Source organism: Nicotiana tabacum, chromosome 4, assembly GCF_000715075.1.
Source record: "Nicotiana tabacum cultivar K326 chromosome 4, ASM71507v2, whole genome shotgun sequence".
Classification (NCBI taxonomy): Eukaryota; Viridiplantae; Streptophyta; class Magnoliopsida; order Solanales; family Solanaceae; genus Nicotiana; species Nicotiana tabacum.
Window position 1 is genome coordinate 20,143,912 of NC_134083.1, and position 144,179 is coordinate 20,288,090.

Below are 144,179 nucleotides of genomic sequence, written 5' to 3' on the forward strand. Positions count from 1 at the left end.
CTATAGCCTCTCGAAGATAAGTACAGACGTCTCCGTACCGATCTGCAAGACTCTATTAGGCCTGCTCATAACTTGTGAGGCCTACGTGAACCTAGTGCTCTGATACCATATTGTCACAACTCATTTTCACCTATATGTCGTGACAGCGCCCAACACTACAGCTAAGCAAGCCAACTGATAAATTAAACATACATTGATAAAATTTAAAACAAAGAAAATATAAACACAAACTCTACCAATGTGTGTGCAAAGACCTGGTGTCACAAGTGAATGAGCATCTAGTAGATTATACAAAACTCCAAATACTATTTGAAATGAAATAGACAGAATGTAAATATAAGAAGAGACACTGGTAGCTGCAGAAAGGCTCAGAAAGGCAGCTCATCACTATGCCTCGGGATGACGTGGATATGTGATGATATGTCCTCCACTAGTACCTATCTCAGATCCTGCACAAAAAGTGCAGCAAGTGTAGTATGAGTACGTAAATAACGTGTACCCGGTAAGTATCAAGCTTAATCTCGAAGTGGTAGAGACGAGATGGCCGACTTTGACACTCACTATGGGTCAATAATAATAATTGAAATACAACTAGGATATTTAAATCAGCATGATTTACAGAATTTAAAATAATTTATTTAATCAGCGGAAATAATCAAATTCCTTCAAATGCAACAATTCTCAATATGTAAGTTAAATTCTGTCAATTCAAATAATTTCCAATTTATCAAATAAATATCATTTACAGGAATAACAATTAATTCTTTAACAAGCAAGAATAATAATTCATTAAATTCCAAGGATTTTTTAATTTATCAATTAGCTTTGCAAGCTGAAATAAATTATTAAAGTATCGTGTAATTATTATTATTAAGCACGATTTCTGCCGAGGACGTACGGCCCGATCCAGAGTGTCGTGTACACTGTCGAGGGACGTGCGGCGCGATCCATAGATGCATCTATCCTACCGAGGCTTTCGGCCCGCTCCACAAGAAATGAGGACATTTTCTTATGTACCACCGGAAGGAGAGTATATTTATTATAAGATAAATTCGGGAGGAAGAATAATTTTTTTTAATAATTAATTAATTAAAACAGAAAATCAAGCATATGAGATTTCCATCCTTTAATATCTTTATCTGACAATTCACAATATATTCATATATATCAATTAATATTAATTAAACAAAGAATTCAATGTACACATGTAATTCATGCTTTGAGTCCTAAACTACCGGGACTTTAGCATTAATAGTAGCTACGTACGGACTCTCGTCACCTCGTGCGTACGTAGCCCCCGCAATTAGTAACAATTATTCAATTTAATCCCTATGGGGTAATTTTCCCCTCACAAGATTAGACAAGAGACTTACCTCGTCTTGCTCCAATTTAATTCACTAGAAGGCCTTTTTCACGATTATCCAACTCCGTATGGCTCGAATCTAGCCAAAAATAATTCGATACAATTACTAAAAATTATAGGAATCAATTCTATAAGAAAATACTACATTTTCAATAAAAATTCCGAAATTAATTAAAAATTCATCTGTGGGACCCACGTCTCGTAATCCAGCAAAAGTTACGAAATATGAACACCCACTCAACCACGAGTCTTCCCCTACCAAAATCACTAAATTCCGATAACAATTCGGCCCTCAAATCTTCAAATCTATCCAAGAGGGTTTTCAAACTTTTTCAACTCAATTCACCAATTAAATGATTAAAAATAGTGATGGATTCAGGTAATTTAACCAATATTGAGTTAAGAATACTTACCCCATTGTTTTCTCTGAAAATCTCCCAAAATTTCCTAAATCCGAGCTCCAAATCGTTAAAAATGGAAGTCCCATTTTCAGAACTTAAACTCTATGCCCAGTGACTTCTTCTACGCGATCGCGAACTTCCTCACGCGATCGCGTAGCACAAATTTTACTGCCCAAACATTAACCCTACGCGATCACGGAAAATCCCACGCGATCGCGAAGCACAGTCTCCACAAGCCTACACGATCGCTACCCTCCTCACGCGATTGCAAAGCATTAAGCATGTGGCCGAGCTCCTCCCTAGTTTCCCCTACGCAATCGCAAATAACTACACGCGATCGCGATCGCGATGCACAAGCTGGCCTAACCTACGCGATCGCAAACGTGCCCACGCGATCGTATAGAATGAATTTCCAGCTGTCCAAAATTACTCTACGCGACCGCAGACCAACTTACGCGATCGCGTATAAGGAAATCATAAGAAAATATCAACAGTTATCAGCAGTGTTTCAAAGGCCAAAAATGATCCGTTAGTCGTCCGAAACTCACCCGACCCCTCGGGACCTCAACCAATTAAACCAACAAGTCCTAAAATATCTTACGAACTTAGTTGAAACCTCAAATCACATCAAACAATGCTAAAACCATGAATCATCCTCCAATTAAAGCTTAATGAAACTTAAAATTTCCAACTTATTCATTTGGTACCGAAACCTATCAAATCAAGTCCGATTGACCTCAAATTTTGCACACAAGTCATAAATGATATAACATAGCTATGAAAATTTTCAGAACTGGATTCCGACTCCGATATCAAAAAGTCAACTCCCCGATTAAACTTCCAAACTTAAATTCCTATTTTAGCCATTTCAAGCCTAATTTAACTACGGACTTCCAAATAAAATTCCAAACACGCTCCTAAGTACAAAATCACCATACGGAGCTGTAGGAATCGTCAAAATTTTATTCTGGGGTTGTTTTCTAAAAATGTTGACCGAAGTCAAACTTAGCACTTTAAAGCCAACTTAAGGAACCAAGTGTTCCGATTTCAACCCAAACACTTTCAAATCCCGAACCAACCATCCCCGCAAGTCAAAAATCATTAAAAGCACATAGGGGAAGTTTTATTTTAGGGAAGGGGGTTCTAAAAGTTAAAATGACCTGTTGGATCATTATAATCGTCCTCCATTATTCGCTACCTTGAAACATTAACGGGAGATTTGTTCACTACTCGATTTGCAGATTATCGATTTGATGAGGCATTTTCCCCCAAATTAGGGAGAGAAATTGGTGAAACCAAACGTGAAATTTTGTGAAAAAATACATCATTGTCTCATCTTGATCCATGTGCCTCTATTTGTGAAAAAGAGGTGCAAAAGATTATCCATTTGCATAAAATAGCAAATCAAATGCCAGATGCATTTACGGAACTGAAAAGGATAACGAAATCACATATCCCTATAGAGAATGTTCCAATCTGTATTGATGTCCCTGTTGGACAATCTTTCTAGTGTCATAGCTAATAAGTCAAAAGCACGCCTAAAGCGTGGCAGACCTGTTGGGTTCTAAGGATCGAAATCCTAAAAAAAGGAAAATAAATGATCAAGATGACACTACGAAAGAGTCGCATAAAGAAACCCATGATTTAACCAATGCTGAAATTCATGAGGAAATCAATGAGCCTGAGACTCAAGAAAATAAGGAACTATCAATAAACCCAATCGATATTGAGACAGATTTTAATCGATTGAATATAGTTGTGGATTATGTATTTGCATATAATGTTGCATCTAGCATTATGCAAGATAATGAGGATCTTGAACCTCAATCCGTTGGAGAATGTCGACAAAGACGTGATTGACCAAAATGGCAAGAAGCAATCCAATCTGAGTTGGATTCACTTGCGAAACGTGAAATTTTTGGGTCTGTAGCCCAAACACCTAATGGTGTTAAACCTGTTGGCTATAAATGGGTCTTTGTATGTAAAAGGAATAAGAAAAATGAGGTACAAATATATAAGGCACGCCTTGTTGCACAAGGATTTTCACAAAGGCCCGGTGTCGATTATGAATAGATGTATTCTCCTGTTATAGATGCTATAACGTTAAGTTATCTCATTAGTCTTGTTGTCCATGAAAAGCTTGACATACATTTAATGGATGTGGTTACAGCCTACTTTTACAGCTCACTTGATAATGAGATATATATGAAAATTCCCGAGGGATTTAAAATGACTGACACACATAATTCAAAGTCCAGGAAAATGTTTTCAATCAAATTGCAAACATCTTTGTATGGTCTAAAAGCAATCAGGAAGAATGTGGTATAACTGCCTAAGTGAATATTTATTAAATGAAGGTTATATAAATGATTCCATTTGTCCATGTATTTTTATAAAGAAAACAACATCGGAGTTTGTTGTACTTGTCGTATATGTTGATGACATAAAACTTATTGGAACTCCTACAGAACTCCAAAAGGTAATTGATTATTTAAAGAAGGAATTTGAGATGAAAGATGTCACGACCCAATTTCCCCTCCGTGTGACGTCGTGACGGCACCTAGTCTCTATAACTAGGTAAGCCTAACATTTTGCGGAATAATAAAATAAAAATATAAATTTAACCAACTATTTAAAAATACACAACAAATTCTAAAACTAGGAACATCGTGAATCACAAACTACAGAAGGAAATTCTAGTATCTCTATACATGAGAGTCTAACAAGGAAAAATACAAAAGATAATGGACATGAGAAAGAGTAGAAGGGGACTCCGAGTTCTGCGGACGTGGTAGATATACCTTAAAGTCTCCAATGTTGTCCTGCCTCACTGATAGTGTGGCTGATAAGGAGTACCTGGATCTGCACACGAAAAAACATGTGCAGAGAGTAGCATGAGTACACCACAATCGGTACCTAGTAAGTGCTAAGCCTAACCTCGGTCGAGTAGTGACGAGGTCAGGTCAGGGCCCTACTGGTAAATATATAATAAAACAATATAGAGTGTAATGCCACAATAAAATAAAGGCTGAAATTTAACAACAATGATATCATAGAAGGTAACAGCTCAGTACACAGAAACATAACAGGGGATCTCCCGAGATACCGTCTCGTAGTCCCAAACGTAAATGTGCAGAGGGATCTCCTGGAATACCGTTCCGTAGTCCCAAAGTAAATATGCAAAACAGGGGGATCTCCTGGAATACCGTTCCGTAGTCCTTAAGTAAATATGCAGTACAGGGAGATCTCCCAGAATATCGTTCCGTAGTCCTAAAGTAAATATGCAGTACAGGGGGATCTCCTGGAATACCGTTTCGTAGTCCCAAAGTAAATATGCAGTACAGGGGGATCTCCCGAAATACCGTTTCGTAGTCTCAAAGTAAATATGTAGCGCAAACAATAGAAACACAACTACATCACGAAATCTTACAATTTAGACTAAGTACCAGTCAAGGAAGAAGCAGGAAATTCACTAAGCATGCTGCACAGAGTTCACATAAGCAATTAAGACACGTATACATGATGTATTAGACCAAACAGGATAGCTACACATATTGGAATAACTCAAATAAGAATGAAAATAGATTAATACTAATTAAAATAGTATAACTAAAAATAAAAGGAAAACAGGTTGCTGCTCAGTAAGAAATTCGGGTTTTTCCACAACTAGCCCGTGTACGTACTCGTCACCTCACGTACACGGTTCTCACATATCACAATAGTTCCAAATCTTAAGGGGATTTTTCCCATACAAAGTTAGGCAGCCACTTATCTCGAATCAAGCTCAATCAATCGGTCACAATGCCTTTCCCACGAATATCCGGCTCTGAAAGGCCCAAATCTAGTCAAAAATAATTACATATCATAAATACAACCATAATAGTCTCATCTAATTAATGAAATCAACACTTTAATAAAAATTCAAAAATTAATTCAAACATCGCACGTGGGGCCCACATCTCGGAATCGGGTAAAACTCACAAAATATGAACACCCATTCACTCATGAGTCTAACCATATAAAATTACTCAAATCCGACCACAAATCCCCTTTCAAAACTAAAAATCTTTGTTGAAGAAGTTCTTCCAAATTTTTCCCAATTTCAACCCCAAATTCCGAAATTAAATGATGAAATCAACCATAGATTAGTGGAATATAACTATAAAGGAGTTAGGAATCATTACCCAAAAACGTCCTCCGAAGATCTCTCCAAATTTCGCCTTCTACCGAGCTCTCAATCAAATTTTGAGTTATGAACAAAAAACCCTCGATTTTGTACTTTAATTATACCTAGATGTTTTTCTTTAATCGTGATCGCGGAAACACCCTCGCGATCGCGAAGAACAACATCTCTGCCCCATTATTTTACGCTACGCGAACGCGTAACTCCCCACGCGAACGCGATGAAATAGCTCCTCAGACTTACATGATCGCGACTGACCTCACGCGATCGCGAAGAACAACACCCAATTCCATTGCTGCTATATTTCTTCTTCGCGAACGCGGCCTAGCCCACGCGTTTGCGATGCATAACCGGACGAACCTACGTGATCGCGTCCCATTCTTGGCGAACGCGAAAAGATAACCCATCTGGTGTCCCAATTACTCTACGCGATCGCGGGCCTTCTCACTCGATCGCGATGAAGGAAATCAGCTCCAGAACACTAGCAAAAACTGCCAACTCCTTAAGTCCAAAAATAACCCATTGAGCATCCGAAACACGCCCAAGGCCCCCAAGACCCCAACCAAACATACCGATCAATCCTAAAATACTATACGAACTTAGTCGAGCCCTCAAATCACATCAAACAATGCTAAAAATCGCGAATCACCCTCCAATTCAAATCTTAAGAACTTGAAACTTCAACATTCTACAACCGATGACGAAACCGACCAAAGCACATCTGATTGACCCCAAATTTTGCACACAAGTCATATTCAACACTACAGACCTACTCTAACTTCCGTAATCGGATTCCGACCCCGATATCAAAATTTTCACTACCGGTCCAAAACTCCAAAATTTTGACTTTCGCCATTTCAAGCCTAAATGAGCTACGGGCACCCAAAACACATTCCGGATACGCCCCGAAGCCCAAAATCACCCAACGGAGCTAAAGGAATCGACATAATTCCATTCCGAAACCGTCTTCACACAGTTCCGACTACTATCCAAATTCTAAGACTTAAGCTCTCATTTATGGACTAAGTGTCCCAAAACACTCCTAAACTCAAAACCAATCATCCCGGCAAGTCACAATAGCAGAAATAGATATAGGGAAAGCAGTTAATAGGGAGTTTGGGGCCCTAACTCTCAAAACGACCGGTCGAGTCGTTACATCCTCCCCCTCTTAAAACAATCATTCGTCCTCGAACGAGCATAGAGACATACCTGAAGTGGTGAAAAGATGAGGATAACGGCTGCGCATATCCTGCTTGGTCTCCCAAGTCGCCTCCTCGACCGGCTGTCCCCTCCACTAAACCTTCACGGAAGCAATGTTCTTTCACCTTAGCTTTCTGACTTGCCTGTCTAAAATAGCCACTGGCTCTTCAACATAAGATAGATCCTTGTCCAATTGGACTGAGCGAAAATCCAAACTGCATCAAACTTCCTCTGAGTCCGTGGGAGTCCAACAACGAAATCCATAGTGATTCGCTCAAATTTCCATTCCGGAATCTCCAATTTCTGAAGTAACCCACCTGGTCGTTGATGCTCATACTTCACCTACTAGAAATTTAAGCACCGAGCCACATACTCCGCTATGTCTTTCTTCATTCTCCTCCACCAATAATGTTGCCTCAAGTCCTGATACATCTTCGCGGCACCCGGATGAATGGAGTACCGCAAGTTGTGAGCCTCATGAAGAATCAACTCACGCAAACCATCTACATTGGACACACATAGCCTGTTATGCATCCTCAATGCGCCATCATCTCCAATAGTGACCTCCTGAGCATCACTGTGCTGGACCGTGTCCTTAAGGACAATCAGATGGGGTTCATCATACTGACGCTCCCTTATACGATCATAAAAGGAAGACCAAGAGACCACACAAGCCAATACTCGACTCGGCTTAGAAATATCCAATCTCACAAACTGGCTGGATAAGACCGGAACATCCAACGCCATGGGCCTCTCTGCTGCTGGTAGATATGTTAAGCCCCCCAAACTCTCTGCACAGCGACTCAAAGCATTAGCCACCACATTGGCCTTCCCAGAGTGTTACAAAATGGTGATATCATAATCCTTAAGCAGCTCCAACCACCTCCTCTGATGCAAATTAAGATCCTTCTGCTTGAACAGATGTTGCAGACTCCGATGATCGGTGTAAATCTCACAAGGAACACCATACAAATAATGGCACCAAATCTTTAGGACATATACAATAGCTGCTAACTCAAGGTCGTGGACAGGATAGTTCTTTTCATGCACCTTCAACTGTCTCGACGCGTAGGCAATGACCCTACCATCCTACATCAATACTGCACCGAGACCAATCCGTGATGCATCACAATATACAGTATAATTGTCTTTAGCTTCTGAAAGCTCCCCTCACATTCCTTTATCCACCTGAACAGAGCACCCTTCTATGTCAGCCTGGTCATAGGTGCTGCAATAGATGAGAATCTCTCTACAAAACGATGGTAATACCCCGCCAAACCAAGAAAACTCCGGATCTCTATAGCTGAGGACGGTCTGGGTCAACTCTGCACTGCTTCAATCTTCTTCAGATCCACCTGGATCCCCCCACTCGATACTATATGACCCAAGATATCCACTGAGTCTAGCCAAAACTCACACTTTGAAAATTTTGCATATAACTTCTTTTCTCTCAAGGTCTGAAGTGCAGTTCTCAGGTGCTGCTCATGATCTTCCCAAGTCCGGGAGTACACCAGAATATCGTCAATAAACACAATGCAGAATAAATCAAGATAAGGCCGAAACACACTGTGCATCAAGTGCACAAAAGTTGTTGAGGCATTAGTCAGCCCAAAAGACATCACAAGGAACTCGTAGTGACCACACCGAGTCCGGAAGGCAGTCTTCGGGATATCTAGCTCCCGAATCTTCAACTGATGATAGCCGGAACGTAAATCAATCTTGGAAAATACCCTGGCACCCTGTAACTGATCAAATAAGTCATCAATACGAGGTAATGGATACTTGTTCTTCACTGTAACTTTGTTCAACTGGCGATAATCAATACACATCCGCATATAACCATCCTTTTTTTCACAGATAAGATAGGAGAATCCCAAAGTGACACATTGGGCAGAATGAAGCCCTTATCAAGCAATTCCTATAACTGCTTCTTCAACTCCTTCAATTCAGGAGGAGCCATACGATATGGAGGAATAGAGATGGTCTGAGTGCCCGGCAACAAATCAATGCCAAAATCAATATCTCTGTCGGGCGGCATGCCCGGAAGATAAGCTGGAAACACATCTGGAAAGTCCCTCAATATTGTAACTGACTCAACTATAGGGGTATCAATACTGACATCTCTCACATAAGCTAGATACACGTTACACCCCTTCGCAATCGTTCGTTGATCTTTAAGAAATGAAATAACTATGCTGGGAGTATACTCTAAGGTACCTCTCCATTCTAGCCATGGTAAACCTGGCATAGCCAGCGTCACGGTTTTAGCGTGACAATCAAGAATAGCATAATGGGGAGACAACCAATTCATGCCCAAAATAATATTAAAGTCTACCATGCTGAGCAATAATAAATCGACTCTGGTATCAAAACCACTAAGAGCTATCAAACACGACCGATACATGCGGTCCACAATAATAGAATCTCCCATAGTATTAGACATATAAAGAGGGGAACTCAAATAATCTCGCGATATGCCTAAATACGGGGCAAAATAAGAGGACACATAGGAATATGTAGAGCCTGGGTCAAATAATACTAACACATCACTATGACACACTAGAACAATACTTGTAATAACAGAATCAGAAGAAACTGCCTCTGTACGAGCGGGAAGGGCATAATATCTGGCCTAGCCTCCCCCTCTAGGGCGACCTCTACCTCCCCGACCTCTACCTTGGGTTGGCTGAGTAGGTGGGGTGGCAGCTGGTGCTGTAATCATAGCTTGAGGACCCCGTGGAGCACGTTGTGGCTGAGAAGTCTGTGGAGGTACACCCCTCCTAAATTTGGGGCAATCCCTCACCATATGGCGAGTATCGCCACACTCAAAACAAGCTCTGGGAGGGCGTGGCTGTTATGACTGGCTTGGGCCAGGTCTACTGGACTGGCTGCAAGGAACACCCCGTGCAGGAGGCACACTAGATACTAGTGGTGCATAATAAGGCTCATGGGGCCTAGAAGTGACCGTAATACCACTGGCGGCTGGAAGAGCTGAATGGATAGGGCGGCTCACATAAACCCTACCATGGTGAGCGGCTGGGGCACGAGCACCAGAATAAGAACCAGTCTCTCGAGACCTCTTAGCCTCCCACTCCTCTCTATCCCGGGTAAGCATGCCCTCCAATCTCCTGGCAATACTCACAACCTGCTGATAAGAAATATCCATCTCCAACTCCCTGGCCATAATAATCCGGATGCTGGGGTGGAGTCCCTCAATAAACTGTCGAACCCTCTCTCGAACTGTGGCAACCAAGGTCGGTGTATGTCAGGCCAAATCACTGAAGCGAACTGCATACTCTGACACAATCATAGATCCCTAGCGAAGCTGCTCAAACTCCGTGCGCCATGAGTCCCTGAGGCTCTCAGGGACATACTCTCTCAAAAACATGTCCGAGAACTAAGTCTATGTAAGTGAAACTGCCTCAGCCGGACTACTCAACTCATAAGCATGCCACCACTGATAGGCTACTCCTCTAAGTTGGAATGTAGTAGAAGAAATCTCGCTCGTCTCCGCTAGGCCCATAGTTTGGAGAATACGATGACACTCCTCCAGAAAACCCTGAGCATCATTTGTAGCCAATCCGCTGAATGTAGGTGGGTGGTACTTCTTGTACCTCTCAAGTCTGAGCTGCTCCACCTCAAAAGCTGCTGCCCTAACCTCGGGTTGAGCTGGAGCTACTGACTACATTGGTACAGTCTCTAGAACCTGGTCGACCTGAACCCGCTGCTCTGGAGTACCGGCGACGGGAGTCGATTCTCCTCCCCCGGCCTGAGATGTGGCAGGAGCAAGTGGAATCAAACCAGCTTGAGCTAAGGTGCTAAACATGCTCAAAAACTAGGCTAAAGTCTCCTGGAGGGCTGGCGCAGGAACAGGTACCTCAAGTGTCGGCCCTCCAGCTGGAGCTACTGGGGGCTCCTCTGTAGTAGCTCGTGCGGGTGATCTGGATGTACCACGTGGACGTCCTCGGCCTCTACCCCGGCCCCGACCTCTCACAGCTCTAGCAGGGGCGCGGGTGCCTGTTCATCAGATCCGCTTGTACATGTCTTCACCATCTGTGAGAGAATAGAATACACAAGTTTAGAATCTTTGAAGTCAACAATTTTCGCACGACAAGGAATCAAAGTAGTGAAATTTTTCTAATAGTTCCATAGCCTCCCGAAGATAAATACAGACATCTTTGTACCGATTCACGAGACTCTAATTAACTGGCTTGTGACTCACGATACCTACGAACCTAGAGCTCTGATATCAACTTGTCACGACCCAATTTTCCCTCTGTGTTACGTCGTGACGGCACCTAGTCTCTACAATTAGGTAAGCCTAATATTTTGCAGAATAATGAAATAAAAATATAAACAAATCCCAAAAACCGAAATATCGTGAATCATAAACTACAGAAGGAAAATCTAGTATCTTTATACATCAGAGTCTAACAAGAAATAATACAGTAGATAATGGACATGAGAAAGAGAAGAAGGGGACTCATAGGTCTGCGGATGCGGCACATATACCTTGAAGTCTCCAAAGCTGTCACGGCTCACTGATAGTGCGGCTGATAAGGAGTACCTGGATATGCACACGAAAAAATATGTGCAGAGAGTAGTATGAGTACACCACAATTGGTACTCAGTAAGTGCCAAGCCTAACCTCGGTCGAGTAGTGACGAGGTCAGGTCAGGGCCCTACTGGTAAATATATAATAAAATAATATAGAGTGTAATGCCGCAATAAAATAAAGGCTGAAATTTAACAACAATGAAATCATAGAAGGTAACAGCTCAGTACACAGAAACACAACAGGGGATCTCCCGAGATACCGTCTCGTAGTCCCAAACGTAAATGTGTCGGGGGATCTCCCGAGATACCGTTCCGTAGTCCCAAAGTAAATATGCAAGACATTGGGATCTCCCGGAATACCATTCCGTAGTCCCAAAGTAAATATGCAGTACAGGGGGATCTTCCGGAATACCGTTCCGTAGTCCCAAAGTAAAAATGTAGTACAGGGGGATCTCCCGGAATACCGTTCTGTAGTCCCAAAGTAAATATGCAGCGCAAACAATAGAAATACAACTACATCATGAAATCTTACGATTTAGACTAAGTACCGGTCAAGGAAGAAGCAGGAAATTCACTAAGCATGCTGCACAGAGTTCACACAAGCAATTAAGACACGTATACATGTTGTATTAGACCAAACAAGATAGCTACACATATTGGAATAACTCAAATAAGAATGAAAATAGATTAATACTCATTAAAATGGTATAACTAAAACTAAAAGGAAAACAGGTTGCTGCTCAGTAAGAAAACCGGGTTTTTCCATAACTAGCCTGTGTACGTACTCGTCACCTCACGTACACGACGCTCACATATCACAATAGTTCCAAATCTTAAGGGGATTTTTTCCACACAAAGTTAGGCAAGCCACTTACCTCGAACCAAGCTCAATCAATCGGTCACAATGCCTTTCCCACGAATATCCGACTCCGAATGGCCCAAATCTATCCAAAAGCAATTACATATCATAAATATAACCATAATAGACTCATCTAATTAATAAAATTAATATTTTAACAAAAATTTTGAAATTAACTCAAAAATCGCATGTGGGGCCCACGTCTCGGAATCAGGTAAAAGTCACAAAATACGAGCACACATTCACTCACGAGTCTAACCATATAAAAATTACTCAAATCCGACCATAAATCCCCTTTCAAAACTCAAAATCTTTGTTGAAGAAGTTCTTCCAAATTTTTCCCAATTTCAACCCCAAATTCCGAAATTAAATAAAAAAATCAACCATAGATTAGTGGAATATAACCATAAAGGAATTAGGAATCATTACTCAAAAACTTCCTCCGAAAATCTCTCCAAATTTTGCCTTCTACCGAGCTCTCAATCAAATTTTGAGTTATGAACCAAAAACCCTCGATTTTGAACTTTAATTATGCCCAGATGTTTTTCCTTAATCGCAATCGCAGAAACACCCTCGCAATCGCGAAGAACAACTTCGCTGCCCCATTATTTTACTCTACGCGAACGCGTAACTCCTCACGCGAACGCGATGAAATAGCACTCCAGACTTACGCGATCGCGACTAACCTCACGCGATCGCGAAGAACAACATCCAATTCCACTGCTGCCTTATTTCTTCTTCGTGAACGCGGCCTAACCCACGCGTTCGCGATGCATAACCTGACGAACCTACGCGATCGCGTCCCTTCTCACGCGATCGCGATTAAGGAAACCCGCTGCAGAACACCACCAAAAACTGCCAACTCCTTAAGTCCAAAAATAACTCGTTAAGCATCCGAAACATGCCCGAGGCCCCCGGGACCCCAACAAAATACACCGACCAATCCTAAAATACCATACAAACTTAGTCGAGCCTTTAAATCACATCAAACAATGCTAAAAATTGCGAGTCACCCTCCAATTCAAATCTTAAGAACTTGAAACTTTAACATTCTACAACTGATACCGAAACCGACCAAACCACGTCCGATTGACCCCAAATTTTGCACACAAGTTATATTCAACACTATGGACCTATTCCAACTTCCGGAATCAAATTTCAACCTCGATATTAAAATTTCCACTATCGGTCCAAAACTCTAAAATTTCGACTTTCGCCATTTTAAGCCTAAATGTGCTACGGGCCCCCAACACACATTCTGGACACGCCTCTAAGCCCAAAATCACCCACGGAGCTAACGAAATTGGTCTTCACGCAGTTCCGACTACGGTCCAAATTCTAAGACTTAAGCTCTCATTTAGGGACTAAGTGTCTCGAAACACTCCGAAACTCAAAACCAATCATCCCGGCAAGTCACAATAGCATAAATAGATATGAGGAAAGCAGTTAATAGGTGTTCGGGGCTCTAACTCTCAAAATGACCGGCCGGGTCATTACAAAAGATCTCGAAAAGACAAAATTAAGTCTCGGTTTGCAAATTGAACATTTGGCAAATGAAATTTTTGTTCATCAATCTGCCTACATAGAAAAGGTATTGAAACGGTTTTACATGGATGGAGCACATCCTTTAAGTACTCCGATGGTTGTTCGATCACTTGATGTGAATAAGGACTTGTTCCGACCTCAAGAAAAGAATGAAGTGATTCTTGGTCCTGAAGTACCATATCTTAGTACAATTGGTGCACTAATGTATCTTGCTAACACTACAAGACCTGACATAAATTTTTAAGTTAATGCCTTAGCAAGATATAGCTCTGCTCCTACAAGGAGACATTGGAATGGAATCAAATACATATTGCGGTATCTAAAAGGGACTACCGATATGGGCTTATTTTATGACAATGATTGCAGTCCCGGTCTTGTTGGTTATGCCGATGTTGGGTATTTATCTGACCCACATAAGGCTCGATCTCAAACAGGCTATGTGTTTATATGTGGAGGCACTGCAATATCTTGGCGATCGGCTAAGCAATCAATCGTGGCTACTTCATCTAATCATGCTGAGATAATTGTTATTCATGAAGCAAGTCGAGAATGTATATGGTTGAGGTCTATAATACACCTTATTCGAGACAAATGTGGTTTGAAGTGTGACAAATTACCCACAATTTTGTATGAAGACAATGCAACATGCATAGCTCAATTGAAGGGAGGAATCATAAAATGAGATAGAACAAAGCACATTTCACCAAAGTTATTTTTCACATATGATCTTCAAAAGAATAGTGATATCAGTGTGCAATAGATCCGTTCAAGTGATAATATGGTTGATTTATTCACCAAATCTCTACCGACGTCAACCTTCAAGAAACTAGTGTACAAGATTGGGATGCGAAGGCTCAAGGATGTGAATTGATGCTCTCATCAGGGGGAGTTAATACGCGGTGTACTCTTTTTTCCTTACAAGATTTTGTCCCACTGGGTTTTCCTTGCAAGATTTTTAATGAGGCAACCAAAAAGCATATTCCTAAACATGTGTACTCTTTTTCCTTCACTAGGATTATTTTTTCTAATAAGGTTTTAACGAGGCACATTATCTATGGACATCCAAAGGGGAGTGTTATAAGAAATATCAAATTATAGTGGATGTCTACTCTTCCTCCACGATCTTCATCTCAAATACTTAATGACATATTCAATGACACATTTTCGATGTTTAATGACATATTCAATGACATATTTTCTTCACTTTTCATGCCTATATAAAGGCATTGTAATAGATAGGAAAATACACACAATTGAAGAAGAAATAAGAATATATTCTCTCTTTCTCTATATATCTCTTAACTTATTTTTTCTTGTTACATATTGTTATTTTGAGTTATATTTTATTACCGTTGGTATTTTTTAATAGTTGTTCAATTTTAGTTGCACCCACTAATAATGGACTTTGATATTTTTTACTGTTTCAGTGTTTGACTAACTGGAACCTACCACATTTCGTTAGTGATTTTCCATTTTATTTTACTTATGTTCCAATAACAACACCTTTTGCCCTGTTTGCCACTACACATAGTAAGGCGGCAGATGAACGTCACCTTTTGGACTTACTTTGTCCATAATATTTTGCATGGGAAAGGTACAGCTTTCAACCTACGATTGACAACTCCAACGTTTTGTCTTTATCTTTTTTGTTAAAGAGATTCCGAGTGTGCTTTTAATTGCAGAAGTTCTAGATGGGGTTTGGTTTATAGAAGTTTCCATGGAACAAGAACCTAGTATGACTTGATTCTGACCTCAGCATGATACACATAATTCGCAGTACTCCACTTACTAGCTGCAACTTTAGGTCGTGTATAGTTCCTTTTCACTATTTACTGCCTTACTGCTGCCCCACGAGAGTTCTGAACTTAAATATGGTCTTTTTAGACTCAAATGATCAAAATGAGTGAAAAAAAAATAATGTGACCAAACTATATATAGCGCCCTTTAAAAGGACGCTATACATGAAGTTGATTAGACTGGCATGTATAGCGTAGTTTATTAAGGCACTATACACTATATGTATAGTGCCTTAATAAACTGCGTTATACCCCTTCAAACATCTGTGAGTTCCCTCCCCCCCCCTTTTTTTAAAATCAAACCAGCGGTCCCTTCCCCATTAACGACCCAAAAAAACTCGAGTGGACCCCACCCGTCCCATAAAAAGTAAAGATTATTGGTCCCACATCCTAGCTAAGCCTTCTCTCGTTGTGGGTTGCTCGTTTCGGATTCAAATCTTCAACTTTCCAAAAATCATAAATCGAGGTATTCCGATTTAGTTTTTGTCGAAACTAGTATTAAAAATGCATATTAGTTGTTTTAAATGTGTTCTATGTTATTTTGTGCTTTTTTTGCGATTAAACTGGTATGTTATTTTTATTCGGACTAAGATATTAGTGTGCTAAAAAAATATGTAAAAATTGAGATATCATTATTATTTGTTCAAAAAAATATTAATAAGTTACTTTTTGCTGTTGTATATGTATTTTCGTAAATGTTTTGTGATTAAATATATTTGTTATTTTTATCTGGTTTAGATTATTTATTTGCTTAAAGACTAGTAACACAGTGCCCTTTTAGCGTAGTAAAATATAGTCCCTTTTAGCGTAGTATCCCTGTAGTTCTTGAAATTAATCATTTAAGTATCTCTTATACCCAAAAATACGTCAAAATAGCTGATAGATCAAATACAAACTCTGTCCAATTCTAGTCAATGATCGTAAGAAAATAAATGAGAAAATAACAATATTTTTCAAATATCTTGGTACTACTAGGCCTCAAATATCAAGCCTGGAACCCATATGTGAATACTTAATAATTTTTATAATCTTGTATAATTATAAAAATTAAATATTTAATTTACAAACAAACATATGAAATTATAAAACTAACATGTAAAATAATAAAACTAGCACATACAAGAATTCAGGATATCTTGGTGCTATTGGGCCTCAAATATCGAGCCTGGAACCCATATGTGAATACTTAATAATTTTTATAATCTTGTATAATTATAAAAATTAATTATTTAATTTAGAAACAAACATATAAAATTATAAAACTAACATGTAAAATAATAAAATTAACACATACAAGAATTCAAGATATCTTGGTGCTATTGGACCTCAAATATCGAGCCTGGAACCCATATGTGAATACTTAATAATTTTTATAATCTTGTATAATTATAAAAATTAATTATTTAATTTACAAACAAATATATAAAATTATAAAACTAACATGTAAAATAATAAAACTAACACATACAAGAATTCAGAATATCTTGGTGCTATTGGACCTCAAATATCAAGCATGGAACCCATATGTGAATACTTAATAATTAAATCTTGTATAATTATAAAAATTAATTATTTAATTTACAAACAAACATATAAAATTATAAAACTAACATGTAATTAATGTTGTTTAATTTATAGTAGACGACATGGAGGTTCCGCCTATGCATCTCGGACCCTCTAGCGATGAGCTACTGTCATTACAGGGCGATCATAGGTCCTCCCACATATGGGAGGGAGAGTTACTGGCCTAGACTCTCCGCGTCAGGAGAGTGGACGACATGTGGGACTTTCTGAAGGGCAAAGTTCTCCATCCCCGTGTAGTCAGACGCCTGCAGGATACGGGCTTCTATAGGATTTTGGAGATCGGGCGGTTGCAACTCGATTGGTCTTTGATCACGACCCTGATAGAGCGATGGCGACCGGAGACGCACACATTCCACTTGCCCATTGGCGAGGCCACCATCACACTGTAGGACGTGGAGGTTATATATGGGCTGCCTGTTGATGGACACCTCGTTGCTCTGCCGCAGGCCATGAGAGAGCTGACAGGTGGGCAGTACCTGGACATGCTGCAGCAGCTCACTGGTTTCCGGCCACAGGAGGAGACTGCAGTAGCTGGGGCCAGTCGTCTGTAGCTGACGACTATCCGATACCATTTGAAGGTATTGCACCCTGACATCACAGGCGATACACTGGAGTTGCATATTCACCAGTACACGAGGTTGTTGTTGCTCCTTATGTTTGGAGGGGTCTTGTTCCCGAACACTTCGGGGAACCTAGTCAGCTTGAGATTTCTTCATCATCTTAAGCGGCTAGATAATTTACCCCAGTACAGCTGGGGTGTTGGTGTTCTCACCTACTTGTACAGGCACATGTGCCGGCCGACCATGGGCACCCAGCATGACGTTGCTGGATAGTTGTCGCTGCTACATGTGAAAACATATTCGAATACTCTATTCATTATAACATACCCAGTAAAAATATATCTTAAATTTTACGTCCACTTTGTATATTAGGTTTGGGCCTAGGAGCGGTTCATGCAGTTGCAGACACCTCTACCACCGTTAACTCCGGGTGTACCACCTCCGTTTCTCCCTCTAGCTAGGAGGTGGGTTCTCCAGCGGGGATATGGACGAGTGTACGAGGCTCGACATAATCTCCCCTTGTGCAGGGATTTGTTGGATTTGCTGGAGGGTGCACAGGTAAATGTATTCCTAAGTTTACTTAGCCTGGCTTCACATGTGTTGCGTATACTCATGTTTTCTATTGTTACTTAATAGTTCATCTGGACGCCATATAGCGACGCGCTGATAGCTGGCTTGCCCGATTATTGCTCGGCCGGCCGACTTATTTGGAGTTCTTACATCCCATTGATGTGCCTTGATATTGTGGAGCATCATGCCACTGAGCGGGTATTTCGCCAGTTTGGCCATCCGCATCTTGTACCGCCACTGCCCACCCGGAAGACCACACATTTCCAGTGGGATGATCGTTTCAGGGTGGACCACGCATATATGGCATGGCTAGAGGCGCAGATCGATACTTGGGACTGGCGACTTGACCTGATCCCCCCCCCCAACCGCGCCAGACAGATACTGAGCATGATTATATGGGCTGGTACCGCGGCATTACCCGACTTTTCATCAGGAATCTCATTCATCGCACTGGCGGTCGGTACGTTCCGTACGCTGGGAGGCACGAGGCACTTGTATGTTATTTGGTATTCTTACTTATAGCTATAACCTAGCGTTCCGTAATCTATATTTTACATGTTGTGCAAGCTATTGGCCTATATTTGTTCCACTAGTTGGGACTGCAGATGCAGTAGCATGCCGGCGAGGGAGCGGCCACTTTGCACGAGTATGGCCAGCAAGTTACATAGCTGGCTGCCCGGACACTACCTCGAGCCCGAGAGGATGAGCGCTTAGGACACGACCTTGCTTATATGGCGCCAAGGCAGTACCATCGAGGTAGGGTTGTCCCACGAGGTAGGGTTGTCCCACAGAACTTATAATACTACCATGCTGATCAGATATTAGACAAATACCTGAACGTTGTTTGATAACGTGATCTTTCAAGTGGTTCAAAACTAGTGTCCACATCTCTTGGCTTTCATTGTCACAAATAGAAAAATCTAAAGGAAATATACTTCCATTAGCATCTACTGCAACGGCGATCAACAACTTACTATCATACTTTCCATAGATATGAGTGTCGTCTATGGATATTACCGACCGGCAATGCAGAAAACCATCAATTGCTGGTTTAAATACCCAGAACACGTATTTGAATATATATTTTGGTATTCCCAGACTCCACTCAAGTTTCCATTCAACAATGGTCCCAGGGTTAAAGTGTTGCAATGCGGCCATGTACTTGGGTAGAGCTACAAATGACTTATCCCAGTTACCATAAATAATTTCAAATGCACGTTTGCGCCCGAAAAATGCCTTTCTTTTGGTAATGGTACAGACATATTCCTGGTGGGCGGATGTAATGCACTCTTTGATCTTGTACCTTATGGACGTTTCAATGTGTGGAATCGGGACAAGAGAAATCAAGTCAACATCCAAGTTGAAGTGATTCCCATTGAATGTGTCTATTTCACAAGTGTGGGTGCCAATGTATTTACCCACTTTCCACATACCTATTTTCTTCTTGCTCGCACGCAGCATCCAATGACAACCCGTAAACCATCTACGGCAAACAACCTTGTATACATCCGGAGTTGACTCCCATACCGTCATCTCACGACACTCTTTTATGTTGTACCTTTTCGTCGCCCTGCTTAGGCGCGTTTTATTAGGAAAAAGCATAATCTTTGCCAGCACTGTTGGTTAGGGAAGTCACTCAGTGAAGTTAGGCCTCTGTAGAGTGTGGTTTGATTGCTCGGGGACGAGCAATGGTTTAAGTGTGGGGTGTTGATAGTAGGCTATATTTATGCAATTTAGACACTATTTATACTCTAATTTAGCCGCACTTTATTGATATTTGAATGCTAAAAGATAACAAAATGCTCTAATTAAGAATTTTATGCTTTGCAGGAGCCACTCCGAGCTAGGAGGAAGCTAAAGAGTATTTTGGAGTCAATATGGAGTGTGGAAGGCCAATCGAAGGTTAGCCCAGTCGAAAAGGAGCGAGAAAAGCAAGCGGGGAGGTCCCCTCCAGGTGCGCGGCCGCGAAGTTGACCGCGAATTGGACCGCGCACTGGAGGCAGAACACTGGCTGAAATCCGCGGCCGAATCCGCGGCCGCAAACGGGCGGACGGAGGCCAACAACTTAGGGGTAATTATGTAAATTTCAAGGTGACTTACCTAAACCTATATGAAGCCTAATTCGCCCAGAAGAGAAAAGGAGATGTTTTTAGGAGATTTTGGAGGCAAAAACAAGGAAGAGAAGACGGAGAATTTCCTAAGAGTTTTCATCTTCTTCTTCTTACTTTCATTGTTGATTATGAATTGTTATAGTGAATTTTTATCCATTAGTATGAGTAGCTAAACCCATCATCTAGGGTTGATGGAACCAATCGTTGGATGAAGTTTTGACTATGTTTAGATATAATTAAGCCGTTCTTATTCTATGATTGTTCAACTATGTGTTGTGTTGTGATTAATTGAAAGGGCCCTTGATTAATCGTGTCTAGTTACCTTGTGTTGCTTGAGAAAGAACACCTGGTTAAATTGTTGTTGAACAACACCACTTTCGGGTAAGTTAAGAGATTAATTACATGAATTTAAAAGCGGGGTTAGAGATAACGAAGCTTTGGTGGGATAATTCTGAGTTGCATAAATTATTAACTAGAGTAGTTCGAGAGAATACTTCTAGTAAATTATCATAATTTATCGAAAGATAATTACGGTAGCCCGGAACTCATAATCCTCATAGAGTATTACGGCGAGATTATAGCTAATGTGTTAGGAATTATTTCGGAAATTGGGGAAATCAATAGCCCTAGATCCTTTTTACCTTTGAATTCAACCTTATTCTTGATTATTGCTAATTTTGTTGTCATTTTTCATTAGATAAATAAATTCCACTTATACACCATTAAAAATCTTGCATCCGAAAGTTGTTTGAGATTATCATTAGCATTGGTAAAAGTTGTAGTAAATAGGTTAGTTCCATGTGAGATTCGATTCTGAACTTGAACCGGATTATATTTGCAACGACTGCTTAGTTCTTTTTACAAGGCATAGTTGGGCGTGATCAAATTTTGGCTCTGTTACCGGGGAATCTAATGGTTCTATTTATTACAACTTAGAAGAATTGCTAGGATTCTTAGTTTAGATCAATTTCCTACGGTATTAAAAGTTTTTCCATTGAAATTCTCACGTTTGAAATCTTCTGTGACTCAGGTGTATGCCTAGAAGCTCTTTGAGGACTGGTGAACTTTTTGAAGGACTCTCAGACCTCGAGAAAGCATTCAGGGCATTGAATCGGTCCAACAACAAGAACAAACAGTTAAAACAAAAATACCAACTCAAAAGTGAAATGGACAACATGGACGACGTCAACGTAAACAATCGGAATGATCGTGTTGACCCAAACAATGGAGTGGTGGCACCTCTCGTGCCGGAAGCTGCTCTTTATGATTGGGCACAACCAACTGCTGATAACCTAGCCACCGCCATTGCTGTTCCTCAGATACAAGCGGAGACATTCCAGATTACCAAGAACATGATGCACCTGTTGCAGAATAAGGGACTGTTCTCCGGGTCATACATCGAAGACCCACAACAACATCTGAAGAACTTCCTATCAATTTGTGTGACTCAAAGACAACCGAATGTGACTCCTGAAGCAATCAAACTATTACTGTTCCCATTCTCAGTGACTGGAGAGGCTCAAACTTGGCTGAATTCGCTCCCAATAAACTCCATTGCTACTTGGGAAGAATTAGTCAAGCAGTTCTTAAACAAGTTTTATCCTCCCAACAAGACTGCAAGGCAAATTGATGAGAAATTGCAGTTCAGGCAGAAACAGACTGAGACCTTGCAAGAAACCTGGGAGAGGTTTAAGGGCATTCCAGTGAAGTGTCCACACCATGGCATTCCAGATCAGATGTTGGGACAGAGATTCTATATGGGTTTGGCAGACAGTTTGAAGACCAATGTAGATGCTTCAGCTGGGGGTGCATTTTTGAGCAAAACGTTCACAGAGTGCAAGATTCTTCTCAACAAGATGGCTCAAAATTCAGGCTGGATGACTAGAGGTACGACACTTGCACCAATAGTGCATTCTGTTGCTCTTTCCCCAAACAATTCCAATGCATAGAACATAGCCACTCTCATGACCCAGATGACCTTTCTGACAAAGAAAATTGATGAGATGGGTACAAAGCAAGTGCACATTCTTGATACAACAAATGGAGGCTTGTGCACTCCTTGCATAAACTAGTCATATATTTGCTCGTGGAGTGGAGAGAATGACAACCAGGGCTTCAGAGAGGACATGAATTATGTCAACAATTTCAGAAGTCAGAGGCAAGGTGGGCAGCAATGGGGACCAGCACCAAACCAGCAGTACAGACTAAACCAGCCACAACACAACCCCAATCCAGGAAGCACACGACCACAAGGCCAAGTCGTGCCTTATCAAAGACAACAGGGCTATAATCAGCAGCACCAACAACAGTTGGCCTACCAACCACCTCATCAACAGCAGCACACCAACATGACATAAATCAGGGGCATGCTGCAATAACTCATTGGGACAAATGGTAAGATGTAAGAAAAGTTAGCAGGACATGATTCAGCAATCAAAGGCATTGAAACTCAATTGGGACAGCTGTCTATGGCTTTGAACAATTTCCCATAAGGAACATTGCCTGCAGATACAAATATTAACCCAAAGGAACATAACCCAAATCAGCTAATGGCAGTGAGTCTCAGGAATGGAAGAGATTTAGATAGAGAGCAAGAAGTTGCTCAATCTAGGAGAGAGACTACGCCAACTACTCCAGTTACATTAGAGGAAGATGAGTCAGCAGAGCTCACCGAGGTTGTAATTGAACAAGCACAGGTTGACAAGCTTAAGGAGAAGGAAGGTGAACAACTCTCAAAATAGGTGGTAGAAAAAGCTTCCAACAAAGAAAAGACACCAAGCAGCGGCCAGAGGTTGACTCCTGAACCTTCCCTCAGAGATTGGCAAAGCAAAAGAAAGATGATCGATACAGAAAATTCATGGAAATGCTTCGACAAATTCAATTAAAATATTCTACTGATGGATGCTTTAAGGAAAATGCCAGGGTATGCAAAAATGATGAAGGATCTGATGTCGCAAAAATTTGACTTCTAGGACCTGTCCATTGTAACTCTGACGTAGACCTGCAGTGCGGTAGTGACAAGACCTATGGCTCAAAAAGTGTATGATCCAAGTAGTTTCACTATGCCATGCACCATTGGGAGTTATGCTTTTGCTAAAGCATTGCGTGACTTGGGGGCCAATATAAACTTGATGCCCTTGGCAATCTATACAAAACTGGGCATTGACAGAGCTAGACTGACCTCAATGTTGTTGCAACTGGCTGATCGCATAGTCAAAAGACCGACAAGAATTCTTGATGATGTGCTTGTTCAAGTGGGGAAGTTTGTATTCCCTGCAGACTTCGTTATTCTTGACTGTCAAGTGGATGAAGAGATACCCATCATTCTGGGAAGGCCGTTCTTAGCCACTGGGAGAGAATTGATTGATTATGAGACTGAAGAGTTAAAAATGAGGTTGAAAAATGAAGAAATAATATTCAACATTCAACAATCCACGAGGAGACCCAGCGAATTTGCAAATTGCTCGCTAGTGGAGGTTGTGGATGTGATACTACAAGAGGAGGATGAGACCCTTAATGTTAGGGATCTACTAGAAGCCTGTTGGATGAATTTGGAAGAGATGGATGGTTAAGGGCTGGCAGAGTGGGTCATGGCTCTCGAGGGTCAAGGGTTCTAGAAAAGGGAACCTCAGTTCGAGCCCCTACGCTTAGAAGAAAGAGCAACACCACCTGCAAAACCATCAATAGAGGAGCCACCACAGTTGGACCTGAAACCGCTTCCAACTCACCTCAGGTACATTTTCTTAGGGCCAAATTCTACTTTGCCTGTTATTATATCATCTGGTTTGCTAGCTGTACAGGTAGAGCAACTCTTGCAGGTGTTACAAGAATGTAAGACTGACATTGGTTGGACCATGGCAGACATAAAGAGTATCAACCCAGCCTTTTGTATGCACAAGATTCTCTTGGAAGAGGGGCACAAACCTTCCAGAGAGCATCAACGACGGCTAAACCTGAATATGAAAGAGGTGGTGAAAAAGGAAGTGATCAAGTGGCTGGATGCGGGTATCATCTTCCCTATCTCTGACAGCAACTGGGTTAGCCATGTTCAGTGTGTGCCGAAAAAGGGAGGAATAACGGTTGTACAAAATGAGAATAACGAGTTGATCTCGACTCGTACAGTCACGGGGTGGAGGATTTGCATGGACTATCAAAAATTGAACACAGCCACCCGGAAGGACCATTTTCCCTTGCCTTTCATTGACCAAATGTTGGACAGGTTAGCTGGGCGATCTCACTTCTGTTTCTTGGATGGATATTCGGGGTACAACCAGATCTCAATAGCCCCTGAAGATAGAGAAAAAACATCCTTCACTTGTCCGTATGGCATCTTTGCCTTTTGGAGAATGCCTTTTAGACTTTGCAATGCGCCGGCTATATTCCAGCGGTGCATGCTAGCCATTTTCACTAATATGGTTGAAGACATTATGGAGGTGTTTATGGATGATTTCTCCATGGTGGGGGATTCATTCGAAGATTGTCTTCACAACTTAAGAAGAGTGCTCAAAAGATGTGTGGAGACAAATTTGGTGCCGAATTGGGAAAAGTGTCATTTTATGGTACAAGAAGAAATAGTTTTGGGGCATCGAGTGTCCAGTAAGGGAATTGAAGTCGACCATGCTAAGGTTGATGTGATTGAGAAATTGCCACCGCCCACTTCGGTCAAGACAGTGAGAAGTTTCCTTCGGCACGCCGGGTTCTACAGGCGATTCATAAAAGATTTTTCCAAGATTGTTAACCTTTTATGTAAACTTCTTGAAAAGGATCAGCCCTTTGTGTTTTCTAATAATTGTAGGTTGTCATTTGAGGAGCTGAAGAAGAGACTGGTAACTGCACCCATCATTATTGCACCCAACTTGGAGCAACCGTTCGAGCTAATGTGTGACGCCAGTGATTATGCTATAGGAGCAGTCTTGGGGCAGCAAAAAGACAAGATGATGCACCCAATTTACTATGCAAGCAGGACGCTCAGTGGTGCACAACTCAATTATACCGTAACGGAAAAGGAAATGTTAGATGTAGTGTTTGCCTTCGACAAATTCAGGTCGTACTTAATTGGTTCAAAAGTTATTGTTTATACTGACCATGCAGCAATTAGGTACTTGATAGCAAAGAAGGAGTCAAAGCCACGCTTAATCCACTGGGTTCTTTTGCTACAAGAATTCAATCTGGAAATCCGTGACAGGAAAGGGACGGACAATCAAGTGGCAAACCACCTCTCAAGGTTAGAAGGAGCTGAAAAGAAGATGGAGGTTGAAGATATAACAGAGACATTCCCGGATGAACAGTTACTCGTTGTGACAATGGAGGAGACTCCATGGTATGTTGATATTGCTAACTATTTAGCAAGTGGTATTGTACCTTATGAACTCTCTTCAATTCAAAAGAAAAAGTTCTTTCACGATTGTCGATCTTATTATTGGGATGAACCTCTACTTTTTAGAATATGTGTAGATAACATGATCCGGAGGTGTATCCCCGAGAAAGATCAACCTTCTGTTTTGTAGTCTTGCCATGCTTTACCATATGGTGGACACTTTGGAGGAATCCGGACAGCAGCAAAAGTGTTGGAATCGGGGTTGTATTGGCCAACTCTGTTCAAGGATGCCCATGCTTGGGTAAAAAGTTGCGATGAGTGCCAAAGGACAGGCAACATATCTCGACGTCACGAGATGCCGATGACCACAATTCAAGAGGTGGAGGTTTTTGACATGTGGGGGATTGACTTTATGGGACCTTTTGTCAGCTCGTATGGTAACAAATACATATTGGTAGCAGTTGACTATGTCTCCAAATGGGTCGAAGCGGTGGCTCTCCCAACCAATGATGCAAAAGGGGTGACAGGCTTCCTAAAGAAAAACATCTTCACACGTTTTGGCACCCCGAGAGCTATAATCAGTGGGGGTGGAACCCATTTTTGTAATAGAGCATTCGCATGGATATTGGAAAAGTATGGAGTTCGCCATAAGATAGCCACACCTTACCACCCACAGACGAGCGGTCAAGTTGAAGTGTCTAACAGGGAAATCAAAAGTGTCCTGACCAAGACAGTGAATGCGACAAGGACTGATTGGGCAAAGAAGCTGGATGATGCATTATGGGAGTACCGCATAGAATTTAAAACTCCAATTGGTATGTCACCATACAAGTTGGTATTTGGAAAAGCATGCCATCTTCCGGTAGAGCTCGAACATAAATCCCTTTAGGCACTGCGGCAGTTGAATTTGGATATGGAGACCTCAGGCACCAGCAGAGTTACTAAGTTACATGAACTCGAGGAATTCAGGTTCCATGTATTTGAGAATGCAAGATTGTACAAAGAAAGTATGAAAATGGTGCACGATAAGCACATTCTAGATCGAAACTTCAAACCCGGAGATCTAGTGTTGTTATACAACTCGAGATTGAGATTCCGGGTAAGTTGAAGTCCCGATGGTCAGGACCATTCAGAGTAGTGCAAGTGTTCTCAAGTGGAGCTGTAGAAATTGAATCCCAAGATGGGACAAATAAGTTCACAGTGAATGGGAAAAGGTTGAAACATTACCTTGGAATAATCGAAGAAAAAGGGGATAGAGTGGTGATATCTTTGGAAGATCCCCAATACGTGAGAGAAGAGTAATAATGAAAGCATGCGTCGTGCTGTGACGTTAAATCAGGCACTTCCTGGGAGGCAACCCATGGTTTGTTGTAAATCGTCGTGCCGCGACGTTAACTCGGGCACATTTTGGGAGGCAACCCATTATTTTTTTTTACTCTTGTTTTTGTAATTGATTTTGAACGGCATTGACCAGTCTACTAATGTGCATGGATAAAATTATGCGCATCGGAAGGATTCGTGGGACAAAATTAGCCCGGAGATAGGTAAAAGTGCGAAAAAGACAAAACTTTGCTGGAAATCGATATTCGTGGCCGCGGATTGGACCGCGTAGTAGGCCGCGGATTTTTCACTGACCGCTGCCTCCCCATACGCGCCCACGGACTTGACCAAGGATTGGGGCGCGGATTTTGTTCCCCTCACTGTTCCTCATCCGCGGCCGCGGATTGGACCGCGGAGTAGGCCACGGATTAGGCGGTACCGGGTTCAAAATTGATTTTTTTTTTTGTTTTTCTTTCTTTTATCTTCTTTTCTTTTCTTTCCTATTAAGTATTTTTTTTTTAATTAACCCCCCCCCCCCAAATATCGCCCACTCCCCCACTTCTTCTTTCCCTCCCCCTTAACAAAACCTAAAACCCTTCCCCTAAAACACACGCTCCTTCTCCCTCTCCCTCTCCCTCAAAATTTTTCTCATCAACAAAACTTCTTCTTCCTCCTCCTCTTCTCCACTCAACCAATCCCCAATCTCCGTTCCTCCCAAGATCTCTAAGTAAGTAACATGATTCTATTCCACTTTCTTAGTATTTGTTTATTTTTTTGTTTTCAAATTTTTATTTTTCCCATTCTTTTCCTTTGCTATTGTATGTGTAGGATAGTAAAATCATGGGTACTCTTGTCTTGGTTTAGGATTGTAGTACATATGTGGCATGTGAGGGTAATAAATTTGGTTGAATTGGGGGAAGACATTGTTGAGTTTGTGGGAAATAGAAATTTAATTGGGGCTTTGGGTAACTTGGGGGGTATATGCACCTTAAGTGTTTGTTAAATTGCCACAATGAGTTTGAATGTAAATTGTGACCAATTGTGCGAGTGAAGTCTGAGTAACCGCCATTGGTTCCCATATTCCGCTGATTACTGATAGTAGTGTTTGTTGTGTAGGTACCATGACACCTTCAAAGAAGAGACGCACCACCGGAGCCTCGTCAAGTGGTCATGGAGGTTCATCCCGTGCACGGGCCAGTGCAACTCAGTTTGATCGTACCGAGTTTGTCTCTAGAGCTGCCCAAGACCGTTTCAGTTTGAAGGCCACTAAAAAACTTATACCGGAAAGGGGTATTGACAGGGCGTCCCTCCAGGATGAGTTCACTAATATGTATCGGGAGTTGATCAAGCGCAGGTTGGACAACTTTTTCGAAGAGCCAGAGGAGGGTAACTTGATGCTTGTCCGGGAGTTCTATGCCAACTGCCCCGAACATGAGGATAAAATATGCATTGTGCGACACACGAGGGTGGATGCCTCGATAGAAGCCATCAGAAGAGTGTACTCATTGCCCGTATTCAATGGGGAGGAGGATTTCTATGATACTTACAAGCGAGAACCTATCACATAGAACATGGTTTTCAGAACTATCTGTGCACCAGACAAAGAGGTAGTGTGGGTTGTGCCGGGATCGAAGATACACTCTGCCTCACTCACTTTTGAAGGAAAGTGCTGGTTGTACATCATCAATGGTCGCTTGCTGCCGTCCCACAACACCATGGAGGTAAATGGTCCGAGAGCTGCCTTGATCTGGTGCTTCGTGAATGGCCACGATTTTGATGTGGCCCAGGTTATTCAGTCTGAGATGTTCATCCGTTCACCACAGAAGAGGTATGGGTTCTTTTTTCCCTCTCTGGTCACTAGATTGTGTCGGGCAGCAAGGGTGCCTGAGAACCCAAATGTGGATAGTATGGTGAAGAAAGAAGCAAAGTTTCGGGCAGACAAAGTGACCATCGGGAAAGACCCGGTGGCACCTCGGGCAACTCATAGTGACAATTCTGATGCGCCGGAGGAGGGCGATGAAGGGCAGGAGGAGGTTGAACCTTCCTCACCCCCACAGGAACAAGCTGCAGTGGATGAAAAACCATCCCAGGTCAGAGGAGTACATGGATGACAACCTTAGAACAGGATATGGCAGGGCTGCACACTTCCGTCACGGAATTGGGGACTAGAGTTGATGCCTTGGCCACCCAAAATGCGAAGTCAAAGAAGAAAATCATGGGCTGGCTGCGTGCGCTGGGGAGGGCGTGTCATCTTAACCCTGGCACTGTCTCCGATCAAGACTGATCCACCAAGGAAGTTCCTTTACCTCGCATTACTTTATTTTGTATGACATGAAGACATGTCATCTTTTTAAGTGTGGGATGGGGGATACTTTGTTGTATGTTTTATGTAGAATAGTTTCGTAGTTTATTTACATAAATCATTTTCGACTTGTCCCGACGATGGATATCATTCGATGGGTTTCCTGAGGGACTAAAGCCGAAAGAAAAAAAATTAAAAGTAAAAAATGGTGCGGTGAGCGTGGATTTTCTTTTGTAGTAGTGTATCAATTCACCCTTGGTTTTTCTTTAAACCACGGTTCTTTTCCATGGGTTTCATTTGAACCGGGTGTAGTTAGTTTTTATCTTTTAGTTAGCAACTTATGGGCTATGGGTAGGATTAGAATAGGATCTCTTAACTTCGTAATGCCTTGAATATAGCAGGTACTTAGTGTGACGCTTAGGCTCATTTGTTGACTCTTATAAGAATGCCTTAAACTGTATGTTCTTAATTTGGATTAAGTACTCTGATCTAAGTGTTTGATGATCTGATCTGGAGTGAGTCATGTGTCATGTGTGTGTGAGGCTTGTTGTGTTCTGTGCACGACATTTGATGCGTAGAACTTGCCATGTGTGTCTGCAAAGCGAAATAGTATTCTTGTTTAGTCTGGGAAATGATATAGGCATTTCTTTTTTAAACCATATATATACATATTCCACCTACCTATTTGTTATGTATCGTAGTTAACCCCGTTGAGCATGTAATCCTGTTTCCTTGGTAACCACATTACAAGCCTTAGCCCTTGTTTGAATTGACCATCTTTTTGAACCCTTTACCTCTCGTAAGCACTCGAATTACTATGAATCTATAAAGGATAAAGTGTGGGGTAGTTGATGGGGGCTTTTGAGTGGAACTAGGGAAATCAGGAGAAAGTTGCACTTTGTTGGAAAAAAAATGTATCATGTGTTAATAGTTTATCATGTTGATTAGTAATATTCTATGGTGGCTTTTAAGGTGATTGTGCTCAAAGAAGTGTAGGGTAATTTACGTGGTGTTGAAGGTGGAAATTTTTGTTTAATTTAAGTGTGGGCTTGATTATAAAATATATGTATTAAAGTGCTTGGGGAGGTGTAGTCACTATTATATCCAAATATATCCTACCCGACCTGCAGCCTACATTACAGCCAAATAAGTCATACTTGATCCTAGACTGAACAAGCTCAATTAGTAGAGTAGTATACTACGGGCAAGCCTATGGAGCGTTTTCTGTGGCACAAGAATATCATTTCTGAGGGTGAGTGAATTCTGTTTATTTTGAAGTTCCTCAGTATGCGTGAATTTTATTGATTGTGGAGTGAGTCTCTTTTGTAGTGAGCAGGCACTTGATTCATGAAGGAGTGGTAAGTCTGGACCTCTGAATAGAGTAATTAAGCTGGTTAGGAATATTGCATGGCTCGCGGGAGTCTACTCTTGAGGTGTAGATGTTACACTAATTCATACTCAAACTATGTAAAATATTCTTGGTGTGACGAGTTAGGGAAGTCGCTCAGTGAAGTTAGGCCTCTGTAGAGTGTGGTTTGATTATTCGGGGACGAGCAATGATTTAAGTATGGGGTGTTGATAGTAGGCTATATTTATGTAATTTAGACACTATCTATACTCTAAATTAGCCGCACTTTATTGATATTTGAATGCTAAAAGATAACAAAATGCTCTAATTAAGAATTTTATGCATTGCAGGAGCCACTCCGAGCTAGGAGGAAGCTAAAGAGTATTTTTGGAGTCAATATGGAGTGTGAAAGGCCAATCGAAGGTTAGCCCGGTCGAAAAGGAGCGAGAAAAGCAAGCGGGGAGGTCCCCTCTAGGTGCGCGGCCGCGGAGTTGACCGCGAATTGGACCGCGCACTGGAAGCAGAACACTAGCTAAAATCCGCGGCCGGATCCGCGGTGAAATCCGCGGCCGCGGATGGAGGCCAACAACTTAGGGGCAATTATGTAATTTTTAAGGCAACTAACCTAAACCTATATGAAGCCTAATTCGCCCAGAAGAGAAAATGAGTTATTTTTAGGAGATTTTGGAGGCAAAAACAAGGGAGAGAAGACAGAGAATTTCCTAAGAGTTTTCATCTTCTTCTTCTTACTTTCATTGTTGATTATGAATTATTATAGTGAATTTTTATCCATTAGTATGAGTAGCTAAACCCATCATCTAGGGTTGATGGAACCAATTATTGGATGGAAGTTTTGACTATGTTTAGATATAATTGAGTCATTCTTATTCTATGATTGTTCAACTATGTGTTGTGTTGTGATTAATTGAAAGGGCCCTTGATTAATCGTGTCTAGTTACCTTGTGTTGCTTGAGAAAGAACACCTGGTTAGATTGTTGTTGAACAACACCACTTTCGGGTAAGTTAAGAGATTAATTACTTGAATTTAAAAGTGTGGTTAGAGATAACGAAACTTTGGTGGGATAATTCTGAGTTGCATAAATTGTTAAATAGAGTAGTTCGAGAGAATGCTTCTAGTAAATTATCGTAATTGATCGAGAGATAATTACGATAGCCCGCAACTCATAATCCTCATAGAGTATTGCGGTGAGATTATAGCTAACGTGTCAGAAATTAGTCCGGCAATTGGAGAAATCAATAGCCCTAGATCCTTTTAACTAGGGGTGTACAAACCGAACCGGGAAACTACACCAAACCGAAAAGTCAAACCAAACCGATTAAAAAATCTGATTAGGTTTGGTATTGAGTAAAAAAAAAATCGAACCAAACCGACATATAAATATATAATTTTTATATATACTTTTAAAACTTTTTATAGAATTTTCTTTAAACAATGGCTAGATCTATTAAATAATGGGTTGTATGATCACTTTCTTATCAAGTGTTAGTGAAATGCGTCAATCTCTTTGTTCTTCCATATCCATATGTCTAGATCTATTAAATTCTTATATCTTTTTTGAATTTGAAGTGGTATTTTGATAATTTAAAATTAAATAGAACATATCATTATATAGGCATCATATTGATTTTTATGTTTAATTATTAAATTCAGTTAACCTTGAAAGTGTACATCAACGAAAAGTTATTGTCAGACGACTAAAAATAACTATCATATGTAACTAAGAAAATTCTCCTATAAGAATATATTAATAGATCATATGTTTGTTAATTTTTACTAAACATATATTTACTTATAAAAAATTTAATAAAGTAAGATTGAAAAAATATATATTCATGTAATAACAAAAAACCCGAAAAACCCGAAAAAATCCGACAAAACTGAACCAATCCAAACCGATATAGTTGGTTTGGTTTGGTTTTGATAAAAACCGAACCAACCCGATCCATGTACACCTCTACTTTTTACCTTTGAATTCAACCTTATTCTTGATTATTGCTGATTTTGTTGTTATTTTTTATTAGATAAATAAATTTCACTTATATTCCATTAAAAATCTTGCATCCGGAAGTTGTTTGAGCTTATCATTAGCATTGTTAAAAGTTGTAGTAAATAGGTTAGTTCCCTGTGGGATTCGACTCCGAACTTGAACCGGATTATATTTGCAGTGACCGCTTAATCCTTTTTACAAGGTATAGTTGGGTGTGATCAGGAATCTCCCTTGAATGAAACGGCACTTCGGACTCGTACACTCTTGGCCTAACGGGGGTGGAGCATTCTCCCTCGTCAAATCAGGTTCAGCATTCTCTTCATCCTCATCACCACCCTCATCAGGGAAGGGTGTGTAATCTCCGGACTCATCGGCATTGTTGTCATAATCACGGTTCTCTTTCTGACTCTGTGCATCCGCTAGATCCCGATTAAATATGTCATCTTCGGATAATTGAGTCAGGACAGGAGGTTCAACTTGCTCGTTTTCACTGCACAAACAACAAAATAATGAGCTACTCAAATTGTCAAACACTTTACATATAGCTATATCACTTCACTTACAAGTCGTAATGTGTTGACATCCCATGATGGACATTATCATGTTGGTGATGACTCCCGTATAGACCACCATGATCCAACACACCAGAACTACGCATATTCCAACTGGGCGTGAGTTCATAACTTGTAAAATTCATATCTGGCAGGTATTCCCTGTGGAATATATGAGTGTTAATACAAATTCAATATAACAAAAATAAACATCGTAACACAAAGGAAAATTGAAGTTTACCACTCGTCTTGTGGATTATGTAAAGTATGAGAGAAATTATTTTCTCGTTTCTCATTCGCCCGTGGAGATAAGTTTAAATCAGGCCAAACTCTTTCAGCCAGAACCTGTTCGGCAAAAACTGCTCCAGAATAACTACCCGATGACTGAGGGTTATCCCTGCTTTGCGCCGCCTCATTATTGCGAATGTCTTCAACCTTCACGTACATTTCCAACATTTTTATTAAAAGAAATTCCCGGTATTCATCCGGAGTCCTCAAAAAATACTCAAAGTTTCATCATCCTCGATGTTAAACTCAGCGTAACAAGCAACCCCTTGCGGAGTGATAGAATAAGGATATCTTTCGGTTACTTTAAGATTCAACGAACGTTTACTCACACTCATTTGTTACACAACAACGATACCGGTCTCGTACTCCATTGTAAGTGGTAACTTAACATGACACTGTGGAGATAAACTATAGCTCACTGAGTTATTCGCCACCACAACCTCACCTCCCCCCCCCTCCCAATATAATGAAACCCTTACTTTTCGCTCTTCAGACATTATGACAAAATGCTTGAGAATTTAGCAAGAAGAAAAATTTAACAGGAGTTGAGAATATTTCTGAATGGAATTTTGTAAAATCCTTAACGCCTTTAAACAAGGCAATGCCTAACCCAGGAGGTCCAATTTTTTGAGGTATAGCGCCCTTTTAAAGGGTGTTATACCCATTTAAATTACTGTTATGTCAGTTAAGCGCAGAAGAGTTATTGGTGGGCCCACAAAATATATATAACGTCGTTTATAAAGGCGCTATACCTGCCAGTCTAATGAAATTCATGTATAGCGCCCTTTAAAAGGGCGCTATATATAGTTTGGTCACATTATTTTTTTCACTCATTTCGGTTATTTGAGTCTAAAAAGACCACATTTAGGTTCCGGACTCCATATATGATATAGGTACACCATTTTCACCTAAATCACCTTAGTTATACACGCACGCGCACACAAAAATAAATCTTCAGACAATATACACACATACATACATCTATACACACATATAAGAGTGTGTGTGCGCACACACTGACACACATATATACATGAGTTCTGGCAAATGAAACTGGACTAGGTAAGCAATTGGTGAATGCTGAAAAATACCTTTTGTGATTCTTTTTTTTTTCTTTGGATGTTTGGGGCAACATTGCATAATATATCATCCCAGTTTACATCCGATGCATCTCACAAAGTGAAGGATAATTATTAGATGTTCTTACAAGTTTGAGGTGGGATAACGAGTCCAACAAAGACTAATTAAATCTTGGGAAAATGGCATTGTATAGCCGCTCTCAAAATAATAACCAAAAATGTATATTTTTTTGTATATATTTTGTATAGATATACATTTTGTATGTTATATACAAAAATTATACAAATTTTATATACTTTTTCGACTACCGAATATAAATAGTTTTTGACGCGGGCTAAAAGTAAAAAAAAAATCCTTAAATCTTAGCCCAATAACAAGCCCAACAAAGACTAATTAAATAAAACTTATGTACATGTTCGACCATATCCAGTAGCAAATGCTAGTGCTGTGGTGCCGGCTACCCGATAATAGATTTTGTGAGCATGAGCTTTAGCCATAGAGAAACAAATCTACAGATGTGTAACTAATCCTAAGTAACTTCTTCAGCTCTTGCTCTATAACTGCTCCTATCAGTAACTTCTTCAGCTTCTGGGATAACAACAACAACAACCCAGTAAAATCCCACTAATAGGGTCTGGGGAGGGTAGTATGTACGCAGACCTTACCCCTACCCCGATGGAGTACAGAGGTTATTTCCGAAAGATCCTCGGCTCAAAAAAACAAAAAGACAAGGACAAAAAGGAGACAATATTAGTATTACAACAGCAATCATAGAAAAAATAGGAACACTATGAAATCCAGAAGAAAAATGCAAAGCAAAGGGAGACAATATTAATATCACCACAACAATCATAAGAAAAATAGGAACACCATGAAATCTAGAAGAAAGATGCAAAGCAAAAGCGATAGCTAGTAAATAGGACCTGCACTGAAAAGCGAAATAGTAAGACACAACATTGCCACTAGCTATCTTAGACAAAAACCCCACATGGCTAGTCCCATAATGGTACGAAGTAAGGCATGACGCAACTACCTCCTAATGCTTCACAACATTCAGAAACATTCAGCTTCTGGGAATGCTTCACAATTTTCATTGATACATTCAGAAACAGAATCCCACAGCTCCTCTCACCTATTATATGGAAGAATCGACCCGATATAGAATTCGCATTCCCTTACTTTATTGAGATCTATGATCAAGCAAAGGACTTGAATCCTTGCTGACATATCAACGGACTACCACAAATGCAGTTGCTTTGTTAACTCGGATTTCATACCGCAACCAAAAGAGAAATAAATTTTTTTTTTAAAATCTGCATGAATATGGTCGAGCATGGAATCCTCCAGCTGTCCATTCTGGCAAACTATCATAACAAACTCAAGGTCTCATAGCTTTTAAAGTTAAAGGAACTATTGGGTTCAAATGTGATTTAAAACTTACAAATTTGAATGAATAACGGGTAACGACTACTACCTTTTTCCCAAACTCAACTTACAGCATCTTTATACTTTAATTGGCTTCCTTCGTCAATGAGCTCTCTAAGGCACCATTGGAAAGTTTTGATGACGTTGTGAGTGCACTTGCTTTAATGAGCTCTCGGTTGCCAGTTTGGAAGTCTTGGATCTCTGCTTCTGTGATGATGTTATCTTCCTTGTGCACAAGATCTTTTTGCCCACTGCTCGTTTCGCAAACAACATCAGTAGCATCATTCATCTTATCTGGATTTGGAATATCCAGGGATTCAATGTCACTCTTTTGGGCATATCTTGCAGACCTAAAGGTAGAAAAGCTCAAAGTCAGTTCGGAAGCATTACTAAAGGGAAAAGTGTAAAACAACAAAAGACCAACCTTCTGGATGAAGAGACTCCAGGTTCCCTTTTTGTTGAGGAGGTTCTTTTTGCTTTCTTATTCGTCAATCTGCTCAAGTTCATCAACCAATAACCATACTCAAAAATATTAGTGGCATATCAAGGTGATATTAAAATACAATCTCTATCATAAATGTAGCAGGCAGAAATAAATACGATAGACAACAGACTATGTAGAGAACCAGGATATGTCCGGGGTTACAAGGAAAATTAGAAATCAATACTTACAGAACAGATGAAACATCATTGCTTTGAAGATCTGTCTCATGCTTCTGCACATATTGCATCCAAAAGGATCATATCACAAACATATGTAATGCCATTGATAATTTAAAAATATGTTAAGAGAGGACACAATATCAAATGGGAAAGGACCTCGTCAGCTTGATGGTCTTCAAGCGTCAATGAGCTCTCTAAGGCAACTTTGAAAGTCTCGGATCTCTGCTTCTGTGTGATGGTGCTATCTTCCATGTCCGCAAGATCTTTTTTCCCACTGCTCGTTACGCAACCAACATCAGTAGCATCATTCATCGTATCTGGAATAGGATTATCCAGGATTTCAATGTCACTCTTTTGGACATTTCTTTTAAACCTGAAGATAGAAAACCTACTTATCAAAACCCTCAGAACATTCAGTTCTGAAAGCAATACTGCAGGGAAAAGTGTATAACAACAAAAGAACAACCTTTTGGATGAAGAGATTCCAGGTTCCCTTTTTGTTGAGGAAGTTCTTTTTGCTTTCTGCTTCGTCGATCTGCTCAAGTTCATCAACCCAACCATATCATGTCACAACAATAGTAGTGGCATATTAAGGTGATAATAAATACAATCTCCATAAATGTAGTAGACAGAAGTAAACATCACAGATGACAGTCAAGAATATGTAGAGAACTAGGATATGTCCGAGGTTACAAGGAAATTAAGAAATCAATACTTACGGAACAGATGAAACATTGTTGCTTGGAATATCTGTTTCATGCTTCTGCACATATTGCATCCAAAAGAATCGTATCACAAACATATATAATGCCATTGATAATATAAAAATATGTTAAGAGATAACACAGTATCAGATGGGAAAGGACCTTGTCAGATGGATGGTCTTCAAGCGTCAATGAGCTCTCTAAGGCAACTTTGAAAGTCTCGGATCTCTGCTTCTGCGTGATAGTGTTATCTTCTATGTACGCAAGATCTTTTTGCCCACTGCTCGTTACGCAACCAACATCAGTAACATCATTCATCTTATCTGGAATTGGATTATCCAGGGTTTCGATGTCACTCTTTTGGACATTTCTTCTAAACCTGAAGATGGAAAACCTACTTATCAAAAACCTCAGAACATTAGAAAGCAATACTGCAGCGAAAAGTGTATAACAACAAAAGACAACCTTTTGGCTGAAGACATTCCAGGCTCCCTTTTTGTTAAGGAAGTTCTTTTTGCTTTCTGCTTCGTCGATCTGCTCAAGTTCATCAACCTAACAATATCATGTCACAATAATAGTAGTAGCATATTAAGGTGATAATAAATAGAATCTCTATCATAAATGTAGTAGACAGAAGTAAACACGACAGATGACAGTCAAGACTATGTAGAGAACTAAAATATGTCCGAGGTTACAAGGAAATTCAGAAATCAATACTTACGGAACAGATGAAACATCGTTGCTTTGAATATCTGTTTCATGCTTCTGCACATATTGCATCCAAAAAATTCATACCATAAACATATGTAATGCCATTTATAATTAAACAATATGTTACGAGACAGAGTATCAGATGGGAAAGGACCTTGTCAGATGGATGGTCTTCAAGCATCAATGCGCTCTCTAAGGCAAGTATCAGAGTCTCGGATCTCTGCTTCTGTGTGATCGTGTTATCTTCCATGTCCACAAGATCTTTTTTCCCACTGCTTGTTTCGCAACCAACATTAGTAGCATCATTCATCTTATCTGAAATTGGAGTAACCGGGGATTCAGTGTCTCTCTTTTGGGCATTTCTTTTTGACCTGAAGATAGAGAACCTACTTGTCAAACCCTCGGAACAGTCAGTTCGGATAGCAATACTACAGGAAAAAGTGTACAACAACAAAATAACAACCTTTTGGATGAAGAGACTAAGGCTTCCCTTTTTGTTGAGGAGGTTCTTTTTACTTTCTTCTTCATGGATCTGCTCAAGTTCATCAACGGATAACCATATCATATCCCAATAATAATACTGCCGTATCAAGGTGATGTGAAATACAATCTCTAACATAAAAGTAGTAGGTAGGAGTAAACACAACAGTCAAGACTGTGTATAGGATACATCCAAGGAACAAAGAAAATTTAGAAATCAATACTTACGGAACAGATGAAACAGCATTGCATTGAAGATTTGTCTCATGCTTCTGTAAATAGTGCTTCCAAAAAGAATCATATCACAAAGAGATGTAATGCCAATAATAACTTGAAAATATGTTAAGATAACACAGTATAAAATAGGGGAAGCACCTTGTCAGATGGATTGTCTTCAAGCATCTCCCACTGTTCCTTGCTCAGATTCAAGGTTTCCACTTCACCATCATAATATAAGATCTCAAGAGGAAAACAAGCAAATAGCATCAGTCAACTAAAAACTTCTAGATGGTTCAAGTTAGCTAAAAGCACTACACTCCCTGGATATATTTCCCTTTCGTGCAGGTAAAAGGTATGTATATTGCAGTGATTATATTTGGTTCGGTAAATAGTTCTGCCTCTACGTCACTCAGCAGGAAGGTGGAGTTAATTGGACTAGCAGATATTTTTAGGTAAATAGCGTTGCCTCAACATTACTGAGAAGGAAGAGGGAGTCAATTGGACTTGAAGATATTTTGGCAATGGTAGGAGAACAATAACAAATATAATATTTGGAGTTTGTCTCGAGTTAAATTGAGAAAAAAATAAATGATATCATGGATTCAAACAGACTACCGATTTATAACTTTTTAGACTTGGGGAGGGTGTATAGATTCTTGTCATCATTATTAAGTGCATATATCAGGACATCGCAAAATGATAAGTATAGAGTAATAAACTGGAAAGAGATGAATTCAAAAACAGCAGACAGCTTAATAATAAGATGACTACCTTGTGTCTCTTTTTCACAGGATCAAACTCAGAAATTGCACCCTCATAGAACCTGCAAAGGGAATCTTAAGATCAGAAACTTTAGCTAGACTCTTTTTTCCATATTCAAGGCATGATAAAAGTCAATTTGGTAGAAGGAATTGAAGATGTGCTCTGATACTCTACACGTCAAAATGCCAAGTGAACGATTAACTAAACTGTTTGCTTTCTATCATTGACTTGGTCATCATGTGCAATATGTCATTACTAAATGTTCCGAGTGAATTTACAGATTAAATTGATAATCTTTTTTTTCGTTGATAAGTTAGAAAAAAGACACTGGAAATTGGTATTTTTCAACCTAAGAAATTATCCAATGGTTCAAAAGAAACTTCTTCATATTCATGGAAATGGTGTTCCTTGCTGCCCGTTGGAGTGACCTTCTGAGGCATCTATGATCTACCTCCTTCAGTACTCCCATGGCTGCATTCTCTTCTGTTTTTGTTTCTGAATAACCAACATCCCCTTTTAAGTGTGTTGGTCCTAGCAATTCATCAATTGTCTGTTTTTTTTTTCAACTCAGTAATCAAAACCTATCGCTCTGCAGATAAATGTTGGAACAGTTTTTCTTTTAGGTGGTCAAAGGGAGTATTTCTCTTTGCCCATCTATATTCCAGAAACAGGTCCACCTTTGTCTATCTGGTAATTATATTCACAATAATTGATATCAATCCAAGCTATATCAATCAAAAGATGAGACATGCTCAAAAATTAGTAACCCATACACCGGATACAACCAGCAACTATTGCTAGTAAGCCACAGCATTTCATGCTACCAAACACATCAAGAAATGATCTACATGTAAGGCTATACATATTTCTTTTGAAAGAATATTGCCTAGACAATTTTCCATTGACTCCAACTTTTTTCAAGCAACAGAAACCATAAAGACGATAAAATTGAAGAATGCTGTAGCAGTTAGACAAGATCTGGCAATGGGTTGATTTATAGATAGAACTTTGTTAGTTGATAGTTCTGAAGGTAAGTTGGCATTGCTGAAACTGTGAGTGGATGAGCATTTGGAAAGTATAATTACAAAATCTATTATAGAAATAAGATGAAAGTTTTGAAAGAAATTACGAGTCAGTTCACAGATCGGGGCAGAAGAACTTACATGGGTTTAATAATATAATCAGCCACATGAGATGGAGGATGGTGATGATTGAGATGGCTGATAATTTAAATTGAAGAATGAGAAAGAAAAAAATTTTAAAAAAAGAAGAAGAAGCTGATTTATGGTGGATACAAACATATGAATGCTTGAGAGTAATTAAATATTGACATCTTGCAGTCTCCCCTACTTTTTCCTTAGCCTAGCCAAAAAGACATCAAAGAAAAAAGACAGAAAAAGAACAAGAAGAAGAAGAAGACGACAACAGCTAATTAGCTTAACAAGCTACTCTCGAAATTCAGGAGCCATCAGCTGCTGATCATTGCAATCTATCTCCACAGAGATTGTCTGCAAGTATAAGGTCTGCTTATAGCATCAAGGAGTAAAGAACTAGAGAAAACCATTACAAAAGATGAACCATATGTGTATTTTTTAACACAAGTTACGAACACGCCTGTGATAGTACTAGAACAACACATGTTAAAATAAGGGAATTAAGCAAATTTTTGCCTGACGGCCTAGTAGGCAAGTCAACTTTATAGATAATAAACTTAACAGAAGGCAATCAAGTTGATTAAAAGTGCTGGGATGAGAGTGGATCTGTAATTAGTACCACAAATTCACAATAGTATGACAGTCCTGACACTATATTTTGCAGAACTTACACTTTGTCCAATGGCCACCAAACTCTTATTCTGATACCAACCATTTCTTCTCCATAATTTTTGGTGATTTGACGCCTTTTAGAATCCTGAATGAAACAATTAGGAACCATAAGCTCTTCAGACATGAAAACATTCTAGAACAACAGACAAAATGAAAGCAGTAGGGCCCTAAACCAAAACTACTTTCAGTCCTTTAAAATATATTGAAAAGAGGTAAGAATAGTATTTGCTCCGACTTCAAGGAGGGTATAGCAGCTTATAACTTATTTTTACTATGATTGGATTCTTTTGACAAAGCAAAGAAGTCACAGATTTTGGCAACAAGCCGCTACATTTCAACAATACTACGTGAATACAAACAAAATCTGCAAATATTGCAGATATGGACGTTACATAAACAAGGGATACAGTTTAGCTCAAAACATGGTATATTAGTACCTCATCCTTCCCCATGGCAAGCTTCTTCTGGCGCTTAGTTTTGGCAAGTTTGCTTGAGAGATTTTCATCCCCAAACGATAGTTTAATTGCCTGTAAAACCCACAAGAGTGAAGGAAAAAGGGAAAAAAAAGGAAAGTGGTTGTCACATTTGTGCTTGAAAAAAACTATAAGCACAGATCAAGAGATAGCTTCTTCCAAGAAGTTTTCCTTTCAACCTCATCTCCTGTTTCTTCTATATCATGAATTTCAATGGTAGCTCTGTCATTCTTCTGTTTCTTTTCATCAACTTGTTGCACTGATGGCTCCTCAGCATCAGTAAGGTTTCCTTCTCCTTTTACAATGTTAAGAGCAGAAGTGGTGTCCACATCACCTTTTGGAACGGACTCACTCTTCTTTGAGTTCTGACGTGGTTTTCTTTTGCTACATGCTGTGCCCTTATGTTCATCCCCAAATTTGAGAACTGAATGCAGAGAGCCATTTCTCTTATCTTGAGATTGCAACACATCTCCTTCTGGAACCAACACACCCAGATGAGCCTCCTTATTTGCCATGCTCTCTTTCTTCTTAGCCCTAACCCGGCAACCATGACTACCATTGCCAATGCCAGTATTCTTTTGCTGCTCCATCTGACTGTGATGCTGTAATGTTTTCGAAGAGGTACCATTAATATTTAAAAGAGTCTCATATAACAGCAGCAGATGGACCAACTTTTACAGGATACACAGCATCAGTCACATTATCATTTTCCGTATGATCATAAAACTAATATAAGCAAAAAGGAAAGTAATCCAATAGCTTTTTTTTTCTTATAAGGAGCGTTTTCTTAATCAGTAGTAATTCAATAGCATATTTTGATAATTAAAAGTAGTAAATACATATTTATCAAGCACTATAGAAGCATTGGGTTTAGTCTCATTGACATTTTCATACTGTTTTGGACATATTGCATCGCATGAGGTCATTTTCTTGAAAGTGCTGGCGTTACAGTTAAACCAGCATATTTATAATGTTACTTGAGCATGCTTATTGCAAGGTTGGCTCTTACTGTTCAACTCATAGCACCGCATCCTTACAATAAGGATAATTATCAAGAATCCACATATGGACAAATATTTCTCTAAAAGACCCTGCTTATTAACTGTGTTGGGATAATGAGATAAGAGATATTTGATGCCTTGAGGGCATACAACATGATTAAACTTGCCAACTTCTAAGAGAAAAAAGCTGTTTTTTTAGTGTGACGGAGGTATCTAACTTATTAATATAAAATGTGCCCGACACTTTGAGACAAAAAGAACTATCCTTATAACAGCTCACGTCTCAAAATGCAGCTCAAGAGGTCAATATTAGAGTTTCATTATTTGAAGAAAAAAAACCATATTCTCTATGACAGTTTGAAATATCTCATGATTTGAGAGACAGATGGATTGCACATCTGGAGAAACTGTTTATTTCAGTGAGCTACATGTAGAAGTGTTATAAACATCTCAAAATCAGATCATTAGAAAAGCCAGTCAGTCAAGAGGCAGTGTGTTTATTACTAGTTGTATATCCTTCCTTAGGTATATTTATCCTCCGCTATTGCAAAAAGCTAAAAGACAAAAAAATGTATGTTTTGTCGAAAAGACGAAAACAGTGAATGTCTTTGTCACATCCTCCTTGGTGATTTTTATATCTTTCTAATGCAACATACTACAGTCAGACCTCTTTATAACAGCATCCATATATAACAACACTTCACTATAAAAGCCAAGCTTTTCCGGAACCAATTTTTATGTTATGTTATAATATATGTTCTCTATAACATCCAGCACTTCGCTATAACATCCAAAAATCTTCGGACAACCGAGGTTGTTGTAGAGAGGTTTGACTGTACATCAATTCCAAGTCAGCATCTTGCTACCATCGACTGTGCAATTTGTCGGTGGCAACCTTGTTATGCAATTAGAGAGTACCAGGTTTTAGGAAAAAAATTCTAAATTTCACCTTATAATTTGGTTCTAAGGTGTTATGAACTAAGCCACATGGTTGGTATCAAGGGGCAAAGCGACAGGAGACGAGGCAAGAAAGAAGACAGAGCGACTTTTATAGAAAGAGTACTAAGGATCAACACTCTTATCTATCATCATAACAGGAAAATAATCTTTTTTTTTCTTTTGAAATGGTAAGGACATAACAGGCAACTAGTCATATCTATCATCATATCAGCTAGAATAGTCTGAAACATACTCTTTTGCAGCAGCTGGAGAAGAGTCATAATACGCGTGCCGTTTGTAAATAAAAATAAATGCATGAATATAAAGATGTGACACTGATGCTATAACTATTAAGCAAAAGGATCATATCATAATCGTTTCATTCAACAACTACAAGAAAAAGCAAAAAACAGTTGCATAAAAAGGATAGTCGTCAATAGGACGCACCATTTGTTCTCCCTCAGGCATTTCATTGCATATTGAGGCAACTATTTCAGCATAATCATCAAGATTCATGCTTCTTGACTTGAGGGCTTCTATAAGATATGGTCTAAGAGTGGAGGCACATTCTTTCAGGACTTCCTCTCCCAATTTTGACGAGATAGGTGAACAAATCTGTACAGTATAGAAGATAAAGAAAAGCGCTAAAGAAACATGACTAACAAAAGATTACTAGGATGAGGTTCATTGCCTTATTTTCCTTTCTGGCGCTATCAAGAAGGGGCTGAAGAAGCTCCATTGAGATTTCATCACTTTCTTCTATGAGCAGAGTCATGATTTCTTCCATGTTTGTGAATACAACATTAGGATGGTCGGGCCTTTAGAAAATTAAAGCATCAACCATAAGCATTTATCAGAGAAAACTTATACAAGATAACCTTATATTCATTTATATTCATTTGCTTGGGTAAAATGGCATGGTGCATGATGTCAAAGTCAAAAAATCACCAACATGGCTAAATGTGCTCAGAAGGTGTAGAAGAACTTAAGTATCACGAATAGCTGAGCGGACAGTTCAAAGTGTAAGTTATGAGGTCCACCACCTTTAGGCTAGTCAACACTGAAACAAACATCAAATGCTATTTGTGTTGTGCATAAATAGATAAGATAAATCATAACCACTTGAATTACATCGACGATCCTGCTGCTCGTTCTTGACAGACAAGCAGCCAACACTTCAGCGTCCCACCGCAATATCAATTAATCATCTGCACTTCAATCCCGAATTAGCTGGGGTCCACTATATAATCTTCTGCATCTGTTCCACTCTATTCAGGTGATTTCATTCCAATATTAAATAATTAGTTTTTTAAGGTATTTGATGTTTCTCTAACAGTAGATATGCTCAACATATCACTTATCCCTACAAGAACATACAAATTTGTAACCAGAGCAAAAACACTCTTGACAAACACTAACCAAATGTAAGCGTATAACTAAGCCTTAATCTCAGCTAGGTGATCACTTATATGTGTTGGGAATAAACCCCCTACAGAAATAATATTCACAGTAATAAAAGCGGAATAATAACGTAGCACCGAGATACGGTAATTAACAAGAATAAATGAGTGACAACGACATCAAGATTTTTATGTAAAAAACCCTTTTGAATAAGGGAAAAACCACGGCCCTGAGACGAGCAACTGATATCACTATAGCAAGGAATTTAACACTTTGTAGGTCCGAGTAAAATACTCCAAAGACCACTACAACACTCAAAAGAAATAACCCTCTTTTGATATTCCCACCTCACTACAATATCGCTCACTCTCTATTTTTCTCACAGACTATTTTCTTATACCTTGTCTGTGAAACCTCACTCTTTCTTTCTCTCTCTGTTGGTGTGTAGAAATGAGAGCTGAAGCTCTCCTTTTATAGCCGAAGCCTCATTCTCTAAAGCCTACTATATTTGACAATTTGCACACACTTTTCCTTCTTTTTCTTCAATGTTGACAACTCAATAAAGTTGGCTACCAAACCAAATAAATTCAACAAAGTTCTAAGTAGTAAGCCCACCCCAAGATGAGTGGCTACGAAACCAAAAAAATTCTCAGCCAAATATTTTTCTTAGGCACATGCCTATTACTTTGGCTTTTGAATGAGATGGACCCCATCAACCTCCCCCTCCAGTCTCATTCATCTAGAGGAGGTAGCACTGTCTTCTAATTTGAGTGCATGCCGACAAGTTCTTTGCATAGCTCGAACTTGTCACTTGGTACCACCTTGGTCAACATATCATCAGGATTTTCACTCGTGTAAGTCTTTTTGACCTGTAAAGATTCGTTCTCCACCTGTTCACGAATCCAATGATATCTCACATCTATATGCTTTGTTCTTGCATGGTACATGGAGTTCTTGCTCAAGTCTATTGTACTTTGACTGTCACAATATATGACATACTCCTTTTGATGCAATTCCAGCTCTTGAAAAAACTGCTTGAGCCATAACATCTCATTGCCAGCTTCTGTAGCGGCAATGTACTCTGCTTCAGTTGTTGAAAGTGCAACACACTTCTGCAATTTAGACTGCCATGATATAGCTCCCCCTCAAAAAGTAAATAGATATCCAGTAGTGGATTTTCTATTATCAGTATCACCGGCCACATCATCCATGTAGCCCTTCAAGATTAGATCAGATCCTCCAAAATACAAGCAATCTCCTACAGTACCTCTTAGGTACCTGAGTATCCACTTGACTGCTTCTCAATGTTCCTTTCTAGGATTTTCAAGTAATCTGCTAACTACACCAACTGCATGAGCAATATCAGGTCTGGTGCATACCATTGCATACATCAAACTTCTGACTGTTGAAGAATAAGGAACTCTAGCCATGTTCCCTTTCTCCTCCACTGTTGTAGGACACATCTTCTTGCTCAACTTCAGATGACCAGCAAGAGGTGTGCTGACTGGCTTAGCATTCTTCATATTGAAGTGTTCCAGTATACGATACTATACTATAATACTATATTATAGAATTGTGACCTAAATTTTTTAATTCAAATTTAAAGACAAAAATATTGTTAAGAGATATTCAAAGCAATGCGTTATAATATATATATCGAATATAGCTTATATATATACGATACTATATATAATACTATACTCCTCCACTTCCAACCAAGAGGTTGTGAGTTCGAGTCACCCCAAGAGCAAGGTGGGGAGTTCTTGGAGGGAAGGATGCCGAGGGTCATTTGGAAACAGCCTCTCTACCCCAGGATAGGGGTAAGGTCTGCGTACACTCTACCCTCCCCAGACCCCACTAAGTGGGATTATACTGGGTTGTTGTTGTTGTTATTGTTGTATATATAGCGTGAAAACAACCTTGTAAGGGGATCGGGTTTTTTTTCTTCGGCTTTGTCAACTAAGGACACTTGTTGTAACTCTTGCTTACAAAAACGATTAATATCATTATTGTTCGATCATTATTCTTGAGAAAGCCAAGAAATATAATATTAGCTAATTGATGATTTTGTAAGAAAAATGAAAAAATGATGGGGTATTTATAGTTGAAAATAGGAAAAAAGTGTAATTATAAAAAATTTGGGGTTAAAACAAAGTTGGGGGGTTAAATGGCTATTTACACGGCTATTTTGGCAGAGGAAACGGCTAGATTTTAAATGCCTAAATGGGCAGATTTATTTTTTTAAAATTATGGCCGTTGGGACCGTTTGGGACCGTTTAGGCCCGCTAGGACCAGTCCGGTCCCGGTCCCAAATGGTTCGGTCTCGCGGGCCTCAGGCTAAGGACCGGCCCACTTGCCAGGCCCACCTCCCCCGGTCCCGGTCTTAAACGGCTCAGCCCGTTTAGGCCCACTACCCACATGGGCCAAGGTCCTGGGCCGGTCCCGGTCCTGGACTGGCCCACTTGCCAACCTTATTGCACCCTTTATTATATTATATGAAATCATTTCTAATTATACAAATCTTGGATGATCCGCATTAGTCTGAATATCCACATTTCCACAACATTCTAATTTCTATCTTGACAATGTTGGACCATTGTTTTTCCGAAAAACGGATAGAGTTGAATTTGTACGTAGTTCTAAGGGTATGTGGTATAATTTGACACAAATCATAATAGTAAATAGAAATATCGAATATTGAGTGTAAAGGATAAAAATAAGCAAAGTTGAAAAGAGGATGATTTATGGATTATGCAAGATGAATCAATCTATGCAACTAAAAAAGGATAATTCTTCAATATGGGAGTGTATGATATCTGAATTATAATGTATGCCAAACTTGATTGCTTTACAGAAATATAGCCATTCGTCTTATAGTGGAGGGATCCTACTTTAGATATAATTAAAAATACATAGTGGGGAACCCATGATAAATCAGTTTTTCCTTAATTCCCGCTGAGATTCTCTCCCTTAGTGCGGTTGTAACGGCTCTTGTCTATGAGCTCGATCCTAACCGGGCTCGGTATCTGTCGGTTTCCAAGTTTAGAGCTCGATGTGGGTTCGAGCTCGATGTTGACTCGGGGCCCCGTATTGGGCCGGTATTGGTTGGCCTCTGGCCCTTTAGCTCGATTTCACCGCTTCTTATCATAGTTCGATTTGGACCTGAGATCGATAATGACTTCGAGCTCGGTATTTGACCTGTCCCTGAAACTCGAAGCTCGTTTGTGCCTTCTTCGGATCCCATCTCGATATTATGAAGACTTTCTTCGGTCCATTATGTTCCCATCCCGATAAGTCGTACGAAGGCCGAAATCAGTTTCGACAGTATACATATAGTCCCCTCGTTTCTCGGGAAGGATGTGGCGAGAAACGATATGATTTCCCAATGGCTCGATTGGATGTACACTGACGTTTGCATCGAGCCCGACCATGACGTACGTGATAATTGTCCCGTCGGTTCAGTTTACCAAGGCATTTAATGCGTGTCAGACGGTGGTCGGCTGCCGTTGATATTGAACCGCCATTGCTCAATCTATAAATAGCCTTTCATTTTACCATTTATCACTTTTACGTTTGCTATTCTTTTCTAACTTCTTTTCTTCTTTCTTACGTAGGCCGCAGCGGTTCATCGAGAAGCATGTTCCCGGTCTCGAGCTGAGCTGCGTCGGTACGAGGCCTACCTCCGACGGGTCACGGAGGAGAGGAACGCCCTTAGACTCCTCTTCTGGCAAAGGGAAGAAGAAATCAAGGACCTCCGATCTGAGTTGGCCAGGGCTCATCAAGACCAGACCGACCTGACCGAGCAGGTAATAATAATCTTAAAAACCCATGGGCTCGATCCTGGAACGGTGGCTAATATTTCGATCTCACAGCTACAGCAGAAGCTTGAGGTGATTGGGAAGCTTCGTGAGGAGGTCGATATGATAAGGGTCAAGTCCTTGGGATGGAAAGATGGTATGGACCGTCTTGCCGCAGAAAAAGAAACCGCTCGAGCCCAATTATCATCGGCCGAAAACCAACTTCAAGGTATGAAGGAGAAGAGCTCGATTCAAGCAAGAAAAATAGAGGAGCTCGAGGCTCGATTGGCCTCCGAACTTGCCAAGGCCAAATCTGACGCCGAAAAAGCAAAGGCCAATGCGGATGCATTCGTGGCCGTCTATCGGGCCGATGCTGAAGCTGCTCAGGTACAAACAAGAGAGGCAACCCGAGACCGCTAACACTCGAGCACATTGGGTTGTTGAACTTGCTAAATGCCGATCTCGGAGGGAGACCCTCGAGGAGATCCATGCTCGAGGTTTCGATCTCACCGAAGAGATAAAAATGGCTAAAGAGCTGAAGCCGATACTAAAGCCTTGGCTTCCGATGATGATGATGATGATGATGATGATGATGGTGGTGATGATGATGGGAGCAAGAGTGGGTCCGAGAGCGGGGAGGAGCCCGATGGAGAAGAGACCACCCCCGGAGATAACCAAGAAACTTAGCCCTTAGTTTCCATTTTGATTCTTTGTGTAGGGTCATGTTCGGACGTTGTAAACACTCTTGTATATATATATATATAGATCTTTTCTTTTCCCGACTTGCCTCTGTTTTATTCTCTGCCTTGTGAAGATTTTGTTTCATTCATGCCTTATGAAGGTTCTCATAAGGCTTTAGGCAATTTGATCGAATTCGGGCCTTGTAGCCTTTATAACCAAGCGATTGCTTGCTCAAACTCGAAATAAGATAGTCTGTAGGCTTAGTAGTCGAGTGAGTAATTTGAACTCGAAGTAATGTAGCCCGTAGGCTTAATGGCCGAGTGAGTGATTGCTCGAACTCGAAATAAGGTAGCCCGTAAAAATAGTCGAGTGAGTGATTCGAACTCGAATTAATGTAGCCCGTAGGCTTAATGGTCGAGTGAATGATTGCTCGAACACGAAATAAGGTAGTCCGTAGGCTTAATAATCGAGTGAGTGATTCGAACTCGAAATAATTTAGCCCGTAGGCTTAATGGTCGAGTGAGTGATTGCTCAAACTCGAAATAAGAGTAGCCCGTAGGCTTAGTAGTCGAGTGAGTGCTTGCTCGAACTCGAAGTGATGTAACCCATAGGCTTATTAGTCGAGTGAGTGATTCGAACTCGAAGTAATGTAGACCGTAGGCTTAATGGTCGAGTGAGTGATTGTTCGAACTCGAAGTAAGGTAACCCGTAGGCTTAATAGTCGAGTGAGCAATTCGAACTTGAAGTAATGTAGCCCGTAGGCTTAATGGTCGAGCAAGTGATTGCTCGAACTCGAAATAAGAGTAGCCCGTAGGCTTAATAGTCGAGTGAGTGATTCGAACTCGAAGTAATGTAGCCCGTAGGCTTAATGGTCGAGTGAATGATTGCTCGAACTCGAAATAAGAGTAGCCCGTAGGCTTAGTAGTCGAGTGAGTGCTTGCTCGAGCTCTAAGTAATGTAGCCCGTAGGCTTAATGGTCGAATGAGTGATTACACGAACTAGAAATAAGAGTAGCCCGTAGGCTTAGTAATCGAGTGACTACTTGCTCGAATTCGAAGTGATGTAGCCCGTAGGCTTATTAGTCGAGTGAGTGATTCGAACTCGAAGTGATGTAGCCCGTGGGCTTATTAGTCGAGTGAGTGATTCGAACTAGAAGTAATGTAGAACGTAGGCTGATTAGTCGAGTGAGTGATTTGCTCGAACTCGAAATAAGGTAGCATGTAGGCTTAATAGTCGAGTGAGTGATTCGAACTCGAAGTAATGTAGCCCGTAGGCTTAATGGTCGAGCGAGTGAATGCTCGAACTCGAAATAAGAGTAGCCCGAACGCTTAATGGTCGAGTAAGTGATTGCTCAAACTCGAAATAAGAGTAGCCCGTAGGCTTAGTAGTCGATTTAGTGCTTGCCCGAACTCGAAGTGATGTAGCCCGTAGGCTTATTAGTCGAGTGAGTGATTCTAACTCGAAGTAATAAAGCTCGTAGGCTTAATGGCCGAGTGAGTGATTGCTCGAACTCGAAGTAAGGTAGCATGTGGGCTTAATAGTCGAGTGAGTGATTCGAACTGGAAATAATGTAGCCCGTAGGCATATTAGTCGAGGGAGTGATTTGCTCCAACTCGAAATAAGGTAGCCCGTAGGCTTAATAATCGAGTGAGTGATTCGAATCGAAGTAATGTAGCCCGTAGGCTTAATGGTCGAGCGAGTGATTACTCGAACTCGAAATATGAGTAGCCCGTAGGCTTAATAGTAGAGTGAGTGATTCGAACTCGAAGTAATGTAACCCGTAGGCTTAATGGTCGAGTGAGTGATTGCTCGAACTCGAAATGAGGTAGTCCGTAGGCTTAATAGTCGAGTGAGTGATTCGAACTCGAAGTAATGTAGCCCGTAGGCTTAATGGTCGAGTGAGTGATTGCTCGAACTCGAAGTAAGGTAGCCCGTAGGCTTAATAGTCGAGTGACTGATGCGAACACGAAGTAATGTAGCCCGTAGGCTTAATGGTCGAGTAAGTGATTGCTCGAACTCGAAATAAGAGTAGCCCATAGGCTTACTGGTCGAGCGAGTGATTGCTCGAACTCGAAATAAGAGTAGCCCGTAGGTTTAATAGTCGAGTGAGTGATTCGAACTCGAAGTAATGTAGCCTGTAGGCTTAATGGTCGAGTGAATGATTACTCGAACTCGAAGTAAGGTAGCTCGTAGGCTTAATATTCGAGTGAGTGATTCGAACTCGAAGTAATGTAGCCCGTAGGCTTAATGGTCGAGTGAGTGATTGCTCGAACTCGAAATAAGAGTATCCCGTAGGCTTAATAGTCGAGTGAGTGATTCGAACTCGAAGTAATGTAGCCCGTAGGCTTAATGGTCGAGTGAATGATTGCCCGAACTCGAAATAAGAGTAGCACGAAGGCTTAGTAGTCGAGTGAGTGCTTGCTCGAACTCGAAGTAACGTAACCCTAGGCTTAATGGTCGAGTGAGTGATTGCTCGAATTCGAAATAAGAGTAGCATGTAGGCTTAGTAGTCGAATGAGTGCTTGCTCGAACTCGAAGTGATGTAGCCCATAGGCTTATTAGTCGAGTGAGTGATTCGAACTCGAAGTGATGTAGCCCGTACGCTTATTAGTCGAGTGAGTGATTCGAACTCGAAGTAATGTAGCTCGTAGGCTTATTAGTCGAGTGAGTGATTTGCTCGAACTCGAAGTAAGATAGCTCGTAGGCTTAATAGTCGAGTGAGTGATTCGAACTCGAAGTAATGTAGCCCTTAGGCTTAATGATCGAGCGAGTGATTGCGCAAATTCGAAATAAGAGTAGTCAGTAGGCTTGATGGTCAAGTGAGTGATTGCTCGAACTCGAAATAAGAGTAGCCGGTAGGCTTAGTAGACGAGTGAGTGCTTGCTCGAACTCGAAGTGATGTAGCCCGTAGGCTTATTATTGAGTGAGTGATTCGAACTCAAAGTAATGTAGCCCATAGGCTTATTAGTCGAGTGAGTGATTTGCTCGAACTCGAAGTAAGGTAGCCCGTAGGCTTAATAGTCGAGTGAGTGATTCGAATCGAAGTAATGTAGCCTGTAGGCTTAATGGTCGAGCGAGTGATTGCTCGAACTCGAAATAAGAGTAGCCCGTATGCTTAATAGTCGAGTGAGTGATTCGAACTCGAAATAATGTAGCTCGTAGGCTTAATAGTCGAGTGAGTGATTCGAACTCGAAGTAATGTAGCCCGTAAGCTTAATGGTCGAGTGAGTGATTGCTCGAACTCGAAGTAAGGTAGCCCGTAGGCTTAATAGTTGAGTGAGTGATTCGAACTCAAAGTAATGTAGCCCGTAGGCTTATTAGTCGAGTGAGTGATTTGCTCGAACTCGAAGTAAGGTAGCTCGTAGGCTTAATAGTCGAGTGAGTGATTCGAATCGAAGTAATGTAGCCTGTAAGCTTAATGGTCGAGCGAATGATTGCTCGAACTCGAAATAAGAGTAGCATGTATGCTTAATAGTCGAGTGAGTGATTCGAACTCGAAATAATGTAGCCCGTAGGCTTAATAGTCGAGTGAGTGATTGCTCGAACTCGAAATAAGGTAGTCCGTAGGCTTAATAGTCGAGTAGTGATTCGAACTCGAAGTAATGTAGCCCGTAGGCTTAATGGTCGAGTGAGTGATTGCTCGAACTCGAAGTAAGGTAGCCCGTAGGCTTAATAGTCGAGTGACTGATTCGAACTCGAAGTAATGTAGCTCGTAGGCTTAATGGTCGAGTGAGTGATTACTCGAACTCGAAATAAGAGTAGCCCGTAGGCTTAGTAGTTGAGTAAGTGCTTGCTCGAACTCGAAGTGATGTAGCCCGTAGGCTTATTAGTCGAGTGAGTGATTCGAACTCGAAGTGATGTAGCTCGTAGGCTTAATGGTTGAGTGAGTGATTGCTCGAACTCGAAGTAAGGTAGCCCGTAGGCTTAATAGTCGAGTGAGTGATTCGAACTCGAAGTAATGGCCCGTAGGCTTAATGGTCGGGCGAGTGATTGCTCAAACTCGAAATAAGAGTAGTCCATAGGCTTAATAGTCAAGTGAGTGATTCGAACTCGAAGTAATGTAGCCCGTAGGCTTAATGGTCGATTGAATGATTGCTCGAACTCAAAATAAGAGTAGCCCGTAGGCTTAGCAGTCGAGTGAGTGTTTGTTCGAACGCGAAGTAATGTAACCCATAGGCTTAATGGTCGAGTGAGTGATTGCTCGAACTCGAAATAAGAGTAGCCCGTATGCTTAGTCGTCGAGTAAGTGCTTGCTCGAACTCGAAGTGATGTAGCCCGTAGGCTTATTAGTCGAGTGAGTGATTCGAACTAGAAGTAATGTAGAACGTAGGCTTATTAGTCGAGTGAGTGATTTGCTCGAACTCGAAATAAGGTAGCCTGTAGGCTTAATAGTCGAGTGGGTGATTCGAACTCGAAGTAATGTAGTCCGTAGGCTTAATGGTCGAGCGAGTGAATGCTCGAACTCGAAATAAGAGTAGCCCGTAGGCTTAATGGTCAAGTGAGTAATTGCTCGAACTCGAAATAAGAGTAGCCCGTAGGCTTAGTAGTCCAGTGAGTGCTTGCTCGAACTCGAAGTGATGTAGCCCGTAGGCTTAATGGTCGAGTGAGTGATTGCTCGAACTTGAAATAAAAGTAGCCCATAGGCTTAATAGATAGCCCCGAGTGAGAATGGTTGCTCGAACTCGAGTCGGGGTAGCCCTTAGGCTTTATAGTCGAGTGAGTGTTGCTCGAACTCGTTGATTTTTCGGTTGGCAGTCCCCGATTTATGGGGTAATGGTCGGCCCTTAAGCCTGTTTGCATAATAGATCTCGAAATAGAGGAATTTTCCTTGGATATAAGATATCGGTAAAGAAGAAATTTTTCTTTGTAAGTCATTATACATGTGTTCATGTTTTGTGTCAGGGCTCGGGCCAACTACACGGGCATGGCTCGTTTGACCATTTGGCCCTTACAATTTTTCCTGTCGAGACCCTGTTGCCATGAAATAACGAAGTAACTTCCTCTGCACCGAACTTGATAATCATCGTTGATATGTTCAATGACAATGCCCCCCAGTATTCGAGGTGGATTGTAAGGAGGTCTCGGATACTGCTGAATTGTTCCAAGTTAGCACGATCAATGGTTGCCTCATTAAAAAACCTTGCCGAAAAACCCATTTGGGGAAAAAAAACCGGTCTAAGGGAAAAAGAGTACAATGCGTGCTTTCTGGCCTAAAGGCTTCGAGTTGAATAATCCATCCCTGTCTTTGGTCGAACGCCTGCAATGGTTAGTTTCGAAATATAATTGAACAGGGGAGGACCATACCTTAGCAGTAGTATCGTTTTAGGCGTGACATGTTCCAATTTGTGTGGTAGTTGATTGCCGTTTATTACACCGAATTTGTAGGATTTCCATTATACGGCCGGTATCGGTCTCTGATCGACCTCTGTTCTCGGTTGGTAGCCCTTTTAATAACGGACACAGAACCCAACTGGTCGTCTTCGACTCTTATTTTGGATTGATATCGATTATGCACATCGGCCTAAGTAATAGCTGGGTACTCGATTAGGTTATGCTTCAGCCGCCGTGAAGCCATCGAGCTTCGTTTGTTTAGACCTTGAGTCAAAGCTTGAACGGCCCAATCGTCCGTGACTGGTGGTAGATCCATTCGTTCCATTTGGAAACGAGATACGAATTCTCTTAGCATCTCGTTATCCTTTTGTCTTACCTTGAATAGGTCTGACTTCCTGGTCTCGACCTTTATGGCCCCAGCATGTGCTTTTACGAAAGAATTTGCAAGCATAGCAAAAGAATCGATAGAGTTAGACGGTAAATTATGATACCATATCATTGCTCCCTTTGTCAGGGTTTCACCGAATTTTTTCAATAATACAGATTCGAACTCGTCGTCCTCTAGATCGTTCCCTTTGATGGCACATGTGTAAGAGGTGACATGTTCGTTGGGATCGGTCGTTCCATTATATTTAGGAATCTCGGGCATGCGAAACTTCTTTGGGATCGGTTTAGGAGCCGCGCTCGGGGGGAAAGGCTTTTGTGTAAATTTTTTGGAATTTAAGCCCTTCAATATCGGTGGTGCCCCCGGGATCTGATCAACCCTGGAGTTATATGTTTCCACTTTTTTGTCGTTTGCCTCGATCCTCCTTTCTCATGATTCTATTCATTTGGTTAGTTCTTCGAACATCTTAGCTATTTCAGGATTACTCCCCGACTCTTGCTCATTTGACCTTACTATAGTTGGTTCTGTTCTGTGGGTGACTTCTCGGGGTGGACTGGGCTCCGGCCTGCTCAGTACCTGGGTTTGACTCTGCAACTGAGCTATCGCTACCTGTTGAGCTTGCAATATTTCGAAAATCATACACAAGCTGATTCCGTTTTCCTCAACGTTGTGGGTGTCTCGAGCTGCGGATCGAGTACCACCATGAATGCTATTTTCAGGTTCAGAACGTTGGTCAAGGGCCATATGCGAATTAACGTCTAATGGTATTTCGACTCGAGCTCCAATAGCGTCGACAAGTGGCCTTTCGGCCCTGGGCGTCAAGTTGTTGTTCTCACCCAGTGTTGTGAAGAGCGTGAAGCGAGAAAAAGCGACAATCCCCATTTCGCTTAAAGCGAGAAGCGAAGCGCTCGCTTTTTTGAAGTGAAGCAGAATTTTAAAAAATAAAATAAAATAAATATTGCATAGACAACACATGTAATTGTAATCAAATGTTCAATACTTCAATGTGAAAACTAAATAGTAGCATCAATTAAAGCACAAAATGGGCATCCTATTCTTCTACAAGATTGTCAAATTATTGTATTCCATTATCATTATTATATTGCTCGTCAACTTCTTCAACTTCTTCGCCATTAAAAGAACAACTACATAGCACATAAGAAAGACAATAAGAACTAACAATAAAGGATATAAAAATTAGAGGTAATATAAAAAAAACTGGGCAGAGGAGAAAAAGAAAAACTGGACAGTAAACTGGGCAATTTTTTCTTTCACTGTTTAAAAATTGGCATCGATTCTGAGAAAGAACCGAAGGTAAAAAAAAAATTTCGCCAGCATTTCGCTGCTTTTTGGACGTTTAAACAGTGAAAGAAAAAGAAAAAGAAAAGAAGAAGAAGAGAAGAAGGAGAAGAAAAATCAGAACATACCTGTTGTTTGAACTTGAAGTTGATGCTTTCAGTCGATGAAGAAGAAGAAGTCGACTAGTGTCTTTAAAACCCTAGTCTCATTGCATTTGTTAGTTTAATGAAAGACCAGACCTCGTTTTTAATAAAATAGGGCTGGGTCTGTTTTAAAACACAGAAGCGGTCGCTTCTTCGCATCGCATCGCATCGCTTTCCCGCTTCTCGCTTTTTAGTGGGAAGCGGTCGCTTTTCTACACCTGAGTCGCTTCAGCAGGGTGAAGCGTGCAGCTTCTCGCTTCGCTTCGCTTCTCGCTTAAAGCGAGGAAGCGGGCGCTTTTTTAAACACTGTTCTCACCTTGAAGGCCAGCTTCGTTGTCGGTAGGTAAGGCCATTTAATTGAGAGCTCATCGTTGCTAATCCGAAATCAAAGACACTTCCGAAAACAAGTGTAAAATGGTGTGTTTTTGCAGATTCGTATCAAATAATCACTATTATCCTTAGCCCCACGGTGGGCGCCAAACTGTTTACCCGAAAAACGGATAGAGTTGAATTTGTACGTAGTTCTAAGGGTATGTGGTATAACTTGACACAAATCGTAATAGTAAATAGAAATATCGAATATTGACTGTAAAGGATAAAAATAAGCAAAGTTGAAAAGAGGATGATTTATGGATTATGCAAGATGAATCAATCTATGCAACTAAAAAAGGATAATTCTTCAATATGGGAGTGTATGATATCTGAATTATAATGTATGCCAAACTTGATTGCTTTACAGAAATATAGCCATTCGTCTTATAGTGGAGGGATCCTACTTTAGATATAATTAAAAATACATAGTGGGGAACCCATGATAAATTAGATTTTTCTTAATTCCCGCCGAGATTCTCTCCCTTAGTGCGGTTGTAACGGCTCGTGTCTATGAGCTCGGTCCTGACCGGGATCGGTATCTGTCGGTTTCCAAGTTTAGAGCTCGATGTGGGTTCGAGCTCAATGTTGACTCGGGGCCCAGTATTGGGCCGGTATTAGTTGGCCTCTGGCCCTTAAGCTCGATTCCACCACTTCTCATCATAGTTCGATTTGGACCCGAGCTCGATAATGACTTCGAGCTCGGTATTTTACCTGTCCCTGAAACTCGAAGCTCGTTTGTGCCTTCTTCGGATCCCATCTCGATATTATGAAGACTTTCTTCGGTCCATTATGTTTCCATCTGGATCAGTCGTACGAAGGCCGAAATCAGTTTCGACCGTATACAACCATAGAGGCCTATCTCATGTAACATTGTTGGTTTTACACCTGTTCTATAAAACTCTCCTATCACATTGTTAGGTTATCACATAGCATTCCAAAAACTCCTCCATTATGTACTCTCATAATACTCCTCCATTTTATTCTTCTTATTTAATTTCTATGTGCTACATCTCCATCTATTATGCCATTCTTGCGGAAGATTGAGCCAAGATATTAGAAAATGTTTTCTTGTAAACAATACATTCCTCTCTAATCTCATTCACCTTCATTCTTCCTTTGGGGGCTAAATTTGTAGTGCAATATTTATCTTACTTTTGCTTATCCTAATAAATCAGTTCTCTCTAGAGTCAATTTTCATAGTTCTAAGTATAATCTCATTTTACCTACATTTCCCACTGTAAGATCCTAAAATTTCCACACTGATTTACTCCGAAGGAGGTTAAATTAATTGCTTGAAAGAATTAACTCACAACTCTATGTAACAGTCAAAACAGAGAAAAAGGTTAAGAAACTTGTTACCAAAAGTAATAAGTTACCTGATGATCCTGAGAAACAGCTGGAATATCTCTATAACTAAGGCATCACATTCAAGGTCCAGCAGCATCACACAGGCCTTGACATCTGCCACAGTTTCAAGAACATGCACAGCCTTATAATAATGGCGGGCTGAATGAGATAAATCTTCAAATGCCCTTACTATAAGTTGGAAAATTTCCTGAGATTTTTCGATACAAGCGTGTGAAAACAAAAAGGAAATGGATATAAAGTTTGAGCAAATGACATTAGCTAAACTAGTTAGTGGTTCTTTTTACACATATATAATATGTGTGTGTGTAAGGAAAAGAGAACAACAAAGTAGAATGTTATATCTTGGATACCTTCATTAGTCCATCATCATAAGGTTGCTGAGGGGCAGTTATTCTAGAAAGCTCACAGAGACAAGATACAACAGAGAATTTGACATCCACATCAGCATTCTTTAAAAGTTCACTTCCAACCATAGCTCTCATTACTGGTCGAAGTGCATCTTTCATTGAATCAGAAGGGGCTTGACCTACCTTTATCAATAGGGATTCCACTTTCTAAAAGACACAAGAGGAGAAAAGTAGTCAACTTGAAGCTGCCATAAATTACGGAAATACGAGCAAACAACTTCAAGAAATTACAAAGCCAGTTCATAAAGATTAAGTCACGAACATGGAGAAAATACTCTATGGTGGCATTCATGCTATTCATCTATTAAATAATGAGATTGTCCTATTCATTTAAATTCCAAAACCATTACACTAAACCTGTAATTGCCACTTCCATTCCTCCAATTCTGATTCAACACCATGTCATTTATTATAGGAAGAACAAAAGAATTCCATTTGAAGTCAAAACTAGGCACCAAATTTATCTAATTGACAAACAGCCATTCCCCACAAAAGTCTTACCGTTTTCAACATCAAACCAACCTAAAATGATAACACAGAAAAAGAGGAAATAAAACACAGATAAAGCTAGTAATTTGTATGTAAAGAACATGAAATAAATAGATAAAAATTGAAACTTTACATCGAGAAGATTGAGGAGCTCTTCAGTGGAAGGAGGAGGAATAATGAGCCTAATCCCACAATCTTTGAGCTCATCCTCAATTTCCTTTTGGGAAGAGTCCAAAGTAGAGGAAGCAGAAGCAGCCATTTCACAGCAGCATTTACTCTCACTCTCACTCTCAAAACCCAAACAAACTTATATCAATTGTCCAAAAAAATTACACTCTATAGAACAAAATGCAAGGTCAGACACAGCAAATGCTGATTATATAAGATGAGAGAGACAGGTGGGATTTTTGTTGGGAGTAAAATTGGGACCAAATTTAAAAAGAAAAAAATTGCTGACATGCAGAGCCTCTTTAAAGTGTAATCTCCAATAGATTCATTCACATTGAATGGGTTTATTGTCCAATTTTGGGGTTGAAATCCGTAACCTATTTTCTGCTTTTCTTGTGTGCTTAAGCTCTATGCTATATTTAGCATTGAATTCTACGTGACTAGGCAAAACTGCAAAGAGACGAAATTTGTGTGTGTCAACTATTCAAGAAAGGATCTTGAGACAAAGAAATAGAGCCGCATTATTGGACAGTTTTGCCCCTGGAAAATTGAACTTGAGAACTTAAGCATAGGTCTTTTAGCTGTCTAATATTGAGAAAGTACGTGCTGTCTAATATTGAGAAAGTATACTGTATTACTGTGTCCACTTTACTAGCGCGCTTATTAGCGGGCAAAGGTGATCTTTTTCGAAGCTCAAACTATTTTTTTATTTTTGTGTTTTGTCTCTTTTTATAAGATAACTGATTTTCGAGTATTAAATTATAAGTTCTATGCTTACAAAAGGGCTCACTTTAGACTGAGAATTTCAATTTTATAGTGATATTAACGTTTGTCGTATCTCTATCATTGATTCATTTCTCAATTTAAAAGTAGTTTTGTATATTTTGAAATGTCATGTATACATTTATTTCTAGAAGTTTTTTAACAATAGTGAAACGATGCAACATATCCCAAAGAGAATGTTTGTCAATATGAACATTTTTTACATGATTTGATTCTCATTATGTTCATTTTTAACAAATTAAATGGGATAACTTTTTATTATAGAAATTATCTTTCTTCTAACAATAAAATTATTCCAATAGAATTCAGAAATTATCTTTCTCCTGAAAAACAAATTCCAATAATTTGAGTAGACTATACAATTTAGTTTATCAATGTTGTTTCTTGTTTTATGTTTCCTTGTAATTTTTAATTTAATTAAATTAAATTAATTGACGTAGTTTATCCCGTCGGTTCACTTTTTTATAAATGATGATGCAATTGCATATTTTCATTTTATTTTCCTTTGTTGCAGTATGTTAGATTTATGATATAATGGCTCTCTTTGCCATCTATATATTCTACTAGTTGCTCATATACTTGTGACACCAAGTCTTGGAGGTTTAAGCTAGTTGACACTTTATTAAGATTAATAATTTCATTAATAATTTAAAAAAATCTTTTATACAAGCAATACACCTAAAAAGTGGAGAATCTACAACATAAATGATTATCCATGAACAACACTCAATTTTCTATACAAAGTTGGAACTTGATGACTAAACCAAAAAAGAAATTATGAATGAGACGATATTCCTCAAATATAAATAGTTGAATACATAACAATATAACATCCTCTCAACTAAGTGAATCTTCCTATCTCCATTTAATTTGCTGCATAGCATAGAAACTTCCTTTGCAAAACCACGTCAAATTCAATGCCAAATAGCATATGAGATTAAGCACACAACAAAAGCAGAGAAACCCTAAAAAATTTAAGGTTATGAACCTCAAGCCAAAATTAGCTTAAAAAACGCAATCAATGTGAATAAGTCGAGTGGAGATTACACTTTTGGAGAGACTTTGCATGTCAGCCATTCCCATTTGGTCTCAAAATTACCAGCAACATAAACTAGCTGCACTTGTCTCTCCTCTTATATAATCAGCATTGACTATGTCTTGCACTTCCTTTGTCAATCTTCTTGATGTAAAAATTTAATTTTTATTTATTTCATGTTCTCTACATACAAAGTATGTATCAGCTTTATCCGTATTTTATTTCCGCCTTTATTTGTTATCATTGTAGATTGATTTGATGTTGATAATACCAAAAAAAAAAAAAATAGATCAAATGTTTTTGTCAATTAAATATGGTGCTTAGTTTTCCTTGTGTTTATTAGGATGGTTTTTTAGTTCCAAATTGAAATATTGTGTTCTTATACCTATTCCATACATGGTACTGAATTAGAATTGGAGGAATGAAAGTGGTAGTTACAATTTTAGTATAATGATATTGAAATTACAATGAAAAGGACAATATATCCATTATTTAGTGGATGAAATAACATGAATTCCACCAAAGAGCAATTTCTTCATGTTCATGGTTTAATCTTATAAACTGCCTCTATATTTTCTTGAAGTTGTTTTCTCATATTTTGGTAATCTATGGAAACTGCAACTTTATCCCTTTCCACTTTTAGAAAGTGTAATCTTTACAACCACTAAAGGGTGCGTGTCATAGAAACCAGATGGACTAATTAGTAATGAAGCTATCAACCACTAAAGGGTGTAGTGGAATTGTAAAGGTTTTTTAACCCATTGTTTTCCCGAAAAATGGATATAGTTGAATTTATATGCAGTTCCGAAGATATGTGGTACAACTTAATACAGAATACTAGGATAAATAAAAGGATGAATATAGGTTGGAGAAAACGTAATCCAGGCAAATCGATTATGAACAGTGAATTTAGGATTTTACAAAATAGAATCAATCTAAGAAACTAGAATGATCCCTCTTCCTTACAAAGGAAATAATACAGTTTTTGATAGTTTAAGTCTCAAAAAAGATCCCTTCAAGAAATGGTAAACAAGCCCTTTTATAGTGAAAGGGTTTGGCTCCAAGTATAATAAAATAAACATTCATTGGGAGACCCATGATAAATCAGCTTTTTCATAATTTCTGTCAAGATTCCCTCTAGTGGGATTACAATGGCTTTTGTCTGCGAGCTCGATCTTGCTTAGAATCCTCGATTTTGGTTCGAGCTTGATTTCGGCTCGAACTCGTGATCTTGGTTCGAGCCCGATCCTGGTTCGAGCCCTCGGATGGATTCCAGGTCGATGTAGGTTGATTTTTGAATTATCAGCACGATAGATCTACCCGCGCCATGGTTCGATTCTTGTTCGAGTTTGATTATGATATCGATCTCAACACGGACCGGCTTCCCCGGGCTCTAGGTTAGTTCGTTCCCCCTTCGGGATCTTACTTCGATACACCACCCTTTGAACCGTACCGGACGTGCCAAGGCTGAAATCCATTTCGACCGTATACACCCATAATCAAGGTTTTAGGTTCGAACTCTCAGAATAACCTCTTCAAATAAGGAGTGCTAAAACGCTTATTAGAGCGTGAATCCAAGATATAATATTTTAATTTGTTGTTCTCTTTCGCTAATACACATGGAGAGACCCATAGACTAAACTAGTTTAGATCATTTCATATCCTCCACTTTATATTCATTGCCTTTTGTTCAGGCGCGGATCTTTACATAAATAGCCGGTCGAATGCACTGTTTACTTTTCGTAGCCGCATATATAGATTATACATTGATATTATACATGATTAAATACATATTATACATCAGACAGCTATTTGTAGTTTAAGCGGTTGGGTGAACGACTGTTTAGGTTAATTTTTCAAATTAAAATTATAAATATAAGGAAATTCTCCAACTTACAGTAAGGGTATTTTCCAATATCAGGCTGTTGTTATTATAATAAGGCTGTGCATATTCTTGAAACTGCTGCAGATGTCAAGGCCTGTGTGGTGCTACTGGATTTTGTAGGATTTAAGCTTCAAGCGTTCTGTAGTACTGAAGTATATGGCACGAAAAAGGTAGAATTGGTGGTTAGAAATTCTGGGAAAATGCTACAACTGTATATCGTTAAGAAAATAGATATAGTACATGCACTTCAGAAAGAAGTGGCCTAATAAGTATTCCATGAATCTACTTGTTGAGCCTTTTTCAGATTAAACATTAATGAAGCTGCAAAACGTTAAATTAAAAATTTTAATCTTTGAAAAGGGACATATTAAAGTTAATTTGTACTAATTCTAAACAAGCTAATAGAAAAACAAAAGGAAAAATGGCGAGCCTCCAATACAAGAGTTTTGATTATCTTTTTTTCACAAAACACACTCACAGACATAAAGTATATATAAAGAATCGATGTCCAAAAAGAGTAAATAAAACTGAAAATTTCGGAAGTATTTCATTTTCATTTTCTCCCTCAGTATCGTAGAATTAATTTGATTTAACTTAAAGCAGGGTAAATTTCACAAATAATTATATAACTGTGATTTTTTTCACCAAAGTCATATAACTTTGCTCTCTCACACAAAAATCATAAAAAATTTACTAATTCGCATAAAAATCATAGTGATCGGAAATACAACTTTTCAATATTATTTTCTTATTCCACAGTTTTTTGTTTTTTACTTTCTGTCAAATAAATAATAATTCAATTAAAATAGAAATTACTCAACCTGATCCGACTCACTAAACCTAATACCCATATATATAAATCAAAATATTACTAAAAGTGAATCCTTCAAACACTATACTTCTGCCCAATAGATTTCCATCTTTAATTAACTTGTAGACATTAGGCAAATTCTACTTGAGCAAGAGATTTTATTCAAATGTCCTGGTTCTTGAGAAAAGATGTAAATTCTCATTTCAGTTTAGGACACCATGAAACTAAGTAATCAACACTCATCCAAAGAGTAAATGACTACAGTAAGAACCTACTATTTCAAATGATCTGCCTACTGATAAAGGGCAGCCCGGTGCACTAAGCTTCCGCTATGCTCGGGGTCCGAGGAAGGGCTCGACAACAAGGGTACACAGCCTTACCGTGCATTTCTGCAAGAGATTGTTTCCACGGTTCGAGCCCGTGACATCCTGGTCACATGGCAGCAACTTTACCAGTTACGCCAAGGCTCCCCTTCACGCCAAGGCTCCCCTTCAACATCTGCCCACAGCTAGGGGGAAGAAAATATCTTCCTTGTCCCTGATTAGACTAACTTCATAATGCATATGAAGAGAACTCAATATTTAAGAAAAACATCAGTGCAGGTTCTGTAACAGAAAGTTATCAAATTTGAAGCGGAATAGTTCAAGTGTACCTTAAGCAGCTCCTTTTCAAAAAAAAAAACCACACTGAGCACAACACCCCAATTGTTCATGGTTTTGTAGAGGCCATGGTATTAGTCTTCCTTTGAGACAGTACACAGCTAAGTTGCTCGAACACGGGTGCGGGTGTCCGACATGGGTACGAATCTAGAGATCGGAACCTTTGAGACGTAAATTCTAAGATTCGGGGATACGGATCCTATTACGAATATGGGTACGGAGATCCGGCTAAAAATAATTCAAAAAAACTAAAAATATTTTTAAATTATGAGAAATTTTGTGAATTACTTACGTATTTTTTATTTTCAAGTAAAGGATTGATTTTCTAGATAAGGTATATTATTATATTCAAATTTACCTTAGTTTTGATTCTGTTTTTGGGAATCAAATTGTATCTCGTCTCGAGATTTTTCCGTCCGTCGTGGTCAAAGTACCCAAAATTGTTTGACCAGATCCGATACGGATCTCATACCCACACCCATACTAGAGTCGTGTCTACACGGGTGCGGCACCTAAATTGCCGTGTCGGAGCAACTTAGGTACACAGTAACCTAATAATCATTTCCAATCATGCACATATCGCATTACATACAAAAACCAAGTCCAGTTTTTTGTTTTATGACAAACTTGAAACTGCACAAAATGCGAAAGTTTGCAATGAGATAAATGTCACCATCATGTACAAAACAAGTCTCAACCATCTGCCATCTTCCCAGCTTCATGCAGGCTACAGAAGGTCATTCGACCTACTCTGCCAATATAGTGCATCCTTACACTGCTCGATGTCCTGCTGAACCTTTTCACCCAGTATTTCAAATACTTTGACAAACCTTTCTGCCTCTCCTGCTCGGCTTTGCGCCTCTTGCAAGCGCCTTTCAGCCTTTTTGAGCCGTTTCTCTGCTGCTAAGACCTCCCCATTCCTTTCTACCAAGTCCTTTTTAGCTGCTTTAGTGGCAAGCATTGTAGTCACCCTTAACTCCATTAGATTGGAAGACTTTTTCTTCACATCTTCCTCTTCGGATATCTCCTCAAGATACTGCTGCAGCCAAGAAACATCAAGCTTTGCATCTGCAGCATCAGAGACTACAGATTTCATATCTTGAATGGCAGAAAAATTAGTATCAATATCACTGGTTTTCAGCCGCCTGACAACATCACTAACCACCTCAAGAAGGGAAGCTTTGACAGTCGGTGATTTATACTGACAGTTGGCTGTAATGTCACCATACTTGCTAAAAATGGCAGCAAGTGTAGGAGCACTGCTCACTTTTACTTTATAGCCATGCACATCAACCAATTCACAGCATTCATCACCATCTTCGATAGGAGAACCTGGGGAAACCTTTCTAGGTGTTGTCAAGCTCATTGGATTTCCCTCTATCTCAGATTCTGAAACTTCAACTTTGATCCTTTTAATTTGGTGCATTCCTTTTTGAGTTAAATCACGTTGCATGGTCCTTAATATAGAAATACTTCATTCAGCTCCAATTCCATTAATTATTATGCAGAGGGGGTTAAATGCCATATAAATAACTTACTTTGTTGGACGAGGAGTCAGATCATCAGTTGCTTTCCCCTGCCAATTTTTCAAGTAGTCAAAAGTGGAAAGTGCAGAAAACCGCCAAAGTCAATTGGGGCTTTTAGAGCAATGCACAATTAAAGCGTAGGTTTTAACAAAGAAAAGCGCTACTGAAAACAGTGAAATATATACAAGTAATGCAAGAAGATGTAACTATAGACACAAACAATAAATATTTTGACAAAAGAATGAAAAAAACAATAATTAAGCCATATATTTGAAGTAAAATGAAAATCATGTCAATCAAGTTAAAAAACCATTATTTTTTATTGAGATGACAAGATGATTTAACTTTTTAGTGCGTAGATTTCTTATACTAAATTTCCAATTATCTTTTCCTAATCATTAAAAGTTTAGTCATAGCATTTTATTAACACTTAGTGTATAACTTTGTCAACTAAATTCATTGTCTAGCGTCGTGCTTTTAAAGACATAGTTCATTGATGAGAGGGGCACGCTTGCCGCTTGGCGCCTACCATAGAGGGCTCCTTCTCATCCCGATGTGGAAGAAGTGTATACACAGGGGCCTACAATCTCGACCTCAGTATGAAAAGAATCTACTATCTAGAAATCGACAGTAGCGCCAATTAAGCGAGGCGAAGCGCACAACCTGGGTGTCATCAAGTTTCAGGGTTTAAGGGTGCCTTAGTCGAGCCTTTAAGAACATTGATATCTAAGGTCTGTACATCCTAAGGCAAAATGTCAAATATTGTTTGATACATTGGACAATAGCATCACTTGAGCATAAACATGTCTCAGAATGCGATGTACCCATGGAATGTCTTTATCTATGTCTAAACGTGCGTAAATAATCTAAGAGCTTTTGAACTCTAAATTCTCATTACAAATATCAAAGGTTGTATCAAACTCTAATTTAAGCCATGGGAGTATACGAAATCGTAAACTAATGTGGACTAGCAGCAAACTCTGCCCCGACTTGAATTTTCTCCTTTATCTTAAGAGAACCTCAAAGATTGTTTGTTGAAGCATTCTGTTAATCATAGTAAAGCCACGTACGACTATGTTGTGTTAACTCAAGTTAAAGCCAAGATAACCATAACTAGACCCCTTCATTAGATGCTTGAACTGAATAGGAAAGTAAGCTGATTGACACCCACAAATTGAACTTCCACGGTTTAATTTTCTCTCTTTATCCTTAGAGAACCTCAAAGACTATTTCCTGAAGCGTTAAAGGCACGCACAATTAGATTGTCTTAACTCTAGTTTAAGTCAAAGGATGGATATAAAATGACCTATCCATAAGATTAGATGGGAATGAATTGGAAACTAAGCTAATTAATACTTACAAATTGAACTGCCACAGTTAAATTGTTGAGTGCAGTGGTGGAACAAGTTCCAACTAAAAACAGCCACTGATTGCTTATTCCATAACTCTTAAGAATCCCATGAGCAGACCGTCTATTGCATCAGTGACACAAGGACAGCTTTTTCTGCCCCTCCCTTAACATTATATGAAGACACTTTTCTGCCTCTCTGTCAACGTTAAATAACTTTTTCTGCCTCTCCCTCGACATTATATAAAGGAAACTTTTCTGCCTCTTTTCCGTGAAATTTGTCATAAGAACACTATAACCTAACATTATCCAGTAGCAAATGAGAACTGTCGCTGATTTTTTTAATCTCTACATTTTTACTTGAACTCAAAGATTAAAGATAAGTACTTTAATAACCCTATAGCATGAAGAGAACTACAAAATGAGGGACAATAATTTGAATCGGAATTTATGAACGATAGTCTTATCAGATAGGAAAATGCTAGTGCATTTGACAGCTAGGGCGGTCTTCCCGTGATTTCACTGATTTCACTAAAGGGGAAAAAGTTGGATGTTATTCCAAAATACAGGGTTAAAGAAATTGCAGGAAAATCTCGTTGGGTTTGGACGATCAAAGGGGAAGCTTTGTTATGGAAACATGTTAATGCATTTGAAGGTATGACAACTTCCCCAAAGAGGTAAATGGATTTTAGTGAAAATAAAATAATTGTTGAATCGCACCGCTCAGCAACATGACATGTCATCACCCTTACTAGGAATGAAAAGGCACATAGACTAAAGATGGAAATGCAGTAGAGAACAATAATAGCACTACTGACCAACCATAAGAAGGTATTACATGGTTAATGATCCAGGAATCATCTAAATGGAACGTTATTTGGGGATCTAGCAGCCAAGAGGGAAGAGGTGTGAAAAGTTGTACATTCTTTCATATCTCTTCGCTTTCATACAAGGCAGCACAATACAGCATCTTGGCCAAGCTAACGTATATGACAAGCATTCAATGCTCCTTGGATCATCATTAACGATCATTCACAAATGGACCATATATCTGCTTTAATGATAATCGGCAAGGGAGAAATTAAGGAAATATGGACAATGGGTGTCTTTTGGGATCAGATGAGTAAAGGACATTACTATAGTGGAAATTGTAAGAAATACAAGAGGAAACACAACTTAGTCATGACAGTATGCAGTGTAATGTTTGATAGGAGTCTTTTTAGTCTGTTTTGAGATGTGTATGTGAGTCGAAACTGTAGAGAATCTCTGAATCTAGAGAATCCCAAGTTATTGAATATCTGTGATAACCCAAATCGAGTATTAGATTAAGTGGGTCCAAATGGAGTGAAATGGATAGTGAGGATCCATATAGCCAACTTAAAATTGAAGCACAGTTGTTATTGTAGTTGTTATTGTAGTTGTAGAGAAAACATGGACGGCTAAGATGAAGCAGAGCATGAGCTTGAAAGCTCAACAGAGAAACAGAAAGAGATGAGTGTCATTATAATCTTTTCTCCCCGGGATCTAAGAGTTTGATCAATAGTGTGATTTGTAGTATATAAAGAACCTTCTGCCTATTTTGGTTTCGAGTTTGCTATATATTCACATAAGAAAGGCTAAAGAAAACGGCAGAACCATGAACTATTTTTCTCAAGACCCAAGTATGGTAAAGGAATAAGAATGAGGCCCTTTCAGCTTTTACCAAGGTAAACATAGAGGAAGTTGGAGATTTAAATTACTATTGATCACCAATCAAAAAATAACTGTCATTGATCAAATGCAACTCAAGACAGAAGTTATCTCAGAAGCCTAGCAGGCCTTTGCTGACCTCCAACCAAGAAAACAGAAAAACTTTTACACCAAGAGAATTGCACTCCATCAATGACACATAATAAATTCAGTTATGCGCTTATACCACCAGAGAAACAAAAGGTATTGTGTAAAAGGAGATGTGGTAACTACAACTAGGTAAGCTTTGCAGTATAAACATAAAATGTTGCCTGTTCCAATCAAATTCTTTCAATGTGACAAAAAAAGAGAGGAAATTTTATTAATTAAATAAAATTTCTTCAATCAACTTATCTGATACAAAATTTGATGATGAAATATGAAAACAATAAAAAATAAATAGAGTAATGTAATCTTAGAAAGAGATCTGAACAAAAATATGTGTAGCTCACAGGCAGAAATCTTCCACAAAAGTACTCTCACCTTCTTCTTTTTCCTTAAATGACGATATGAATCAATGATGCAACCAAGGCGCCTGCACATTAACAACTTATGTTATCAACCATTAACTTGTTTCACGCATATTTGAGAAAGCAAGAGCTGTGAAGAATATAACGTGAAAGTTTTAAACTTCAAAATGCAACATAGTATCTTATCCTAGTTCATAAGAAAAAATAGTACTCCTATCGACTGTATTTTTGCATTACTACAGTGTGTCCCAGTAGTTGGTCTAGTCCTTTAAAAAGAATTTAATGGAAATCTGCACCTCTGTACAAATAACATAGAATGCAATCGGTAAACACATTGAACACCCAAGAAAAGTTCATTCACATTCTACCTTTACTGGGGTTTATTTCAGAAGTTTATTAATACTTCAAAATGGACAACAACAGAAAAACTTCGCCACAAACATAACATTATTCTGTTGTTTATTATTCACATACAGCAACTTATCAAATATATACTAAAGCAGTGCTTGACTTTTAGTTTCTTTCATTTTAGCATGTACATTCCGAATAAATTCTAAAAAAGTCTTATATCTTGTTTAAATCCCAAATATACTAGAAAGAAATTGCCTATCCACAAAAAACTAGAAAGACACTGTTATTATCTGGAACTTCACTTGATAAGTTTAATTATCTGGAAAACGAAGTAACCTTTCAGGTTTTTTGTTTTCTTAAAAAATTAGGAAGGGTGTATGTCAGTAATTCTGTAATTAAATTAAAGAAGGCAGGAGACAAAAAAGAATGTTTCTTTTTTAAGGGAAAAAGAAGTAAGGAAAGATCTCATTCTGTTGAAAGGGCAGAGACAAAAGAAAGATTCTAACATGATTCTATTAAGTAAATGGCTGAAGGCTCTATTATAACAGGTTGGACATTTAAGGGCATCACTTTTAGCTCCGAAGCTTGCTGGGATACTTTCAGTGATGGATGCATTACTTAAGAATCCACCTTCGCAAGAAGATTTGAACACGGTTTATGGTTGGACACAACCATCACTATTCTGATGCATGCATTTAACATATAACATTAAAGCATATAACATACACTTCCAACCAAGGGTGAAGATAGATGTGTAGGGGTAGCTTACCTGAAAATGAGGACACCAATAGCACAGCAAGAGAAGCAAACTAGTGAAATAGGGAAAGGAAGGCAAATGTATAAAGTTTGGATATCCAACCTATCGAGAAGTTTTGCTAAAAAAAAAAAAAAAAGGAAAATAAAAGGATGTGACATTTTCAGTGAGAGACTTGCAGGTAAATCCATGTCTATGCAAGACAACTACAATAAAATTGGATTGTTGAATTTAGATTCAATGTACTGAGAGGAAAATGAAAGGGCGCCAAGAAGTACAGGAAAAGCTAAATGAAGGTGGTTCACTCTAGTATCTATAGCTATCCAGCACGTAACAATGATCTAAGTTTTAACTCAATATTTCACTCTCAGTCAGACATAGTTGTAACCAATGAGATGCCAACTGTAAAAGTTGCATCCTCAATTCTCACTATCGTAATCACGAAACGATAGGGACAAAATGTTTTCCTATGTCAACTTTACAAGCAGCATTCTAAATAACCATAATGACTTTCCATGAAAGAGTAAGTTGTGTGAAGAAAGCTTACATGTCAAACGAATCACTGGGACCAGAAACAATCTCTCGCCTCTGAAATACATCCACCAATAAGTTATGCAATTAAAGACAAGTACAGAACAGATGAATAGAGAAGAGAAGGGAAAAGAAAAGACTGGTAGGAACCCACAGGATCTGATGCATTGTCCTCTACAACCAGTTCCCAGCGTTCACTTGTAAGATCTAGCGTTTCTTCCTCACCATCATCATAGATCACCTTAAAATACCATGAGAAAAAACATAAATGATAAAACATTACCAACACACAAAAAGCTGCTCGTCAAATTAACTCCAAATTAGATTCAGAAATAATTCTGCCTGTGAAAATGTATACTGATACCCAGCCTATTAACATATGAGGAGCATCAACCAGCTGAAGTCCAAGGGAGTATGATTATATATAGCAGTTGACATCAGTTAATATACAAGACAAATAATGTCTTATTAAAACATACTAAATCTTTACCATATGCTTCTTCTCTGAACGGTCAAACAAGGCGATATGTCCTTCATAGAACCTACAGAATATGAATTCTATGTAATGTAACATTTGAACTAAAAAATATACTACATTAGAACGAAACAAAATAATATGTCAAAGTAAATAGAGGATAAAAAAGAAGCAGCTAAATGCTCAAAAGTCTGCATCTACGGACCTAACAATTTTTTCTGAAAAAAGAATCATAAAAATACTACCAAATCTTTAATTAAATGTCCTTTGCACAATGATACTACCATATCTCCAAAGACGCAATGACTGAACCAAGCACCAACAAGATACATTTGCTTAGCATCTTAAAGTTGTCATATTACTCCTTAAGAAAGGCTTCTATAGATTGAATTTTGAAACACATATTCCCGTACTGAAAACCTTTTTTTAGAACCATGAGGTCTCAGGTTCAAATCCCGGCAAAAACACTAGGTGATTTCTTCCCATCCGAGCGATGGTGGAAAAAGTTACCCGATACATGTGCTAGTGGGAAGCAGCAAGTATCCCATGGAACTAGTCAAAGCGTACAGGAATCACTCACAGCATAGTTCGACTCAGTCCAATCAACCTTTTACGGCTTTTAGTCGTACATTGTTAGCATGCAGGTGTGTACCAGGCTCCCCTTCTCTAAAACAAGTCAACTTAGAATTTCATGCCAGGACTTTAGAAGCTCACAAGTCCTTATGATGGCTGGACTATAACAAGTACTTTTATTTAATTTTTACCACAAGAAACTTTAATATTACAATTGCCCATACTAATCCATCTTCTTTGCCCCGTCCAGCTAATTAGGGGTTCGATGTAGTCACTATTTCCTTCATGATTCAAACAGATCCCAGTATTTCTTTATACATTCTAGACATCTATTTCTTATCATTAACATTTAAAAATATTTTACCTACCTTCTGCACATAACAACATAATTGAGGCTGATTCTTAAACATTAGTCATATTCAGAATATTATGACAGAGTGATTCATTCAGAGTTTGTTCAAATGAAAAAATTTGTACTCACTCGGTGAAAGAGCAAAACATTAAAAGCTTTTAACAGGAATAGCAGAAGCTAGACTGCATAACAATTAATTCAGTGAAATCACAAACCTTTGATCCAGTGGCCACCAAACCCTTATTCTGCAGCCAATCAGCTCCTCACCGTGCTCTCTGACAACCTTATCCGCAGAATCCTGAGAAGATTATAGAAATGCTCATAAATCTTGAAAGCAAACAACACTAATCAATGCAGAGAATGAGAGAGGTATGCCCCACTTTCCTATCCGCTCACAATTTTTGCGTGTCACATACAGAGATATTCTATGCCTTGGAGAAGCTTGTATGCACTTCAAATTTCTAATTGGTCAAAAGTCTTCTCTTCAGTTACAAAGGAAAACTAGATTTGTTTTTACAAGTACAATGGAAAACTAGTTTCAGCACATAAATAACCTCGTTAACTGATAACATTCACTTTAGTAATCACTTATTGAAGGTTGTCTAATATCATTAACCATAAGCCAGCTCTAATAAGTGATAATAAATGTTTACCTCTTCTTGTGATGGCAAGTTCTTCCTTTTACGTTGTTCTTTAGAGGCTTTCGGTAAGGTCCTTTTCTTGGTTATTGAAACAGAATCCAATGTCTGCACAACATAATAAATCCAAGACTAAAGGGGTAGAACAAATAGTTTATTTAAATCCACATAACTTCCAAATTGAGAACATTCACTTTAGTAATCACTTATTCGAGGTTGTTTAATATCATTAACTATAAGCCAGGTCAAATTGATGGTGATAATAAATGTTTACCTCTTCTTGTGATGGTGAGTTCTTCCTTTTATGTTGTTCTTTAGAGGTTTTGGAAAAGTTGCTTTCTTTGGTGATTGAGAGAGAACCCAATGCCTGCACAACTCAATTTATGTACATAATAAGTCCAAAATTGAGAGGTAGGACAAATACTTTGTTTGAATCCACATAACTTCCAAGACGAGAACATTCACTTTAGTAATCACTTATTGAAGGTTGTCTATACCGTTAACTATAAGCCAGCTCTAATTAAGGATAACAAATGTTTACCTCTTCTTGTGATGATGAGTTCTCCTTCTTACGTTGACCTTTAGAGGTATTGGCAAAGTTGCTCTTGCTGGTGATCGAGAGAGAAGCCAATGCCTGCAAAACTCAATTTATGTATTAATAAGTCAAGAACTAAGGGCACAACAAATACCTTACCAAAATTCACATAACTTTCAAATCATATTCAGCGAATTGAAGCTAACTGTTTATATTTACTACCTCAATTCCTGATTCTTTAACTGATGACCGCCGTCTTCTATCACGATAGCTGGCAGGTAAATTTTTCTTGTCACCTTTTTCATGTTTCTTTTCTAATGCCTCCAAGACAACAAATTCTTCTGAAGCAATCAATGTAGATTGTGAGACTTTCTTCTTTGTTAAAACTCCGGGTAAATTTCTTGCTGAAATTGATGAAATTTGTGCACCATCATTCTGACCTATTATGTCATTTTGCTCCTTTTGGCGTCTTTTTATAGTCATTTTCAGATTCTTCTCCACACCAGATGACAAGTACAATTCATCGGAGATAGCACATTTAGGTGAACATCTACTTCTCTTTTTAGTATCTTTCGCATAATCCTTCCAGCGAATACAGGCTTTTGATCTCCTTTCTCCACTTAACCAAACATGATCATATCCTTCCTCAGGCTTTTTCAAAAAATTAGGTTTCCAACCTCTTTTCCTTGAAGCTTGAGTAGCTTCTGAATCTAGATCTTTTTCAGCTGCATGTATGAAACCTAAGTTTTCAGGTCGAGAATTGGTCCTTGAATCTGTATTTTTCTGCTGCTTTGTTGCATCTCCACATTGTGATCCTTTCAAAGATGTATCCATCTCTGGAACGACGTCATCTTCCTTATGCTCAGGGTCATATTTCCCCAGCAAGTCAGATGGTTGATCTAAGAATGGAGTAACTTTCTCAGGTGCACCATGTGGTGCAAGCTCGCTAGAGTCGTCATTTGTAGGTGACTTGGAAGTTCCAGGTACAGATGGACCAACTTTGCTATCATAACCAGCTCCGCGGGTAAGCTCTTTTGAGTCATTATTGACCGGTGTCTTAAAGAAATCCTCTGCAGATCGCTCAAATAATACAACAGTGTCATCAGCTGAAATAACTTTAGAGTCAGCATCTGGAAGACACTTGGAAGTTTCTTCCGTGGATGGCCAGGCGTCATCAAAGCAAGCAGCTTTATGATAACGCTCTTCAGGACCATTTTCCACTCGTGATTTTGATGCTCCATCCACAAATTGATCAATTTCTCCTGGCCTAGAACTAGGGAGAGACTTTGTACCATTCTGACAAGGGCACAGCGAAGGAACCATTCACATCATTAGTATAAATCCAGAACAAATAACCAAACATGATTTCATCAATACCACATATTTTAACTGAACAATCCTATCAGATAGACCTACCGTAGTTTTACTTTTAGTTGCCTCTTTCCATATCAATTCAACAACTTCAGAATAATCATCAGTGGAAATGCTCACTTCTGGAAGATATGGACAAAGTTTGACAGAACTTATTTGAAGAACTCTCTCTCCTAGCATATAGGAGCGAGGTGAAACATTCTGAACCAAAAGACAACTTCATTAAAAATTCAATAAGAAAGATGCATCAAAGATAAATGAATGGAGTGGTAGAGAAGAAGCAATGTCTGGTTTTCCTTCTTAACACTACTTATCAGGATGTTCAGAAGCTCCATTGAAATTTCGTCACTCTCTTTTATCATCATGCTCATTATTTCCTCGATGTCCATGAATACATGATCAGGGTGGTCCGGCCTTAAAATGGGGCAAGATACAAAAATCCGTTGTCAGCCATTTCCAGAAAAAAGAATGGCATGAGGAACAGGTAGTCTTTGAACTTCATAAATAATCTGGTAGTTTTTGACATGCTATGTACCTTAGCATATAAGTTCATTTATACTGTATCCAATATATGAAGGTACAACAGTGAATATTCGCATGCATGCTAGAACTCTGTTATATACTCCCTCCTTCCCATTTGTGATAACAGTGTTTGATTGGTACAAAATATATATTCAAACATGACTTATCATTAATTAGTGACACTGAGATAGAAATATCCAATTACTCCCTCCGTCCCGATTCATCCCCTCTTCCTTTAGACAAATTATGAACGGATAACATAATTGGAGATCAAACCTTATGCTATTCAGAAAATGTTGAAACATCTGAACAACCAATGCGTCTAACTCGAGATCCAACATCAGAATGCATGTTCGGTACTTAGCAAGAACTTCGATAATTGAAACAGCCTTTGAATAACCACAACCATCAATGCAAGACAATTTCCCAAATGCCAATACTGAAAGCTCAAAAAATTCCTGTCCAGCAATCGTGCAAGAAACTAAACTGAGATTCTAAATACTATTCATGCATCCAACTAACCAAGTAAATCATAAACGTATATACAGAATCTGAACCATCAGATAAAAGAAAAACAGCTTAGTTAGAAAAGAGACTGGCAACAAGTCTGACTTTATATTGAAGCAAAGAAGGCTGTAAGAGTTGTATTTGCCTGAATTATGCGATCATCATAAGGTTGATCTGGAGCTGTAATTCTCATGATCTCACTGATGCAAGATGCAACTGACACCTTCACATCTATGTCAGGATGCCGTAGAAGTCCATCTGCAGCTAGTGCTTCCCTTGCAGGTTGAAACGCATCTCGCACCGATGCAGGTGGAACTTGCTCCACCGTTGACAGAAGATGCTCTAAATTCTGAAAATTTCGTACCAAAACCAAATGGTGAACCACATCAATTACATTGGAAACGCTTTTCTGTATAACAGATGAAGTCTAAATCATGAGATTTTGCAGAAAATAAAGAAACAAATAAAGTTCTACACTACGTCACAAGGTCAAGCATATCTCTCTCGCTCCATAGTTTTACGTGCTTTTACCATCTGGAAACTTGATTTTGTCCTTTACACAACAGTAAGTATAAGAACATATAATAAATTACACTGCCAGGAAAAGTGAAAAAGCAATGCCAAATGAAAATCCTACTCTGTGATAAATAATTTAATATAAGCACAAGATAAAAGCTTGGCCAAGTTCCTTAACACTAAAAAAGATTCAAAATGGATCATGTTGTATCGGAAACTAAACCTTCTTCCCTAATTTTATGCGAGGAACATGTTGATAACTGTAGATATCCTAGGTTCAGCTGCTATGTTAAACAAACAACGAAGAGTTAGAAAACTTAAGAATCATTAAACATAGTATAATATTCATTGAAGGATAAGGTATCACATTTGTCTCCTGTTCAAGCCTAAAAACTTCCTTAGGGTGAACACCTAACCCCACTATCCCAAATCTACACAAGGCAACATGTGATTCAAGCTTACAAGTGAAAGAATGTTCTTGTACTATTTTGAATAGCCAAGTTGACAACTTTTCTGGCTTTGTCCTGGCTCACCACAAAGTTCAAGCATAAATTATTAGGTGTTTAGAGATCTCAAAGCCTTCTAATGAGTTCATACACATCTGATCCCATAAACCTATGGTTTTCATCCAAAGCAACAAATAATTTAGGGAAACCATAAGATAATTCAAAGATTTTGTTAAACATCGCTGCAATTCCACTTAACTTTTGCTCAAGGAGGAGATACACCCACACGAGGTGGACCATGCCAAGGAGAATCGAGGAAGTTCTAGCTTGTTGGAACAGAGATGGTAACCTTTCAGGACACAAAGAGAGATGGAAGATTGTCCCAACTTGCATCTGGTGGACAATCTGGAAAGAGAGAAACCAGAGATGTTTTGAAGATAACAGAAGTTCCATTCAGAAGCTGAAGATGAATTGTTTAGTCCTATTTTATTTTGGTGTAAACAGAAGTACTTACAAGAAGCTGAGTCTATTTATGAGATTTTAGATTACTTATGATATTTAAGACTTAGGAACTCATGCTTCAACTCTCCTTGTAATTATATAGGACTACACTGCTTTGTGTAATCTCAATTTATTATATTATACTAATATGTTACCGTCTCAAAAAGAAAAAATACCCACACCACACGAGGCACAAAATGGATGATACATAGCGGGAGAAAATTAATGCTAAAGGTGTGAAGCACAAACTCGTCCCAGAGCTGAGATGCAGTCACAAAACTTAAACTGTTTACACCTTGTTTATCACATGACGACTTCTTGGACGTGGTCTTCTCCAAGCAATCATATAATTCCTACAATATCAATCAATTATGTCTCAATCCCAAACTAGAAGGGGTCAGCTATACACGAATCCTATATATCCAATCTGCTCTTCACGCCCTCCTAGAAACTCATTGGATGTCAACCTACCACATCACTCCATCTTTATCCAGACTTTGAACCCCCCTCCCCAATTGCTTTGCAAAGCAAACATAAAATGGAGCTTTTAATTCTTCGAATATCTTTAAAAAGAAATATACATCTTATTAGGAGATGATCTTTCCCTAGGAGGCTTAACAGAATCTTCACCCGATGCAAACCATCCTCCTCGCCTCCCCCTCCCCTCCCTAAGATTCCAACTGCTTCAATCAATGACTCATGGAGTAAACTATTACCAATCGCCACTACATACACAGAAAAGGATCATTTAATCCTAGGATTAACTAACAAATTTTTACCCGAAACAAATTTCAAATCAGTTTAGGAAGTCAGTAATAAAAAAATTAAACAAGTTACTATCTCATGACCTTTTATTAACAAAACAGCAGCGTTGAAGAAACGCACATTTGCATAGAAGCATCATTTAAGAAAACGCAAAAGCTCTGATCTTGGTCGGAAATAAAATTACATAAAAAAAAAAATACAGTGCCATTTGAAAAGAAAAGGGTCTCACATCAAGTTTCTCCAGAAGCTCCTCTTTAGAAGAAGGGAGCTGCTGAAGCAGCTCATTCCCAACTTCAACAAGTCTTTTGTTGCGTTCCTCTTCAGAAAGAGAAGCACGAGATAAGGCACCCATTCCGTTTTCTCACAGCACATACAGAACAAGAAGAGCACTGCAATTTTGAAACCCAAACGAAATCAACAGAGAGCAAAGGTAAAAACGGAAGTGCAATAGGACCCGAAAAGGTGACGCCAGTACTAAGGACGAGTGAGAGAAAGAGACAGAAAAAAGAGGGTTATATGAAAAATGGAAGGCATGCAGCAGAGTCGGAACACATCTGTCAATGAGTCTTTCAAAACCCACTTACTACATCAGCACCGTTTCAAAAACAAAATTAACTTTTTGTGCTGTTGAGAAGATGTAAAACAACTTCAACGTGTGTGTTGAGTAGGACTCAGGTCGTCTTAACCGCATAAATTTTCCTGGTTTGCCCTCTTAAAAAGTTGGGTTTCATTGAAATTTTGCTCCCGAGGGTATAGTAAATACTACGCTTAGATTACAGTAATCTGTACATCTTCTCACTTCTCCTCTGCCCCTTTGGTTGTTTAATTTCATTTTTCCTCCCTAATTTTCCTGGCGCTTCTGCTATGAACAAATACAGCCACAACCAAAGATCAAAAGAATTACTATAATAAGAATAATAATAATAATAATAATAATAATAATAATTAGAAACTATCACTCTTAAACTTTATTCCTTTTTGTTAATGTTTTCTAAATGTCTTAGTGAAACTGCAAGTAATGTTTGAGCTAGCAATTATAGGAGGAGTAATCAGAGAAGAAAATTAGATTTTATTCTGTTATCTTTCTCTGGATATCAGAAATACACATTTGCATCGGGTCTTGCATATAGATTTGAGTATTGGAATGCAGTGGCTGTCCATGTCATCGAAACCATTACTGCCGTTTGAAATAAAATAATATGCGAGTAAAATGAGAAACAGAACAAAAAAAATAGAGGAGTACTTACTAAAAGTTTTTCCATAGGGGAAAATGAGTAAATCAATTCTGTCTCCGCCTGGAACCTAGGAGGACCCCACGTATATTAAATTAAAAGGTCTAAAAAGGTTAGGGAACAGAGCCTCGGGTCCTGTTCAGAGACAATTTTAGGGGGGCGGGTCTATCTAAACAAAATCACTGCTTCAAGTTTAAATTCACAAAATTATTTTTAAAATACACACACATATAGGAGTAGTACGTAATAAACTTACTGATGGAGGTTGCAAAATATTTTACTCACGCGGATATATACATCACATCAGTTGCCTTCTTGTAAACAATGTTTCCACGAACAGGTGGAAAGACCAATCAATGAATCAATTTTTGAGGCATTCACCAGCTTTTCAGCCTCCTCAACTTGTCCAAGTGCCATAACAAACTCGGCTTGCCAATGTGCCATCTCTCTAGAGGCTTCAAACCATTTAATGATCGTGTTGTTATCATCCCATGCTTCGTAGAAAATAGAAGACATTTCGCCAAATTTGCAATTTATGTACTTACCTCAGTTGTTGGCCCAACCCAACCAAAAATATGTCAAGATTGGCAGCCTCTGCATCTAAGATCTCCTCTTCTATTACTCTAAGCTCAGAGACAGTGGCTTAAGGGTCACACTGTTGTGGACACTCATCAACACTATAACACATGACCTTGAACAAGGCAGTTTGCTGTAAAATCTGTTAAAGATATATTAGATATGCCCTACATTCAATCTCATATTTGATGACATGAACATATGTTTGTGAATGTTATTTGATATAAAAATATATGACATTTGATATTCATTTATCATAATTATTATTAATTGTTTGATTAATTTAATAAGGTCCTTGATTAAATTTTGAGACTTGTCATCGTGATGAAATCATGATAATGAGAGTAAAGTCTCTTACAATTTAACCTAAATTTTATTTTTGATTGTAGGATTATTAATTTGGACATTAGTAATCTGGTTAGATCAATATTTACGTGATCGTCTTTATGGGATAAAGATTAGTTGATCTCATTAACTAAATAACATAAATAGATGATGCATATAGAGATATGATCATTGAACTGATTCATTGGATAATTCCTAATGGTTAGAATTACCATAAACTGTCAATAGGATATTCTCTTGAAGAATGTGATGTAAGAGTTTCCTTTGACCTGATATTATCATAGTAATTGATAAGTTATTTATTGTGTTTTGATACTAGACATCTATGGCCCTAGGGCGATAGTTGAAAGGATTTTGGTTACGATTAAATACTTGAAGAATTAGTGATTGATCAAGATGGAATCTGTCAACTCTTGGTAATGAGTTTAAGCTCCATGTTGTTATAAATTATAACCGGCCAAATTAATACCATAGCCAGGGCGATTGAATGAAAGAAGAAAAGAGTTTCTTAGGTCATTCAATGGTCTATTATTTTTTACATGAACACATAGCCAGTCGCCTATTAGAATTTGACAGTTGAACCATATCCTAGGGTGACCCAGAACTATAAGGACAGAAGGAATTAATACATTATTCTTCTACAGGTTCTTGAGAGTAAATTGTATATTTCATGCTATCCGGTCGTTAAGGAGTGTTGCTAGACGCCACCTTTGATTAGTATATTGATGTGATCAATTTACTACCGGCTTAGTATTGAACCTATGGGGTCACACACTAACGAGTGTTCTGATCTTTGCTAAAGGATTAATTACTTTATTATTTGATAATTAAATTAAAGAATTTAATTAGTCAAATAAATTTAGTTATTAGTCCAAATGAAATATTATTATATTCTTTGTTAGCACAGAGGATATAATTAATATTGTGGACAAGTTGAGGTTTTCTATTTTAAATAAGAAAATTAAGTTACATCTCTTGGTTGATATATATATATATATGTGTGTGTGTGTGTGTGTGTGTGTGTGTGTGTGTGTGTGTGTGTGTGTGTGTGTGTGTGTGTGTGTGTGTGTGTGTACTTGGTAATTATAATTAATATTTGTATATATGAATCCCACAAATGAGTTACATATTTTTATTTTAAAATATTAACTAAGTTGTAGAATTCAATTTAGAAGTAAATTTCATAAATGAGTTACATGTTTTTATTTTAAAAGTATGACTAAGTTGATTAATTTTTTGGACCAAATTTATTTGTTAATATTAAATATTAACAGAAATGTTATTAAATATCCGATTTTTTTGTAAACGGAATATTAATATTAAATCCAAAGGAACAGCATATGGCCTTCGCTTTTTGTAAAAGTCATTTACATTATGGCCGTTTTTAGACAAACAGTTTGCACCTCTTTAGTTTTGAAGAGTTGCACCTTTTCAGTTTGAGCTCAACATTGGCTATAAATACCAGCCCATTCTCTCAGATTTTTAATATGAACTTCTAAGTTCTCCTCTTTTCTTCTACATTGTTTTAACTACAAAGAAAGCAACAATAAGTGTGATTTGCTAGCGATCTTTGTGTTTGCTGAAACACTGGGGTTTGAAGTACTGCTACACCAGTGTGTAATTCATTCTATCTTGGGAGGAAATAATCCACAACTTTGGGTACTAGGAGGGGATTAAATTCCTTAAGAAAATACTGTGAATTTAGTGGGCTCGGATTAAATCCTCTTTCTTTTACTTTTATGTTTATATGTTATTTTATCTTCTCCATAATTATTTTACAAATACAATTTACTATCAAGCTTAAGGAATTTAATATTTTCTGTATTTGTGTTATACTCACTGTTCTGGAGACTAAAACCTTTGTGGTTTTCTACCCCATTGGAGATTAAAATCTACGTAATTTTAATGTTGTGTCATTCTTTTACAGAAATGACGAATGACAACGGGAACCAGACTGTTCCTATGGTGACTGCCAATGCATCGACAAGCCAAACAACACCGGCAGAAAAATTCGAAAAATTTTCCGGGATTGATTTCAAGTGGTGGCAGCAGAAGATGTTCTTCTACTTGACGACTTTAAGTCTGCAGAAGTTCATTAAGGAAGATGTTCCTGTTCTGGCTAATGAAACTCCAGAAAATGAATGCTTTCTCGTGACTGAGGCGTGGAAGCATTCTAATTTTCTACGCAAGAATTACATTCTTAACAGACTGGAGGACGATCTGTATAACATCTATAGTAATGTGAAGACGTCAAATCAACTGTGGATAGCGCTTGAAAGGAAATGCAAAACGGAAGATATCGGGTTAAAGAAATTCATTGCCTCTAAATTTTTGGACTACAAAATGGTAGATAGCAAGTATGTTATTACCTAAGTCCAGGAATTGCAAGTGATTATTCACGATATCCTTGCTGAAGGTCTTATCATTAATGAAGCATTCCAAGTTGCAGCGATAATTGAGAAGTTGCCTCCTTTGTGGAAGGACTTCAAAAACTACTTGAAATACAAACGCAAGGAGATGTCCCTTGAAGATCTCATTGTTTGGTTGAGAATCAAAGACGACAACGAAGCTGCTGAAAATAAAGGCCGTGGAAACTCAACAATAATGGGAGCAAACATTGTTGAGGAGACTCCTCAAAATAATAGAAAGAGGAAGAAGGCTTCAGGACCAAAAAGCAACCCAAGCAAGAAGCGGTTCAACAAAAATTGCTACAACTGTGGAAAGCCTGGACACAGATCTGCAGATTGTCGTACTCCAAAAAAAGACAAGAAGAAGGGTCAAGCAAACATGGTTGAAAAGCACGAAAATGTTGATGACTTGTGTGCTATGCTTTCTGAATGCAACCTGGTGGGAAATCCTAAGGAGTGGTGGATTGATTATGGAGCCACTCGCCATGTTTGTGCTGTTAGAGAAGCGTTTGCTACATATGCTCCTGTTGGACCCGAAGAGACGCTTTCTATGAGAAATTCTGCAACGGCCAAAATTGAAGGATGTGGGAAGATATTTCTTAAAATGACTTTTGGTAAGGTGGTGACTTTGAACAACGTCCTTCATGTTTCAGGGATTAGAAAGAACTTAGTCTCTGTTGGACTTCTTGTTAAGAACGGGTTTAAGTATGTTTTTGTATCCGATAAAGTTATAATAAGTAAGAATTAGATGTTTGTAGGAAAAAGTTACCTCACTGAGGGCCTTTTCAAGCTGAATGTAATGGTTGTTGAGAATAATAATAATATTTCAGCTTCTTCTCACTTAATTGAGTCAAATGAATTATGGAATATACGTTTGGGTCATGTCAATTATAAAACCTTGCGAAAAATAATTAATTTGGAAGGATTGCCTATGTTTGAATGCGACAAATCAAAATGTCAAATATGTGTGGAATCTAAGTATATTAAACATTCTCATAAGTCAGTTGAAAGGAATTCAAATCCTTTAGACTTAATTCACATAGATATTTGCGACATGAAGTCAATATCATCTCGCGGTGGAAAGAAGTGTTTCATAACTTTTATTGATGACAGTACTCGATATTGTTATATTTACTTACTTAATAGTAAAGATGAAGAAATAGACTCATTCAGGCAATAAAAAATTAAAGTTGAAACGCAACTTAATAAGAAAATCAAAATGATAAGAAGTGATAGGGGTGATGAATATGAATCTCCTTTTGAAGAAATATGTTTAGAATATGGAATTATTCATCAAACAACGGCTCCTTACATGCCCCAATCCAATGGAATTGCGGAAAAAAAGAATCGTTCATTAAAGAAGATGATGAACGCATTGTTGATAAGTTCTGGTTTGCCACAGAACTTGTGAGGGAAAGTCGTTCTTACGGCTAATCGGATACTAAATCGAGTACCCCATAGCAAAACACAATTCATTCCATATGAAAAATGGAAAAGAAGGAAGCCCAACTTGAATTATTTTAAAGTGTGGGGATGTTTGGCAAAAGTGCAAGTCTTAAACACAAAAGAGTAAAAATATGACCGAAAATCGTTGATTGTGTTTTCATAGGATATACGATCAATAGTAAAGCATATCGATTTCTGATTCATAAATCAAAAAATCCCGACATTCATAATAATATGGTTATATAATCAGATAATGTTGAGTTCTTTGAAAATATATATCCGAATAAAAAGGAATGTGAGTCGATTAGTGAAGGATCTAAACGACCTCGGGAAGAAACAAAAGAAAGTATATTTAATCAGGAGGATCCAAGACGTAGTAAACATCAAAGAACGTCTACTTCATTTGGACCAGATTTTGTGACTTTCTTATTGAAAAATGAGCCTCGAATATTTAAAGAAGCTATGTCTTCTTCGAAATCATTATTTTGAAAAGAGGATGTCAATAGTGAAATAGAATCCATATTAAACAACCATACATGGTAATTGGTTGATCTTCCTCCTGGAAATAAACCTTTAGGTTCTAAATGGATTCTTAAGAGGAAAATGAAAGATGATGGCACTATTGAAAATATAAGACAAGACTTGTAGTCAAAGGATATAGACAACGAGAAGGTCTTGATTATTTTGATACATACTCTCCAGTTACAATAATTACGTTCATACGAATGTTAGTTGTATTAGTTGTAGTTTACGGTCTTGAAATTCATCAAACGGACGTTAAGACGGCCTTCTTAAATGGAGATTTGGAGGAAGAAATCTATATGGAACAACTTGAAGGGTTTGTGATTCCAGGTAAAGAAAATAAGGTATGTAGACTTGTTAAGTTCCTTTACGGACTAAAACAAGCACCCAAACAATGACATGCGAAATTTGATCAAATAATGTTGTCAAATGGCTTTAAGATAAATGAATGTGATAAATGTATGTACATTAAAAATGTTCCAAATCACATAGTCATTGTTTGCTTATATGTGGATGATATGCTGATAATGAGTAATGACATTGCTAACATAAATGCGACTAAGCGTATGCTAACTAGCAAGTTTGATATGAAGGATTTGGGAGTTATTGATTTAATTCTGGGAATTAAGATCCATAAGACTCCTCAAGGTCTGGCATTGTCACAATCTCATTATATTAAGACAGTACTTGAAAAATTCAAGCACTTAGGGTTTAAAGTTGCAAAAACTCCAATTGACGTGAATCTTGCATTAGCAAAGAACAAAGGCCAAAGCATATCATAATTGGATTATGCTCGTGTATTGGGATGCTTAATGTATGTCATGAATTGTACGCGACCAGGTATAGCTTGTGTTATAAGTAAATTGAGTCGATACACGAGCAATCCAGGTCAATCTCAATGGATGGCAATGAAACGAGTTTTGGGATATTTAGAAGATACCTAGGACTTTACTTTGCACTACAGTAAATATCCTGCGGTGATTGAGGGATACTGTAATGCAAATTGGATCACCGGTTCAACTGATTCTAAGTCCACAAGTGGATATATATTCACTATTGGTGAATGAGCGGTATCTTGGAAGTCGTCCAAGCAAACTTGTATTGCCCGCTCTACAATGGAGGCTGAGTTCATAGCCATAGTTAAAGTCGGTGAAGAAGTTGAATGGCTCCGGAATTTCTTAGAAGACATTCCATTTTGTCCCAAACCCTTGGCACCAATATGCATATATTGCGATAGTCAAGCGGCAATTGAAAGGGCTGGGAGCATGATATATAACGGTAAATCTCATCATATACGACGAAGACATAAAATCGTTAGGAAATTACTCCCTAGAGGAATTATCACGATTGACTATGTAAAGTCAAGCGATAATGTGTCGGATCCACTTACAAAAGGCCTAACTAGAGAGGAAGTTGAGAAATCATCGAAGAGAATGGGACTATGGCCAAGAACAAGCCATTGTGGCGGTAACTATACCTAGAAGACTGGAGATCCCAAGATCCAGATTCAAGGAGAACAAACAAAGTCATTAATGAAGGTTCAATATTGTCAACTAAAATTTTGGTCCATTATCGTGATGAGACAATGTTTAGTACCAAGGATAATGCATTAAGTTTTTTTTAATGATTTCTAAATTTGATACGGGGTATATCAAATAGTGTATCTACGGGATGACATGTTTAGGAATCACCTATGTAAGTTTGAAGTGTTAGTCGTTTCAAGAAAAATTTTGTAAGGCCATTTCTCTACGCACTTATGAAACCAGGCAGTGTTCATGGCTGAAACGAACACAACAATGAGAGCTAAAGACGGTTAAGGGTTGGTTCTATGACTTATAGTTGTCTAGGTATACACCAAAGTTCGACGGTTCAAAGATATCAAATCTACCGATTGACCGAGTATATCCGACATAAGTTCACTACGGAAAGTTCAAAGGAAAACCTACTTATCCAGATGCAATTAATCCTTGCTTGCGAATCACACAGTTTTTTATGCATATTTCCGTGATATAGCCATTCCCCATTTATGTGGAGAATTGTTGGGTTTTTAAGCTTAAATGTATATTAAAAGAGGGTGAATGAAAAATGGAGGGAAATTAAAAATATTTGAGTTTCTCTCCTTATCAAAGGGACATTGTCCCATATTGGAAGAGAAAAAGATTTTTGATGGGTATATATACAATTGCTCTTCTTCTAGCTCTTAAAGAGTTAAGAAGAAGGCAAGCCTCGCGCCGTCGTCATCGTCGCTTGCTCGGCTCGGCTTCGGCTTCAGATTCAGATTTGGATTTGGATTTTGTCAAATGATCGATTGATTGATTATTTTTTGGATGAAATTTATTTGTTAATAGTAAATATTAACAGAAATATTTTTTGTAAACAGAATATTAATATTAAATCCAACGGAACAGTATATGTCTTCGCTTTTTGTAAAAGCTATTTATGTTATGGCCGTTTTTAGACAAACAGTTTGCACCTCTTCAGTTTTGAAGAGTTGTACCTCTTCAGTTTTGAAGAGTTGCACCTCTTCAGTTTGAGCTCAACATTGCTATAAATACTAGTCCGATCAATGCAAGAAAGTTTGCCAAATATTTATTTTTCGCCCAATATGTACGTCATGCCATCACACTAAGCATAATCAGATATCAAGGTGGACCAAAGCCCCATATCAAGTAGGGTCAAAACCCAATAGTTAAGAAAATCAAGAACCATATTAAAAATGGCTTCCTAATTCGTACTTAACACGGACAAGTATCATAATTTAAGACGAACTATAAATCCGAAGTCAAGATGGCAAAATATCCAAATCAAGAGGCATGCCAAGATGAGTGACAAAGTCACTTCCACAAGAAGGACAAAGTCCCAACAAGAATGCAAAATGATCAAGCAAATCTGTACGAGTGGGCGATTTAGCGAATATCTTACAATACTTGATATAACACGAATACAACGATATAAATTGAAGACAAGAAAAAGAAAATATCAAGTTATTTCAAAATATTCCAGCAAGTAAAAAGAGTGCAAAGTTTATACACAAACCTTGATGTTTTGCCACAAAAATAGTTCAACCACAACTTGAGGATGTTCGAATCGTTTATGCCATACACAAACCAAATCCGTCCACTTTCTCAAACACTTCCCCTTAGATTTTACAAGGGTATATATACATTAAATACATAATCAAATATCTATATAAGTTTAGTGATTTAACATGTCAAACTAAATATGACATTGGTGCAAATTACCCAAAAACATTTAAACAGAAATTCTGGACAGTATCACTGTCTTGCGTTGTGACTCGATTTTGAAGATGAAAATGGAAAAACTAGACTCTGTGGTCTTCATCGCAGTTATAGATATATGTCTTACAATTTCAGAACATCTTAAATCACCCCATATCAGTTTTGTACAAAATATTATGCTAAAATTACTAACAGTAGTACAGGGAGGGTTTGTAAAATAGAAAATCTGGGCAGCACCTGCCCTGTACTTCATCACCCATTTTCGGGTAAATAAAAGACAACCCAAGTTTTGGTAACTGAATAAGAGTTATAGATCTATGAAATAGGTTTCCAGAAAAGTTTGGATCACTTAAAACAGATCCCTATACAAGAAGATAAGAAGAAAACACTAATAGTTGTCTAGTGTAAAAACAGACTTAGTAACTTACCACAAAAGAGAGGAGCAACTTGAGCTTCACCAATAACTAGTTTGGATGGTTGATTTAGTGAAACTTTCTGATGGTTATCATGATGTATTTCAGGTGATACGAAGGAGAGAGAAAGAGAGTAAGGATTTTCTTTGACATGAAAGAATGAAATATGAGAGGAGGTTATAGAAAAGTAAGTCAAATAAGTAATATTTATGAATTGGATAAGTATGAAATAAAATTGGGTGCCCAAACTACTAAATATCTTCAGATAAATACAAAATGGTGGTAGTCCTAAACCTTAAATATCTAATGTATTTAATAACAATTCATCAAAATGATATTAAGTGTTACACATAGCAACATCATGAAACTTCTTTTGTTAATATTAACACAACCTAAAGTAAGAAATTTTCATATTATTGTCAATTTCATATTTAGGAAGTGCGAAGTAAAATCTATCCTCATTATAAAGATGCTCAATCGAGAACGCAAATATTAGTAAAAATTTTGGGGTGTTACATTTATAAATCAGTCTCTTAGTTTGAGATATTTGGATTACTTCCCTTGTTCTTTTTTATACTTTTCCAATAAATAAAATTAGCTTTTAAATATAAAAAATGGTGTATATCCATTTTCAGCAAGACACTTTATTCATTCCCAAAAGTGTGTCTCTTAAACATCCGAGTCTAACAAACTTCATGAGTGAGTTACAATCGCGGATGGCGTGTCAAACTGATAAATCATTAAATGACGCGTAGATTTAAAAAAAATATATATTCCAGTCACTTTCTTATTAAAAACGATAATTTTTTAATTAAAACTACCCATACCCCTCTTTCTTCCTGCCGCCCAAAAAACGATGTCTTTCATAAACTCTTTGTTCTTGTAATGTTCATTGCATACTTCAATGTCTTCTTTATCACAGTGGATAATCTGGATACGAACAAAACTCCATCATGAATTCCCTAGGTTAGCAAAGAAGTTCGTATATTTAAAAAATTGAATAAAAAGAAACCAAGACATGAAATTCCAAATGGTTGGTATGTGGAACAAGAAAATGATAGGTTTGAGGAAGAAAATGTGTAAATATGAAAAATTGACAATTTTATAGCATTAGAAATATATACTAGTTGGTAAGGGGGTAGAGAATCTTTGTTGAATAGATTTTAACAAAATTTAAGTTCCCAAGAGAGGTAGTGTTAAATATATTGGATTTATAATACAAGGTAACAGGAAAATTGACGAAGATGTCACGCATCATATCAGAGCAGGATGGATGAATAAGACTATAAGAGGCTCGCTTCCGGGGTCTTGTGTGATAAGAATGTGCCGCTGAGACTTAAAGGTAAGTTCTACAAGGTTGTAGTTAGACCGACTATGTTGTATGGAGCAGAGTGTTGGCCGATCAACAAGTTTCATACCCAAAAGCTAAAAGCAGCTGATATGAGGATGCTGAGGTGGATGTGTGGGTATACCCGGTTGGATAAGATTAAGAATGAAGTTATTCGGAAAAAGGTGGGAGTGGCCCCTGTGGAGGATAAAATGCGGGAGGCAAGGTTGAGATGGTTCGGGCATGTTAAGAGGAGAAGTATAGAAGCCCCAGTTAGAAGGTGCGAGAGGTTAGCCTTGGTGGACAGTAGGAGGGGTAGAGTTAGGCCTAAGAAGTCTTGGGGAGAGGTTATTAGGCGGGACATGGCGCAACTGGAGCTGACTGAGGACATGGCCCTAGACATGAGGGTGTGGAGGTCAAAAATTAGGGTAGAATGTTCGTAGGTAGTCGAGCATTTCTCTTTGTCTTACTCGGTTCGCTAGTATTAGTGTTAGTATGATTCTTTTTATTCATAGATGGCTATTACTACCTGGAGTTTGACTGTATTTTGGATTCGATCTTATTTCATATTACTGTTATTACTACTTGTTGCAATTAACAACCGCTCTGCCCTTCCAGGAATAGGGGTAAGACTGCGTAAATCTTACCCTCTTTAGAGCACTCTCGTGGGAAAACAGTAATTTTTTTTTTTTTGTTGTTGTTGAGAGAATTAGCCCTTCTACACTAATGAAAATTTCCCTATTTTTCTCTAATTGTTTCCTAGACCTACCTTAAGCCTATACAACGGTCCGTGTCGACGGGTTCAGTTAGTCTTCACGGACACGTAGAGAACAAACTGCTCTTCCAACCAAAACCGGCCAAGTCATCATAATTCCACGTGGAGAAAATCGATTTGCTCGGGCTGCTGACATCCCAACACTAAAAAAGACTCCTGCATCGACCCAAGCGCACAAGGATCATCAACATCATCGGAGATTAGGAGGAAAATACAAATCCGCTTGAAATTTCATTTCAACTCATAAACGGAACATCGTCGGAGCTCCACCGGGCATCCGCAAAGAGCTTCATCGTGGCTCCCTCAGGCCAACAACAACAACACCAGCATCAAACTCTTACTCGAAGGAAATCAGCACCGCCGTCGACTTTGAGTCAAGCTGTAGCATCGGGCCCGAAAAGAATACTGCTCAAAGAATCCTTAGGTCAAACATCCGAATCAGATCTCGATCTTCCTTTTTGGCAAAGAACCTGGTTCATAGTATTGCTACTTCTAATGGCAATTTCCTTCTTTGCCCTCGCTATCTTCCTTTTTCTCACCCTCGACTCTGATTACACGGCCTCGCCGGTTTCCGCTGCCTCTGAAGGCGTACAGGTAATCAAATATTTTTCACAATGCTATTATCCTTCATACGAAGCGCAATATGTATTTAAATTTGTTCTGACTGATATAATTTAAATTAGGTCATCAAAAAGACATTGCTCTAATTTAGGTTTTAATTTTATAGCTTGTTGTTTGCGGTTTCGTCATTTGTCTTAGTTGTTAGAATATTAGGCGTACCTGGATCTAAGTTTAAGATTACCTAATGATAATGTGCAGTATTTATGTTTTGATTCTAAAAACGATGTTGATTATGTTTTCGTAGATTACATATGGATCCACGATTAAGTTGATGCACGAGAAGACGAAATTTCGGTTGCATTCACACGATGTGCCATATGGTTCGGGCAGTGGGCAGCAGTCGGTCACTGGATTTCCTGGTGTAGATGATGCTAACAGCTACTGGGTATGTTAGATGATTGTCTTGACTCTTTGAAGTGTTATCTTCTTGCATTTTACTTCAACACGTGTTAACTTCATTAGATTTGGTTGTTCTAATTGATCTGTGATCTCTCACCAGATTGTTAGGAGTACTGACTCATCGAAGCAAGGTGATCCTATTAAGAGTGGAAGCATCATCAGGCTGCAGCATATGAAGACCAGGAGATGGCTGCACAGCCATTTGCATGCATCTCCCATTTCAGGGAATATGGAGGTTCGTAGGCTGGTTTATTTCTTTTTATCAGTTACATGATACTTCGTCCATCTGGAATGTAGATAGCACGTTTTGAGTTTTAGTTAATCCATGAACCTTCTAAATTTTGGAGTTATATTTTGGGTATAAGAAGCAACCATGGACAATTTTAGTATGGTTTTCATGTTCATCTAGCACTTGGTGCTCAAATTATTTTTAATGAAGAGGAAATATCAGAAAGTTGTTATCCTTTTACATATGAGCATAACATATCTGGTGTTTAATCATGCTCAGAAATTTCTACCTGCATTTGTCCTTAGTTTTAGTGTTTTAGATTCATCAACAGATAGAATATGCCATTTCACCATTATGGAAAAAAGTAAAGTAGGATAGAAGGTGCTTCAATAACCAAAATGGAGAATGCCCTGGACTAATGGAACTATTAAAGTAACAAAAAGGCATCAGCAGATGAATTCTCATTTTGATGCAGCGTAATTATGATTATGCCGTCATGATTATTTGAACATCTAGTTTTTGAAAGAAAAGTTTCTCTATATTGTTGCATGTTGCCATTTATCAGAAACTCCCATCACGAATTGAAAGTCAAACCTTTTCTTTGGTTTACGCTGCGATAATGCCCATATATTGTTTATTTGCTGCATGGGTTCTGTGTTGTGAGTTATGACGCTAGGTATATCGTACTCTATTGAACAACCAAAGGTGACAATTATTTCCCCTATGTTGGTCCCTAGCACATATTGGAAAATATGCATTTTTGTTCCTCCTTAGTAACATCACCAAATGAATGTATTACATTTTCTGTTTGATGAATGACCAAGTTGATAGATTACACTCAGATGGTGTTAACACTAATATTAGGCTTGCCATTATGCAAATGTGTTCATAAGTCTGTCTGTGTATGGTTAGAACTCCTAACTTACCAAAATTACATACGAATTTTATCCTTGGAAAGTAAATTGGAAGCTTAGTTGCTTATCAACAACAACAACAACAACAACGAACCCAGTAACGAACCCAAGGTGCTGATGATAGCTGCAAGCAAAGGACAGTATGGTTATGTGCTCTTATTTTTTTTAATTTTTTTTTGGGGGTGGGGGGTGGAGTGGGATTGGCAGTGCCTACTATAATTTAAGATGCCCCTTTGATGCTCCCTATTTAGTCACATAAGCTGTAGTTTTCTGATGTCTCAGCTACATCCTTTTTGTTGTATTTTTTGATATCAACAACTGCTATCAATAACTGTTACCATCTCAGCAAAAATAAATAAATGCTATTGAATGTTAGTTTCTCTGATGTTTTCCAGCTGAAAGTAATTGGTGGAATTTTGCAGGTGAGCTGTTTCGGTGATGACAATGAATCTGATACTGGGGATTATTGGAAGTAAGTCTGGTTCATCCTTTTAAATTCAGTCTGACATTTGTTGCCTCCATCTTTTACTGACCACCACCGCCTCTTTGTTTGATCTGTTTCTTCTTTCTCCCCTTGCTAGACTTGAAATTGAGGGCAGTGGTAAAACTTGGAGGCAAGACCAAAGAATCAGGCTTCAACACGTGGACACTGCTGGTTATCTTCACAGTCATGACAAGAAATACACCCGAATTGCTGGGGGTCAGCAAGAGGTGAGCTCAACATTGTACTTGCATCCTGAGAGTTCTGTATTTCATAGTTAACCTGTCTAGTATTTTTCTTCTGCCGCATTGATAACCTTAAAATCTCCATATATGCAGGTTTGCGGTGTGAAGGAAAAACGTCCAGATAATGTTTGGTTGGCAGCAGAGGGTGTCTACTTCCCAGTTAATGAAAGCAAGTAAAGATTGTTGATGGCGTCAGTCCTCTGGATCGCATAACAATTTTCTTCTGCTTTTCGTCTCATATGGGAGATGGCTCTGAGTACTGCATCTTTGTTCATTGTCATCCTCACTTAATAGAAGCATTTTCTAACAGCATGTTAGCTGAATTTTATCGGTAGAGGCAGTCTAATTACAAGTGTACTCAATCTTTTACTATAGTACTTTGTGCTGTTCTTGTTAGCAAAGTTGCAGTTGCAAATAGTAACAATTGAGTGATAATTCCTCCCTTCTCGATCTTGGATCAATAATTAGAAAGAGTTAAACGTAAAACCTCTATATCCTTTTACCTCTTGGGCGCTTCGGAATTATTAATTTTTTGGTCATGATTCTAGCTTTTCAAGTAGTTAGGAAGGCTAGTTATATAAATTATGGAAAATGTCCAAATATGCTCTTGTACTATGCGAAATTGAGCACATTTGTCCTTTGTTAATACTTTAACTCAAGAATGCCCTTACCGTCACATAGTTGGTCCATATATGCCTTTAGAGTCACACAGTTGGCCCATATATGCCATTTTCAAAATGGAATCCACCCAAATTAAGTAACTCTTTCGTTAATTATATTAAAGTGTATTACAAATACTATTTCCTTTTTATTAGTACTTTTTTTCTTTACCTTTCTCTTTTCTTTCTTCTTTTTTCTTTTCTTTTCTTTTTTTTTTCCCTTTTTCTTTCTCCCTTATTCGATTTCCTCCATTGCTGATCTCTTCTCCATTTTCGTGCCAATTTCACTTGACAAAACTCATGAATTCCAATTACTAAAAAAATTCTCCCATAAGGTAATCAAGTTCCAATTTCACTGGTCCTCTAAATAAACGAAATTAAATTGTTCCAAAAATTATGGTTTAAACTTTAAAATAATAAAAACATCTCAATCTTTAAAAATACTCAAAAGACCAAAGCATTTAAAATGTTTCCAGAAAGATAATATAATGATTAAAAGCCCAGAGTTCAAGTTCTAGTGTTATAAATTTGAGTTGTTAGTTTTTTTTCATCTTTTTTCGGCTGGACATTTTCTATTTTTTTTATTAACTATGTAAATTAGGGATGTACATGGAATGAGTTGGTTCGGTTTTTATCAAAACCAAAACAAACCAAACCAATTATATCGGTTTGGATTGTTCGGTTTTGTTGGATTTTTCGAGTTTTTTGTTACATAAATATTATTTCAATCTTACTTTGTTAAATTTATTTAGAACTAAATATATGTTCAGTAAAAATTACAAAATTGACAAACATATGATCTATTAAAAATATTCTTATGGAGAATTTTTTTAGTAATTGAAATTCATGAGTTTTGTCAAGTGAAATTGGTGACGAAAATGGAGAAGACATCATCAATGGAGGAAATCGGATAAGGGAGAAAGAAAAAGGAAAAAAAAAGAGAAGAAAAGAAAAAAGAAGAAAGAAAAGAGAAAGGTAAAGAAAAAAAGTGCTAATAAAAAGGAAATAGTGTTTGGAATACACTTTAATACAATTAACGAAAGAGCTAATTAGTTTGGGTGGATTCCGTTTCGAAAAGAGCATATATGGGTCAACTGTATGACTTTAAGGGCATATATGGACCAACTATGTGACGGTAAAGGCATTCTTGAGTTAAAGTATTAACGAAGGGCAAATATGCTCAATTTTATATAGTACAAGGGCATATTTGGACCTTTTCCGTATAAATTAACTAGTTAAGAATGAGGACGCCTATTTTTACCTAAAAAGAAGAAGCAAGCACGTCATGGAAGATAAAGATAATTACTTGGATGTCCAAAAGGACCAAGCTCCTAATAGATACTATTAATACATTTTAAGAATATTGTGTTATTATGATGGTTGGAATTTTGTTGGTCTAGGAAACAAATAAGAGCAAAAATCATTTATAGCCACTATGTGAAAACTAATGACAACTGGTAGCCATAAAATAAGGCATACAATTCATAGCCCAAAACCAATTATAAGGGTTAGCAAGTAAAACCCAAAAAGCCAGCGGAGACTCTGGCTCCTCAATGCACATTCTTTTACACTCAATATTAGTAGTCAAAATATTTCAAATTCCGCCAAATCACCCCTAAAATCCTTCAAACCTAGTGAAATCCCCATCAAAATCCACCCTTTCAACCCAAAAATTCCAGTAAACCCATCCATCTTCTCCATAACCACCAAAATTCTCCTTTCTTTTTTCTTTTTTTTTTTTAAAGAATATTTTACAAAAATAATAATTTTTTAGTGATTCAATCTAGAAAAAATAATATTGCATAAGCAAAAATATCCATGATATAAGAAGAGGAAGAAGGCGATGTATAGGTTTTACACGTACTATACACATTATACACTAGTATAAAGTGTATATACACTTTTTATACATCGTCGAACAATATATATACTATTATACACTTTCTATACAAAATATATATAAAATTATATGAACATTGAATTTGTATAAAAAGTATATATGCATTATATCAGTGTAGATACATTATATCATTGTAGATACACCTTTCATATAAATGTGCATACATAATATATACATATTATATACAATATTTTCAACACTCACCATAGTCACCGTAATCTTTCACGTCCAATTTTGTATAATACACATGTACAATAAATGTATAAAAAATGTATCATTAGTGTATACTGTATACACATCGATTATACACTATATTATACAATTATTATACACTAATTACACAATATATAAATAAAGGAGCACTGACGATAATGGAGGACACCGACTTGTCCGGAAAAAGCTTTTCTTCGGCAGCGACTATTTTATTTTCTCCATTTCTCATCTTCTTGCAAAAGTCATCCGAAAAAATATCATGCAATACTATATCTGAAAGTGGACAGAAAGCGAAGAAAGCGGTAATCACTGCCAGACATTTGCCAGAAATTACTCAAAGAAGATAAATATTTCTGTATCTAAGTAAAAGAGGAGGAAATCGCAAAGAAAAGAGATAAAATAAAATAAAAATGTGTGTTGGTGTCGCTATAGGAAAAAAAAAAGGGGAGTGAAGAAGGGAAAAGATAAGAAGAAAGGAAAAGATGGAAGATTGAAGATTGGAGAAGATGAGAAGAGAGAGAGAGAGAGAGAGATGAGAAGTCGGCGATTGAAAGAGAGTAGAAGTGTATTAGGAATAATGGCTAACTTGTCAATAAATTGGGCCTAAAAGCTATTTTGGGTAAATGTGAAAAAATATGGGCTAATAAATTTTGAAGGACTATAGATGTTAGTTTTCTCTATAACGAGCTTGTCAATAAATTGGACCTAAAGGCTATTTCGGGTCCATGGGGGAAAACATAGGCTAATAAAATTGGGATATTGGCACGGGAGGACATTGTATAATAGGAATTAACAAATTTTTAGCCTTAAATTGCTTTTGGTAAAGGTAGCCCAAAAAAGTAGAAATGGCGTGGGATAGCCACTTTTTAACATGGTATTTAGTTTTTATTCAATATTTTTATTGCTGAGCAAAAATAGCCACTACTCTAATAAAACTAATATGAAAATACGTTTTTACCCTTTCTTCATGAGTGTTGTGTAAATATTAAGGATATGGTGTCTTAACATTTACACTGCACACATGAAGTTAAGGACGCCATGTCCTTAACATTTACACTACACATATGAAGTTAAGGACATGATGTCCTAAAGTTTAACAACGGAAGATGCAAATACAGAACACTTTGTCCTTATTATTTACACAACATTCATGAAGTTAAGGATACCATGTCCTTAATATTTACACAACACTCATAACGTTAAGGACACTATGTCCTTCACATTTACACTGCAAACATGAAGTTAAGAACACCGTGTTCTTAACATTTATATTGCACATATGAAGTTAAGGACATGAGGTCCTAAAGTTTAACAACAGAAGGTGCAAATACAAGTTAAGGATATTATGTTCTTAACATTTACACTGCACACATGAAGTTAAGGACGCCATTGTCACGACCCCAAATTCCCTCCGTAGGAGGTCGTGATGGTACCTAGTCTCTAAGACTAGGTAAGCTTATCAATGCGGAATAATCATAAATATCTAAAAATAAATAAACTATAATTCAAATGATTACAACTCCCAAAACCCGGTAGAAATGAATCACAAGCTTCTAAGAATTTATTCTCAATGTCTCTATATATCAAGGTCTAAATAAAATATAAGGAAGCAACATAAAATGATAGAAGGGGACTCCGGAGTCTGCGGACAGTGGCAAATATACCTCGAAATCTCCGTGCGCAGGTAACTCACTGACGTCTAGGCTGGTAAAATATACCTGGATCTGCACAAAATGATGTGCAGAAGTATAGTATGAGTACACCACAGCGGTACCCAGTAAGTACCAAGCCTAACCTCGGTAGAGTAGTGACGAGGTCAGGTGAGGCCCTACTGGAATATAATAATGGCATGGCAAAATGTTTATCAATATAGTAAAATAAAATGACATTGGAAATAAATCAAAAAGTATGTCACATTTAATGACACTAAATAATTGCAAATAATATCTCGTGGAATCAAAACAGAATTTCCTTCAACTTTATAAAAATTACAATAATTAATCGAAAGTAACTATGGCCATAAATCAATATCAACAAGGGCACTACCGAGGTACCACCTCGTAGTCCCAAATTATAAATAATTTCATAATATCTCATTTCCTTATACCACCGCGGGAGCCTTCACAATTTATTTAAAGAAAGTATTTTTTTTTTCCGAAATAACATCCCGCGATTTAGCCACCCTTATCACACCGCATGACTTCTAGTAGTCACCCCTACTAGCCACGCGTATCAAGTCACCCTTATCTCACCGCATGCGTTTTAACATCCAGACCTTATACCACCGTATGCGTATCAATATCACAATATATCATAATTTGCACCACAAGTGCCCAATATTTCAATTTTCCACAAAAAAAATCAACAACAATATTTTTCAATAATAAAGAGCTCACGGCTCATGCCAGAATAATCCAAAAAAAATCTTACGAAAATATTCAAGAAGAAATAATTCAGGAAAATAATATTTCAAATTTTTAATACGATGCTTCAATATCAAATTTAAAAATGTCAAATACTTCACATTAATAATATTTAATTTAAAGAAAATCAACCTTCAACAATGCACAGTATAAAAGAAACCAAGTTTCAATTAAACAGGTAAAACAATTAGCAGAAAAATGCAAACAAATTTAAAAAATATATATATCACAGATCAATGATGAAGAATATAACAAGATAAAATAATTTAATAAATGCGCAACAATTATCTACACAATTTAAAAATATAATCTTTCACATTTAGCCCGTGTACACACTCGTCACCTCGTGTACACGACTTTCAACACATTTCAATAATCACATTAATATCAATTCTAGGGGAAATTTCCCCCACACAAGGTTAGACAAGTCACTTATCTCGACTTGCTCCAATTTAATCAAGTGTTATATTTTTTTCTCGATTTTCCGACTCCGATCGACTCGTATCTAGTCATAATTAATTCGATACAGTCAACAAAAATTATAGTAATCAATTTCATAAGAAAATATTATATTTTTCAATAAAATCCGAAATTAACTCAAAATTTGCCCGTGGATATATGAACGCCCATTCAACCACGAAATCCAGCGAAAGTTACGAAATATGAACGCCCATTCAACCACGAGTCTAACCATACCAAAATGAATAAATTCCGATAACGATTCAACCCTTAAATCCTCAAATCTATCCAAGAGGGTTTTCAAAATTTTTCTAACTTAAATCACCAATTAAATGTTAAAAAACAGTGATGAATTCGAGTAATCTAACCAAGATTGAGTTAAGAATACTTACCCCAATGTTTTTCCTGGAAGATATAACAAAAATCGCCTCTGCTCAAGCTCCAAGTTGTTAAATATGGCGAATGGGACGAAGCCCCCCTGATTTTATATCTTACAGATCTGTCCAGGGTGACCTCGATCATGGGAGTCCGATCATGGGGAGTCAGATTAAGGGGAGTCCGATCATGGTCCTCGATCATGGACCTCGGTCATGGCCTTCGATCATAGCTTCGATCTTGGCCCTCGACCCTGGGGCTCGATCACAACCATCAATCCTGACTATCGATCATGGATTCGATCTTTATGGCCTTCGATCACTGGCCTTGGTCATAGCTCTCGACCCTGGGCCTTCGATCAGTAGCCTTCGATCATGGCTCTCGAGCCTTCCATAGATCATGGATCTCGAGCCTGCCTTCGATCCTCAGGAAGTTCGATTTTGACAACATTTCCAACAGAAAATTGCAGCAGCTTTTGCAGCAGCTGTTTAAGTCCCGTTTTTGGTCCGTTAACCATCCGAAACTCACATGAGGCCCTCGGGACCCCAAACCAATACACCAACAAGTCCTAAAATATCATACGAACTTATTTAAAATCCCAAATCACATCAAACAACGCTAAAATCACGAATCACACATAGATTCAAGCCTAATGAAATTTGAAACTTTCAATTTTTACAAAGAACACCGGAACCTACCAAATCACGTCCGTTTGACCTCAAATTTTGCTCGCAAGTCATAAATGACATGACAGAGCTATGAAAATTTTCAGAATCGGATTTCGACCCCGATATCAAAAAGTCAACTCCTCGGTCAAACTTCCCAAAAATTTACTTTCGGCATTTCAAGCCTAATTCCACTACGGACTTTCAAATAAAATCCGATCACGCTCCTAAGTCCAAAATCACCATACGGAGCTTTTAGAATCATCAAAATTCTATTCCGAGGTTATTTGCACATAATTCGACATCTGGTCACTATTTGAACTTAAACTTTAAATGTTTCATCAAAATTCTATATCTCGTGCTAGGGACCTCGGAATTTGATTCCGGGCATACGCCCAAGTCGCCTGAAAACTTTCCGAAAAAGTTTTACGGGCTGCACACGCAAGTCGAGTAATGGTAAATAGTGCTTAGATCACATAATTAATCATTAAATTTAAAGATGACATTTTGGGTCATCACAGCCGTGTTCTTAACATTTACACTGCACATATGAAGTTAAAGACATGATGTCCTAAAGTTTAACTACGGAAGGTGAAAATACAGAACACTTTGTCCTTAATATTTACACAACATTCATGAAGTTAAGGACACCACATCCTTAATATTTACACAGCACCTATGTCTAGCACATGGGTATTTTTGTCCGGGCGGGTAAAAATTTATTAAGCACTGGCTAAAGAGTAAATATATTTTAAACAACGAATAAAGAGTAAAGACATCTCTAATTAGTGGCTAACTGTGCACTTATCCCCCCCAAAAATTGGCATTGTATAGCCAAATCCCAAAAAAGCTCATAATATCCATACCAATTGCACCGTCAAATCAGCATCCACAACCACCGATGCCTTGCCGACGTCGTCCAGTTAATTCGCGCATGTATATGGGTAAAACCGGGATATTGATACACCCTGGTCTCCGACAAAATAATCCAAGCTTGAGACATGATGACAGGAGAGCGAAATCGAGGCAAAAGTCTTATAGAGTCAGAATCCGAGGGCATGACGCCCGCCCTCGAGAATATCGGGGTCATGGTTCGGGATCTGTCTTAGCTTTGAACGATTTCAAAGAACATTGTCAAGCAATCGAGCACGGCTAACGGAAGGCCGTAATATCCATGACCGGCCGGATATCACGATGGGGATCTCAACATATATTGGTGAAGAACCGACTATCAATTAATCAGAAGATTTTTGACCTTTTATAGAGTTGTACCTAAAGTATAATTCCCAACTATATAAAGGGGGTCTGATAATTCATTAAATATATTGTAACATGTATTCCAAAGCAATATATTATTATTTTCTCTATTATTAGCTCTTTTTCTTGTTCGTCAGTGCTGGCTATAGCGAGCCTGTATCGAGGGCGAAAGTTTTGCTAAGGCTGAAACTATCCTCCTTGTGTGGTTTGATTCCATCTTATATTTGTTTGTTCAATTTTACTTAATCCATCGCTTTGTATCAAATTAATCTGCGTATCCTTAAAACCACTTACAAATTTAATTTTTATTCGATTTTGAGGGTAAACAGTTTGGCGCCCACAGTAGGGCTAAGGATAATAGTGGTAATTTGGTATAAATTTTCATAACACACCCTACTTCACACTTGTTCTTTGAAGTGTCTTTGATTTTAGGTTTGCGTTGAGAATGTCGAACTCCCAATCTGCCTCTCTAAACACGGATGCTGAGTCTGGCCACCATGGAGAGAACAACAATATAGCGCCCGGTAACGGGGTGCCCCTCGCCGATTCCAACGGAATCCCGGTCACGGACCCGATTGACGCCAGCTCACATGTGGCCATCAACACGAATTTGCCCTCCTATCCTGAGAACAACGTCCTCGAGGGAGTCCGGTCGGTAGCCCAAAATGCTTGTGACGGTGAGGGAGACGAGACCAACTTACGGGTGATCTTTGAAATGCTGCAAGCTCAGCAGGCAGCGATAGCCCAACTGCAAAACCAAAGGTGCGCTCCTAGTGGAGTCGAGCCCGAATCATCCCGAGAGAACACTCGCAGAAATGAACTAGCCGCAGATAGGCCAAATGAAGCTGAACCCTGGACCAACCCCGGGATAATAAAGATGGTCGAGAAATTGAAAAAACATGTGGAAACAGGAGAAAAGAAAATCGAAGCCAATGACAAAAAGGTGGAAATCTATAATTCTAGGGTCGATCATATCCTAGGAGCACCGCCGATATTAAAGGGCATGGATTCCACAAAGTTCGTTCAAAAATCTTTCCCTCCAAGCGAAGCTCCGAAGCCAATCCCTAAGAAGTTCCGCATGCCTAAAATTCCTAAGTACAACGGAACAAGTGACCCAAATGAACATGTGACCTCATATATGTGTGCCATCAAGAGGAACGGCCTCGAAGATGACGAGATCGAATCTGTCTTGCTGAAAAAGTTTGGGGAGACCTTGTCAAAAGGAGCTATGATATGGTATCACAACTTACCCCCAATTCTATTGACTCATTTGCCATGCTTGCATATGCTTTTGTGAAAGTGCACGCAGGAGCAATCAAGGTCGAGACCAGAAAATCAGACCTTTTTAAGGTAAAGCAAATAGATAACGAGATGCTCAGGGAGTTCGTGTCAAGATTTGAAATAGAACGGATGGACCTGTCACCGGTGGCAGAGGATTGGGTCATTCAGTCCTTCACCCAAGGACTCAATACTCGAAGCTCGTTGGCTTCGCAACAGTTGAAGCAAAATCTGGTAGAATATCCAGCTATGACATGGGCCGATGTGCATAACCGATATCAGTCAAAAATTAGATTCAAACACGATCAGCTTGGGGCCCCTTCCGGGTCTTTTTATACTGTTCGAGCTAGTGATAGACTCAAAAGAGACATTGATCGTGAACCAAGGTCAACTAGGGATCGATATCTTCCGTTTAACGGTGATCGTAGAAGTAACGGGTCTGAACGAAACCATGTGAGAAATGAAAGGAGAAGCGATCGAATTCAAAATAACCGGGGACTCATGAGCAAAAACGGGTTTGATGGGCCTATCAGTCCTAAGGAAGCGCCAAGGTTGTCGGAGTACAACTTTAACGTCGATATGGCTACTATCGTATCCGCCATAGGACGCATCAGAGACACCAAGTGACCTCGACCTCTACAGTATGATCCAGCCCAAAAGGATCCCAACTTAATATGCAAGTATCATGGCACACACAGCCACAAAACAAAGGATTGTCGACAATTAAGGGAGGATATAGCCTGATTATTCAACAACGGACATCTCCGGGAGTTCCTGAGCGATCGAGCCAAAAATCATTTCAGGAATAGATATTCTAATAAATAGACTGAGTAGGAGGAACCTCAGCACGTCATTAACATGATCATCGGTGGGGTCAATATACCAGGGGCCAATGTTGAAACGTACCAAAGTATCCATTACGAGAGAAAAATGAATGCGAGATTATGTACCGGAAGGGACCTTGTCTTTCAACGACGAGGACGCTGAAGGCATCGTGCATCCCCACAACGATGCACTGGTAATATCTGTACTCATGAATAAATATCGAGTTAAGCATGTGTTGATTGATGCAGTTAGCTCGGCCAATATCATTAGATCGAGGGTCGTGGAACAATTGGATTTGCAAGACCAAATTGTGCCTGCAGTCAAGGTTCTAAACAGATTCAACATGGAGAGCGAGACCACTAAAGGGGAGATAACATTACCGGTAAACACTGTCGGGACCATTCAGGAAACAAAGTTCTGCGTGATCGAAGGGGACATGAGGTATAATGCTTTGTTCGGGAGACCGTGGATTAACAATATGAGGGCAGTGCCCTCGACGCTGCACCAGGTATTGAAGTTCTCGATGCCGGGAGGGATATAAACAATTTATGGAGAACAACCGACCGTAAAGAAGTTGTTCGCGATTGATCGGGTCCAAGCCTACACTACTATTAAGTAGCGAGGATGGTCGATGAAGTTTTACCCAACAAGGCCCGGATCGAATCCACATGGAGTTAATTGATTTGGAATTAGGTTTATATCTAAGTCTAGATGTGTGTTTTGTTCCTAGTTACGCTTCCACACGTTTTGGTTTTGATTCTACTTCTAATTCTATTCTATTGTATGCAATGATTAAAGCTAAGTACAATATTTTTTGATGTTGGTTTTCAAGTGTTTAAAAGGACTAGGGTAGTAACTTCCGCCTAGGTGGATATCTAATGGATAGCAAGAATCTAAGGCGAGCTTGATTAATTTGGGGTCGTAATACAGCTATCACACCCAAGTACTCACTCTATACCTCTCGATAGTTTGAGTAATTTTGCCCAATATGGCTTTCTCAAGTCCAAATGGGTATTCATGCAAGTCGCGTGATATTAGCTCAAGTCGGGTATTACTATCTCTAGGTTTAACCCTTTAATTGGGTCTATCAATTTTTTGAGTTCACCCCAATTCCTTGTTAGCCTAGTTTTCCTAGACTTAGTCCCTCTTTCTCAAGAAGAGACTAAGTCATAAAGGCATGAATCAGTATTTGCAACCACTAATTCTACAATTCTAGCAAGAACTAGGCTAAATATCACTAACCCATAAACGTTCAAGCTCTAAAATTCAGTACCCATTAAATACCCACACTAGGGTTGGGTCACAACCCTAGCTATGAGTCTAGCTACTCATAGAAATAGCAGAAATCAAAGATGAAAAGAAGATAAAATTCATAATACTAGATTAAAAGATGAAAATCTAATGTTGTAAAGTGAATATAATATAAAATTGCCCAAAAGGGAAGTTCCATCCGTCTCACATGCTCAGCAAATACACAACCTCCTCTAAAAATGACAAAAAGTTCTATTTATACTAAGCTGAAATTTCTGGACAAAAATATCCATTCGGAGGTTACGCGGTCGCGTAATTCTGACCGCGACCGCACTCTTGCTTTAGCGGCCACGTAATTCTGATCGCGGCTGCACTCTTGCTTTAGCGGCCGCGTAATTCTGATCGTGGTCTGCGTTCTTCACTTCTGGATCTGGGTTGAGCATGGTTTCGCAGACCGTGTAATTTCCATCGCGGTCGCGTAGGAGACTTCCGCGGCCGCATAATCTTGACGCGGACCGCACTTCTTGTTTTTGCTTAAAATGTAAGCTCTCTGAATCTTAGCAACCACGGTCCGCGTAATTCCAATCGCGGCCGCGCAGGTACTTTCGCGGCCACACCTTTATGACGCGGTCCGCATTCATGTTTTGGCCCAAAAATCCATCTCTCTGAATCTTCCTTTCGCGAACCTCAAAATAGTGCTTGCGACCGCATTGTAGCTTTCGCGGCCGTACAATATTTGTGCGGTCCGCGTTTCACATATTTTGGCGCAGTCTTGGTTTTTTTGTTCAAGTTTTGACTCCTTTATGAGTTGATTATGAATCATTTTGCTCATTTTGAACAATCCCTGCAAGCAATCATATTACATTCGTTTCCGGGAATACCTTCACGCATTTTTGGGCCTAAACACAAGCAAAAGAGAGCAAATAATAGGTTAAAATCCCTACTTATCAACTCCCCCAAACTTAAGCTTTTGCTTGTCCTCAAGCAAATAGGGTAATTCCCACCTCCACAAGAAAAATAAAAGGATATTTCAGCTGGTCTAAGGTGACTCCATCAATCATCAATTGGGACTAACAATTACCCTCAACAGAAATGAATTATCAACAACATCATGTTATGACCTTTTGAGTACTATAGTTCTAATGTGACACTAGAGCATCAAGAGTTGACTCAATTCATCAAGGAAGCTCGCTCTATCACGTAGATCATTGTGGATCCCAAACTCCTCCTCCTCTACTCTCCATGAGGAAATCTCAGTTTTTAGAATGTACCACTCAAAACAAGGATTGTGAAGAAGTGCGCTCATCACTCTCACAAGAATGCCACAAGTCCGGCTCTAAGTACCATAAGCTTGCCCCTTATGTAAATCACCACTAATGTAAGCCCACTTAACTTGGAAATCACATAGGGCTTTAATGAGATGTAATGAAAGCTTTTGGATCAAGGTAGGACTTATCGAACTATGATGGTTTCATCTTTCCTTAAGCACTCCATTTTCTCATTTCGGCTCATACTTTCTTGACTCTTTGAGTTATTTTCTTCTTCCTTAGTGGAAATAGAGAGACACACCATCACTCTTTCTTACTCATGACATTAATTTTTATCCTTTTCTCAACATTCCATGCCTTTTATCATTGCGTTCTTTGAATCCCTTCAACCTTCACTTTCTTTTTGACGTATTTCATTTTGGATTTTCTTCCTTTTCTTTGCCTTTCCTTTTCATCAATTCTTTTTCTTCTTTGAACCTTTTATCACATTCAAATTCCTCGTCTCTCCCCCAAACTTATGTTTTTGCCAATTGTTCATCATGAATGCTAAGGAAAGATTGGGTGCCAAGAGAGAGTCATAATAGAACGGATAAAGGCATGTAATGTGGCTATTGAATGAAAAAGGCTTAGGCTCAAAGGGGTTGACTAGGGATATCATATTGGTAGGCTACAGAAGCTTTCAAAGTTCAAATTGGACCAAGGAGAGCCTACAATCATTTCTCAAGTCGAGCTATACTTAGAATTTTGCCTAGACAAATATTCAGGGCAAGTTCTAGGCTTATTGGCACGGGAATTGGACTTATAATTCAATACCTCACCTCTCTAGCTGTTGGATTGTTAAAGAGAACAGAGTCGAGGGACCACAACAACCCTAGCTAAGATTGAAAATCACAAATGGCTCAAGGAAACCACTCGATGATTGTTTTAGTCAACTCAAGAGTCTAAAGGTCACAACTAGAGATAATCTTTGCCAATCAACTTGTCTCTAAACATGAGGTCGAAGGTAAATGTGTTAGTACCAAGTGAAGCCTCCTTGAGACACTTTTGTTCATTACTACTACTATATATACCAAAACAAAAAGAAAACGGACTCGATCCCTTAAGAAGGTTGTCACGCCATCCATCGTTGGGAAGAGCCACCCGGTTCACACAACATCCACCTTTGGAAAGAACCGTGGCATTAAGAAAACCAAAGTATTATTGTTCACACAAAATGTAAATAGAAGCTACTAAAGGAAATAAGAAGCTAAGATATTAAGGAAAAATAATGAAAGAAGTTATGAAGTAAACTACGGAAAGTAAACTGAATATGTACAAAATGGAGTAAACGAATATATACATAATGGAAATGAATATATACATCGAATGGTAAAATTATATACATACCAAAAGTGAAAATAACGGTAAATAAAGACAAAGAAAAATAGTATCATAGTTATTACATACCAAATGTCATCACAAATCAAATCAAAATAGACCGCCCCCCAAATAAAAAATAGCATTGTCCTCAATGCTAATATCAAAATAAGATCAGGGAAAGGTTGGAGAGTAAAGAGAACTCCCTATGTGGTCTTTGTCTGCATCGGGTAAGGAACATGAGTGGGGTCCTCAGACTGTATAGGATCATCATCTCCTTCCGTGTCCTCTAACTGGATCTCCACATCCTCTGACTGGGGGACCACGTGGTTGCTGAGAATCTGGATCATCTCCTTAGCAATATGTGTAGTGGCAGCCGGTTCCTCAGACTGGCCAGCTGCTGCATCTGATGCCTCATGCTCTGCTGGATGTGCTGCTGGGGATGTCTCCTCTATGAGTAGGTCCACTAGGATATCTCCAGCAGAGGCAATCTTCTCTACCTCCTTTTTCAGCATCTCCATTGACTCCTTTGAGGTCTGAGTCTTCCTCATCTTCTTCACCTGCTTGCCTAGATCCTTGATAACCTTACCATGTGCATCCAAAGTCTCCAGGATCTTCTTCTGGTTGTCCAGGAGCTTCTTCTGGTTGCCCAGAAGCTCCTTCCATTTATCCTCCACTGATGGAGGTACCTGAAGTTATGCTGGGGCTGACTGTGCTGCTACTGCACTGGATAGGACAATCAACTTTGTGGTAGCTGCCTGCATCCAGTTGTTGAGGCTGGATAGTGTCTATGAAACCCGCAGTGCAGTCTGAGGGTAGGTGGAAGATGAAGGCACAAATAATGGCACTGTGATGGATGGCCCGGAGGAAGGAGGAGGCATGACAGTTGAAGAACCTTCTGCTGTGAAAGGCTCTGACCCGGTGGCCACTACCCTTGGCTCTTCAGACTGGCCAGTGGAGGTAGTAGCTTTACCCTTGGCTTTAGGGTTATCCGCTCCTTGGAGGCTATACCAGGAGAAAGGCTTTTTAGCCCTCATCTTCGTATCAAAATGCCTCTTTTCTACCCCTTGGTCTTCGAGATACTCAGTGATGAAGTTGGGGTAGGGATAAGATCTTTCTTCTTTGACAATAGCCTTAGAGATATGGTAGGACATCAGGTTCCCCACATTAATTGGATACCCCGCCATGATGGAAGCTATCAAGATTGCCCGGATGAGTGGGAGGACATTATCATGATGGCAAGGGTCAAACCGGCTGCACACAAATGTGGACCACCCTTTGGCTTCAAAGCTAAGGGTGTTTTTGACTATTGGGACTCCAGCTGTGAGCCATGCCGGTGTTGTCCCTGGAATAGCTAATGCCTCCGCTAGCCATGAACAAGCTGCTTCATCCAAGGCCAGCTTCTCCAAGTACTGCACTGCCTCCACATCCTCAAATCCGGCATATGAGTTTAGAGTGTGGCCTCCAGACCTTTGTCACAGTGGTACCCTTTTTGATGTGGGCAACCTTTGCATAGAACTCCTTGATAAGGTACTCATTTACATCCACCACTTTGCCGGTGAAGTACTTCTACCCTTTTCTCTCCTCAAACCTTTTAGGACATTTGGATTGTGGGGAAGAAGGTCTCTTGTTATGAAATGTCACTCAAGTGTGAGCGAAATTTAGGGCCACCATACCCGAAATTTTGCATAGGCCTTCTCACTCACGAATCGGTCCGCCTACACCTCGAGCTTCCTTGACCTGGCCAAACCTCCCACATTAGTATCACCCCCTCTCCCGTCATCCGGGACCTCATCATAATCATCAATAGTTATTGGGGCAGCTGTTGAAGTAGGTGTTGTAACAGGTGGGGAAGATGGCTCCGATGCCTCACTACCTCACTCTGAGCCATCAGACGACCCAGAAGAGGAGGTAGGTTCATTGACCAATCGGAATGGTTTTGATTGAGCCTCCAATTGTTGTTGTGCAGATTCCCCCTCGAAAGTCTCCCGGGATGGGAGGTATTCACTTGTGTCCGAGGAGTCGGCAGGAGGTCTAACGAGGGTAGACTTTTTGCCTACTACCCTTTGGGCTACTAAGGGTAAGGTTTTCTTTCCTTTACCCGGCCTCGGGAGGATTCTGCCCTCCCCTTTGAAGTGTCTCCTCTCCCACGAGAACGCACCATTTTCTGCAAAACATAAGTAGTGAAAGAGAGTTAGAATTGGGGTTCAATCATGTGTTAAAGCAGTACAGATGAAACGAAAAACAATGCTTCTCAGAATAGGGCATCGCGGACTGCACAAAAATGAGTGGCGAACTGCCCATCGCGGACCGCATAAAAGTGAACGTGGTCGCAAAGAAGCCAGGCTCAGACTAATGGCTCTCTGAACTTGATCAACCGTCGACCGCACAAAAACGAGTGCGGCCGCGAAAGACCAATCGCGGACCGCATAAAAATGAATGCGGCCGCGAAGGCCAATGATAGAGTATCTGAAGTTCAAACGCGCAGATCGCGAAAATTGGGTGCGACCGCGAAAGACCAAACACGGACCGCACAAAAGTGACCGCGGCTATGAATTCTAAACAACCATAAGTGCCTTGAAGATAGGGTATCACGGACCACATAATTTTGGACGTGGCCGCATACCCTATCACGGACCGCAGAAAAATGACCGCGACCGCGAAATTCAAAATAAATCGGCACTGATGAATACTTAAAACTAAGGTTTTCACTAATTACCCAAGAATTGTAGCAATTAAACATGCAAAGTTACTAACCCCAACCCACATTATACATATAAACACTACCCATATGTTGTTAATCAAATATTAAGCATTAATTTGACATTTTGGCATGATTCTAACCCTATCTAAAAAGAAAAATTAAAACAAAGAGAAAAGAAAAGAAAAAGATAAAATCAAATTATTGAAATGAACATACCATTTGTAAAATATGGTAGGAAATCGACAATTGATGAGAATAGAATGAGTTTGAAACCAAGTAAGGATGCACATTGCTTTAGGTGAGTTTGAGAGGTTAGGGTTCGTAAAGTGTGAAAAGTTTCAAGAACTCCTATTTATACTCAGAACCCAATGACCCCACCGCCTTACCTGAGTGCGGCCACGAAATTTTGTCACGATCCGCACTCTTTACCTTTCTGTAGATCTGCCTCAGATGCACGGGCGCGATCTGTGAAAAACTAGCCACGGCCGCACAATTTGTGTGGACCACGAAAATTTGAACGCGGCCACGAACTCTAAAGGAATTTTAACAGGCCAACTTCAGAGATTTGGCATTTTCCCCATTTCATCTACGCAACTGCGCGCAGAATTATGCGGCCGTGAAGTGCTCATGCAGTCCGCGAAATATTGATCGCGGTCCGCGAAAGTTCACCACTTAGCCAAATCTTTTTTCTTGTCAATTTCCTGCACTGCACAACCAATTCCTACGTACACTTCACAACCAGTTAGTCCAAAACAATGTCTAATCTACGAAGAAAATCAAAAGAAAGAAAAACATATGGGTTGCCTCCCAAGAAGCGCCTGATTTAATATCGCGGCACGACGCATGTTACCATCATCATTTGAAATGGATCAATGCCACAACATGGCTATCATCAATCTTTCCAAGGTAGTGCTTCACTCGGTGCCCATTGACTCTAAATATCTCACCATTCTTGTTTTTCAAATCTAGAGCATCAAAAGGAGTCAGATGTACCACTTCGAAAGGACCACTCCACCTCGACTTGAGCTTTCCCAGAAACATCCGTAACCGAGAGTTGAATAGAAGAACAAAGTCACCTTCCTTGAATTCTTTATTCTGGATATACTTATTATGTAAGTACTTCATCTTGTCCTTATACAAGGACGAGCTGGAATAAGCATGGAACCGGAACTCATCAAGTTCATTTAATTGCTCTACCCGGAGATTGGCAGCTACATCCCATTCAAGGTTTAATTTCTTCAGCTCCCCCATGGCCTTGTGCTCTAATTCAACCGGAGACATACCAATTGGAGTCTTGTAAGCTGTTCTATAGGCCCATAAAGCATCATCAAGTTTCCTTGACCAATCAGTCCAGTTTGCATTGACAGTCTTGGATAGAATGCTCTTGATCTCCCCGTTGGAGATTTCAACCTGTCTACTTGCCTAGGGATGATAGGGGGTTGACACCTTATGATTGACACCATACTTGAAAAGTAAAGTGTCAAAGGCTTTATTGCAAAAATGAGAACCCCCATCACTAATGATAGCCTTTGGGGTGCCGAACCTTGTGAAGATATTTTTCTTTAAGAAATCCACCACACTCCACGCCTCATTATTGGGCAAAACCACAGCTTCAACCCATTTGGAAACATAATCCACAGTAACAAGAATATAAGTATTCCCACATGAACTCATAAATGGTCCCATAAAGTCGATGCCCCACACATCGAAAATATCAATTTCAAGGATGGTGGTGAGAGGAATTTCATTCTTCTTGGAGATTCCACCGGCTCTTTGGCACTCATCATAATGCCTAACGAGCTCGCTAGCGTCTTTGTACAAGGTAGGCCAATAGAATCCACAGCTTAGGACCTTTGTAGCAGTTCACGTCCCACCATGGTGATCACCATAGGGTGAGGAATGACAAGCTTCAAGAATACTCAATTGCTCTTCTTCCGGAACACATCTCCGGATAACACCATCATTGCAAATTTTGAAAAGATATGGCTCGTCCCAATAATAATCCAAGCAGTCCCGTTTGAGCTTCTTCCTTTGGTTAGAATGGAGCTCATTCGGGACAATACCGGTCACAAAAAAGTTAGCCACATCGGCAAACCAAGGTATCCCAGTCAAAGACACGGAGATGAGTTGTTCATCCGGAAATGAATCATTAATCTCGAGGCCATCATGGGGCCTCCCCTCCTCTTCCAAGCAGAACAAGTGGTCCACAACTTGATTCTTACTCCCTTTTCGGTATATGATTTCAAGGTCAAACTCTTGTAGTAGAAGAACCCATCTCATCAACCTAGCCTTAGAGTCCTTTTTACTCATCAAATAACGAAGTGCCGCATGATCGGTGTGCACAATCACTTTGGTACCCATGAGGTACGGGCGGAACTTTTCCATGGCTAAGACAATGGCTAATAGATCTTTCTAGGTCACCGTATAGTTGACTTGGGCGTCGTTCATTGTATTGCTTGCATAATAGACCGGATGAAATATCTTGTTGATTCTTTGCCCCAATACCACTCCTACCGCAACGTCGCTAGCATCACACATGAGCTCAAATGGTAAGCTCCAATTAGGTGCGGTAATGATGGGATTGGTAGTCAACCTATACTTGAGTAGCTCAAAAGCTTTCATGCAATCATCATTGAACACAAACTTGGAATCTTTTTCCAACAACTTGCACAAGGGGCTCACCACCTTTTGAGAAATCCTTGATGAACCTACGGTAAAACCCTGCGTGACCAAGAAAGCTCCTCACTCCCTTCACGGAAGTCGGAGGAAGGAGTTTTGATAACACTTCAATTTTTGCTTTGTCCACTTCAATACCATTCTTGGAGATCTTATGACCGAGGACAATGCCCTCCTCGACCATAAAGTGGCAGTTCTCCCAATTAAGCACTATGTTTGTCTCTTCACATCGGGCCAACACTTTATCAAGATTATCCAAGCATTCTTCAAAGGAATCCCCCACAACACTGAAATCATCCATGAACACCTCGAGGAAGTCCTCCACCATATCCGTAAATATCGCCATCATACACCGCTAAAAAGTAGCCGGTGCATTACACAAACCAAACGGCATCCTTGAGAACGCAAATGTGCCATACGGACAAGTGAAGGTGGTTTTCTCTTGGTCTTCAGGTGCAATAAGAATCTGGTTATATCCGGAATACCCATTCAAAAAGCAATAATAAGCACGTCCGGCAAGTCTATCCAATATTTGGTCAAGAAATGGCAATGGAAAATGGTCTTTCCGGGTCACTTTGTTCAGCTTCCTATAATCCATGCATACCCTCCAACCAGTGACAGTGCTTGTGGAGATCAATTCATTTCTATCATTTGTGATCACAGTTATGCCCCCTTTCTTTGGGACACATTGTAGCGGCGAAGTCCATGAACTATCAGAAATGGGGTACACAACCCCTACATCTAGCCACTTGATGATCTCTTTCTTAACTACCTCTTGCATGGCCTCGTTCAACCTCCTTTGATGTTCCACGAAGGGTTTGGCATCTCCTCCAATATGATTTTGTGCATGCAAAAAGCGGAGCTTATACCCCGAATATCCGCCAATGTCCAACCTATTGCCTTCTTCCTTCTTTGAAGCACCGCAAGGGTGGAATCTACTTGCACGTTAGTTAAGCACGAAGAGAGAATAACAGGTGGTGGAGTCTTCCGGTTCTCAAGGTCCAAGGAAAGTTTTCGGGGTCCATATGTGTAGGATCCCAGTCCTTGCAAAGTATTTGCACATTCTACTAAGCCTTCCTTTTCATCCTCATCATGATTCAACAATACAGCTTCCAAAGGGTCTTCCACATTAATCATAGCACTTGTGTCATCAACAATCACCTCAGTCACAAGATCCACAAATGAACATACTTCATTGCTATTAGGCTGCCTCATTGACTTGCACACGTGGAACAAAACTTTTTCATCGCCCACCCGGAAGGTGAGCTCCCCAGCTTCCACATTAACTAAGACCCTCCCTGTAGCTAGGAAAGGTCTCCCCAATATGATTGGCACCTCATAGTCAATCTCACAATCGAGTATCACAAAATCTGCGGGATGTATGAACTTGTCGACCCGAACTCCAATGGCCTCTTCATTGTTAGATCCGCCATTTGCAACCTCATGGAAGTAGGTCTTGGTTTCCCAATACCCAATGTCTTGAACACAGAATATGGCATCAAATTAATGCTCGCTCCTAAATCACACAAGGCTTTGGCGAAATCGGCACTACCAATAGTGCATGGAATTGTAAAGGCACCGGGATCTTCTAGCTTTGGAGCCATGGAATGCACAATGGCACTCACTTGATGTGTCATTTTGATCATCTAACAGTTCATTGACCTCTTCTTTGTTACCAAGTCCTTCATGAACTTGGCATATCCCGACATTTGTTCTAGAGCTTCAACCAAAGGCATATTTATGGACAAACGTTTCATCATATCAGTGAATTTCTTGAATTGGTTCTCGTTGTTTTGCTTTGTGAGCCTTTGAGGATATGGTGGAGGAGGCCTTGGCAAATGAGCCTTGGCTTTGGGCACTACCAGATCCGGTATGTCTATCACGTGTTCCCTAGATGGGTTCACATCATCTTGTGTCTCCTCCACATTTTCATCAATGTCTATCCTCACTTCATCGTTCAAATTCTCATCATTTCTTGGATCATCCTCTTCTTGCACAACCACATTATCATTCACGATCTTTCTTGGATTGGAGGTACTAGCAACTCCACCTCTACCACTTCTTATAGTCACCGCCATAGCATGGCCCGTATTGTTTCCACCCTTTGGGTTTACTATCGTATCACTTGGTAGTTCCCCCTTAGGGTGAGTATTCAAGGCTTTAGAAATTTGACCCATTTGGACTTTCAAGTTGTGGATAGAAGTGTTGTGGGAGGCTATTTGGGCATCGGAGTCGGTGTTTCTTTCCATCATTTGGTTGAACATACTTTCTATCCGTCCCATCTCATTGTTGGAAGAACTTTGCCCTTGTGACGGATATGGAGGCGGGTTATTGGGTTGTTGATACATCGGGGGCCTTTGAAAGTCCGACCCCTGGTTCCCTTGATTATTGTTATTCCAACCCCCTTGGTTTCCATTGCCTCCCCAATTACTATTATTGTTGCCACCCCAATTGCCTTGGTTATTTCCTTGATTCCCCCAATTTTGATTATTGTTCCCCCAATTGTTTGGATTGCTGTTGTTGCCACTATTCCAATTTTCTTGGCCTTGGTTGCCCTAATTTTGATTGTTTCCTTGTGATCTCCACTGTTGTTGATTTGGAGCATTTCTCCGTTGACCTTGGTAATTGTTCACATATTGAACCTCTTCACTTTGATCGTCATAAGAGTTATCTTGGTTGTACCCACTACCACTTTGCTCAAATTGATCCTGATTGTGTTGAACTTGTTGACCTCTTTGTCTCCTCTTATTAACCATTACATTCACTCCTTCCATGGCATTTACTTGCTTTGGCCCCTAAACCTGCTGAAGTTGTGCCTTGGCTAAATGATTCATAGTAGTTGTCAACTCTGCTATGGCTTGTCCGTGATCATGAAGTTCTTTGTGAAGGTGGATAACATTAGGGTCACCCTGAGGAATGTTGGCCCGACTTTGCCAAGCTGAAGAGGTGTCTGCCATCTCATCTAATATTTCACATACTTCTGAATATGGCGTGTTCATGAAGTTACCCCCTGCGAGCTGATTCACCACACACTGGTTAGTTGTGTTGATACCCCTATAAAAGGTTTACTAGATCATTACTTCAGTCATATCGTTGTTGGGGTATTCTTTGACCATTGTCCGGTATCGTTCCCAAATATCATGTAACGGTTCATTTGATTCTTGTTTAAAAGCAAGGATTTCATCTCTCAATATTTCCATATGTCCCGGAGAAAAGAACTTTGCTACGAACTTCTCGGCCAACTCATCCCAAGTGGTGATGGAATGGTTGGGTAGCCTCTTAAGCCAATCCAAAGCCTTCCCTCTAAGTGACAAAGGGAAAAGCCTTAACCTCAAAGCATCCTCAGATACATTCGTCTGCTTGCTCCCCCAACATGTGTCTACAAAACCTTTGAGATGCTTATATGCGTTCTGATGTGGAGCTCCGGTAAAGAAACCCCTTTGTTCCAATAGAGTAAGCATGACATTGGTTATTTGAAAATTGCGTGCCCGAATCCAGGGCTAGACAATTGCACTTGCGTAGCCTTCATTGTGCAACACCCGGTGTGCTGCCTTTGGAGGAGGTGGGAGAGGGTTTAGAATGTTACATGAGGCGAGCAGCCTTTTCTTTATACTTGAGGTTCAAGATGAACCTCCTCCACTTCATTTTCATCTACCTCCTCCCCCTGAGGAATATGTCTGAGGGCCTCGTTAAGAGCCATTTGGTACCTAAAAGCAATTGACACACAAAAATTAGAAAAATGGAAGGAAAGAAGAACAAAACACACAAATTGTTAGATATATATCTAAGACCGTCTAAATCCCGGCAACAGCGCCAAAAATTGATCGGGTCCAAGCCTGCACTACTATTGAGTAGCGAGGATGGTCGATGCAGTTTTACCCAACAAGGTCGGGATCGAATCCACATGGAGTTAATTGATTTGGAATTAGGTTTATATCTAAGTCTAGATGCATGTTTTGTTCCTAATTACGCTTCCACACATTTTGGTTTTGATTCTACTTCTAATTCTATTCGATTGTATGCAATGATTAAAGCTAAGTACAATATTTTTTGATGTTGGTTTTCAAGTGTTTAAAAGGACTAGGGTAGTGACTTCCGCCTAGGTGGATATCTAACGGGTAGCAAGAATCTAAGGCGAGCTTGATTAATTTGGGGTCGTAATACAGCTATCACACCCAAGTACTCACTCTATACCTCTCGATAGTTTGAGTGATTTTGCCCAATTTGGCTTTCTCAAGTCCAAATGGGTATTCATGCAAGTCACGTGATATTAGCTCAAGTCGGGTATTACTATTTCTAGGTTTAACCCTTTAATTGGGTCTATCAATTTCTTGAGTTCACCCAAATTCCTTGTTAGCCTAGTTTTCCTAGACTTATTCCCTCTTTCTCAAGAAGAGACTAAGTCATAAAGGCATGAATCAGTGTTTGCAACCACTAATTCTACAATTCTAGCAAGAACTAGGCTAAATATCACTAACCCATAAACGTTCAAGCCCTAAAATTCAGTACCCATTAAATACCCACACTAGGATTGGGTCACAACCCTGCCTATGAGTTTAGCTACTTATAGAAATAGCAGAAATCAAATATGAAAAGAAGATAAAATTCATAATACTAAATTAAAAGATGAAAATCTAATGTTGTAAGGTGAATCTAATATAAAATTGCCCAAAAGGGAAGTTCCATCCGTCTCACGTGCTCAGCAAATATACAACATCCTCTAAAAATGACAAAAAATTCTATTTATACTAAGCTAAAATTTCCGGACAAAAATATCCATGCGGAGGTTACGCGGCCGCGTAATTCTGACCGCGGCCACACTTTTGCTTTAGCGGCCACGTAATTCTGATCGCGGCCCGCGTTCTTCAGTTTTGGATCTGGTTTGAGCATGGTTTTGCGGACCGCGTAATTTCCATTGCGGTCGCGTAGGAGACTTTCACGGCCGCATAATCTTGATGCAGCCCGCACTTCTTGTTTTTGCTTAAAATGTAAGCTCTCTGAACCTCAGGTACTTTCGCGGCCGCAACTTTCTGACGCGGTCCGCGTTCATGTTTTGGCCCAAAAATCCATCTCTCTGAATCTTTCTTTCGCGGACCTCGAAATAGTGCTCGCGACCATGTTGTAGCTTTCGCGGCCGCACAATATTTGTGCGATCCACGTTTCACATATTTTGGCGCAGTCTTGGTTTTTTTGTTCAAGTTTTGACTCCTTTATGAGTTGATTATGCCTCCTTTGGATCATTTTGAACAATCCCTGCAAGCAAGCATATTACATTAGTTTCCTGGAATACCTTCACATATTTTTGGCCCTAAACACAAGTAAAAGAGAGCAAATAATAAGTTAAAATCCCTACTTATCAGCTGTCGACGAGGTGGTCCCGATATCCACACTTTTTACACCAAATAGCAACTACTGACACTAGTCCCGCCCCAACCGGAAAAGCAAGAAAAGGGTGAGGACGACGACTTTGGAGTTCCTAGGTCTTTCATATCCCCCGATAATTCAGACGCTACCAAATCGACAATCGAGGAACTGGTGCAATTCGTACTGATAGAGCACTTGACCGATCGAAAGGTATACCTGGGCACGGGGTTGAGTCCCGGGCTCAGTAAAAAACTCATTCAATTCCTTATCAATAACATAGATTATTTTTCTTGGTCCCACCTTGATATGACAAGGATCCCGCCAGAAATAACCACTCACAAGCTGAGCCTGGACCCGAAGTTCCACCCGGTCAAGCAGAAAAGGAGGCCCTAGTCCGAAATCAAGCATGCGTTCATCAAGGACGAGGTATCTAAATTCCTTAAAATAGGGTCCATCTAAAAGGTTAAATACTCAGACTGGTTAGCAAACGTAGTAGTAGTCCCTAAAAAGGGAAACAAATTAAAAATGTGTGTAGACTATAAAGGCTTGAATATGGCATGTCCCAAGGACTCTTTCCCTTTGCCTAACATTGATCGCATGATGGTCGGCCACTAGATCCTCAATTTTCTCGTTGCTTATTCCACGTACAACCAAATTCGGATGAACCCGGGCGATCAGGAAAAAAACTTCCTTCATCACTAAGTACGACACCTACTGCTATTACATGATGCGATTCGGACTAAAAAATGCCGGTGCCACTTACCAACGCCTAGTAAATCGGATGTACGAAGAAGAAATAGGAAAATCAATGAAGGTTTACATTGATGATATGTTGATCAAGTACCTGCGAGTAGAGGACCATTTGAAACATTTACATGAAACCTTCAGCATATTGAAGAAATACAATATGAAGTTGAACTCGGAGAAATGTGCATTCGGAGTCGGGTCCGAAAAATTCCTCGGATTCATGGCGTCCAATCAGAGAATCAAGATTAATCCCAATAAGAACAAGACCATCGAAGATATCACTGTTGTGGATAACGTCAAGACCGTTCAAAGTTTAACCGGACGCATAGCCGCCTTGGGGCGATTCATCTCGAGGTCCTCCGACAAGAGCCACCAATTCTTCTCACTATTGAAGAAAAAGAATAACTCCTCATGGACCCTGGAGTGCCAACGAGCCTTGGAGGAAATCAATAGGTATCTCTCGAGCCCACCTCTGCTTCATACTCCGAAGACAGACGAACAACTATACATGTACATAGCAGTATCTGAGGTAGCGGTAAGTGGGGTCCTGATCTGGGAAGAGGAAGGTATGCAATTTCCAATCTATTATGTTAGCAGGACTCTAGGCGAGGTAGAAACTAGATACCCTCACCTAGAAAAATTGGCGCTCGCTTTGCTAAGCGCCTCTAGGAAGCTGAAACCGTACTTTCAATGTCACCCCATATGTGTTGTGACTACTTACCCGTTGAGGAATGTAATGCGTAAACCCGAGATCTCGGATGGACCGCCATCAAATATTAAATTTTGGTAGACTTTGTGGCCGACTTTACGCTGTCCTTAATACCCGAGGTCGAAAGAGAGTTGTTGTTAACCTCGGGGAATTCTTCGGGAATATGGACCCTTTTTATGTACGGTGCCTCAAACGCAAAAGGGTCCAGACTTGGCATGGTATTAAAGCCACCAACAGGTAATGTAGTTAGACAATCTATTAGTACTGTAAAATTGAATAACAACGAGGCCGAATATGAGACCATTATTGCACGTCTCGAACTGGCCAAAAGCTTGGGGGCATAAGTGATCAAAGCTAAGTGCGACTCCCTCTTTTTGGTGAACCAAGTTAACGGGACGTTCGAAGTGAGAGAGGAACGAATGCAAAGATACCTGGATAAGCTACAGGTAACGTTACATCGGCTCAAGGAGTGGACTCTACAACATGTACCTCAGGATCAAAACAATGAGGTTGATGCCCTTGCTAACTTGGGGTCATCGGTCGATGACGATGAGTTCAACTTGGGGCCGGTCATACAATTCATGAGATCGGTAGTGGAAGAAGGTCACGCCGAGATAAACTCAACAAGCCTCACTTAGGACTGGAGAAACAAATATATAGAGTATCTGAAGATCGGAAAATTTCTCTCGGATCCTAAAGAAGAGAGGGCTTTGCGTACGAAGGCGGCCCGATTCAGCTTGTCCGAAGATGGTACCTTATTCAGGAGAACGTTCGATGGCCCACTCGCAATATATCTAGGATAGGGAGATACCGAGTATGTCATGAGGGAAATCTACGAGGGCACCTGCGGGAATCATTCGGGCACCGAGTCATTGGTTCAGAAGATAATCAGAGCCAGCTATTACTGGATCGATATGGAAAAAGATGCAAAGGAGTTCGTAAGAAAATGCGACGAGTGTCAGAGGCATGCTCTGATTATCCACCAGCCCGGGGAGCCACTGCATTCGGTCTTGTCACCCTGGCCATTCATGAAATAGGGGATGGACATCATTGATTATTTTTACTAAGTGGGCGCCCAAAGTCCTATGGTCATATCGTACGACCTCAAAATCCAGTACCGGGGCCACCCCATTCTCATTGGTCTACAGTGTCGTAGCTCTAATACTGGTCAAAATGGGAGAACCGAGTCTTAGGTTCTGATATTCCACCAAAGAGTCAAATGATGAGGCCATGAGTACGAGCCTGGAACTTTTAGACGAAAGACGCGAGGCCGCCCTCGTCCGGTTGGCCGCACAAAAACAACGGATCGAAAGGTATTAAAATCGGAGAGCCAACCTTCGACACTTCAATGTCGGGACTTGGTGTTAAGGAAAGTCACTAAGCACCCAGAACCCAAACGAAGGGAAGCTGGGGCCAAACTGGGAAGGTCCGTATCAAATTATCGAGATCACTGGAAAAGGATCATACAAACTTGGAGCAATGAGCGGTGAGCGACTACCGAACAACTGGAATGTAACTCACTTGAAACGATACTAATGCTAAGGTACATCCCCATTCAATTCTTTTCTTTACATATTGGACTAATACTTGCAGGTAACGGTCAAGGAATGATACAACTTTTAGGCATGAAAGCACGCGTTGCACTCTTTTTCCCTTGAATCGATTTTATCCCAAATGAGTTTTCCAGCAAGGTTTTTAACGAGGCAATAGTGGATCGTGCTAACTTAGGATTGAAGACCAGCTATGAACTGGTTGTCAAAGGTCACGTCAACAGTATCCGAAGCTTCTTTAAAGTTCGGCCTCGAATACTGGGGGGAATCACCCTCGGACAACGATTTTAGCAAGGAAAGAAACTTTGTGTTCGAACAGTCTAGGCTCGGTGGGTAGGATTTACTATAAGGGCCAAACGAACAAATGAATCGTGCCCACATAGACCACCCAAGCCATAACAAAAAACTTGAACACATTTGTAACCTTGTATATTACACAGAGAAATGAAAGAAAGTTTCTCCTTGCGGATAAATATTTTGTCCCTTAAATTTTTTTCTACATTCAGGTCCCTAAAGATATCGAGCCCAAGGGCCACCTCTATGCGGATCCAAAAGATCACCCTCACTCGGGGACTGTTGTCCAAGGCAGGCTCGGGCGACCCGGGGTATCAAAGCCCGGAGGCACAAAGCTTATTAGGCAGTGCCCGGACTTTAAAGGCTATGGCCATCCCCATCTGGGACTGTTGTCCTAGGTAAGCTAAGATAACTCGGGGTAGTGAGCCTATTGGGCAACACCCGAACTTAAAAGGCTACGGCCGTCCTAAGAAAGCCTTGGAGATGTCCGAGATCCATAACCAAAACATAAGGCCTTCAAAATTTCTAAACCGGTTCGAAGGCTATCTCGGTAAAATTATAAAAAATTCTAAGTGAACATTTCGGGGAAAGCTTCCGGTCATACCAAGCCCCCCACGAGCCTTAAGCAAAATAGACTCGAAAATGAACAATGTTCGAACCTCCGAATAAGACCTAATTATTACGCGCTAAGGCATCCGAAATCTTTGCAATCATAAAGAAAAAAGCAAAAAGAATAAAGCTTGAAAATTTCCGAAAGGAAAAAGCCTTATATATATATACACACAAATGTTTACAAAGGCCAAACGACCTCAACAAAATACAAAGGTACAAAAGCAAAAAATTACAAGACACCTAAGAAGCCTAGAATCTTCCCCGTCCTCGGATCCATTCGAACCCTCAAAATCTTTCTCATCCTCGGGTTACGGGAACTTATTGGCCTCGGCTTCGAGCCTCTTAACACTTTTGAGCTCGGCCGTTAAATCGAACCCCCAGGCATGAACCTCTTCGAGAGCCTCCCTCCGGGATTGCCACTTCACATGATTGACTTTGGCCTTTAGGCGTTCCTGATCTGCCTTATCATCGGCTTTGTACTAGGCTACCATCTCATCGGCATCGGCCTTGGCTATTTCATTCACTCACTTGCTGCTTTAAGCTCCTTGGTGAATGTCTCCCGATCGGCAACAACCGAGCTCAGTTGGGACTTGAGCTCCTTAATTTTCTGGGACCGTGCCTCTATTTTCTCCTTCATCGATCGAAGTTGGGACTCCGCCAAGGCCAATTTCTCCTGGGATGTTTCCTTTTCAGAAGCCAACCGGTCCATCTTTGCCTTCCACTCCTCAGCCATGGCCTTGACTTCGTCCATCTGAGCCCGGAGCTGGTCAACCCGATCAATCTTCTGTTGGACCTGTGGATTTTGAACGTTAGACGCCGTGTCTAACTCATAATCACTAATTTCAAAGATTTTTACCTGTTCCAACATGTCGGCATGTTCTTTCTGAGCCATATCCAACTCGGCTCGAAGGCTCTTGATTTCACCCTCCCGCTGCACGCTGATAAGTTTATACAGGCTTCTTTTCTCAGTAAGCTCTTTGGCTTTGGCCTCGAGTTGGCTCAACTCATCCCGGTACCGGAGGAAGGTCTCGTGATGGAGCACCGAGGCCTGCAAATACGAGGAAAGATATTATAATTATCAAAAAATTAGTTCAAATATCAGAAGAAATATTGGAATCATGAGGAATTATCAAGAGTTACCCGGTTCAGCGCCTGTTGTACTTCATTGAACAGGCATGGTGCGTCTACCTCATTCATTTTGTCCTGGTCTTCTTCGTTCACCAGGCACCGAAGGTAACTGGCTATCCTTACGGGGGAGGAGAGGACCGAGGCATCCTACGGAACCGTGATAATGATGGTGCGCTTCCGATCAGGATCTGTGCTCGAAGCAGGGAACCGATTGATTAATTTCGGGCTCAAGCTTGACCCGCCAGCTTCCGAAGGTGAACTTTTCCTTGGCACCTCTAACTCTCCCAACCCAGTAAAATCCTCCGGGACGGATCAGTCTATACCATCAAAAAAGTCTCGAAGGGGATCATCCGCCTCGAGGACCTCCTCATGGGACCGCTCCTTCGTCGTTCGGGATTCGTCAAATATTAACTCTGTGAACGAAGGCGATCCCAAAATATCTATAACATCTGGCGGGGAAAGACCGGCATCTCGCGAATCCTCGACCCTTACTTCGGCGTCGACCTCACAAACTTGAGGGGAATCAGCTTTGGTCGCTTCCGCCTCGGCTAGCACTCGTTCCTCGGGGAAAGATGGAACATGGTCCATGAAGATGTTGTCATCCTCAAGCTCGTCTTTGAGCCGGAGGAGTGATGTCGAGTCAATCACTTGGGAGTTGGAGGTTTCCTTTGGCTTACGAGCCAGCCTCCTTCTCGTTTTCTTTTTCTCCGATCTTGGTGAACTTGGGACCCTTTTTCTTTTCTTCTCCGCTGATGTGGCCTCGGGCTATCCCGAAGTTGAAGAACCGACAGGTAAGTCCTCGTCCCCAATCGAGGGCCTAAGTTCGACGGTCGTAAGCAAAGCTATAAAAGGGAAGTAAAGAAAAATAATAAGAACATAGAACATGTGGGAGCCTAACGCGACCTACTCGGAAAATAACCTTACCATAGGAACGATCCTCCTAACAGCCTTCTGAAAGTTTGCGCCAAGAGCGCTCGGAGTAGGGCATCTGTGACATAATGCCATCGACTCACTCCTTGAGTCGATGGATAGCATTTGGAACCCGAGCAAGTGCTACAACATAACAAGCACCGATAAGAAAAGGGAAGATAAGACAAAAAAATTGACCCTTAAAGAGAATACTTACGTGATGCATTCCACCTTTCGGGGAATGGCCTCCACTCGGCGGGGTACCAAGTCTACGGTCGTCACTTGAACAAAACATCCTTGCCAACCCCGATCCCGGTCCTCGTCGATGCTCAAGAACGGGGCTTTGCTTGCCCAGCGTACTAGCTTTATCAGTCCCCCCGGAAGATTTGGGGACTGTATAAGCAGAGTAGATGATCGATGGTAAACGAGCACCCATCAATTTTGTTCACAAAGAATCGGAGAAGGATCACGATTCTCCACAGTGATAGATGGATCTGGCCAAGGCATATGTTATACCTCCTGCAGAAGTCTAAGATGATCGGGTCTAGCGGTCCCAATGTAAATGGATAAGTGTAAATACTTAGATATCCCTCGACATGGGTAGTAATGGCCTCTTTGGGGTCGGGGCCCACTATGTCTTTATCGGTCCAGTTGCAGTCTTTTCGGACTATGGGGAGGACCTCTTCGGTGATCGAGCAGATAAATCTCGATGCCTCTTCACCACGACCCTGTACCGAGGAGGGTTTCTCGACCTTAAAGTCGTCAGCGATCGAACAACCACCGGGAATAAACATCTTCAAGGGGGGCTCTTTCGCCGTTTCATCAACAACCGTATCGGGGACGGTATCCTCGATCTCAGTGGTCGGTCTCGAAGAAGATGGAGCATCCTTCTAAGGAACATATTTTGAGGTTTTTGCTTTGTTATGGAAGAAAAAGCTTGGAAAAAGATGGCGAAAGATTGAAAGTCGAAAGATCAGACTTATTGGCTTGAGTAGGAGATGAGTAAAAGTTTTTGCAAAGTACTGAAGAACCTTGAGTAACGGAGGTAAAAACTCTAGAAAGTATTGAAATCCTGAAGGTACGAAGGTAGAAAATTTTGTGTAAAGTGAAAAATGGACATATGAGGAGGTATTTATAGGAGTTCAATGATGTTTCGCATCCAGGAATGGCCAACCGGCATATGACATGCATTTAATGCCATTATTACATGAATGGCGAGACGTTTCGGGTGTTTTGTCGTTTCTGCCGTGATATGGCAAAGTAAGAATCGGAAACTCATGTCGTTTCTCGTCATTTACTCTCCGAGAAACGAGGGGACTATCTGTATACGGGTAAAATCGGGCTATTGATACACCCCGGTCTCCGACAAAATAAGCCATGATCGAGACATGATGACAGGAGACTGAAATCGAGGCAAAAGTCTCATAGAGTCATAATCCGGGGGCATGACGCCCGACCTCGAGAATATCGGGGTCATGGTTGGAGATCGGTCTTAGCCTTGAACGTCTTCGAAGAATATTGTCAGGAAATCGAGCACGGCCAATGGAAGGCCGTTGTCACGACCCAATTTTCTCTCTGTTGGGTATCGTGATGGCACCTAGTCTTAGGGACTAGGTAAGCCTAACAATAATTAAAACAACAACATTATTTAAATAGAATCTCTTAAAATTCCCAAAATCGGTAGTACAAGTCATTAGCTCTACAAAGTGTTTGCTAGAAAACTTCTAAATACAACTGTCCAGAAAGAGGATAAACAGTGCAAAACGAAAACTGAAAGGTGACTCCGAAGCCTGCTATTTTCCCACCTAGTTAGTGTGTATTTAAGGTGGAAATCGGAAGTTGGAGGCTAGGGATTTGGAAGTTTGATTTGTGAATTTGGAGGACCATTTGGTATCGGAATTTAGTAATTTTTGTATGGTTAGAATCGTGGTGGAATGGGCGTTCCTATTTTGTAACTTTTACCCGATTCCGAGACGTGGCCCCTTGGGCAATATTTGAGTTAATTTCGGGATTTTTGTTAAAGTGTTGATTTCATTAATTAGATGAGTCTATTATTATTGTATTTATGATATGTAATTGCTTTTGGCTAGATTTGGTCCATTCGGAGCCGGATATTCGTGGGAAAGGCATTGTGATCGATTGATTGAGTTTGGTTCGAGGTAAGTGGCTTGCCTAACTTTGTGGGGGGAGGGGGGGAATCCCCTTAGGATTTGGAACCATTGTGTTATGTGAGCATCGTGTACGTGAGGTGACGAGTACGTACACGGGCTAGTTGTGGTAAAACCCAATTTTGTTACCGAGCAGCAACATGTTTTCCTGTTATTTTGAGTTATACCATTTTAATGAGTACTGATCTATTCTTATCCTTAATTGAGTTATTCCAATATGTGTAGCTATCATGTTTAGTCTAATACAACATGTCTACGTGTCTTAATTGTTTATGTGAATTATGTGTAGCATGCTTAGTGAATTTCCTGTTTCTTCCCTGACTTGTACTTAGTCTAAATTGTAAGAACTTCATGATGTAGTTGTATTTCTATCATTCACGCTGCATATTTACTTTGGGACTATGGAACGGTATTCCAGTAGATCCCCCTGTACTGCATATTCACTTTGGGACTACAGAACAGTATTTCGGGAGATCCCCCTGTACTACATATTTACTTTGGGACTACGGAACTGTATTCCGGGAGATCCCCCTGCACATTTACGTTTGGGACTACGAGACGGTATCAAGTGAGATCCCATGTTGTGTTTCTGTGTACTAACCTGTTACCTTCTATGATTTCATTATTTTTAAATTTTAGCCTTTATTTTATTGCAGTATTACACTCTATATTGTTTTATTATATGTTTACCAGTAGGGCCTTGACCTGACCTCGTCACTACTCGACCGAGGTTAGGCTTGGAACTAACTGGGTACCGATTATGGTGTACTCATGCTACTCTCTGCACATGTTTTTCGTGTGCAGATCTAGGTGCACCTTATTAGCCGTACTATCTGTGAGCCGGGACAGCTTTGGACACTTCAAGGTATATCTGTCGCGTCTGCAGACCTCGGTGTCCCCTTCTACTCTTTCTCATGTCCATTATCTTCTGTATTTTTCCTTGTTAGATTCTGATGTATAGAGACACTAGATTTTTCCTTCTGTAGTTTGTGATTCACGATGTTTCGGGTTTTGGGATTTGTTGTGTATTTTTGAATAATTGGTTAAATTTATATTTTTATTTCAATATTCCACAAAATGTTAGGCTTGCCTAGTTGTAGAGACTAGGTGTCGTCACGACGTCACATAGAGGGAGAAATTGGGTCGTGACAGAACAGTTGCAAGATAAAGAAAATGCAAGCAATATGTCAGCTTTATTGTCTGTTAAAGAAATACAAGAAGGCAGCGTGGCCAACACAGGTATTGATTGTGTCCTTAATATTGTATTCATAATTCAAATTGTCAGGACATTTCAAAAATTAAGTCCTTAGTTTTTGTCTTTTCATTTGACAATTTGTCCTAGAATTGTTGACTTGCAGCAAACTAATGTATATGTAGTTTTGTTTGCAGAGCAAAACAAAGATGAAGCCATTAACCAATATACTAGGAAAAGAAAGAGAAATAGTATTGGTTTTGATGGTCCATCATTTGCTATTCTTACTGCTACTCCTCCGACTATAGAAATGAGCATTGATGAGGGTTTGTCTATAGAGGTTGAAGGAAATGTTGAAGAAGAGCTTGGTCGAGGGAAAAGGAATAAGAAGCTTAGTTGGCAATTGAAATCTCCTTTTAAACAGAAAAGCAAAAGAGGAACACCGATGGCACACAATGAAAATTCTCCCGAGTATACGGGCTGCATAAAATCAAAATGTACTCGTACATGTATTTTTCATTATGCCAAAGATGATGAAAACTTATTGAAGAAATTCATTGGGTGGTTGGGCAAGGAGAAAAGGAAAGGTTTCAAAAAAGTGTAAGTCCCTAAATGTATTCATTATTTCTTAATTGCTTACATTTGTGTCTTGAACTTGTAATTTTAAATTCAGGACTAAGTGTATTGAGCTTCCAACTCTAACTTCATGACTAAATGTCCTAAATTTTTTATCTTGTAAATCTAAGTTAAGAATTAAGTGTCCTTAACTTTTGAGATTGTAAGTCTAAGTTCAGGACTAAGTGTTCTTAACTTTTGAACTTGTAACTGTAAGTTAAGGACTACCTGTCCTTAATTTTTGAATTTGCAACTCTAACTTCAGGACCAAGTGTCCTTAATTTTTGAACTTCCACTCTAAGTTCAGGACCAATTGTCCTTAACTTATGATCTTGTTACTCTAAGTTTAGGACTAATTGTCCTTTAATTTATGAGCTTGTAAGTCTAAGTTCAGGACCAAGTGTCCTTAATTTTTGAACTTATAACTGTAAGTTAAGGACTACCTGGCCTTAATTTTTGAATTTGCAACTCTAACTTCAGGACCAAGTGTCCTTAATTTTTGAACTTTCACTCTAAGTTCAGGACCAAGTGTCCTTAACTTTTGAACTTGTAACTGTAAGTTAAGGACTACCTGTCCTTAATTTTTGAATTTGCAACTCTAACTTTAGGACCAAGTGTCCTTAATTTTTGAACTTCCACTCTAAGTTCAGGACCAATTGTCCTTAACTTATGAGCTTGTTACTCTAAGTTCAGGACTAATTGTCCTTTAATTTATGAGCTTGTAAGTCTAAGTTCAGAACCAAGTGTCCTTAACTTTTGAACTTGTAACTGTAAGTTAAGGACTACCTGTCCTTAATTTTTGAATTTGCAGCTCTAACTTCAGGACCAAGTGTCCTGAACTTATGACCTTGTTACTGTAAGTTCAAGACCAAGTGTCCTTAATAAGGAATTGAGGACTAACTTTGATATTTTAAAAATTTTCAGGGGCAAACTGATATATATGCTGAGGATAATGGTGTGAGAAAGAATCCATATAAATTGTACCATCAAAAATCAGTAGCAAAATGTTCTTCCTTGAGCTTTCTGATAGTAGCTTTGTACTTGATGATAAGGTTTGATAATTCACAAGTCATTTGTTTTCTTTCTTCTTAATTTATTATTTTTTAATTATTTATGACTGATGGATTTTTTTTCTTTTTTTTCCTTTTTATGAAGCATATTGACATTGCCCTGTATTATTTGAGAAAGAAAGAATGCTACCACTCTTGCGCCCATCCTTTTCGTTGTACAACTACAGATATACTTTTTGATAACTATATGCTACTTGTGTATAAGGATTTCAATGAAGATGCTTCAGATGAGTTTTGGTGTGGTGATAATCAATTGGTTCTCACACCATATGTATGGGGTGATAATCGTAGATGTGGAATTGCTTGGACAGATGTTGACAAAATCTTTTTTCCATGTCGGCTTCATTCAGAAGATAATGATGTTGTGACACATTTTCTTTTGGGGGTATTGGACTTGAATGAGAAAAAGATTGATGTGTACCATTCCATATATAGTGAGCCATATGAGAAAGGAATGAAACACATTGAAATATATGCACGCATGATCCCCCACTTGCTAAAGTTCTCACAGTTTGAGAAAAATCACAAGTCTTTTGGAAATGCATTCAACAAATTTGATATTCAGTGGCAAAGATCACCACACCAAACTGGATCATACGTGTTGTCATTTGCTATATAATTTATATGTACTTTATATTTATTTTATTAAAGATATTAATTAATTGACTCCATATCTTACATTTTTCTGAGGACTAATTGTGGTGCATTCCTAAACAAGTATGTGGAGTTGTTGATGATGGGAAAGGATGTGGAGAAATTCCAACCTAAGGACATATCAAACTTTAGAAAAGATCTTGCAGCAAATCTTTGGGCACATGGAGAGTGGAAAAGAAATTCTGGTTATGATACACCACCAGAAAATGTCGGCGACGACTATGATAGTGAAAATGAAACTTCTTGCCCAAAGGAGCTGTAGTGTAGTTGTAAAGAAAGTCAGTTGTAGTGGAATTGGTATAAAATTGCTATAAAGAATCCATATGAATTCTAAAATATCCTGTAAATTGTTCACAAGGCACTTTATTTTGTTTGCATATCATAATGTTTTGGTCACAGTTATGCCAAATTACAGTTTCAGCAGTAATATGAAGGCATCGTGTTATTAATTTCTTTCTTTCTGTTAACTATTGATTTGTCCATTTTTTCACAGTTTTAAAGGGCCAATCTTTGATTAAATTGTCTTGAAGTTTTTAGAAATTCAAAGCAACACACATTGATTGTTGTAGAATTTCAGGATCTGTTAACTACATCCTGATTTGTTGAAGGATGAAAATAATATTCAGGACATATTTTTTTAAATGTCCTAAACTTCTGGAAATATAGACAATAAACTGATATTTCTATAAGTTAAGGACATTTTAGAAATTTATGTCCTATATATTAGATTCATACTTCAAATGTTCAGGACGTTTCAAAAAATTATGTCCTGAAGTCTACTTGTACCAATCTCATTTTAAAAATAAGATGTAGCAAGCTGTGTTTAGCAAGTTGCAGATGTCAAGTTTTATAACTATTGATTTGTCCATTTTAAATTGTCAGTCTTTTATTAAATCTGTAGAGATATAGCAAAAGATACATTGATTGTTGTAGAACTTCAGGACATAATGTTCATAAACGTCCTGATTTGTTGAAGGATGAAAATAATATTCAGGACATATTTTTCTAAAATATCCTGAACTTTTGTAAATCTAGACAATAATCTGAGATTTTCAGAAGTTAAGGACATTTTAGAAATTTATGTCCTTAATATTAGATTCATACTTGAAATTTTCAGGACTTTTAAAAAATTATGTCCTTAAGTTTTACTTGTACCAATCTGATTTTAAAAATAAAGATGTAGCAAGCTGTAGGCGTCAAATTATATAAAGAAAAGGACTTTCTTGTTTACTTACGGCAAGAGTAAAATCCCATAAATAATAATTGGTCCGACAAAGGTAAATTGAACTCCCAGAAAAAGAAAAAGAAACAAAGAGCACGTAAGCGCAAAGAAACTTTAAAAATTAATGACATCTTTTATATAACCATTTGCTAATGTTTACTTGCTCAAATAAAAACAATCTAAATGAATTCAATTTATAGCAAAAACTTAAAAGAGTATATAAACATAAGTGGATATATCTATTATTCTCTATGCTTCCTTGAAAATGGATGGACTGCCGAAGAATATATACAAGATGTTCTATTATGACCAATTCTTCTGCAACGACCACATTTGAATGTTATTTTTGATGATTCGGTAGCTGGAATATGCCTTTTCTTCTGCCTTCTACCTGGCGGGACTTTGAAATCTGGAGGTTTAATAATTTATGACTTAACACTCTCTGGTACAATCCAAGAATCCGTATGTCCTACAGGATGTATTTGTCTTTCATATATTTTCAGCCAAGATTCCTTTAAGTACCAGTCCGAGTAGAAATTGGACTTCTTGATGTTTCTCTTCTCGATAGCTGCAATTGCATGTATACATGGTAATTCATCAAATTGAAACTGAAAATAATTACATGTTCTTTTGTTTAAGTCCACCAAGAAAGTAATTCCTTCTTCCTCAACTCTAGAACGCCATGAATCAACAGGGAAGACCTTCAAAGTTGAAAAACCGTAAGTTAGTACATTATGTTAAATTATCATTAAAATAATAAGCTAAAGTAAGAACATAATACTTACATTTAAAGTAAAAGCTAAATCTATCTTTTTCTTCAATTCCTCTTCTACCCAACAAGAAATGTCATAAAAAGTTCCTTCTGTTTCATTTCTTCTTTCATAAAACCAACGTTGTAGCTTCACTTGGATGAAATCCATCATTCTTAATATAGGAAGCTCCCTTGCTTCTAATAGCACAGAATTCATTGACTCAACTATGTTTGTTGTGAGCATGTCATATCTTCACCATGGACTACAAGAACTTGCCCACCTTTTCGGTGGTTCTTCAATTAGTCAAAAGTCTTCTTATCAACTTTTCCTATATCTAACATGTATAGATCAAATTCTTTGCGCCTGTATACTCTTGAAGCACTTTGGAAAAGTTTTATGACCTCACTTTTTACTTTCCTTCGCTTTAGGTTATGCTCCAAATGATAGATACAAATCCCATGGTGGCTTTCAGGATATACCTTTGCGATGCCATGTGTAATAGATTGATGCATGTCCGATAAAAAAATTAAATTGTCACGATTTCCAATTGCATTGCGAAGCTCACTAAAGTACCACTCATAGGAATTGTTATTTTCAGATTCTGCAATTCCAAAGGCTAGTGGAAATATTTAGTTATTTGCATCCTTTGAAACTGAAATCATTAAAACACCACGATATTTTGACTTCAAAAACGTTGCATCAACAACAATCACTGGTCTACAATGATTCCAACCATCTATTGATGATCCATATGCATAAAACATATAAAGAAACCTGAAAATACAGTTTAACATAAGGTTAAAAATACAGGACACCAAATCCTTAACATTTACACTGCACACATCAAAGTTAAGGACAGCTTGTCCTTAACATTTTCACTGCACACATCAAAGTTAAGGACAGCTTGTCCTTAACTTTTACAATGCACACATCAAAGTTAAGGACACCATGTCCTTAACTTTTGCAATGCACACATCAAAGTTAAGGACACCATCTCCTTAACATTTTCACTGCACACATCAAAGTTAAGGACACCATGTCCTTAACATTTTCACTGCACACATCAAAGTTAAGGATACTATGTCCTTAACATTTTCACTGCACACATCAAAGTTAAGGACACCGTATCCTTAACTTTTACAATGCACATATCAAAGTTAAGGACACCATGTCCTTAGCTTTTTCACCGCACACATCAAAGTTAAGGACATCATGTCCTTAATATTTTTACTGCACACATCCAAGTTAAGGACACCATGTCCTAAAGTTTATAAAATAGACTAATAAACTCTTTTTGATTATTTACCTGTTGTTGTCGTCTATCTTTATGTTAGTGTATGTGCCCGGGTTTTTACTTTTCATCATATACAAGTATGAAGACAATAATTCATAATTCTCTTCAGGAGTTCCTCTTATTAAACCTGAAGCATGTTGAATAGCACGCCACGCCTTGTGATAACCAATGTCTAGTCCATGCAATTTTTGCATTTGTGCCATGACAAAGGATGGTGTAACTTCAAACCTTGGGTCTCGAAGATTATCAATAATGTAAACACTAATCAACTTTGAAGTTGCATGCCTTTGATCAGCTTTCATAGTGTTAACTGAGCAGTCATGATTTTTCTCAATCTTTACTATCTTGAATAGTGTTGAATCTTTAATTCTGAAAGCACTCACACACCACCCACACCTATCATCATTGCATTTCAATGAATATCTTGTTGAGCTTGATCTAACAGCCTTAAATTCAAAATGTCCTTTAATTGCTATATTCAAAAAACAGTTAATTATACTCTCTTTTTTGTCAAATATTGATCCCACTTTTATTTCATCCAACAAAGCATTTTCTCTTAATATTGTAGTTGATGATTCTTTTTGTTTCGAATTTAAGCTTCGTCTAGTTAGTTGAGTAGAGATTTTTTCATCAACTTCTTCTATTACCGCTGCACTCTCTAAGACTTGAATACCCAAAGCTTGTTCGCTGTCAATCTCTATAATGCTTTGTCCTTCCACTTGAATAGAATCAAATGTTTGAAGCACCTCTTCAGTTATTGGTTGAGCTTCAACCACATCTATTTCCATTATCTGTTGGCATTTGTCTTGATTGTCTTGTTGAGTTTCTGTATTGACATGTTCAAAGGTGCTTGTAGAACTAAAAACTCTTTCCGAAACATCAACAATGAAACGACAGCCCTTGAAGAGTGAATGACTTTTTAGTAACTCTATACATGTGTGAAGATCTAAATCTTTGGATACAAGCATTCCCTTGCTTGATATCAAACCATATCATTGCTTCAAACTTTTCTCTATCCAATTCAATAACTTCAAAGACCTGGTTAATGAAATCTTCAAATCGAATTGCCTCAGGTACTAGAATAAGCTTTGTTTGATGATCAAGATACTTATAGTCTACAGTCCATCTACCATTAAAAGCAACTATAATACATATTGTATCCATCCTGCATGTCAAGAAAATGGGAAATTCAGGACATATTTATACAGCAATCGTGAAGTTAAGGACACGATGTCCTAAACATTATCAATACAAGTTGCAAAACACAGGACACTATGTCCTTAATATTTAGAACAATAGTCATGAAGTTAAGGACATCATGTCCTAAACTTTATCAATACAAGTTGCAAATATAGGACACTATGTCCTTAATATTTATACAATAGTCATGAAGTTAAGGACGTCATGTCCTAAACTTTATCAATATAATTTGCAAATAAAGGACATTATGTCCTTAATATTTAGAACAATAGTCATGAAGTTAAGGACATCGTGTCCTTAACTTTATCAATACAATTTTTAAATACAAGACACTATGTCCTTAATATTTACACAGTAGTCATGAAATTAAGGACATCATGTCCTAAACTTTATCAATATAATTTGCAAATACAGGACATTATGCCCTTAATATTTAGAACAACAGTCATGAAGTTAAGGACATTGTGTCCTTAACTTTATCAATATAATTTTTAAATATAAGACACTATGTCCTTAATATTTAGAACAACAGTCATGAAGTTAAGGACATCATGTCCTTAACGTTATTAATACAAATTGCAAAACACAGGACACTTTGTCCTTAATATTTTTTAGAACAACAGTCATGTTAAGGACATCAAATCCTTAACATTATGTCCTCAATATTTACAAAATAATCACAGAGTTAAGGACGCGATGTCCTTAACGTTATCAATACAGAAAAGAAAAAAAAATCAAATTCCTAGCATCTTATTCTTCAGTAAAGAAATAAAAATCCACACAAACACACAAAAGCATATAGATAAATCTGAAACTTTAGAACTTACTGTAATTTTATGGTGAATTTTGGACGAGAAAGTTGAATTCTCTAGTTTGAAATCGGAAGAGAAGCTTCTGTAATTTTGGACGATCACAGCAATTCTCTGCACGTAAGTTTGAGCTGTTGCTGATCGTAAATAAGGAGCGTAGGTATCAGCAAAATCCTTATAGCAGAAGGGTATTTTCGTCTGGGCTGGTAAAAGTTTATTAAAACAGTAGCTAAAGACTAAAGACATTTAAAACAGTGGCTTAAAAGTAAATACATGTGTTATTACTGGCTATCTGTGCACATCGCCCCCTAAAACATAGCAAATGGACCGGAGGAAGTAAATTTTACCATTTTAAGGGTGTGTTTGGTATGAAGGAAAATATTTTTCAATTTTCTCATGGTTGGTTGACTTAAATATTTTCCTCATGAACTCATTTACCTCAATTGGAGGAAAATATTTTTCAAAACTCTTTATCTACTTTCCCCACCTTATTCGCCATCCCCACCAATCCCACACCCCACCCACCCCTAACCCCACCCTCCACTCCCAACCACACCCCACCCCCACCCTGTCCCACCCTCTACCCTAAATAGAAATATTACTTTCTTTTCATGTCGTAGATAGAGTACTTTCTTTTTCATTTCAACAAAATAAATTTTATTTTTCATGATGTAAAAAAAGTATTTTCTTTCATTACAATATAAAAAGTACTTTTTTCACGATGTAAAGAAAGTTTTAATTTCATTTCAATAAAATGAGTTTTTTTTTTATGATGTAAAAAAAGTATTTTTTTTATAGAGAGTTTTTCTTTCATTTCAACAAAATGAGTATTTTCTTTTCATGATGTAGAAAAAGTATTTTGTTTTTATTTTAACAAAATAAGTACTTTCTTTTTATGTTGTAGAAAGAGTACTTTCTTTTTCAATCAAAAAATATTATTTTCTTATTAGTTATGGAGCACAAATTTTAAAATTGTTTTTCCGTGAAAAAATAAAGCAACACATTAATTTCTTTGGGATTGTGTAAAATTTTAAAAGAATAATTAAATTTTTTTTAAAAATAGAATCCCGAAAATATTGAGTATTTTGGAGGAAGGAGGAGAGAAGAGCATAGGAAACATGGGCATTTGGGGAAGGGGGGTGAGGGAAGTAGCATACAAAAGTATTTTCCTAAAAAATATTTTTTACTCTCTAACCAAACACTAAAAAAAATCAGAAAATTCTTTCACATATCAACCAAACAAGAAAAAATAAATGATAAAATTACTCATTTTTCTAGAAAATATTTTACCAAACACACCCTAAGTATCATAGTTCAATGTAATATTAGGGTCGGGAGAGATCGATTGTTATCGTTACCAATAATCAAAAAATAAGTGATTGGTAATTCAAATATTTAGTGCATATTTAAGATAGAGTAGCTACCTTTTCTTTTATAGAAAAAGTGTAATTTGTTATGAACAACAAACTAATCGAAAAATTGAATGTTGTTATAAAATCTTGAAGTATGGTGGATTTCCATAACCACCAAAGGAGTAATGTTCATTACTCTTCTCCATTATCTTCATAACTTTCACTACTAAAATACATATGGAGTTATGATTGTAACTCCATAACCTCCCCATGATCTTCCTCCATGATCTCAAATGCTTAATGACATATTCAATGACATATTTTTTTATTTTTCATGTCTATATAAAGACCTTGTAATAGATTGAAAGATCAACATAATTGAAGAAGAAATATGAATCTCTCCTCTCTTTCTCTCTATATCTCTTAGCTTGTTTTTTCCTTATTATATATTGTTACTTTGAGCTATATTTCATAACACGTTATCAACACGATTGTTCTCTGCGTCCTTCTCAACTTTTAGGAAATGTGTCGCAACAAAGTTGATCTGCTTTTGTATTACCATAGCGAAGTAACACTGTAGCTTCCAATGCATAAACCTATCGATTTTGTATAGATAGTGAGACAAATATTCTATGGATTATATTTTTTTTGGTAAGTGGTTCATCATTCCAAGGTATGCTCCTAAGTAAATAATTTTTGTGTTTATTTAAATACCAATTGGAAGGGTTAATATATGGGAATATAAATGTCTTCTGGTCATATACGTATCATACTTGAGCAACGTTTTCCATATAGCTACAACTCAAATATTTATTTCATTCATATTGGATGGTTCATAGTCATACATATCTATCTAGATGGTTTATTATTACTTACAGTACTAAATTATTTTATGAAATAATAAAATATCTGTGGTTTATCATCTATCTTGAAGGATTTATCATGTAATAGTTATTTAAGTTGAATGCCTTACATTAGAAAATATCATTGAACTATAACTTAGTTACACGACATATATGGTTGCCAAAGTGATGTAATATTTTTAAATGATCGAAGGCAAGTCCTAGTACATGCACTTTGGCTTATTATGCCATTAATTGAGGATAAGACGGTGGGTCGGTGGGTTCAAGTCCCAACGCACCACAATGGTAAGACATCGGGTTCGAGTCCCTATGCACCTTGATTATAAGAGTTGGGTTTGAGTCCCAACTTATTATAGCCTAACATACCTTTATATTGGTAAGATATTGGGTTTGAGTCCCAATATATCATATTGATGATATAATGATGATTAAAGCAAAATAATATATTTTTCATGAAAAGGCATAAAGATTGTCCCACTTGATTTGCTCCATTCTTGAAGTGAATATGATAGCAGTGCATAATAAGTCTAAATAAAGACAAGTGGTTGACCAATGAACGGCGTGCCAAAGACCAAAATAATAATAGTCATCATTCTGGTAATTATAAAATGGAGAACAATAAGAGTGGTCATAAAATAATCCTTCATAAGGTGAAGGAAATATTTTTCATTAATGTGGTATGTAAATATGAGGCACATTCAGATGATTATGGTCCATTCTTTGAAAATATGACATGTGATAAGCATTGTAAATGCAGATCCATTCCTAAAAGTGAATGTAAAAATATATATATGTGATACAAATTATGCATAAGAATGTATTTATGCATGGTTGAATAAATACTACAACTCACCTCTACGGGAGGTTTGAGAGAAAGACAGATAATGAACATTACTGTGTAGTTACATGAATATGTTATTGGTCGCGTACATGTGGTATGCCGAAAATATTTTGCCATGTCTTATAAAAGGTTATTAAAGGCAAAATTAAAGCAAGAAATGATTTCGCTTATGATGATTTTGACCATGACAATCATTATGATATGATTTTATTCATGAAGGAGACATTCAACATATGGATGGTGTGACAAAAGATCTTGCAGTATAAAATCAATTAAAAGCTCTGAAAGAGCTAATTTGTTACTACCCATATGCGTGAAATTGTTCATGATATTGATATTGTAGCAAGTCTCAAAAGAAACTTTTTGAGTTTCAAATATTCTCACAGTTCAGATAAGATTCGGACTGGGTTGGGTTCTTCGGCGTGACCTTCTTCTACCACCGAGTTCATTAGCTGTACAACTGCCCTCGATTCGAATTCATCAAAATTGACAGACAACCCCAAGTTGGATAGTGCACCGGCCTTACTATTTTAATCCCGAGGCACGTGCTGCAGAGTCCATTCCTTGAATTGGTGTAGGGTCACCTGCAACTTGTCCAAGTACCTCCGCATCTGTTCCTCTTTTACTTCGAATGTTTCGTTGACTTGATTTACAATGAGGAGGGAGTCACGTTTGGCTTCGATGAATTCGGCCACAAGGCTCTTAGCCAGTTCTAGACCTACAATCATAGCTTCATACTCGGCTTCATTGTTAGTCAATTTCATTGTTCTAATGGATTGCCTAATTACGTTACCCGCAGGTGGTTTTAAAATGATATTGTGTCCGGACCCTTTTGTGTTGGATGCACTGTCCGTGAACAGGGTCCAGATCCCCGAGCTAGTCCCGAGGTGAGAAGCAATTCCCTATCTACCTCGGGTATCAGGGGCGGCACAGAGTCGACCACAAAGTCTGCCGAAATTTGAGATTTTATGGAAGTTCGGGATTTATACTTGATATCGTACCCGCTAATTTCTACGGCCCATTTGGCTAGATGGCCTAAGAGCTCGGGCTTATGCATGATCTTCCTCAGCGGGTAAGAGGTTATGACACATATGGGGTGGAATTGAAAGTACGGTTTTAACTTTCTAGAAGCGCTCAGTAAGGCGAGCACTAATTTTTCTATGTAAGGAATCCTTGTTTCAGCATTGCCTAAGGTTCTACTAACATAATAAATAGGAAATTATGTACTTTCTTCCTCCCGGACTAGGACACCACTTACCGCCTCCTCGAAAACCGCCAAGTATAGGTACAATTATTCATCTGCCTACGGAGCGTGCAACAAAGGGGGGCTAAAATGGTATCACTTGAGTTCTTCCAAAGCTTGTTGGCATTCCGGAGTCCAAGAAAAAATGTTATTCTTTTTCAATAGTGAAAAGAACCGATTGCTCATATCTGACGATCTCGAGATAAATCGGCTCAATGCGGTTATCCACTCGGTCAGTCTTTGAATCGCCTTGACGTTGTCGACTACGATGATGTCCTCTATGGACGTTATTTGATCAGGGTTGATCTTTATCCCCCGATTAGATACCTTGAACCCGAGAACCTTCCCGAACCGACCCCAAATGCACACTTCTCCAGTTTTAGCTTCATGTTATACTTTGTTGGCATAAGTAAGTTTTGATGATTGACAAAAGAAATACATGCATAAACCAAGTCCATACATAGTATACACAGGGCACAAGTAGATTCAAGCATAAGGCATGCACGTGAAGGAGATAAGCATAAGTGGTTAAATCTCATATCTCCTGAATGAAAAGGTTGCATAATTAATAAGGAGTAGGACTCCTTACTCGAAGAGAACTCTATCCTATATAAGGTAGGAGTTAGAAGTTGAAGATAACTAGAACTCTTCCATCAAGGAAGAGTATAGCATTAAAACTCTATTTAATTCTTATTCTACTAACTCTATATATATCAGTTTCGTTCTATTTTGCAGGTGACACATACACGCTAAAGTTAAGCCAGAATTGAGAGCAAGTATCTGTCTTTTATTCTAGTTTCATTGTAGTAGGGCTTTTGAGTTGTACCTTTCAGCTTTATCTAGAAGAATTTGTACTAAGTACTTTGAGTTGTAGTAGTCGAGTTAGATTTAACTTAAAGTTGTCGCAACAGCCTAAGGCTGGTTGCCACAAAAGGTTAGAGGTATCCTTATTTACAAGAGTTTTGTAAACGCTGTTTTTGGCTCAGTGATTTAGTGAACAGTTGGAAAAATTCTTACTGGGTAGAAGGTCATGGTTTTTTCAACTTTTGAGCCAGGTGTTTTCTACATAAAAAAATTGTGTTCTTTACTTTATGATCTTATTATTCCGCAACCGTAGTATAAGGAACACATAGAAGAATCAGATTCTTCTATAATCTGTGCACACAAAAAATTGGACACCACACAAATCATCCCTCCTCTTGTGTGGTATTGAAGTATAAAACATCAATTGGTATCCGTGTAGGTTATCCTTGATGATGCTAACACTTTAGGAGAAGATCAAGATGAGTGCACCACCTGAAAATTAGGAAGGGCAATCAACTGCTAGGCCACCACTCTTTAATGGCCAGTACTACCCTTGGTGGAAGTCAAGAATAAGAGATCATATACAGGGAGAGGACTATGAGGTATGGGACATTGTTACTGATGGTCCACTGGCTACTTTGAAAAAAAATGCTGAAGGAGTAGATGTACCAAAGACAAGAGCTGATTGCAATGCTGAAGATCTAAAAAAGTGGGAAAAGAATGCTAAAGCCAAGAAGTGGCTTGTTTATGGACTTGGTCCAGATGAGTACAACAGAATCCAAGGTTGTTCTACTGCTAGACAAATTTGGGACACACTGCAAGTAGCCCATGAAGGAACAATTGAGATCCAGAGGAACTCTATTGTGCTCTCAGTATGAGAACTTTGCTATGAAGGATGGAGAAACCATTCAGGAGATGTACACAAGGTTCACTACAGTGACAAATGAACTAAAATCTCTTGGAAGGATTATCCCTGAAGAAAAAAGAGTTGAGAAGATACTTACTAGGGTCTTGCCAATAACTTGGGAAAGCAAAGTCACTGCCATCTAGGAATCAAGGAATATTTTCACTATCCCACTAGATGACTTGATTGAAAATCTCACTGCCTATGATGTTACGCCTCACATTATTACGTCAATGTTACGCTCCGCAGTAATTTATTACGACGATATTACGCTCCGCAGTAATTTATTACGACAATGTTACGCTCCGCAATAATTTATTAAGACGATGTTACGTTCCGCAGTAATTTGTTACGACGATGTTACACCTTGTAGTATTGTACATTGAATTTGTCGTAAGATAATTGACATCAGTTCAAGGACAAGATTATTTGGAGATTATAAGCATTATGCTATTTCAAACAAATGATGAGTAAATTCGTGAAGGTTAAAGGGTAAACGAATCAAAGAAAATGAGTTTCGTCGAAATTTGATAATTTAGGATAAAATATGGTCCGAGCTATAATACCCGATATTTATGGACTTGTGCCCTATAAGGTACCACATGACCATGATAGTAAGGATGTAAGGTGTGCTAAAAGTAAGTAATATTTTAAGTAATTTGAGATAATTCCTAATTATGTGGATAATTGGGTAATTAATAATTTTTAGTGGGAGATTAATTAAAATCTTTGGATAATCAAAGATTTTGGAGGACTTAACCTCCAAATACGTGGCAGCTCCTACTTCCCACCTAAATGACTCTTATTAAAGAGTGAAAGGTGGCACATTTTAAGGAATAAATGTGACACAAGTCTTGAAAGGTGGGCCACACCACCAAGTCTAAGATTCATTCTCCAATTCAAATATGAAGGTGTATTATATCCACACAAAAAAAGGCTTTAGCAAGATAACTTCATGAGCAACGTGAGCTTTCATCAATCAAATAACGTGAGCTTTCATCTTTCAATGACGTGAGATTTCATAAATCAATAACTTGAGCTTGCATAAATAAATAACATGAGCTTTCAAGAATTCAGTAACGGGAGCTTTCATGGATCTTCAAGAATTCAAAAATGTGAGATTTAATACGAAGTTATACTACGTAATAGCAACGGGATTTTGCGATTCTAAGGTAGTACGGTGTAATCTTTTTCAAGAATAGCATGTGGATTTTTCCCTACTTCGATCCGCCGTTATGTGATTTGTCGCAAAAGACGTGTGTTGGAAGGATTGTCAAAAGAATCGGCTCAGGTATGTTAAGGCTATCCCTTCTTTTCTTTTGGCATGATCTATACGACACGAACGAAACGAGCAAATGCACAATTTTCATAAATGACTCTATTCATAGAAATATTAGGGGTGTCTATATTCTTGATTCCCCATGTGAATAATTATTATATCTTCTGTTCATGGGTCTCAAAAAAATACGTATTTGATAAAATTTATCCGACAAGCATATTATTTTTATGACATTCCGAGAAAATCTTATTAATATATTTCTTATGCATTTCATGCATTTATACATGTACATTGACCCATGACCAGATGACGTTATATACGCGTATATATATGTACTTATATGTATATGGAATATGGGAAAAGGCTACGACGTTATATACGCACCACCACCTGATCACCTGGTATACATTGATGATTTGCCCACAGTGGCCGAAATGATATGATGGGATACCCTCAGAGGCTTGATGATGTTATGAATGTATATACCTATGCATGGTATAGCATTTATATGCATATGCATGACATTATAAAAATAAAATGATTCACAGAACTATGCAGACGTACATGTCGAGTCTTTTACTCCATGTTTCTCTCATGTCTATTATTTACTGATTTTTATTTCTTACATACTCGGTACATTATTTGTACTGACGTCCATTTTGCCTGGGGACGCTGCGTTTCATGCTCGCAGGTATCGATATACAGGTCGAGAATCCTCCAAGTAGGCAATCAGCTCAGTGGAAGATGTTGGTGCACTCCATTTGCTCCGAAGTTGCTTGTTTGGTCAGTATCACTTAGATGTGTATTGTTTGGTATGGCGGGGCTCTGTCCCGACCTTTATGAAAATTATGTATTCTTAGAGGCTTGTAGACATATGTCATGTATATGAAAGGTTGTATGGCCTTGTCGGCCTATGTTTAGTGTACGGGTGATCGTTTTGGGTCTTATAGGCCAGTATGTCATATGTATAAGTTTATTCCCTCATTCTTTACCCCGGTTCATTTATCAATGATGGAATAATACGAAAGATATGTTATGTTGGTACTCGATTG

The 144,179-nt window shown here is 38.8% G+C and overlaps 4 protein-coding genes across 14 annotated transcripts; 2 read left to right on the forward strand and 2 right to left on the reverse strand.

Moving 5' to 3' along the window:
• The first annotated feature begins 23,755 nt into the window (after window positions 1-23,755).
• LOC142179818 (uncharacterized) lies at window positions 23,756-24,301 on the forward strand. Its single transcript, XM_075250702.1, has one exon. It carries the CDS (start codon window positions 23,756-23,758, stop codon window positions 24,299-24,301), a length of 546 nt encoding a protein of 181 aa, XP_075106803.1.
• Window positions 24,302-35,854: 11,553 nt separating this feature from the next.
• LOC107805389 (sister chromatid cohesion protein PDS5 homolog D) lies at window positions 35,855-60,470 on the reverse strand. Of its 10 annotated transcripts, none has more exons than XM_075251510.1 (22): window positions 59,954-60,470; window positions 59,275-59,478; window positions 58,933-59,111; window positions 44,839-44,965; window positions 44,595-44,762; window positions 42,387-42,809; window positions 42,172-42,261; window positions 41,734-41,819; window positions 39,918-39,969; window positions 39,303-39,386; window positions 39,156-39,199; window positions 38,911-38,979; window positions 38,602-38,818; window positions 38,458-38,501; window positions 38,202-38,270; window positions 37,899-38,115; window positions 37,752-37,795; window positions 37,499-37,567; window positions 37,189-37,405; window positions 37,042-37,085; window positions 36,794-36,862; window positions 35,855-36,719 (listed from the first exon to the last, which is right to left on the reverse strand). In XM_075251510.1, the coding sequence occupies exons 1-22, from the start codon at window positions 60,077-60,079 to the stop codon at window positions 36,455-36,457; spliced, it is 2,907 nt and encodes a 968-aa protein (XP_075107611.1). In that variant the 5' UTR covers window positions 60,080-60,470; the 3' UTR covers window positions 35,855-36,454. The 10 variants fall into 10 exon arrangements, 9 of the variants coding, with proteins under 9 accessions (XP_075107611.1, XP_075107608.1, XP_075107607.1 ...); XM_075251507.1 differs by having other exon boundaries at window positions 37,189-37,420; XM_075251506.1 differs by having other exon boundaries at window positions 38,202-38,288.
• A 5,227-nt stretch (window positions 60,471-65,697) lies between these two features.
• LOC107818446 (sister chromatid cohesion protein PDS5 homolog D-like) lies at window positions 65,698-79,909 on the reverse strand. 2 transcript variants are annotated; one of them, XM_075251512.1, is made up of 17 exons: window positions 79,871-79,909; window positions 79,301-79,460; window positions 76,989-77,192; window positions 76,613-76,794; window positions 76,120-76,228; window positions 75,860-76,015; window positions 74,666-75,739; window positions 74,450-74,542; window positions 74,183-74,275; window positions 73,924-74,016; window positions 73,486-73,568; window positions 72,361-72,412; window positions 72,025-72,111; window positions 71,887-71,927; window positions 70,248-70,299; window positions 66,701-66,738; window positions 65,698-66,619 (listed from the first exon to the last, which is right to left on the reverse strand). In XM_075251512.1, exons 2-17 carry the CDS (start codon window positions 79,421-79,423, stop codon window positions 65,890-65,892), a joined length of 3,210 nt encoding a protein of 1,069 aa, XP_075107613.1. In that variant the 5' UTR covers window positions 79,424-79,460; window positions 79,871-79,909; the 3' UTR covers window positions 65,698-65,889. The 2 variants fall into 2 exon arrangements, with proteins under 2 accessions (XP_075107613.1, XP_075107614.1); XM_075251513.1 differs by lacking the exon at window positions 79,871-79,909 and having other exon boundaries at window positions 74,666-74,784; window positions 74,884-75,739; window positions 79,301-79,697.
• Window positions 79,910-91,524: 11,615 nt separating this feature from the next.
• On the forward strand, window positions 91,525-94,685 carry LOC107818445 (stromal cell-derived factor 2-like protein). Its single transcript, XM_016644464.2, has 6 exons — window positions 91,525-91,948; window positions 92,220-92,360; window positions 92,475-92,609; window positions 93,940-93,989; window positions 94,099-94,228; window positions 94,337-94,685. The coding sequence occupies exons 1-6, from the start codon at window positions 91,850-91,852 to the stop codon at window positions 94,418-94,420; spliced, it is 639 nt and encodes a 212-aa protein (XP_016499950.1). The 5' UTR covers window positions 91,525-91,849; the 3' UTR covers window positions 94,421-94,685.
• Window positions 94,686-144,179: the final 49,494 nt, after the last annotated feature.

Bases quoted from the DNA above. Each gene is read 5' to 3' on its own strand.
- LOC107818445 (XM_016644464.2), top strand. From the start codon at position 91,850: ATGGCAATTTCCTTCTTTGCCCTCGCTATCTTCCTTTTTCTCACCCTC. The intron at 91,949-92,219 runs GTAATCAAATAT...ATGTTTTCGTAG, and splicing joins CTGCCTCTGAAGGCGTACAG to ATTACATATGGATCCACGAT. The intron at 92,610-93,939 runs GTTCGTAGGCTG...GGAATTTTGCAG, and splicing joins CCATTTCAGGGAATATGGAG to GTGAGCTGTTTCGGTGATGA.
- LOC107818446 (XM_075251512.1), bottom strand. From the start codon at position 79,423: ATGGGTGCCTTATCTCGTGCTTCTCTTTCTGAAGAGGAACGCAACAAA. The intron at 77,193-79,300 runs GTGAGACCCTTT...CGAAATTTTCAG, and splicing joins AGCTTCTGGAGAAACTTGAT to AATTTAGAGCATCTTCTGTC. The intron at 76,229-76,612 runs GTTTGATCTCCA...CCCCATTTTAAG, and splicing joins CATTTTCTGAATAGCATAAG to GCCGGACCACCCTGATCATG.
- LOC107805389 (XM_075251502.1), bottom strand. From the start codon at position 60,079: ATGGCTGCTTCTGCTTCCTCTACTTTGGACTCTTCCCAAAAGGAAATT. The intron at 41,820-42,171 runs GTACTAATATAC...TGTTTCATTCAG, and splicing joins TTGCCATGGGGAAGGATGAG to GATTCTAAAAGGCGTCAAAT. The intron at 39,970-41,733 runs GTAAGTTCTGCA...TTCCCTTTGCAG, and splicing joins TGGTGGCCATTGGACAAAGT to GTTCTATGAGGGTGCAATTT.
- LOC142179818 (XM_075250702.1), top strand. From the start codon at position 23,756: ATGGCTCAAAAAGTGTATGATCCAAGTAGTTTCACTATGCCATGCACC.